General features: G+C 28.7%; 3 protein-coding genes across 5 annotated transcripts; 2 read left to right on the top strand and 1 right to left on the bottom strand.

The window, feature by feature from the left end:
- Nucleotides 1–24,502: 24,502 nt before the first annotated feature.
- LOC129988141 (protein transport protein Sec31A-like) lies at nt 24,503–58,913 on the bottom strand. Of its 3 annotated transcripts, none has more exons than XM_056096287.1 (27): nt 58,803–58,913; nt 57,572–57,701; nt 54,733–54,822; nt 52,706–52,901; nt 51,722–51,817; nt 51,447–51,584; nt 51,074–51,216; nt 50,092–50,203; nt 49,845–49,997; nt 49,033–49,164; nt 47,721–47,954; nt 47,049–47,123; nt 45,413–45,490; nt 44,245–44,341; nt 40,743–40,924; nt 37,870–37,996; nt 36,641–36,780; nt 36,314–36,484; nt 34,451–34,648; nt 33,549–33,759; nt 32,508–32,700; nt 30,826–30,908; nt 28,752–28,876; nt 27,128–27,340; nt 25,834–25,953; nt 25,658–25,729; nt 24,503–24,833 (listed from the first exon to the last, which is right to left on the bottom strand). In XM_056096287.1, exons 2-27 carry the CDS (start codon nt 57,682–57,684, stop codon nt 24,645–24,647), a joined length of 3,681 nt encoding a protein of 1,226 aa, XP_055952262.1. In that variant the 5' UTR covers nt 57,685–57,701; nt 58,803–58,913; the 3' UTR covers nt 24,503–24,644. The 3 variants fall into 3 exon arrangements, with proteins under 3 accessions (XP_055952262.1, XP_055952263.1, XP_055952261.1); XM_056096288.1 differs by having other exon boundaries at nt 58,844–58,911; XM_056096286.1 differs by lacking the exon at nt 58,803–58,913 and adding an exon at nt 58,600–58,711.
- An 18,213-nt stretch (nt 58,914–77,126) lies between these two features.
- LOC129989078 (uncharacterized) lies at nt 77,127–95,797 on the top strand. Its single transcript, XM_056097400.1, has 3 exons — nt 77,127–77,303; nt 87,350–87,508; nt 92,787–95,797. The coding sequence occupies exons 1-3, from the start codon at nt 77,243–77,245 to the stop codon at nt 93,020–93,022; spliced, it is 456 nt and encodes a 151-aa protein (XP_055953375.1). The 5' UTR covers nt 77,127–77,242; the 3' UTR covers nt 93,023–95,797.
- Nucleotides 95,798–99,748: 3,951 nt separating this feature from the next.
- On the top strand, nt 99,749–116,316 carry LOC129989180 (uncharacterized). The gene is made up of 3 exons (XM_056097550.1): nt 99,749–100,124; nt 108,676–108,834; nt 110,925–116,316. The coding sequence occupies exons 1-3, from the start codon at nt 100,049–100,051 to the stop codon at nt 111,137–111,139; spliced, it is 450 nt and encodes a 149-aa protein (XP_055953525.1). The 5' UTR covers nt 99,749–100,048; the 3' UTR covers nt 111,140–116,316.
- The last annotated feature ends 2,416 nt before the right edge of the window (nt 116,317–118,732 follow it).

Genomic DNA, 118,732 nt, shown 5'->3' on the forward strand with positions numbered 1-118,732 from the left:
AGGAAAAAAGCACATCTTAGACCTGTTGAGATCTCCCCCAAGGTCAAGATATGTCTAAAGGTAAGAAGGAACTATGAAGCGGGCATTTAAAATGAGTCGTGTACAAGCCAACATGAGTACACCTGTGGAGCACCTATGACGTCCCCCTTTTGCACCTGTGTCAAGAGGGGGCGATCATTTAGTGCGCTGTGCACCAGCTTTGTTGTCGGTGTGAGACGCTTCTTCATTTGTGATAGAAGCGATGAAATTTTTAAAACGCTTGACTTGAATTATATTCAATTTATTATTCACTTTTATTTAACTAGAATTGCTTCATGTTTGTGAAAATGGAATTTTGTAATCTATTTTACACTCGCTTTGTAATGGGTTTTAAATGAAAGTTTGAATATTTATGTATACTGCATGCCTATACATAATTTCCTTTTCAGAAATTAATTATAACGTAATTAATTCATTTAAATAAAGTTTGATTTTATACAGGTATTCTCCTGGTATTTTTGTCTCCTCGTAGTTAAATTGAAAGGGGAAAAAAATTAATTTTCAGATTCCACTTATAAAACTGAATTACAAATACATATATCCTAAAAAATAAAAATATATTGAAATAAAAAATCGTCTAAGCTAAAATAGTGTGTTAACAAATGGCAGATCGATTAAAAAAATATTGTTACTTTAATATCCAAAAACAAAATTCGTAATGATACACGATTTCTGCGAATTATTAAGATAATATTTATATATTTTAACATACATAACAGCCGGCGTCATTGCAGAGGGGTAGCGCATCTTCCTCGTCATCTAGGCGTCCCGGGTTCGAATCCCGGTTCGGGCATGGTTGTTCTTCATCTGTGTTCTATCGTTGAGTTGTGTGAATGTGCTCCATTGTAAAAAGGGGTTGTGCTAGCGAATATGTGAGTTTCATCTTCATATGAGCTGGAAGTCAGACTTCTGCCCTCAGGTGTTTAAGGGTCTTTACCCTCAGAAGCTACTGCACCCCCTTTCCGCGGTGACACGACATCATCAACATACATAATTAGTCACCTTTTTATATGCTTCATTACATTCATTCCCCTCTTGTCCCTAGGGTACCTCAGAAATGGGGATGTGAAGCTACAGGAATGATGGCTGGTTCTCGCCTCCCTATTGGGTACAAAAATGGTCTGCGGTGATTACTTCCTACCGATGACGGGCCGTACCTCTTATGGAAGTGGTTGTACTGTGGCCGGTGAGGGTTCTTAGGATTCAAATTTAGGTCCAGTTCCGTGTGTCTTCAGACGTATCTGAGCAGACAACTATGATTATATTCATTTGGGTATTATAGAGTTAATAAACATCAAGAGCCTGCCTAATTAATAACGCTTACAAACGTGAATGTTGTGTAGACATGAGTCACAATATATACATTTATGTGTTGTCATGTTGTGTAGGCATCAGTCACAATATATGCCTAAATGTATATATCACAATATATACATCTAGGTAAAATTGTATTGAGATGTGAAATGGATGTGACCTTTTTGTTAAAAGTGGTCTGGAGATAAGGTCTCGGCTTGTGAACCGTAGGGTTTCAGGTTCGAGACCCGATTCCACCGAAGAACTGTCGTGTAAGGGGGTCTGTTGCACGTTAAATACGCCATGCCAAACGTCCTCCCGCTGGTGTGGTGTGGTGTGGAGAGGGGGTGCGAGATCAGGTATCGTCCTCGTCATCTGACCGCGATTCAAAATTACGAGGTCCGTCCCAAAATAGCCCTCGTGTTGCTTTACAACGGGACGTTAATATAACTAAACTAAACTAAACCAAACTTTTGTTAAAAAAGGGTGCTTCATAATGTGCATTGCCTCAAGCAAGAAAAAGCATAATGTGTGTTATTCAAATACTTGGTTTAATAGTATTTAGTTACATATACATATTTAAGGTCTTGCAAGAACATCACGATATATCCATTTCGACTCTCTAAAATAAAACTTCCGTTAAACCGTTTATCTCCGAATCTGTAATCGTTTCAGCACTGAATAATAATACAATTCCATAACTATGAAAAATTTGAAACCTGAACCGAATGTATTGCAAATGAATTCCATCTACTGTTCTTACGGCATCCGTAATTCCTAGCGTCGGTAGATGGTGAACAGTCAGTGCCCTTTCGAGGGAGGTCTGTCGTAGATTTTCTTTGTGCCCGACACAAAGATACGATATCTTACATCATGTTAACATCTCGTTTAAGTACATGGTCACTTTTTAGGGGAGATCCTTTCTCAATGAAACATTTCTAAAGAATAAGAAGATGGCTTAGTTGACTTACTACGAATCCCCCATTCCTGATATAAGCCCAACAAATGTACATAAAATCGGGTAACAAATCTTTAAATTGCATGTTTCTAAGTTGCAACTCTGCTGTGTGTGTATGTTTAAATGTATGAAAGAAGATGACAGTTTAGGAACTTTAACCTCGATTTATTTTACTACAGGAGTGATAATTTGCATATAGGGAAGAAAAAAGGAACACAGCTGTTCGCCAGAACATAAGAGCAAAGTGACAGAAATTACTAAGAGATTCTGATAGGGACTAAAAGATTTACTGAGAGATTCCAGTAGGGATTTTTTTTTTGACATGTGTTTACAAAAGGAAACTATAGGTATCTTAGAAAGGAAAGCGAAGGTGATAGGGATTTTCAATGCTTCGCTTTTGATGTGAGAAATACAATGGACATTATGTTTTTTAGAGCGCGTGTTAGAAATAATTAAATAAAAAAGGGGGTATTGGATCGGGAAATAGAAGAACATTTTAGAATGAAATAATATGGGTTAGTTTAAGATAAAAATTAGAAAAGGAATTAAGATTTAAATCAAATTAAAACATATCATTACACGCACACACATATACAGCCACCAAATTTGTTATATTTTTCATCAGACAACAGAAGTGCCATCGAATTCAGTTATTCAACTATTTTATTATAATTTAAAACGTGTGTTCAGATTTCTGATCTTAGCTTATCTTTCATAATTCTCTCTAATTATTCCTAGTTCCTTATTCAGGTCTTTAATCTTCAGTTGAACACAAAACATTCTTTCTAGATGTAATAGAAATAAGGGTTATTTCGTGGTTAAATGTCGTTCGCCATTTGGAAAAACAAAACAATCGGCTTTCTGTTTGCATCGGGAGCTTCGAAGCTAATCCAAATGGAAATCCGATGAGTGTAAAAGTGACATGTTATGACTCACTTAACTTGATGGGCAATACTAGAAGTCTTCATTTTAATGAATATAGCTGTTTGAAGTGAGAAATATCAGATCATTTGACATCCACTTCACTATTTACTTTTAAAAACCGCAAGTTCTGCTCCCTACTTCTCCAATCCCACCCTGATCTCCAATAAATATAGCATACTACTTATTCTAGGCTTCTGAAATCCTCAGTACTTTTGCGCATGTCCCAGCAGGAGTTTATTTCATCAAAAAAGGGGTGATAGGAAAGATGAAAAGAGTTGCTTACGTTTAGCAACAGTCTGAACTCGGAATATTCGCGGGAGGCGTAATAACCTCTCATCTTTCTGTGTACCATCACTTAAAGAAATGCCAGCGTCAAAAAGTGCAAATATTGAGATCCGGGGGCGAACATTACTTTCAAAGCGAGACGTTTACTTCTTCGGGCAATTGAGGGAATTTCTGGACCGAAAATGAGAAATATTAGTTTTTGCTTGTCTGAAAAGTTATAGGAATTTTGAAGCTGGTTAACGGTTCCATCGTCGATGGCGTGACATACCTCCTTAAGAGATCATCGATTTCTTCTCCCTCATTCCCATTCCAGCTATAGGGTTTGCTTTCGGAAGGCCAGATGTGGGTATGTGTTTATTTGGATGTTTATATACCGCCTTAAAGAAAGATGTGTGTATTCGCATTAATGATGACGGATGTTTTCAATAGATCGCATTTCCTGTATTATTATTTGAGGTGGTCCAATCTTTCATATTCATCTTTTCGTTCCAAAATGGGACGATCTAATAACAAAAATTTAAAACGTAGTGTTAGTCTAGTAAATCAAACTTTTGAAAAGCAAATACATAAACACAAACAAATTGGATTGTTATAATAGATCAAGGTAGATCTCACATGGCACCTTTTTCTCTTTCCAAGAACTAAGTTCGTATTAAAAGACATTCCATCCTACACAGAACTACAGCGAAATCGTCATCTTTGACAAAATTCTTAACATAGAGTCTGATTATTTTGAAAAATTTGGTTGTATTTTGGAAATGCCTTCCTTCATTTGGTGAAAAGTAAATAATTAAAAAAAAAATCTATCTAGCCTTATATCGCGTCACAAATGCGGGATCGTTCACATCTCGAAACTTTTTAAAAACTTAATCGTATGCAAGCGGATACGTTTGTCGTGATTTCGAGCTGTATAAATTATTCTTGCACCGCGAACTATGCCATCAGGAATCTCGCGGGATGCTTTGGAAAAGTTGAATGAATTTTTTTGCGTCTGGTCTGTCTGGTTAGAGGAAAAGGGAAGTGAACAAACTAACAAAACGACTGACAAGGTTGTTGTTGTGAAGGTAAAGGAACTTGGTAGCATGAAAGGGAAAACCGAAAGCAAGAACAAGAATTATGTCTAAACGTTACAAAAAAGCGCTTGAAGAATTTCGATGTACATTCTTGAATAAAATGTTTTCAGGTACCTTGAGTAGACTAGTCTGAAATGGAGAATATTCAACACAAATTACATTTTTTGTGAAGTCATACAGGGAAAAATCAGTTACATCTTTAGTTGTCTTAATCTGTTAAATCTTTTAGTTGTAACAACACTTACCCAGCAGCACTTTATTTTTTGTAGCTGAATTTAAATGACGAATGGAGTTTATTATTTGCTACTAGCTAGTGCCCCGGAGCATTGCTGCCACAGAAGAAATTATTTTGGAAATATCATTTGAAATATCTATCTTGTTTGATTAGGAATGATAGAAAGAATGATATTTATTTTCTTGTCGACAATGAATGATTGTTATGAATCATTGTCGACATATCATTCAATGAAAGGAAATAATATAAAGGAGAAGTATAAATAATATTTATTCTATCTTTTGACTTTATTATTCAAATATACTTTAGGATAGATAATATTTTTTGTTTTTCAGTCTTCTGCAAAAACAAATAAATCTCGTGGCTGCCCGACTCGTGAGCATCCAACATACAACTGTCCATGAGAAAAACACGGATTTTCTAGGTTCAAAGTAATAAGACGGCAAAGTTTTATCGCCATCGGATGAACGGTTCGGCAACGCATAAAATACGAACAAAAAATTAATTTTTATATATTAAATGAATGAATTTAAACCTTAAGTATGAACGATAAATGATATATATAGTTATGCAAGGTTATCTTTTATGGGATTTATTCATGCTGTCGTTATACCATGTGACAGTATGAATGGATCCCCTAAGAAATAATTCTACAATTTGTCTCCAGGAATGTTTGATTGTTTTTTAATAGAAAATAATTCACAATTCTTTTTCCTCCCATTTTTATTGAGGTTATTTGGATACAAAAATTCATCTACATTAGTTTAATACTTTGAATGCACTTTAATTTCACATGGCTTGCTCGTCCGTCCGACATGAATTTCTCATTATGCGCTGAATATTTTGGAGAAATATTAATTACAAAGACAAGTTAATTTGTGTAATTCTAAATGCATTTATTTTACTGAAGTCATTGGCAACCCCATCATGGTATAGAAATGCAATTGTTTATTGTGTTTGTATGTTCTAAAGGGAATCCATTTCTTCACACCGTTTTAGTAACGGTGATAATATTAAAAAATTTAAAATTTTGTAAATTTATTATGTGTTTCTAGTAATCTTGATTTCGCTGGCCATCGGTGATCCCCATGGCATTCAACCTATTAACGGCAATAAAATTTCCTACTCAAATGGCATCTAAACGACATTTTTAATATCTCATAACAAGTGAAACGACTACTATTGATGCTCAATAATAACAAATTGAATATCATTTTATGTCTCCTTCTTGAAATAATCATTGTTGAGATTCTTAAAAGCGTATTTAAACAAAATTTTCAGTTATATATTTGGTTTTCTGAACTGAGTATTTAATCAATTGCTGTTAATTAAATGGAAAAAAAATACAAATATGAAGTCGTAATACATTAAAAACATCACACACGTTCATAAAATTCTTATAAAATTATTCATAGGAATTATAAAATAATAATCCCCTTTAAAAGCTATATATTGGCACTCGTTCTGCTTATTCTTGAACTCATATACTTCATACACAGAATCTTGTACACACGCACGCACATGCAAACACGCCCCCTTCCACACACGCACACATACAAAAACACAAATCAGCAAAAATGAACAGAATTTATGTAAACAGTAAATCATATCTCTGAATGGGCCAATAGAAAGCAAAACTAAATTTAAGAATCTTGCTTGTAGAAATTACTATGGAAAAAAAAGAGGTATATACATTACCAGCATAATTAAATTTAGACATATTAAAATAAATGTATTCCAAAAACCCGATAGTAATTGTAGTTATTATACATTTTTTTTTCATTTCTATTGCACTAAATTAAAATAAAATGAAAAAAATATATGTTCAGGTGGTCATCTTACATTAATATTCATTTTTCTTTTCCATTGCGATAAAGTTTTATTTTCCCGCTCATTCTCTGGAAATGAGGTGCGCAGTACTGATTTGACTTTGGAATCCACTGAGCATTTTGCTGGATGAAAAAGGATGTGTTGTCATAATTCAGCATAAATTTACATGCAATGATATTACAGGCTTAATTATGTTTATGATGTAACTGGGGTAGCAATTAATCATTTTTTATTTATACCTTAAAATACGTATTTAACATATTTTTTTATTAAGTTTTATAATTTTCGTAAAATTTCTTTATATGTATAAAATTGTAACGTGTCTTTTATACACGACATTTAAGTTAAATAATTCACTCACATTAAATTATGGTTGGTAAAATCATCAATGGAATCAACATTACATTTGTAACACAATTTTATAAAAAATATGGTAAACTGTATTCGAAAATCTAACGTATAGCAAAACGGGGAAAAAAAAAATGTGGCTTACGTAGTTAAGATTAAAACGAGAATAATTGTAAAAGGCTAGATTTACACAAAAACATGATGAGCGTGAAGGAAAACATGAGAAATACAGTTACAGGTATTTAAGTCACGTTACATTTTGCTTTACAGCTTTCAAGATAAAAGCCCGAGTCTCAAGCTAAAAGGATTCGATTTTACTAAATCCTTTTATTTAATATTAATCAGTGGGAACTCTGACAGATATATGTGAGCGAATATGGAAATGAATGAAATATGAAATGTAGTGAACTCCAGCAACTGACACTTCACTGTACTTATTATGAACAATATTATATCTATATGAGAAAATACATTAAAGGGTTCTTCGCGCTTGTTACAATTCAATTGAATAAAAATTGAATCAATTTCCTTCAAAATATCCACAATCAATCACTTTCACAAAGCTTTGACAGTTAAATTTCATTACCTATTAATTTGTTCTACTATAAAGGTTTAAGAGAAAAGAAAACAGTATTTTCTCAAGGAATTAAAATAAATTCTATTGTTCAATTTTTCCAACTCCCCCGACTTCTTAATTCACATTGTCTCTAAACAATCACTATTAGTTTTAATTTATTCTGTGAAATGACTTCCAGATTTCATTTTCCGAGAGTATATTGTAACCAAAGGAAACAACAATGCAGAAAAAGCATAACATCGCGTTGAATTAGCATTTGAAAGCGCCTGTACTAAATCAAGGCTGTAACGCCCTGTCGGGAACGGCGAGCAATAATGTTAGTTGTTACTACTTATTAATCGGATTGCTTTAAGGGTGGTGCAGTGCGAACAGTCAGCCTAAATTAAAAATAGGCTTCCTAATGGGTGTAAACTTTGCATTTCACTTCATTGTCTTTTCTTTTTTATCTTTTGTAAATTATAAAATGGAACAAAATGGACGTATCTTTGATCTTAAAATCTATACCAATAATTCTCACTCGGTTTTTCGGTTTCATAAATTCTCACGTTCCTCAAATGTAAAAAAATAAAAAACATCTATGCGTGCCTATTTGCATTGCTTGTTTTGAATTACAATATTCCATTTGTATTTGATAGAATGATTTCAATTCTTATAAACTGAAAAAATGCGATTTTTTTACTTCATAGATGCTCCACTTAATGTTATTATTTCTTGTATATTAATGTTCCAATCAAAATTCTTTGTTAATGGTTTTTTCTTCTTCATATAATATATGTGCCTGCTTATTCAAACTTCATTGCATACGCCCAATTTATGAATTCAAAGTATTTGAAATGAATTATTTTTCCTAAGCGGATAATTTTCCCAACGACATGATGCTAACGATCTAACATCAGTATACAAGCTTGTTTCTAATATTCTTTTTAGATTAAATTAAAAAATTGGTTCTTCTAGATGTTAGCAGCAACGTTAAATTATATTCAAAATAAAGTGATTTTTATAAAATGTTTAATGAAGTTGTCCTGAGATTAAAATTTATTTATCGAGATATAACGCTACCGTAGACGGCACAGAAATCGTTCTCATTACATATTGTCGAGTCGCATCGAAGCTTCCGACAACTTCATTAAACGTCTTGGCATTTAATTCAACGCTACGTTTAGCTAATTAATGGAATTGTAAGATAATATTAGAAATCATAGAAGGAGGACTCGCAGTGTTACTGAGTTTTGTTGTTTCTTATGGCACTTGAAACGGACAAGCCCGCTGTTCGAAGACAGCCGATTTAAGCCTAAGGGGGAGCACCTCTTGCTTTTATCGTAGAGCCAACTAGGGCCAAGAGTACGACTTGACTACTCACGCATCACTCATTCGCTTGCACAACCCCTTTTTACAGGGGGGCACATTCACACACCTCACAGATAGAACACAGAACTAGAAGAACAACCATGCAGAAACAGGGACTCGAACCCGGGACGCCCAGATCAAGGGGAAGACGCGCTATCCCTATGCCAGGACGCCGGCTTACTGAGTTTTAGTTTAGTATAGTTGTATTAACGATCCGTTTTAAAGCAACATTAGGGCTATTTTGGAACGGACCTCGTCATTCTGAACCGCCATCAGATAACGAGGACGATACCTGACACCCCTATCTCCACACCACACCACACCAGCAGGCGTAGTGCTATCGAAAATTCCATTCAGTCAAGGGAAAAAAGATGTGAAACAAATCAAGATGATAGAAAAAGGCATCAATCAGGCAGTTTAATCGAGGGCGAAAATAGGCCTTACCGTCGCCATCAATTATTTCCAGCCTTCAAAATTGCATTTAGTATATTCTTGGAAAGTGCTAATAACAAATAATTTATGCTGATGTCAATTTATTTAAAGTAGCAAATTTTTTAGAAAATGTAAGATAAAACATGTGACATTATATTTAAATTAAAATTTATACAATTAATTAACCTTTCCTTGGGTACGTATTTAAAATGTGGGATTAAAATAGATCATATGTATGTGTAAAAATATATATGCGCAGTATAAAAAAAATGTATCATTCAAACCATAAAAAATTTACTGAGAAAGAATATTCACCTAGATTACATGAAAGAAAGATTAATCCCTACGAATCATAATTTTTTATTGAAATGTTGAAAAAGAAGTGTAAAACTAATTCAAGAGCAAGAAAACTATTAAAAAAAACATGATTATAATATTTGCATGTAACGTTCTGTTTACGCAAGAGAATGTGTAAATTGAACATTGTATCTATCAAAATTGGGGCATATTTGCAGAAGATCGACTTCTCACTTTCCACTAAGCATAAAAACAGCAAGCAGAATGGTGGATTTCACATAGCGAGACTCTTTTTATATATAGCCGATCCATTTATTTCATATATAAACAATTTTTTTTATTTAATCAACATGCTAGTGATTTATTTTAGTTTATCTTTTATTTTTATTTTAGTAACTTCATGAACATATGCTTTTTTATTTTTCTATTTTTTAAACTTATACATCATGAAAAATGCATAAATAAAACTTTTGAAAAATTCATCATAACTTTGTCTTTAAAATATTAACATTTAGGAAGAATTGTGAAGAAATAATGAATTCAAACAAATGTAACTTTAGATATTAATAATTTACTTGACTTGTCAAGAGAAATGTAATATGATCAATGAATAATTAATATTCCATTCCATTATAAATAATAAATTTTACATCATTATTTCATAATCAATCTAATAATTTATTGTAAGCACACACTGCAGTCCCCATATTTTATAATTCTTGGTGTTTTTTGAAAAGTTTTATTCAGCAAGTAGGCTAATACATTTTTAAATCGATCTCTCTCTACAATCTCTGTCAGCCTAGAACGCCTAGAAAACTGTCTAAATAGAGATCTGTTACCAAGCTTGAAGACCAGCAGCGAGCTGCATTTTTGCTACAAATAAGATCAAATTTCTTTACATTTTTGGACAGGTATTTTAATGTTTCAACTGAAGTGTAGCCATGAAAGTTGGAAATCTTTCAAGTTTGGAATTTCTCGGAATACAAACTTGGTTGGGGCATGTTTCAAAAATCAGGCTCTTACCGGGACTATTTTTTTTTTTTAAATAAATGAACAGATTTCTTGGGAATCAGTCTTTAAAATTTTTGAAGATTAAATGGTCATTTTAATGTTTTAAAATAAAAAAAAAGTCTTAAAATTTCCACCAGATTTTAAACACCTTTTTTTCATATTTGTGAAGGTGTAATTTCGAAATCTATTTGTTCCAGTTCTTTTGATGCCCTAGAGTACTGAAATTTTGTACATTTATTTATTAGCTATGACAATAAGTATTTTAGAAATTTGAATGATTAATTATAAATTGATTGAAAAAACTAGTTTGTATTGAATTTGAATAAACTGGTTTCAGAATTCCATAAATTTATGACAATGAATTGAAATTAAAAAACACGAAGATAATCAAAATGTTAAAAAAAAAGAAATATTATAACATAAGTCTTTCGATTTTTTAATACATTAGCAAAAGTTTTAAAAAATTTATCAATTATTTTTATCAATTTATGGGATAAACTATTCTACGTTTGAAAATTCTTTTCGGATGATAATACATCTGGTATTAAAGAAATAAATACAATGACCTTGTTATCGTCTTAGCAAAACTTTAACTAAAATCTTATTAAAACGATATCAAAGATTCTTCACTTTCGTTTTGCAAGTGATAAAAAATTTCCCAACGAATGATTCAGCTTCTAAATCTGAAACGTGTATCTCTGACGTCAAAGAGTAAGCCATTTCATGAACTCACTCCTATCGAAACAGGTGGAACGATCACGCTAAAAGCACAAAAATGGAACATGTTATCAAACAGCTATGTTCTAAGAAATGTGTTGATGATGAAACCATTTTTGTTCAGATGATGAATACTTTGATAATACGCTGATTTCCTAATAATAATATTCACATTATCGTACTATTTTTTTTCGTTTAAATATAAATCAGCAGAATACATTGTAAGTAAATGAGACAAGACTGTTCTTAGAAGAAAAGAACAACTTTAGCCATTTGCATTTATATATAATAATGTTCTGCTCTACTGTAAATTCTTCGACAATTTTCTTTAAATTTAATCATTGAAATGGAATAGGTAATATGAAGTTCTTCATCAGATCATAGTTTCATGTTTGCTAATATAAAGAATGATGTAATTATGAAATTTGCTTATTGGTCCTTATTTGGATCTTTATATTCCGTGATATTAATATAGAATCAAAGGGAAAAAAATCCTTTTCGGCATTTTTACACTCTTTTATTTAATTTTTTTCGTGTTCGTAAAATTAGAATTTTGTAATTAATTTTTCACTTATTTCAGAATGTGCTGGAATTTTGTTCGACGATTAATATAAAAACTGTGTTCTAAAATTATTGAAATAAAACAAGTAATGTGAAATTTTTCATCAGATCGCAGTTTAATGTACGCTGATATAAAGAATAATGTAACTACTAAATTTGGTAATTGATCATGATTTGAATCTTCATAATCCTCATATTAATACAGAATCAAAAGGAAAAATTTCAGTTCGATATGTTTTATAACTCTTATTTAACTTTTTTCGTGTTTGTAAAATTAAAATTTCGTAATCGATTTTTTCACTCGTTTCAGAATGTTTTGGAGTTCCGAAATTTTGTTCAACGATTAATATAAAAACTATGTAACTATTAACTATAGAAAAGATTATAACTTTCATAAATTAATAATTATTTATAGATTAAATTTAATTCAATTTGGATCCATATGAGTGTGGACATCTGGAACCAAATGAAAGAAGACAGTTAATGCACTATTCCATAATAATTATAATAATAAATTATATATATAATTATAAGTAAATTGATAGATATATGATAGATAAGCTCAGAGATGGGTCTTTCAGGAACTTCTTTGTATAGTCTCGAATAAAATTTTATCCTTCTTTTGCATAAAATTATGGATCTTGAATAAGACCACGATTGACGAATAATATTTAAGAAATATAGATCTTTGGTGTGAATTTAGCATTTTTACTGAATCAATGTGCGAATTTGTACTTTTGACGCCTTTTCCCCTGCCTATTGATGTGAAAATTGAACTACAGTTGTAATCATAGATTGATTACATGCCGATTTTCATTGAATGGAGTCATTATTTTTACGATTTATTGCTTTTACGTGCCTGAAAAAGTACAAACCGACAACTCTGATAGATTTGGTTCAAAATTTGATAAAAACTATATTTTAGATGCTAAACCTGCGAGCCAAATTTTATCTATCTAGTTCTTTACGTTGTGTAATTATATAATTCACCTATATTCGAACATCCAGACAGATGGACTTCCTCTGAAAAGATTTCGTTTAAAACTTAAACGAAATCTACAAGTTTGGTCTATGCCAAATTTCATCCAATTAACTCAAAGTGGTTTTAAAATATCGTGTTTACAGACAGATGCAATGCCAAAAATGTGTTGTTCGGACTCGGACAGGTTTGAAACATGGCGATTCGTCAAAATCCAAGTTGGAATTTTTCTAACGATTCTACTTTTTCTGTATTTCGTATAATTACCTGATATAAAAATAAATAAGAGGAATAAAATAAAAATAATAAATTTTGTAAGCATATTATTAAAAACGAATAATATTCTTAATATTATTCTTATATTAATAATAATATTCTTAAAGAATTTTTTTATCTCCTTTTTTTTTCTTTTTCTTTCCCCAAGAATCTAAGGTAAAAAAAAAAAAAAAAATGAAACACCACAATTTATAATTCTAATAAAAAAATTGAAATAGAATAAATGTTTAAAAAAAATCTGCAAATGATCAGCGTTAACATTCTTTCCACAAACCAGGTGTGATACAAAGACTGCTTTGTTTATTCTAATAACACAGAAAAAAGATAAGAGAACAATTGGGATGTTTCAAAACATGCGGCAGTTTCCATTTTCCTCAGTCAGCATATCATTAAAATGAAAGAAGCGTCGCTTATCAAATGGCTTCGGTTTCAGCATTCGAACATTGCCGGGAGATTCGAGGGTTTTACCAATTCGAACATCTTCTGGTGTTTTTCGTTTTGATTCCAGTCACATCGAATCCCTCGAGGGCGGAGCGTACCTTGAAATCTGAGCATGAAGCCTCTTGTGAAACGCTCACTCCTGCCTGGTGGCTTCTAGACGAAGTCTCTCCGACCTTTCGACACGGCTGTTGCCTAAAAATAATTATGGGTGACAAGGAAATGAGCGGATACTCGATTTTACGGTCAGTTTCTCTCGAAATTAAATTCATTTTTTTCTCACCTGAAAATATTTGCTGTAAAAATGGATTGATATCTGCAATGACATGGTGTTTCTTGCAAAAATTTTTATGCCTTTGATCATTATCATCTGTCGTGAAAAGCCTGTTTCTATTTTATCGTTTAGGAAGTATTGAGAAAATGCTGTAATTATCAAAAAATGCGGATTCGAAATGTTCACGAATTTCCACGTTTCAGACCTTTTCTTCTTATGTACCACCACTGAACGTAGCAGTACCGCTTTTCAGACCTATACGAGTCCGAAAAACACGTTTTTGGAAAATGTCTGTGTGTCTATCTCTCTTTGGCAAAGACAATTCAAAAATGCTCTGAGCTAGACGGATGAAATTTGGCATACGATCTCTATACCAAAATTGTAGATTTCTATCAAATTTTGAGTAAAATTCATTCAAAAAAAGTCTATCTGTCCGGCTGTTTGAATATAAGTTAATACGATAACTGCAAAATGGAGAATGCTAGATAGATGAAATTCGGTTTAACAGCTATAATTGTATATACCTATCAAATTTTGAGCAAAATCTAACAAGGATTTGACCGTCTGTCGGTCTGTACTTTTAGAAACATGTAAACTGATAACTCAAAAACACAATGACTTAAATATATTAAATAATGTTATTTTGTGACTGCAACTGTAATTCTGCGTCACATTTTGATTTCGATCGGTTGGAAAATGATGCGTCTGAAACATAAATTCATCTTTATTAGAGAGTATGCGAGAAAGTTTTAGCGTGACCACTCCTGTTGGGTGTCCCTTCCCCCCCCCACATCAATTTTTTATCAAAATTGGTTTAAAATATAAATACACAGTTTATTTCCATATCGTATGTTAAGACTGGCATCTGTACTTCCTCGCCCAACTCCAGCTTTACTTTTTGTTTGCAGTAACCATTCATCAGACTTAAAACTTAATTTCATCATGGCTTCTATGGAGGTAATGGTATAACAGTGTAGAAATGCTTAAAAAGTGGGATTTGGATAAGGAAATAAGAGAAAATTTTAGAATTAATATGGGCTAATTTAAGATAAAAATCAGGATATTAAATAAGATTTAGAAATTAAGAAATTTAAATTAAGAAATATGATTACGCACACATATATATTTCCTCAATCTCTATTTAATTATAATTATCTGATATTTTTAAAAAAATTATCGGCGTTTCATCTTCGGATGTACATATATTAAACAGATATGCATTAAATCACTTCTATTTCAGTTACAGAACACAAAAACGAAATCGAAGGGAGGGGGGGGGGATGGCGAATGGAAAAGCATTTTAAGCGCGCGAAAATGAGCTAGAAATGGGAGGGGGGGGGGAGTATCAAAAGATAAAACATGGATTGTTAAAATGACCACAGACCATCAAATTCATGGTGGTGAAAATATCACTTTCTGTTTGTCAATGCGTTACTTAAATCAAATCTGTTGTTGCTGCTTATGGCACTTGTCATAGACAACCCCGCTGACGAAGTCAGAGATTTTAAACCGAGTTTTAGAGTCTCTTGTTTCAGTTGCGCCATCTAAGGCCAAGAGCACGGCTTAGCTAATACGCCACAGCCTTTTCCATGGGGCGAACTTCATCCATACATTTCATTCACTCATCCACAGATCGTAATTTAGGCCTGAAACAGAGAATGATCACCTCTGATTCAGTAACCCTAGGGGTATAGCCCTGACTTGGAGGACTTTGCGGCCACTACAGATTTATACGTGCACCAACCACCATGTATACGAAGAGTCTTCGGCCGGTAAGGGAAGCCCTACCAACCAGGCTATCCCGGTCTTAAATCAAATCTTATATATTTTAATGATATTCGATTTGCAAATCTCTACTATATTTCTCCCTTTTTTAAAAAAATTCATTTTGAATTTTCTTTTTCATTATTTTTGTCCTCCAATTTCGTTGTCTTTTGAGCTCGCAGTGCCGAAAAATTACCATAAGATTAGACCCGAAAACGGAAGACGAGGCAGATCTCAGTTCTGTGGACGAGACACTGGATATTGAGGCTCAAATATTAAACTATACTAAACAATGATTAATTTATTACAGTCAGTTGGACATCCATCTCATGTATAGGTGGAACAGGCCAAAAACCAATTGTAGGCTTTATAGATTGTAACTTATTATGTGTCTGCCTATCCCACGCCTCTTGCCAGGAAGAAATGATATGGCGGAAGAATGCCATCTTAATGTCACAAAACGGTAGTCCAGTTCTTAAGTTAGATATCGCAGATGTTGCAACCGAGTCGGCCTTTTCATTACCTGAGATTCCTACATGACTCGGAACCCAACAAAAGATATTAAAACCATGGTTGTTCAGTAAATGTAAAGTAAATAAAAAGGGGGTAGCGATAGGATATATCCGATTATCATAATTAGATAGCAATTTCAAAGCACTCATGCTGTCAGAGTAAATATGAAATTACGCTGAGGAGCAGGCGAAATTCTCTGGAGAACAGAGAAAATTGCCATCAACTCAGCAGTAAAAACAGAGCAGCAATTATGAAGTCGGTGGCTAGTGTATCAGATGACAGTATGATACTACAACCAACATGCCCAGCTGATTTCGAGCCATTCGTGAAAATTGGCACAAACAAAGAATACTGATAACGATGAAATAAAAAGAGCTGTTTGAAGATTACAGAAGCTGTTGACGACTTATCGAATTCAATTACATAATTCAAATTCGAGAGATTCGGATAAAATGTACCAAACGATTGGAATCTAAAATTTAGCCACGCATTTCACAGAAGAATAAATAGATGACACAATTCAGCATAATAATGGAAAGTTAAATTACGCGCGCAGTTATTTACATCCTATAAGTATGGCATCACGAGACTTAATTCCATTGTTTTTATTATCTGATTCAAAATAAAGCACTTCTTGTGCCTCTTTATATTTTTCTTTTCAAAAATAAATCTGGAGATATGAATTTCTAGACCGAATCCTCATAGCATGATAATGCTTTAGATTTGATTCTTCTTTTGAATCCGTGTTTGGCTCGATTGCATCAACCATTTTTATTTATGCGTAATGATCCGTGTCATTTTGCTTACCTAGGCCGTGCGTTATAAAACCATCTTCTTCATGTAAATCTCAGTTTAATTACATAATCTTAATCAAAGATTTTTGTCAGTTATATTTTTAGATTAATTTTCTATTTGAATAGCCTCATTTAGTTTAATTTAGTTTTGTTTATTAACGTCCCATTTTAAAGCAACTCTAAGTTCATTTTGGGACGGATCTCTTGATTATCTCTAATTCTGAACCGCTGTCAGATGACAAGGATGATATCTGAACTCGCAACTCCTCTCCAAACTTCCGAGCCACACCAGTGGGGGGATATTGGGTCCAACTGATTTAACATGCATCAGGTTCGCTTACACGGTATTTCTTCGATAGAATCGGATCTCGAACGTGGAATCCTCCGGTCCCAAACCCGAGACTTCACCACCTCGGCCTGAATAGCAATCTAAGACTGCATGTAACTTATTTATTATGACTCATGTTTACATAACCTCCACATTAGTAAACAATATTATTTAGACAGATCTACCAGTTTATAAATACTTTAATAATAAATTAAACATATCGAAATAAACTGGAATCTGACTAATTGTTTTAGTAAAATATTCGTATTAACTAAATAATTTTTTAATTTATAATAATATGTAATTTTTTTACAAATTTATTTATTTGGCAACCATATTAATAACTTCTTTTTTTTTAATTGGCCTGCTTGCTTCTCTTTAGTAGAATAATCTAGTTAGAATTCAGTGTCTAGTAACGATTCGCGAAATTTATAGAACGAATGCAAACTTTGTAGAACACTATATTAAAAAAGAATGACTTATTATTAAAATTTAAAAAAAAAAAAATCTTTGCTCGGGTTATATACGTGGCAATCAGTTTAATAACATTTTTGTAATTGACCTCTCTGAGATTCTCAGGTTATTCTCTAATAAAGGTACTGTACAAACATTCTCAGGTTACTCTCTAATAAAGGTACTGTACAGACATTCTCAGGTTGCTCTCTAATAAAGGTACTGTACAAACATTCTCAGGTTACTCTCTAATAAAGATACTGTACAAACATTCTCAGGTTGCTCTCTAATAAAGGTACTGTACAAACATTCTCAGGTTGCTCTCTAATAAAGGTACTGTACAAACATTCTCAGGTTGCTCTCTAATAAAGGTACTGTACAAAAATTCTCAGGTTACTCTCTAATAAAGGTACTGTACAAACATTCTCAGGTTGCTCTCTAATAAAGGTACTGTACAAACATTCTCAGGTTGCTCTCTAATAAAGGTACTGTACAAACATTCTCAGGTTGCTCGCAAATAAAGGTACTGTCCCTCTCTTCACCGCATATAATTGTGGACTGAGTGCTATACATGAAAAACGTGTGCTTTGTAGTATGATCAAGAAATCAGATGTATATTAATTGCATGCTATTATGGAACTTTAGTTAAAAAGTATCGATTTTTGGCGTGAGTCTAACGTCTTAACGGAATTTATCGCGCTATCATTGGCGATTAATCGATAGCTTGCGATTAATACATAAGTATCAGAAAGTGTACTTTGGACTTTTTTCCGACCCAGTGAAACCAAAATTTGACATAGAATTGTAACTGTTGTTACAAGATTACATATTAAATTTTATTTATTCAAGTTATTGCATTAAGTATATGAAAGTATGGAATGACAAGGGGACAGATTTGGTTCAAAGTTTGATAGAATTTTATTTAAATGCTTGATTTGCTTACCAAATTTTATCTATTTAGCTCGTTACGTTTTTTTCTAATTATCGTATTCGATTGTACTCGCGTAGCTGGATATATTCTGAATGCACTGTGTTCACATTTGATAGAAATCTACATATTTGATATAAAGCCCATCTAACCAACTTCATCCGTCCAAAGTATGTGACTGTGACCATAGTGAAATTTTGAAAAACGCCCTAGCATAGTTATATTTTGAATTTTTGCATTAAAAAACATCTTTGAAACCAAAATATAGCAGTTAAATAATAAACGTTTATTTTAAAAATTGGAAGAATTTTTTTTTTAACAGATGATTTGATTAACATTTGCAGATAGCTTAAGAAAGATGTTACTTAGTTCCTGAACTAAAAAAAGTAAACTGCATTTCTAACCATTTTTTAAACATTGGGATCCAACTCATAAATAACAAGAAAATTTCAATTTTTTTCGCATTTTGAGGCATTAAAACTATTGAAGAATATTTTTCTAAATGGATATGTTACTTATTCAATGGTGCAGAGACTGCAGGACACATTGGGAAATTATTGTACAGAATTTAAACAAAAAACATGAGGTAAATTTTAATTCATGAGATTTTTTGAAAGAAAATTTTACCAAGGATTAGAATTTGAGAAAATAACATTGAAATACATGTCAATGCAAATATAAAAATCAGTGTAACTTCCCAATTAATAGACTTGGAAACGAAATTCAAACAGTTTTATGAGAAAAACTGTACATATGTATATATATTCCCAAAAAAATCGACTTTTCAACGTAGACACTTACTTAGCGTTTTTGAGTAATCTTGTTCAAAGACAGGCATAAATCTAAAAATGTATTTTCCAGACTAAGAAATGTCGGAAAAGCGAAAATTTGTCAAAATCTTGATTTTCAGTTTTTGACGATAGCAAAATTTTCTCCCTTTATATAAAAGAAAGTAATATATTTATGTAATGCTATCTACAAACATTATTTTAATTCATATCTATTGGCTAATTAAAACTCTCACTATAATAATCTAGTTAAGCTCAAATGAATTATCAACAATTTTCAGTTTTTAAATGAAGCGCAAACGATAGTTTTAATCCACTTGCAATGTCGGTGACAATTGGTTACAACAATTTTTATAAACCTCCCCCGACGGCCTTGAGTGAAAGCGAGTCAACAGCCACTCAAAGTCGGCATGCGACCTAGAGCGGTGGGGGAGGAAATGCAGATGGATGACCCACGGGCCACACCTGTGGAATGTTGCTGAAGCACACCTGCGTGGGAAAGTCCTCTTTCTTGCGGGATCTGCTGTCCCCCGTCTCAGTCGGGGTGGGGTTCGGTTCCGGAACTGCTTCCAAACCACTGCTGGAGATGAATTTTTAAACGAGGCCAATTGGGGGAGCTTTCTTTTTAAATTTTTTTTTAGCGAGAGAAAGCGATTGTTTTGTTTGTTGAGGGGGGGGGAGGGGTATGTAGGTCATGTCTAAATATTCGTGAAAAAAAATGAGTTGTTTTGTTTCCCATATTTTTTTTAGGAATCTTGATGATAATTATAGTTTTGAAACGGAAGAGGCCCAACTAATATCCTTTTGCGGTTTGAATAACGTTAGCACTGATAATACTTATGATTTCTCAACTTGTTGTCATTAGAGACATTTGAAGCGATTTTAAGGCGTATATTTGCCATTGGTTTAGCACTTCGAATGTAATTTTTGGACACCTTTAAGAACTCGAGTCAAGAGCCTGTGTGAAAAATCTACTATTGTTCTTGAGTCTATGTTACATTATTTGTTTCTCTTCATCAAACGATGTTAAAACACCGTGCTGTCTACCGACACCACGTCTGTGTCCCGAGAAATTTTTATTTTAATATAATTATTTTATGAAAATTATTCTAATCCTTTATTTTAGGCAAATGAGTATTTATTATCTCCCTAAAACCTCCAAAAAATCTCAGATAACAGAAGTCCTACCAATGTAAAAATTAAAGAATCTCGGTCAGAGGTATGGACGGCATAACGTTAAGAATTGCTCTCATCATCAAAGTGTAGGTTTAGTAATCTGGTACGTCAAGGTAAACCCATTTTGAATCCATCGAGAAAATGCATCAATTCTCGGTGATGCATCAAACATATTTAAAACAAATAAAGCGAGTTCCATTGAACCCTACAATGCATCGTGTAGCCATTTGGCAACAAGGTTTTATTTCCATTTATAAGCTTCACATGACTGTTTCAAATGACAACAATTAGTGTTCTGAAGGCCTTTTATTAAATGCGTTTTGATAAACGGTTGCTAAAAAGACAGATACTAGAATTAGATTCAAACTGAAAACTTAGACAAATATTAAGATGGCTGTTGTATGAATAATTCTACCATTAAAAACGTTACCAATATATATATATATATTGCATTGTAAAAAATATCTTGGTAAAAAGGGATTTTATTGCGGAATTGTCATAACGTGATTTGTGTCAATGGAATTTTGTTTAATTCATAATGTAGCCAATTGGCACATGTTAAATATTTTGTTAAAATTTCACCAGAAAAAACAAACTAAAAATTTGTTTAAATAATTTTCTTAAATTATATGCAGCTATCCACACACACACACATTTGTAAATAAATAAAATCTAGGGTTAAAATATCTGCTGGGTGTATAAATATGACTCAGTCCATTTTTAATAGATGGATTTAATTACATGTATGTAAATAAATCGGGACATTATATCTGAAATGTTTGATTAATAATTTTTAAATTAGAGTGCGACCTCAATGCTGCATTCCAAAAAAGTTATGTTCCAATTCTTCATTGCAAAGAAAACTAGCAAAAATACATCGATCGCTATTGGACATTTATGGTGAACATGCCCCCCCCCAGTAAATACAGCATTGAGAACGATTTAAGCGATATAAAAATGATTTCAATACGCATAACAACAACAACAAAAAAAAAAAAAATGATAAACCACACACACAACAAAATATAATCCAGAATGTTATTTGGGAAGCGGCACTTGATCGAAACCATCAATTATGAACGACGCACGCAACAGCTGATCAATTTGAAAAAATATGTGAAGCAAAAATGTCCATAATATGAAGCCAGACATGTCAAGGTTTTTCTCCCTAACATGTCACTGTACACCATTGTGTTGCCAAACCAGTGAAAGAAACTTCAGAATCACTGTGTTGATATGCTTTGCCACAGCCGCCGTATTCACCAGATAGTATTCCTTCAGACTATTTGTTTCAATCAAGAAAGAATGTCCTGTCTGGAGAGAGGTTCGATTCTCATGCAGATATCAAAAGTTGGTTTGATAACTGGATTACATCTAAACAATTAAGACTTTTATCTTCACAAAATTCGTGTGTTGCCAGGAAGATAGACAAATGCTGCAGTTTCTGAATGAAAATACATTGAATAGATCAATTTTTAACTTTATAACTGGCTTTTCTTTTAAACTTAAAGAAAAGGGACAAATTTATATACCCGATATTTATTAAAAAAGCAGAAATTCCAACGAATTTAAACTATCATTTTTGTAGCAATTAGCATAATAGAATGGATCACAGAGACACAGGGAGAGAAAGCATACAATTCAAATCAAGTGCCAAACCACCAGCAATGAAATTTGATTCCAAATTGCAAACTTTAATTATATTATATTGACTTTTTAAATTATATTATCAGTGTAATCCTAAAAGTGATCTCATTGAAAGAAAAACCAGTTAGAAAACTTTTTCTGTCATATGGGTAACAGAAAAAAAAAGTGCAGTATACATTGCATAGCGATGGACATGAAACTTATATACCTGATTTTTTTTTTCAGCCATAACAAATGTAAGCTAAGGGCTGACATATTAAAATAAAAAGAATACATTAATGCACTCCCCTCTTTCTGACCAGGTCACTTTTAACAAGGTAATGACGGCATCAGTGTTCTTGAGAATGACAAATGTAAAACAAATTTGTAGCAACTTTCCACAAAATAAACTGCAGTAGGAATTTATAAATAGTTCAGAATAAAGTTTAAAAATGTAGTAATTCATGATTATTGCTTCCAGTGATTTTTTTACAATATTTAAAATTTAGAAAAGTGAATTGTTTTTGCTAATTAAAAACATTTCCTTTCCAATAATTTTTCTAAACCAATTATGCTTTACATAAAGAACTAAAAAATGACAGTGCAGAATGTATTTGTATATAAAAAGAAAAGGGGGGAACATTGTAAAAATAAAATTTTATTATATTTTAAAATAAAGAAATATATTTGGTATTCAGCAGTTTCAAAATCAGTTCAAAATTTTTTAAATTTTATTTTTTATACACTTTTATAAACTGCAAAAAATATGTGACGACAAACTGATAAATCTCTACAGAATTCAAAAATCTATTACTAATTTCAAAATATATTCCATACACATTTATAGTAGTTTATATTTCTTTGAATAAAAGAAACAACAAGGTATACAAAACACCTCTGTAAATATGTTAAAATATTAAACAAGCCATACAAAGGTTAAATTATTGCTGTACAATATTATTTATTCCACTATAAAGCACTGAATCAAAAACTTTTACTTATATCTATTTCAGAAAAAGTTTATTTCATATTTTTCTTATCAACAAATAACTCTTAATAATTTTACAGGCAATAATTATATAACTGTACAGATCAACAACCAAATACATAAAAATAATTTAAAGCATGTCAACTTGACAACAACCTTTTTAAAATACATTATATAAAAAGTCCTTTGAATGAAATTTTCAGTATTTTATATTTGAAAAGGATGGATTTTCCCATAGCAATCACATAAAATACATTACTTCTTTAATAAAAAATTATTTTGGGGAAAACATCCTGCTCTCAGGGGGATTTCACAATGAACATACATGAAAATACTATAAAACATCAAAGAACTTGAAGATACACACTAAAAAGAAAAATAGCCAAGAAAAAATTTAGTTTATTGCTTATTTCATAACTTTTTTCTCTCTTTTTAAACATACATAAAAATTTCTACCAAAACATAATAAATAAACTTGTTGTACTTCATCAAAAATAGTTCATGAAGAAGCAAAGTTTTTCATATCTAAGATTGTCATTTGAAAAAATGAGTACATCAATTTATTTTTATTGTAAATTGACTTGAAATTGATCCATATGAAAGTTGCATCATTAAAATGTGCAATTTTAAATATAAATAGAGATTTCAATGATGAATTTTTAAAAAGGTACGAAATTTCTTTATAAGTTTCCCAAATAATATTTTAGAAAACAACAAATCTACAATAAATACTAGTAATTGTATGTTTTCAGTAATCAGATTTATATACATGAATCTTCTTAAACCAACTAAAAGAAACATTGCAAAAGTGACCAACAAATTTAATATTTTTGAAAAAAAAATTTCAAACATAAAGAAAATCAAATTTATTTAGATTTGATATAAAATTATGCAATTCAAAAAGGTTTTCACTTAAAATTAATTTCCCAGTGAATGGCTGGCAAGAAGTGATTTAAACTGTTTGTAAGTTTTTTTTTTTTTTTTTCTTCCCAAACTGTTTAACAGAGAACCCACAAAAAATTATATTACTCACAAATTTACTGCATTCATAACAAATACATGAAACAGTTTCAAACTAATTATATAATACAAAGAAAGAAGATTAATAAAAATCTGCATAAATCACTTAGATATTTTATATCCCGTTTCTTACATTTTGCAAGTAGGAAATAGAATGAAAGGAAAAAGAGCTGCATTTAAAAAGAAATTTCTACATCCACATATGTGCATGTGAAAGAAAACAAAACAACAAAAAAAAAAAACCCAAAGAGGCCATTTAATATAATGAATACCAAAAGAACAAAATGAAAATTTTATAGAGATATATTATACTATAAGGAGTGAAAAGTCCTTTCTTCAATATATTAAAAAATTAAGTGCCTATTCTGTTCTTCACTGAAGGAAAACATTAAGTTGAGAAGCAGTCTGTAAAAGCACTTTTAAACTCGGCATAAAACCACTGATTTCACTAAAATTTGCAGTGGCCACAAGTTGTCCATGGATGCCCAAAGCAGTCTGATAATCGCTTTGCATGATTGCTTGAACTATTTGATGAAGGCCATTAGTCACAGCACTGGAAAGCTGAAATAATAAATAATTATGTTTTAAATAATTACATAACAAATATTGAGAACAAAATTCTTAAAATTTTAAAGATGAATAAGATGGTATACACAATACGTCAAATAAAGATATCTAATGTTAAAATACGCAAGTTTTCTTCACACCAATAAAAAGAATGAAATCTATCAGATCTTATTTAAGGCAAAACATTTTCTTGGAGTCGACTTCCTTTGAAAACACATATATGGAAAGAAAGGCAAAAGATTTGTCAATAGATAAATAAAATTATATTCTTAATCAATGTATAAAGTTTAATGAAATAAAATGGATTTTCATACAACATAAGGATATGATATGTGTAATAGAAAATCAAATTATGTAATTTTAGATGAATTCATACAACTTCAAGCATATTTGCTACTATTAATCAGCAAAGAATTCTAATATGAATAGGTAGAAATTATCAAGCCAGCAAAGTAAGCAACTGCCAACAAATCAAAGAGATTTAGAGGGTCCTGAGATATTTTTGTTGTATTTTCAGACTACTTAATCTTTAATTTTCATTTGATTTACATGTTTAATATAGAATGTAGCATCTTTCAAATTTTAGAGCATTATGCACAAAATTTTTTCCTTCATTTCAAATCTGTTTAAGGACTATTGTGATTGTGTGGACAAAGTTTTCGAAAATAATAACTTTAGGAGAAAAAACAAACAAAAAAAATCTACCTAAAAAATTTTATAATATTGTATATTATTTAAATAAGAAACTGATAGATTTAGGTAAGATAGGAAAAATAAATGCATCTAAGAAAAAGATTTTTCTCTTTAATTAGACTTACTGTATTATCTCGTAACTTGTCATACAAGTTTTCTAATTTTTTAGCTACATCATCTAATTTTCTACGAGTTTGCTAAAAATAAAAAAAAATTAATACATATCAGATTAATAAATAATCATAATACTTCAAAAACACAAAATGAAATGAAAAGTGTAATGGCAAGAAATGAAACTTACAGGATTTGTTGCTACTTGCTGACACTGCCTTCTGAGATCCTCAAAAATATCCTGCAATACTTGATGTTCAGGAGGTATTGGGCCTTTCTCTTTAGGTGGTTCAGGTGCAATAACAGGTGCCTAAAAAATAGAGCATGGACATGATTTATGTATTATCCTAAATAAATTGCGAACGTACTATTAAAATCACAACACAGTCAGGAACAATTTGGGAAAGAACATAATAAGAAAGAATAAGTAACCCTTGGTAGTAAATAAATAATATTTGGTAAGAATAAGTAGTTTATGATTGAATGGAAGCTTCCATTCTTTTCATTAAGACAATAAAATAAATAAATACAATAATGTTGTTCTTTAATATCGAATAAATAATAATACAATTGTATTCCTTTCATAAATAAATGACTAAATATTAGAATTATTTATACACATTTTTAGACTCTAACCAACAATGAAATTAAATAACATAACGAGTTTGAATCATTTCTCCACCAGATGAGCACTTGAAAAATATGTGCAGGGGAAAATAAATAAATAGATGGTTTTAATAGTAAAATTCAAACTAAGTACAGTCAGACAGGAAATGGCATAACAGATGGAAATATTTAAAAAAATAATAAAAAGGAAAGCTTCAAAATGTTTTAATAATACTGATGAGGGGGAAGGACAGTAAACAAATTAGTAGAAATTTAATCTTTCTGAAATAAGCAATTATGATATCTGCTAGCTCCTTTAAAATAATTAAATTATATATATAAAACAAACACACACACTCACTCACTGAATGGTGAAATTATGACCACCTGGCATTTATACACAGATCACTATAACTTCATGTTTGCCTCTAGATGGAGAGATAATTGAAAACGGAAATGCATGTCACATAAAGCACAAATTGATTGCATTAACTATGAAGAAATAGGCAAAAAATGTAATTTAATTGAGTTTAAATGAAGGATGATTGCAGGCACTTGAAACACAGGACCTGTATCTTTAAAATGGCTGCATTTGTGAAGTTTTCAAGAGCAGCAGCAGTTTATGTTTACAGAGAATGGACTATTAAGCAGAAAACTTTATTTCCAAATCAGGTTTATAGTCATCGCAGGCAATCAAATGTTTGGATCAGAAAGGAGACCTGTCAAAATAACTCAGTTCAAAATAAGACTACAACGTGCCAAATTGTGGAGAATCTTAATAAAGAAGCAACTGCAAAGATCTCTAAATGGACTATTCATTACACCATACAAGCAAATCATTACAAAATAAATTTTGAAAATGATAATAAGAAAATTACTGGTTTAGGTTCTTCTGGAATTTCATTGGATACCATAGGACTAGGGTTCATGAAACCTACAGGTGGAGGAGCCTGCACCTGAGGAGGATAAGAAGGTACAAAATAGCCTCCTGGGCCCATATTTTGAGAAGGTGGTGGTATTTGAGGTTCGGCAGGCATATCAGGAAATGGTCTAGTTATAGGTGCCTGAGGCTCATAATTTGAAACAGGAGTCTGGAAAGAAAAAAAACATTCATTAATCAAAATAACAGAAAAATAAAATATGTGCTTTGTATAAAACTTTGAAACATTTGGTATTTTTTCCATTTAGCATGAATTAGTATATTCTTTTTAAGGTGCATATTTAGCATAAAGCAGATGATCTAACAAGTAGCATGAAACAACACCAAGTTATCTTATTTTTTTAAAAACCATTTTGGGTTTTATAGTTAGTGATTTTGAAATCATTAGAATGGTTTAAAAAGAATGATTAAAATCTAAAATTCAACTATCAGTATGTTCATATAAACAATAATAATAATAATAAAAACCTATTAAAATTTGACAAATGTCAAGGACAAGATTTCAAATTATTTTCATGCTTTTCTTTAAAAACATAATATGAATTTTATAAGCTCAAAAATTATTAGTCTTCAGAAATGACTGCCTAATTCAGAACATTTTTCACTTGCAAGAAATTCTTTGAAAGTGGAGAATATTTTTCTCTCTCTCTTAATTTGAGATGGAAAATCAGGATTTTTTAAAGTATTTTTTTATGACTGGTAGAACTTTATGAAATACACAGTATCAAATTAAAAAGTATAATTAATATTCAGACAATGTATAAAACATTCTGGTTTAAATGATTTTTTAAAAAGTTTATTTAAAAGTTTTAATAAAAGTTTGTAAGTTGTTTTAATAATATTCAGAGGGGAATAGTATTTCCAATAAATCTGGATATTAGAATGGCCTTCACTCTTATAAAACAATGTAAATTTATGATGGGATCAGCTATCCAATGAAAATAATTCAAGCACTATCTAATTCATGGAATTTATTCAGTTGGGAGTTTTTAAAACTAGGAAAAGTGCTGAAATTGTCCTAGTTTGATTGCTTTGCAGCTTGAGTTTTTAAAAGCAACAATTTCAAAAGCATTTAAGGAAGGGGAAAAAAAACCCCCACTGATGAAAATTAAACATAACCTGATCTTTAGTAACAATTATCTGAATTTTTATCAAAAATGGAAATACAAGATAGAATATCTTAAAAATATTTTGAACAAAAAGAATACATTGAAATATATTCAATAAAATATCAAGTGTTATATTACTTGTCTTTTTTTTATTTGAATGACAAACAAAGCTTTACAAGGAATATTTCATAAGATACAACAATAACCAGAAAAATATCTCAAAATATTTTAATTCATAAATTAAAATCCATAACAACTAGATAAAAATTGCTACATCAACATTAAAGTTATCACATTTATTTCCACCTAACTGAACTTTCATTCTAATTATAAATGATAATGTATATTTATAAGTGTGATACATACTGATTAATAAATAATGCAGTTCTATGTAAATGATTCAAATTTCTTAATTGAGAATTTAAAAAAAAAAATGAATTTTCTTAAAATTACCTTAGTAGATTGCTTCAGAAGAGGAGGATCATTCCATCCAGGTTTAACTTCATTATAGCAACTTGGCAATGGAACTGGAGGAGCAGGAGGTGTAGGATTTGCATATGATTGGGGTGCCTGAGGTACTGAAATTGAGGAAAATTGAAGATATAATAGTCACACTTTGATAGGTAAAAATTCATTAAAATATCCATTTCAGCTTGCTGAATCTAAATATATTACTTCTATTAGAGGTTAATTTGTTTCTACAAAAATAAAAAATAAAAACTATTTGTTACAAAAAATATTTCTTTTGCATTTCTTTCAAATTCTCCAAAATTAATTGTGAATTACGATCAAGAATGCTGGTTTCCTGGGAAATAAAAATTTATTCCACACCCATGCCAACTTTTTTCATTCATTAATGCATTATTAATCAATGCTTCATTTATGTAGGAACAACTAGAAATAAGAAAGTTATACTATGGAAATGGGACAATTCTTTTTCACCTGAAAAATACTGCAAATGGGAAAATTCTTTTTCACCTGAAAAATACTGCAAATGGGAAAAACTTATGATCTATGTAGCAGTATGATGAAGAACAGTAAATACTGCATGAAAACAGCAAGCAATCTATTAAAATTTTATTACCAAAAAATAAATTTTTAAGAATATCAATTCTTGCATTTGTTTAAGTGATGAGTCATAATTTAAAGTATGTAGTGTGGGTTTGCATGATTCAGTGATAAATAGATATAATATAATACTGGGAAAAAAAAAGCCATTCTTAATGTATTTTATCTGTCAAGATTTAGATACAGTGAATTTTAAGAATGTTTAAGAAACAGTTACAATATGTTTATAAATGTTTTTTCCTCAAATAAAAAAAAAGGAGGAAAATGGTTTTTGGAAATAATTAAATTTGAAATAAATGTCTTAGAAAGGTATAAAGGAATTATGATTATATCATATATCAAAGTTTAATTTTTAAAACAAAATTTCTTTGCTGTTAAAATGAAAAATGTCTTCCCAAATCATTTATATACACATATATGTATTTGTAAATTGAGTTTACATCTACATTTGCACAGCTAATTAGATAGAATGTTAATATTAGCAAATATTGATTCCTTTGATGCAAAGAAGTTGTATTAAAAGTAAAAGAAGGCAAACAGTTATATAATAATTGTTGATTGTGTTAAAGATTATTCAACTTTCTTTTGAAAATTAATAAAGAATGAAAATATTCGCTAATATGATTAACTTATATTATTAAAATAAAAGAGATTACATTTAAAACTCAAACACAATGCAAAATATTCAAATATTCAGCAGCTTATTGGATATTTATCAATCCTTTTAACCAGTTAAGAATGTTTGACATATATACATATCAACCTCAATCTTCATTTTGATGCGGTTGATGTGCAATTTTTTATATGGTAAAAATGAAATCTTATTTGCTTTATTATAATATTTTGCAAACTTTATTATGCAATTATTTGTATTGCATTCAATATGTATATACATCATCCCTTGATTTTAAAAAAGGGAATTTATCTTTAACTGTAATGTTTGATACTGGAATTAGATTAAAAATGTAATAAAGTAATTATAATTCATAAAAGCATAACATATCTTCTAAGTCCTTCTTTAGTTGCTAAAAGGCACAAAAAAATCAATGTCTTTTCTTTTGTATACAAAGCTTTTATTTTAATGCTAAATTCTGAATAATTCACACCATAAAGATGGACTACATTTAATCTTAATTACAATGCAATAATAACAGACAAAATATTTTTGAACTGCAATTTATAACAATACCATCATGTTATTCATTGCTGCCATTCATTCAACCATATTGTTTTACTAGTATAAGACATGAACTGAATGAAATAATAAAGATCTAAGTTACCTAATAAAAAAAAAAAATCAATATAATTTAAAACTGTTTTTAATGGTACCATGAAAAAATAGACATTTTTTTCAAATACCATTTCATTATTTCATTAATGATGAAAATTTATGATTACACAAATACAGAGAGGAACTTAAATAAATGCTTTGAAATGATCAGTATATCAAATTTAGTACCTGATGAATACGAACTATATGGTGGTTGATAAGACGTGGGACCTGCATTACTCACAGGAGCATATGGGAAGTTCGTAGATACACTAGAATGAAATTCAGGAAAAAATAAGATAAATGTATAAAAAAAATATGATTTTTCACTATTATAATGCTAATGAATATTTATTGAACTGAATGAACAAATTAAATTTTATATAACATTCTTCTATTGCTGTTCATAAATAATTTCAGATTAAAAAAAATCATTTATTTTAATCTACAAAAGTTTAATTAAAAAAAATTTGAACCATAATCACTATCAGTGTTTTTTTAATATTTAAAAAAATAATTTATGCATTTGTTTCAGCAAGTTGCTTACATTTTATTTATTGTACTAAATTTAAAAAAAAAAAAATTGAAACAGGTGGCTTATGCATCAGTAATACATAACTTCAGTAACACCCCTTATTCAGTGTATAAATTTAACAATTAACTAATTTTAGATATAATATTTATAAGCATAAATAATGCAAACTGCCTACTAGCCTCTAAGGGAAATGCTGAAAAAAAGTGTGCTCTATATCACTTTACAAAGAGAGAAAGAGAGTGAGAAACTTCCTTAAAGGACTGCAGTTCTCTCTGCCGTACATAAGCTGTAATGTCTTTTTTTTCTACTGAATGGTATGAAAGAAAGACTGAGGAAAATATAATTCAAGAGACCCTAAAAATTGAATTTTAAAACATTTTTCCCATTGGAAAAAATCCTGTGTGCTAAAAATTTGGAAATAAAGAAGGGTATTGTTTGACAACGCATTCTAAAACCCTCCACAATTTTTGCGCATGTATTAAGATGTGTTAAATTCGTCAAAATAGGGATGAGAGGAAAGATGAAAGGAGAGGATGTTTACATTTAACAATAAAATAAACTTGGATTACAAGCAGACCGAATGAAAATAATATGGTCAGAAACAGCACGATATTCCCATACGTGTGGAAAAAAAATTGAACATAAAAGTATCCAATAGGACGAAAGTCAAGGACAAAGTATTCTGGAAATGCGCTCATCCTTCTGTGTCTCCTCCCTTAATAAGATAGAATCATCGAAAATTGGTTGTTTCAGAATACTGAAACGAGCAGCAATTAATTATAGGAATAATTAATCAGACATGACACAGACTTGGAACAAATAAAAAAAAGTGCTTCATAAAAAAATGAATTATAAAAAGCATAAACAAAAAGAAAAATGAATGATTAACTGAAGAATAAAATTATACTAAAAATGCTTAAGACATCAAAACTATTGTAAGATTATCACATAAACCAACTATACTTATATGATACATAAACAGAAATATAATTTCCTGAACATGTTTATTTTATTAAAGTATTAGTTCTTTTTAAATTGTTCAAAGAAACTGGATAAATATTAATGAAAGTAAAAAAAAAAAAAAAGCAGGAAATTTTTATACTGAAGTTAAATTTTTAATCAAAATTATAAATTCTTCATTAGGAATTTAATAAAAAATTTGCATGTAGTTAATTTAATGGCTAAATAATTCAAAATTAATTACAAGGTCAAATGTGATGCCAAAATACATCAATGTACAGCATTGCATTATAAGTTACAGCACCTGCATGATTACAATGTATAAGTCACTCCCAATTGAAAAATTCAATACTAAAACAATTTCTCAAATACTCACTTTGTATCTGGTGGAGAATAATAATTTGAAGTAGGCTGTGGTTGAAAGGAATTCACTTGTGGTTGAGAAACTGGAAACTGCGGAGTTGGCTGATAAAACTGTTGACTCGAAGTAAATGAATTTTCAGAATAGACACTAGGATCATGTAAATGTTTAGGATAGCGTTGTGATAAGTGATGTGGTCCACCAGAATCTTTAAAAATAATTATAAAAATATATCAGTATATTATAAAAAATATCAGTTTATTACAAAACACACACCATAATTACTTTTTCCTTTTATTTTTATCTTAATAAAAATAAAAGAAATCTTATCTTTTAATCAAATCTTCCTTTTTTAATTTGATCAAAATTTTAGATTTCTAAATTATTTGAAACTGAAATTTATATAGGTTGAAGACTACTATGAAGAATTTGCCATGTCCAAAAGTCATAATGGCTGGCAAAACTCATACCATACTACTGAGAGCTGTAGGCTTACCATTTCATTTAATGATTTTCTACATGCAGACAATTTACATAAACTGCTAATGATGTAGCAACTGTTAATGCTGAAGAGGTAATAGAAGGAACTCTTATTTCCAAGCATCCTGAAAGTCCCAGTTCTATTAGTTAAAAAGCAGTACCAATGATATTTGAGAACTAGTGCAATCATTCATTGGCTCAAATACAACAACCATTGTAAAGTGATACTGATATATTAAATATACAAACACCAGTTTATAAGTACACTCAAAAACAGAATACCAATACTTTAAGATTTCCAATAATCAATAATATTGCCATTGGGAATAAAACTATATTTATACGGATTCTTGCATAATAAACTTACAGCTCACAAGTTCATATATATAAGTGCACAAGCATATGCATACAAAGGTTTAGTCGAACCCTAGTTGGTATAATTCATGGAACAAACAACACTGAACAAAATACGTTTTAAAAACTGTAAAACAAGCATATTGAAACTGAAATTACAGAATAAACCAAACAACCGCCTGTTTTGTTTTAAAATTTTCATAAAACCTTTTTCATGCTTACTTTGCCGACTTTTAACAGGTACTTGACTTGGTGGTTCTGCAGGGACAGGGGGAGGTGGAACAGTCGCTGGGGCAGGATTTGTAAAGGTTGGCATCATACTTGCAGGTACAGGTGCACCCACTGATGCAGGTGCTGGTTGATACATTGCTGTTGAACTGGACTGATAAGCAAAACTATTCTGAACAGGTTGAGTTGGACCTCCATAAGAATACTGAAAACACATTCAAAAATTCATTAAAATAAAATATAATTTTAAGCTACTTGTCATGGCATTATACAAATAATAAATTCACAAAAAGTCCTTATTAATTAAAAAAATAAAATAAAAGCATCAATAAATTGAAACCAAGATCTCTTTTTGCAATATTTTATTTCATTTAATTTTAGCAGATAGAATGTATTCACAATTAATATATTTTAAATATCATGGAATGATGATATACTTGATTAATAAGAATACAAGATCCTACCTGAGATTAAAAGTCAAATGGAAACGTGCAACCGAATGCATATAAAAAATTCAATGTCGGATGCATTGAAAAAAAATTAGACTTCTAATAATATATGTAATATTATTAAAGCATTCTATTTAATATGTAAAATGTTAAGCACTGAAATTTTTCTACAAATCAGAAACATAAGTTTGAAGGAATATATAATTTAAATATAATAATAAAGCAAATAAATTTGTAAACATATTTTAATTTTCAAAGTTTTAAAAGAAAAGTCTAATAATGTCAACCATGCAAAAAATAAATAAATAAAATCCTGCACTGGAATACTTTACCTATTATAGCATTTTTATATGCATCAAATAGTTATCTACTAATTAAAATATAATCTTAATGAATTTCTCATTACTTTTTATACAAAAATAATCAAAACAAAAAAAGAAAAATGACCTGTGATGTCTGTGATAAATTAGTTGAGGATCTTCTTCTGTCTTGAAATTGATTTACTTGCTGTGGTTGTTGCGTGTATTGAGATGATGCTTGAGAAATTGAACCAGATCTTCCAACATCCACACGTTGGAAAGGAAAGTTAGGGGAACGATGACCTAAGGCTTGGTAAATTCTATCTCGTAGGATTGCCAATGTTTTCTAACAGAATGAATAAATTAAACTTATTAATTATTAAAACATGGATATCAGCATGTTTAGTAAATTTTAATACATAAATATTCATTAATTTTTTATTGATTGATATTTGTAGAATATATGTTTTTGAAACATTTTTTTTTATTTCAGATACATTTAAGAATAATAACTTAAATTCACCCTCAAAAATAAAACGAACTTCTGATGACAAGCTTTTAATCAAGGGAATTTACTTTATAATAAAAAAAAAATCACTATCATAATAATATTATTAAAAAATAGAAAATCAAATCATATAAAGGCTATTTAAGACTTCATATTAAAAAATATGCATGAAAAATACAGCAAGACCTACAAACACAAAATCTAACACTATATTTCATTCAGCTTCAAAAACTCAGCAATATATTTTATCAAGCAATACAAAGCACAATAACTGAAAATAGCACTTCATCCTTGGTGAATTTTAAAAAAAAATTCAGAACTCAATATTCCTAATTAAAACAAATTAATATTTTATTTTAAAAATTTTACTTAAAACTAAATGCTAAGAAGGAAATGATTTTGCTCAATATATATTTAGCCTAGAAGTTCTATAATGTTTGGAAAGAATTCTCAAATTCTGTTGAAGAAACTTATTAATTTTAAAAGTAGCGACAACAATGAATTTAATGTCATTCAGACTCAATTCTGCCAGTTGTGCAAAGCACACTGGCCAAGGCAAACATAAGGTATGACTGAGCTATCCACATCAAAACATACACTCAAACTTTGCACTGAGTCTATGTTTTGATGTGGATGTTTTTTCTCATTGTATGTCAATAATTTGCATTATGGGGAAAAAAAAAAGTTTTTGTAGCATATAGTGTTTGTTTCTCTAATATCATTTATATTTCTATATCATTTACAATTGCACTTTTAATCTTGTTCAAGAAAATTAAGTCTATAATTAACATTCAAATAATAATTTCACTGATGAATTCAGTACTTTGTCAAAAGCATAAATTGTATTTTCTACCAATAAATATTATTTCTCTAATTTTTTGAATGAGATAATTCAGAAAACTTTAAATACACTGTTTACGAAAATGAGTGAAATTGTTATGTGGTAAAGACAATTGAAATTAAATGGCAAGATAGCAGTTTCACCTCTAGAATGGGCCTGATGATAAATGCTTAAACGTAAGAAACAAATTGGAATTTTATGTATTAAATGTACAATTTTCTTTATAGTTCTGTTCAAAGGAAAAGGTAAAGTTAAATACCTTACTTTATACTTTAGTCTTACTATAACAATGCTGGCTAATTCCACATTTTTCTTGTACAATTAAAAAAAAAATCAAGTGATCTGTTTGTTTATTTTGAAATATATACAAAATCTCTGATTTTATATTGCATATCTAGCCTGGCAATTGTATAAACTGGTGGTACTCTGCTTTTTCCAAACTATCTATTACTAAATGAAGGGAATAGAATCATTATTTTTTAAAATTCTCATCATGCTATTTCTTCCAACAGTTTTCTTTGTTTATATGTGTTTAGATGAAAAGTCCAATAAAATAACTGAAACTGTATGAAAGAAATATTTTACATTTTGGATATATATATATATATATATATATATATATATAATTTTAGAAGCTTTATCTTCAATACTTTTATTCATACCTCATTTGGATCCACTAAATAAGTGGTAGCACTGCTTAAGCATCCCTGTGTAGCTAATAATTCAGCATACTGTCCAAGAAGTGAGGAAAGGACTCCAGTTTCTATTGGTGGGGAAGTACCTGACAACTGTTCAACAGCTCGTCTCAGGATCATGATCTGCTCAATTAAATCCTGTAATAAAAATTAATATATTTTTACATAAAGCAACATTCACTTGCTACAAAACTGAAATATTATATAATATAAATATTTAAAGTTAAATATAAATTTTGAAATACAATTAATTGCTTATTTTTGATGCATTAAAATTAAGAAATTTTCATTTACCTGTAATGTAGTAACATCCAAATTTTTATGAATTCTTATCCAAGATTCAGCAAGCTTTTCTAAATTTCCAGCACTTATATAACAGAGAGAAGCATTCTGCTGTAATTTGGCATCATTCTCCAATCGATTCCCCAGGATTTCTAAAAAATTACAAAAACTTAGGATGAACCGTAGAAAATTTAGTCTTTATTAAAAAGTTCGTTAAAAATGAAGCACATACTTTATTGTAATTTCTGACCATTTCCACTTGTTATAAGCATAACTAATAAATTCCATAACCAAAAGACTTATGATAAAAGAATATGCAACAGCTTCAGCTGGTCAATATGATCCTGGAGTATATACTTAGCTCGAAATTTAACTTTACATTCAACATATTTGGAAGAAGGCTACCTTTTTGAAGATTAGAGGAAAGTAACTTATACAAGTTTCAATTGGAGGTGATGAACTCTAATGACCATAGCAAACAAACCATTGATGAAATACATATCGGTTCTATCATTTTCTGAATAATGCTGGTTAAAAACCACTTTTTTTTCTTTTCCGATTCAAATTTTTCAAATATACTTTGTCTTAACAACACTAGGCTATTGTTAAGTTTAATTCAAATTTTTTTTTATTAATAACATATTTATAATTCTAGGAATCAAATATGTTTAATATTCAAGAGTAAATTTAACAGAAGAAAAGGTTTTTTTGAAAAATGAAATGTCTTACAAACTATAATTCTCAAAAATCAAATTTTGAAATTTACTATAATCAATTGCTCTATACATATAAAATAATGAACAATATATTATGCATTGATTCTTTTATGCTAAGCATAAGTATATAATTAAGTTTTACTAAAAAGAATAAGTATTCTAACATTAAATAAAAAATTAATAACAAACTGATGAAAATATCACATATTCTCTTCAGTATATGATTAAAATATACTTCTTTAAACAAATCAAATAAAAATATTTTTTTGGTATTTTAAAATAACCCACAATTTCAAAGAAAGGTCTTATTTAAATGTTTTGTTTTAAATGAAATATTTATTTATTTTAGCTTTTTTCAATACAAAAGTCTTTACAAAAAAACTTCTTAGTTCCTGTTTAATATAGTGATTTTGTTCAAAATTTTCAGTTATTCACAATTGTTCTGGACAATGGTAGATCAATATGAACTAATGATGAATACATGAATTAAAATTATATTTATAAAAATGTATTTAAAAAGCTTACCACACAGGCTAGCAAAATCTTCAGGTTTGGCATAAGTCAAAATTGCAGCTAACATTTCTTTCCAGCAAGCTATATTGCAATTTTTTACCATAGATAGCCAGTCCGAAGTGACTACAGCAGATATTAACTGAAAAAGAATGATGTATTAATAAGCAGCAGATAAAATATTTTCTCATATACATACAATTAACATTAATCTTACAAATGGATCTTTTAAGCTTTTATGAAATTATGATTTAAAAAATCCTACTAATCTTCAAGTCAAAAAAAAAAAAAAAAAGAATCCATCTTGTTTTATGCAATAGAAGTAACTGTATATACATAAAATTAATTTATGCTGAAGAGGAAAAATTCTAGTATAAAATCATTAAATAAAGGATATTAATTTAGAAACAAAGAAAAAACAATATAATTATCCATTAAATAATTTGAATAATAGAAGAATATTTACATATCTGCACTAAAAACCGTGTTCTGAATTCAAGATAAATTTTACAAAAATTCCAAAAAGCTTAAAAAAAAGATAACTAACAACTTATAAGTATTAGTTACTTTTTAAAGTACATCAATCTGAAACGGAATGCAATTTGAATATAATAAATTAGTTACAATCAGTTCAATACACAGGGAAAAAACAAGTGGATTCAGAAAGTCACCAACATTCAAAAACTGCAGCAGATTTTAATAATGGCATGAATGAAGGACTTCTATTTCTCATTTTTACAAAGATCAATAAGGATAATTTTTCAAATTTGTGTGCAAGTTATTGTCTGTTCCGAAAGAAATGCAAATTAATATTTAAAAAAATAGCTACACTATTATATGATAAATAATAACAATATAAAGCAATGTAATAATAATATATTCATGAAACAAAAAAAAAAAAAAAAAAAAAAAAAAAAGAGGACAGGATTTTTTTTTTTAAATTTTTAATTCAAACTATTAGGATTTTAATTAAGCTTTTGTGCGCTTTGAAGGGAAACTGGGAACTTGTAAATATGTCCATCACTGGTATTCTAATTTTATGAGAATATTTGACAGTTTTGAAAACACTTAATAAAATCTACAAAAACGAAGGATCATCTATAAATACAGTTAATGCATAATTAAAAAGAAACATTTAATCAAAGTGCTGTTCAAAAAAAAGTTACTTAGATTATAGGTCCAATTCAAATATTCTTTATTTATTCTGTCATAAAAGTACACACATGCAGTTTCAATCCTTTCTTCATAAGAGTCAATACATATTGCAATTTTTGTAGATTGTGAAATTCTCGATTTATGATTCATTCCACTTAGAATTAGAAATTAGTATCTATTCTTGATACCCACCCAAATAGGGGTTCAGAAAGAAATGAAAATTTTTCATTTCTTTATCAACAAATTATATTAATGATGTGAATTTGATGTTCAATCATCAAAATATCTGCACTGTAATGAAAACCACTTTTTTAGGAGAAAGAATATCACAAGTTCCAAAGTCTGATAGCTAACATATTAATAGTAAGATAAATTATTTTTATAATTCTTGGCTTCTGCTGTTTAAACTCCTCTTTGAATCAATATCCTGGAAAAACAATTATTTGCTTGAAACAATAAATAGCTTGATTTGAATGTACATAAAATTTACTGAAAATTCAGGATACAATTTGTAATCAAATAATTACCGCTTCACCAATCTTAATGCTCGTTAAAATTTTAATAATTAAATATTTTATGTAACTCCTATTTTAATAGTTTCTTCAAAATATTTTAAATCTACAAATTTTGATAGACATATAATTCATTCATAATATCATAAAGGCCTTCAACCATAACGTAATATGTATCTGTCATTTTCTTTTAGCTCCCGTAGAATTTATGCTTTAAATTAAAGTGGAAATGGTTAAATTGCAATTAAGGAAATTTTTTACTGAACCAAAGCATTTTTTGTTTTTTTTTTAAATATGAGTACTGAAAACAGAGTCGCTGAGTATTTAAACTAAACCTTATGGGCCCTAAAGAATATATTTCTTAATTTATATAATATCTCAAGTAGTTTTCTATAAAATTTTCTCAAATTTATCATGCACAGAACAATTAATTAACAATATTTAGTTTTAAATGCATGAAACTCTAAGAAAATAAACAGAATCGTTTAAAATAATCGGTCGAAAACAGGTTAAGCCGTCAAAACGTCCATATCCATTGCCAACAATCTGAACACAATGCGCATGTGTGAATTTTCAATGCCAGTTATGGTAACACAAATGCATGAATTTTTCTACACCAGTTGGGGTAACGCTATGCAGATTAGAAATTTTTTATTTCCTTTATTCTCTTTCATTTTAATTGAAAAGTACTTAAGAATGAATCTGAAAGACCGATTAATTAACAATTTTTAATTTTAAATGCATCAAACATTAAGAAAATAAACAGAACCGTTTGAAATAATCAGCCGAAAAATGTTAAGCCTAGCCTCAATAATGTTGGGAAAAAAAACTGAAGCCTTACTCATTTAGCAGTGGAGAAAATGAAAAGATTTTTTGGTGGAAAAGTTAGTTTTTAATTAGTAGTTAAAATTCTAATTAAAAATTCAAAAATTCAAAAAAAAAAAAAAAAAAAGGAACCCCAGGTGCTCATTCCCGACCTCCAAGGTATACATGTACCAAATTTGGTAGCTGTGGGTGAAATGGTCTGGCCTGTAGAGCACACACACACATTGTGCTTTATATAAGTATAGATGAAAGAGCCGTTTTACTAAATATCAAATATAATTTATAAAGATCAATCACTCGAATCTAAATATGTAGAATCTACTAAAAATAAACATTTAAATTAACATAGAAATAAAAGCATCATGCAAAAAACAGCAAAATATAATAAATGTTTACCTTGGATGCATTGGTACTGACGGATTTAAAGTACAAACGTTGTGTTTTCTGTAAAATTTGAGTTCCTCCAGCCTGAGCTAAAACCAAAGCATCAGCCCATCTATTGTCTTGAATACAAATCTCCACAGCACTAGCAATGTTGCCAGTTAACAGGGCTTGTGAAATAAGACCATCAGTTTCATCTACAAAATTTTTTAATTAGATGAGAATGCAGATATTAAACTATAAGTAATAAAAAATTGTAGAAGTATAAATCATAACTCAATTGGAATTTTTATAAGAGTGAAAATTTCACAAATCTTCAAAAGCATTTTAAACATAAGTAGATAACATAACTTAATAAAATGAATATTTCAATGTAACAAAATAAAATTTCATGGACACTTTGATCTCAATAATTTTTTATAATATTTTGCTAAGATATGATTATATTTTATTTAATTATTCAATTTATCTACTTAGCAATGTGTTTTTTAAGTCTTTATATGAAAACTTTGACATTTTTATTTTGTCAAATAAAGTTTGAAATAAACAGCCTATAACTGAAAAACCCATTAAAAATGAAAGAATAAGCAATGTATCCTTGCTAATAATTATAATTAGACAAGTGTCTTAATTTCTGAGTCTAATTTAGAAAATTTAATATCTTAAATCAAAATAAAATTTTGGTTTCCATATATTTTTATAAATATTACCATAAGACATTCTAAAAAAAAGTTGGATAAATTTGCTTTAAATCCCTAAAAGCTATATATTAAAATACAAATAGCATAATGAAATAAATTTACTTATATTTATGCATAATCTTAAAAAAAAAAATAATTCACTAATTGTGTTTTGCTTTAAAAATTTGAAAATGAAGTGTTCAGAATTAAATTATTATTTAAATCAAATTTTACTCAAAAGGCTGTGAATACACTGACTCTCTAATATATATTTACCTTAAATCTGCTTCTTTTCTCTTCAAAACTACAGAATGCTTTGTATGAAGAGAATAAAATCTTACTAAATGCATGTTAAAAAAAATATATAATTTAAAGTAAAATTTTTCTTCTAGCATTGATAACTGATTTCAGCATAAGAATCATATTGAAAATTTTGTCCAAACTTAAATTTCAAACCTAGACATACACATTGATAAATTTGTGAAATAATAAATCAATTGCTTTTCATACTTAAAATACTAGAGTGTATATTAAAATTCCAACATCAGCCATAGATCTTATAAATGGTACTGCTCATAAATCAACAGCACAGTTAAATTAGTTTAAAAAGGAAAGAAAAACTATAGTGAATAATGGAGGTGAGCTGTCAAATCATGAAATAAATACTTACCATCCAATGCTTAAAAAGAAACATTAAAATTTTTGAAAAAATATTCTTATTGAGAAAATAAAAATCAAATTGCATATGAAAATCCACATCATGTTTATTATTTAAAAAGGACAGAATAGAAGTGCAGTTTCAATTGCATGATAGTCTTCAAGTCCAAAATGTTTTTAAAAAAATATTATATTTAAAGAAAGTTTAAACAAGGAATACTACAATCACACTTAAGCTCAAAACCAATTAAATAGAAAGAAAAGGAACCTAAAAAAATTAACAAATGAAACAAATTCAAGCAATTAAAGAAAAGACATTCACTAGAATCAGAAACATGCATAGCAATTTAAAAGTTTAAAAGAACTAGGTTTTATAAAATGAGTGTTTAGGAATAGACAGGCACACATATGCTAAAGAAAAGACAGATTTTCATTCATACTTACTAATATCTAAACCATTTTCTGAAGCTGAAATAAAAAATTATTATGACAGAAAACGAAAAATTCCTTATAATTACCATAATGTTAAAGTCAAATTCAAAAACATAACAGCTTCATCTATTTTCTTTTAAATTTTAACAATATTGCTGTTTAGCACTATATCTTAATATATATAAATTATGTGTCACGTTGTTTGTCCGCGATGGACTCCTAAACTACTTAACCGATTTTAATCAAATTTGCACACCGTGTGCAGTTTGATCTAACTTACAAGATAGGATAGCCCTTTTTTAGAATTTTTAATTAGAATTTTAATTATTTATTAAAAACTAACTTTCCCGCCAAAAAAATCTTTGGCGGGTAATCAAAACCGCCAAATGAGTACGGCTTCAGTTTCTTTTCCCCAACAGTCATGAGGCTAGGCTTAAGATTTTTCGGCTCATTACTTGAAACGATTCTATTTATTTTCTTAATGTTTGATGCATTTAAAATTAAACATTGTTAATTAATCGATCTTTCAGATTCATTCTTAAGTACTTTTGAATTAAAATAAAACAGAATAAAGGGAATTAAAAATGTCTAATCTGCATAGCGTTAACCCAACTAGCGTAGAAAAACTCATGCATTTGCGTTATCGTAACTGGAGTTGAAAATTCACGCATGCGCATTGTGTTCTGATTGTTGACATGACAACCATTATCAACGGATGATTTAAATTATTTTTAGGTTAGTTGCATGTTTTTGTAATTAAATTGTATTTATGTTAGTTATATATTTTTTGTATACGTTTATAGTTTTAAGTACATCGTTTTTTTTTAGTTTTTTTAAACCTGTTTTCAACCGATTATTTTAAACGATTCGTTTTATTTTCTTAGTGTTTGATGCATTTAAAATTAAACATTGTTAATTAATCGTTCTGGTCATAATGAATCTGAGAATATTTTGTTTACAAATTCTTGAAATATTTCATAAATTAGGAAAGATATTCTTTAGTGCCCATAAAGTTTAAACGCTCAGTAATTGTTTTCAGTAATCATATTACAAAAAATACTTTGTTTCAGTAAAAAATATTATTATATTAATTGCAGATTAATCCTTTCCACTTTAATTTATAGTATAAATTCTACGGGAACTAACAGAAAATTAGAGAGATACATATTACATTACGACTAAAGGCGTTTATAATATTATGAGAAAATTATATGACTATCAAAATTTGAAGTTTTAAAATATTTTGATGAAGAAGCTATTAAAGTAGGAATTGCATAAAATATTTAATTATTAAAATTTTAACGAACATTAAGATTGGCGAACCGGCTGGTCGCCAAAGGCGGCTAGTAATTTATATGTTTTCTTCGTATAAAAAATTGATTATAGGACTACAACATAAAAAAAAATAGAATGTATAATAGGAAACTTTAAATACAAAATTTAGTGTTTAAAGGAGTTACATTCTAATTATTGTTGAATAACAAAATCTATTGCTTTTAATTTTATGTGTTATCAAGTTATTTCTCAGAATATTTTTATTTTTATATAATTAATCTTTGATAAATTATGTAATGAAAACAGAACATAAAACAATCTATAAAAGCTCAACACAGAAAAATCTATTTTTAATAATCTATTTTTCAGAAAATTATGGAAGCAAACATAAATTGTGCTAATTAAATGAGAAATTAATAAAATACAAATAATATGCATAAAAATTTGAGAATATATATGAAAGAAAAAATTACTTGGATCAGTTTGAATATAAAGAGATTCATCTACATCATCTTTTACACTCATAGCTATACTATCAAAAGCTGTTGTTCCATCATCTACATCTCCAGACTAAAAATAAAAAAAAGCATTGTTTTTGATAATTATAAACTAAGTGTTTAAGGACTTTATAATTAAAAATAAGTTAGTTAAGAATAAGTTACATAAAAATAAGAACTGCTATATATCATTATAGCATAATAGATTTCAATTAGAAAATATCATGAAGTTTTTTTTAAATTTAAATTTTAAAGCGGCTTTAGCATTTGTAATAGTTATGCAAGTCAAATAAAAGTAAAAACTACAACCTAGTTGCTCTTGTTAATTTATATTTTACAATGTAAATTTTACAACGTTTTTTTGATTTCCTAATAGAATAGAGTAAAAATAAACCATTTCACAAATTTTACATTTTTGTATTCTTATAATAATCTCAATATAATGTTTCATTAATAATGCGGTCAATTTAAATAATCTTTTTATATATGTCAATATAAAAAAATTATCTAGATTTATTTTAAAGATAAGTGTTTCTTTCTTTAGCAAGCACACATATGAGGCCTTTAACTTTCAGGAACTGAAAATAACTATATTAAAGTAATCCAGGTATATTTATGAATATTAGCTGAACTATCACATTAAGTTATCAAAACATTAAATTAATTACAACTTCAACTAAGTTTATAATTTAATCTACAAATATATTGTTACTAATAAAATGACACATTAGCATCTCTAATTTTTAACATAGTTTTATCAATTTTATTTATTGATAAAGCTATCCACAAATAATATTAGTTCAAAAATAGAAGAGTTAATGTAATATTTCTTGATAGCATTAACTATAATGTAAATTGATGAAATCCATATTAGGCACTTAAATTTATAAAATACCTGAAATTTGATTTTAAAAATTGAACAACATTTAGAACAAAAACAATTATTTTCTTCAGTTTATCTTTAAAAGAAAAACGCCTATTAAGATAGGATTTTGGTGTCAGGTTTGATCAACATAGCAAATTACTAAATTATACAATCAATTCTTTCAATATTAGAAGATGAAATTAAAATGATAGGTAGAGAGAAAACTAAAGACTTATCAATCTTTTATAAATATAAAAAAGGAATTTAAAAAAATCGTACTGTAGATAAATTAGAGAAATCATCAGTTAATTCTTCAGTATCTAGTTGAATTCCTTTAGCCTTTAGAACCATATTTATCTGCAAAAAATAAAGTAGATTAAAAAAAGAAATTCACAGAACCAACCAAGTTTAACAATATAAACAGTGAGAAAGGGTTTAAATGAATATTAGCTTTTAAATAAAGCATATTTTAAATCCTGTGAAATTGAAGCAATGACCTAAAATGCCATTATTGCAAAAACACAAAAGTGAAAATAAAATGAAAAATGGATTCAAATTTGTTTCAAAAATAGTTTTATTTTTTATTTATTTATTTTTTTGCAGCACAGTAAAATTCTTAAGAGTAAGAAAAGGAATATCAACTCCCACAATATAATAAGAAAAAAAAAAAGTGCAACAAATTATGGATGAATGGAATCATTTTTAAAAGAAGAGCACATTATTAGAAAAGTTTAGGCAGACAGTCTGAAAAATCCCTTCTCTGAATTTTTAAGGATTATTTGAGAACCAATAAAAAAATTCACTTTTCATACATAAAAAAAAGGAATAAAAATTATCAAATTTACAATGAAAAATTAATCTTCGCATAAATATGAACTCATTTTTGAAAAAACACTATAAAATAAATAATGTAATAGAAATTGGGTAGGGACGAAGTAAGTAAACAGATATTTTCAACAAAATCCTTCTGGCATTTTTCATAACTCAATACAAATCAATTATAATTATCAATTGAAGAAATTTTAAAAAATCATGATGTGGTGAGCATGAAGTATAATTTTTAATTTGTTCACTTTAAGAAACTATTTATTTACTTGAATTTCCACTTTAAAAAATTCAGGAGCTCCAGGACATTTATAACTTAAAATCATTATTTTATTCTTTCAGGATTAAGCTACATTTTAAAACTGGCTATTAAAGCAATGTTAAACAAAATTCTTCACAAAAACGTAAAAGTTATTCATTTATCATCAGCATCTACACAAAAATAAAATTCAACCCCATCAATCAATACCATTGCTCTTTGGGTTCAAATCACAGGTTGAGTTGAGTGCATTATTTCTTGGAGTTAAAGAGCACAGATAATAAGAGCATCTTCAATACAAATGAGGAAAACTAATTTACAAACTCATCAAATTGAAATTTTCGATTTAATTTCCATTTGCCTTTGACTACTCAGATATACACATCCTATTAAAATTATTTTAAATAGCTTTTAGTAAAAATTTTTTAGAGTTATTTGACCATCATGTCCCACTTTCCAGAATCAAAATAATTTGGAGAAGGCGGAATTTCAACCAAATTAGTCTTTTTCTGAACTTATTCTCTTCACATGCATAGCAAATGAAAAGAAAAAGGTTTTAAAAAAATCATAGCCAAAAGATGAAATACAAATGCTTAATTCCTTCTTTTCATATATATATATTTCATATTAAGCAAATTTATGACATGGTCTCACATAATATGTTTGCAATCGAAATACAGCAAAGATTGAAGAAAGTCATTTGTATTTATATTTTAAGAATTAAAAGAGATTTAAACAGCAAATAATAAAAATATTTAATACTGAGTTGAAATATGTGAATGATATTTTAAGAATTATTTGATTGTTATGATAAATAAAATAAAAACATACTTCTGAAACAACTTTTTCATAATTATAACCCAACAAGGACAGCATCTGAGACCTGGGAGCACTGTTAAATGTAGCCTAAAAATAATTAAAATAATTCTTTAAAACTAATGAGAAATGCAATGTATATAATTTCTCATATCAAACCCTATTTTTTAACAAAAATTGAAATTTCAAATACTACATTAATAATAGCAACAAAAACAAATTCAAATCAAGGACTGATTAAATTTCAAGTAAAAATACAGTTTCACCATCAATTTTTTAAAAACATTTTAATGATACTATACTGTACTGTACAAAGTACATGATCTTAAATCCCTAAAACAGGCATAAATAGTAAAAACATATGAATGTTTACACCTGTCACAAAAGTTGAATTGCAAAAGAAGTGTACCTTCTGTCAACAACATGTAAATTATATTTCCCCTTCATATTTCATGAAAGGCAACAGAATAATATGAATGCTTTTCTTTAAATAAATTGTAAGTACTTTTTTTACTAAAATCATGCAAAAAATGCTTAAGCAAAAGTAAAAGCAGCATAAATCAGTTTATTCAAACATTTACTGTTTACAAAATAATATGGTATAAATGAGATTTTCCCATCCTTTAAAACAGTTTTAAAATCTAGCACAATGAAATATTGGCTCACACTCATATGCCAATAACTTACCTGCAGAAAATTCCAAGTTATCCTTTCTTGTTCAGTCTGACTAGCATCTGCTTTACTTTGGCAGAATTCAATTAGATTACCATTGGCTAAAGACGATTCCAATTTTTCAGATTTTTTTAAGAGTTCTGGTTCTGTTACAACCTGAGTGATATGTACAATTCTAGGCTGAGAATAATCTCCTGCTTGAGGAGCAGCAGAAGCTTCATGTGTAAAATACACAAGTTTGCCACCAAACTAAAAAAAATGATACAGCTATAAACCAATAAGCTTTAAATAAATATCCACACATATCATATATTATCATTTTTTATTGGAAAATATCAAATGATAAAATGATTCTTTACAACATATGTAGCATGAATTAAATCTGATCAAACCATTAAAAAAGACACTGCACCCTTTGACTCTATTCAAGAAAAATTCAAATTTGCAGAATTCAGCAGTATGCTGTATGTTAAACACCAATGCCAAGGAAAGCATCTAAAGAATTTTATCACAAATTTCCAGTAATAGATTAGATAACAAGATTCTTTAGATGCAATAGAGATTAAAAATAACAATTTTCATTTCCAATAGGAAATTGGCTTGGATTTTTTTTTTTTTTGTAAAAATATAATTAAGATTATTTAAATCTTGAAAAATTTTTAAATATGAATTAAAGATGAATCTGATCTTTTAGTGAATAATACATTACTGCAAAACATTTCATGAAACAAAAATATATGACATAACTTCTCATATACACACAAACAAGGAAATAATAAATATAGATAAAATCAAACATTTAAGCAGTATATGTATAAGATATGGAGTATATCAACAAATGATTTTTAATTCACATTATTAAATGAATTCAAAACTTTTCAAGAGTAAAAGTTAAAGATGAAATGTAAATACATGTCATACATGTATGACAATCACACTTGAAAGGAAAATTATATAAATACTATTTAAGGCATTGTTTTTTTTTTTTGTACTTATCAAGCATAATAACCATTTTTATAACGACTTACTTTTCTAAATGCATAAAGTATAATTGCTATATTTTTTATACTTATTTTCAAGAAAATAGCATGAAAAATAGATTTTAAGATTTTTTTATAAAACAGTTACAACATTATATCCTTAGCTTTATATACATATATAAATTTATTCAGAAAAATAAACAAATACTAATTTCTTAAAAATATTTGCAAGCTTTAGGGAAAATTGTAAATGGCAAACAATTGCAAATGTAACAGATTTTATGCAGAAATCTTATCAAACACTATTTAATGAAATACAATTTAAATTGAATAAAATAAGTAATTACACCAAAAGAAGCTCCAACAGGTTTCCGAACCCATTTGGGAGGTCTTTGAAGAGGAACAGAAATGTGACGATGAATAGAGTCAACATTAGGTGGTTGCGTAAGTGTATCAGAACCAGGAAATGATTCAGCAATCTACAAAAGTTAATAACCATGAATTAAACCAAAAAATATTTAAAAACAATACTATTCACAACAATTTTTCTACTTACAAATATATATACATACATAGTTATCTTAAGGTGTTATAAATTTATCAGCAATAATAAAGTACATTGCGATCCTTTAGATAATGAGGATCCTTAATAAATTTTCAAATAAAATTGATATATCTTGTAATTAAAATACACAAAATCGACAGATTTATAAATGGCAGTTAAGAGGTTCATGAGTAAGTTACACAGGTAATAGTTTAAAAAAAACTGTATAGGCTGTAAAAATAGAATTTTAAAACCACTAATCAAAATACAGAATATTAAAATTCAAAACAATTCTTATAGGCTTGAAATATATACCCTAAATAACAGAATACATTAAAGTATTTTACATAATTTCATGCAAATATATCCTTATTGGTATGTTCTTAATTTTTTTTATATTCAACATAATTGCAAGAATTTATTATAATAAAGCTTTATTGAAAAAATCATTAAAAATGCACTTTATTTTTTTAATTATTTTCTGATACATGCATTTTTAGGTATTCAAGTCGCAGCTGATATACAGCAACTTTTCACTCACTTTTTTTTTTTGTAAAATTCTTAATAGGCAAAAATAATAATAAAATTATTTGAAAGCCAAAATAAATTTAGTACTTTTGAGCTACACTGCACTTGCTGTTGTCCTCCCATTAATGAAAATACACTGACATGACCATCACAAGATGAATTAGCAATGATGGCTGGATTTCTTGGACACCATGCAACATCAAAACTCCACTGACTACCAGCAGGTAATTCACACAGAACCTGGTAAAAATATCAACGATAAATAAATAATTTTCCGTAATTAATTTTTTTCTTCTTCAAACAGGCAGATATAAAGATGACAAAAAATACCAACCTCGCCATTCTCAACATTAGAATTTGGATTCCAACACAAAATGCGATTGTCTTTCCCACATGATAAAAGCAAATCAGGGTCTTGTGCACACCAAGCAATTGATAATACACCTCTGAAAAAGAAAACTATTTGTATTCATATAAATTGAATCAAATGAATAATTTCTAAAATCTATAATTAAGCATAATTTTCAATAAGAGGTTTTGAAGTAAATTGAATTTTACATTTCCAATTTAATACAGAATGCTTGAAAAAAACTATAGATGTTACATATATAATAGAAAATTATACAAACATTAAAAATGGCTTTGAAAAATATAGAGTATGCACACACAAAATCCATACAAAAAAATCAATTCTTCTAAATCTTCTCATTTACATTAATGAGATAGAGAATTTATTGTTTTATAATCATATTAATTTATTTCTGATATAATTCTATATAAGGAAACCAGTTCAAAGTATTTCTTCCCTTTTGAATTCATTTATAAATAATCAGGCTTATGTTTTGACAAAATGTTTAATTATATCAATCTAATAAGAAATTAATTTGATTACCATAGTTTTACCATAAAAAGAATTTCCCACAATTCTTTATAAATACTGCAAAAGTTATGAAGAGTGAGAACAGTTACCAAAGGAGAAAATCATCTGTAATTAACTGATAATTTTTTAAAAAAGTTGTAATGTAATAAGAAAAATATTTTTCAGAAAAAGTATTAACAATTTCTATAAAATCCATTTACAAAATAATTAACATCACTTTCACTAAAGGAAGGAAACGTAATAAATTAATTTTGAATACTAGGGTTTCCAACATAAATAACAATAAATATATAAAATAAAATTCTACTAAAACCCTTAAGTTTCACTTCTTTATTTTTGATAAATGAAAAAATTGTTCATCCATAATTATATCAATGCCAATTAAATCATTTATTTACATTTACAAAACCATTTGTTTTAAAAATACATTACAAACCTTTGGTGATGCAAAAGGGTCTTTAAAGGTGATGTAGCAAACCTTAAGTCCCACAACTGAATAACTGGATTGTGGTCATCTTCAGATGCAAGACACAATTGAGTTGCTACTTCAGGATGCCAGCAAACAACTTTGCAACGTAACTAAAGGGGGGGGGATACAAATAAATATTATTTGATTTTTTTTAAAACCTGCATTATACATATACATAATAAACAATATTTTTCAGAGATAGGAACATATAAGTAAAATTTAAACAGAGAAAACAATACCTTTTTTTAAGTACAAAATAACTGAATATTTTATTCAATACATTAGAAGAATTAGATTAATCATTATATATAAAGCATATTTTCTTATTTTTTTTTCTTACCCTAGATGATGAATCTGAAACTTTAATTATAGGCTCATTTTTTCTTAAATCCCACACAACACATCGGGCTGGAAAAGTGGATGCTAAAATATGTTGAACTTGACAATTCCAAGAAACACATGTCACATCTTCAAGAGGCTTGAAGTAAAAGCAAATAAATAAATAAATGCTGCAAATTATAACTGACATTCTAAAAGATGTAGTAGATGTAATAATATATTATTACTAAACCAATGTTTCAAAATGCATGTAAATTTTAATTTCAACATTAATACCTGAGATTTAGCACCCAGAGTAACAGGAGCAGCAGGATTATTCAAATCCCATATGAAGATTTCAGATTCAGAGGCACCAGATGCTAATAAACAGTCCTGCAATAAAATACATATCATAAATAGCAAGTAGAATATTATTTAAGGGAAAAAAATATTTTGCTTCTTTGAGGAATCAATCAAAACTGCATATTTAATCAATGGAGCAATGTGATCATAGATAATTTTATCTATGAAAGAATAATAGCCATCTCTTTTTCCCCAAAATGTTTTATTCATGTTAATTATAAAATTCAGAGGCATAAGATACCATATGTAAAGTGCAACTCAATAGACTCCAATCAAAACAATTTAAATTCAATGAAATATATTCATACTTTATATTTAGGTCTCAAAATGGGGGGGGGGGACTAGGACAAATTTGCAGACTATAGTAAATCTTTTACAATGGGATTTTTTTATATTTTTTATTTGTGCTTCACAATCTAATATATTAATAATTTTAACAAACACTTCTGCTAAAGTCCAATTCAAAATAGGTTAGGAGGCCAGAAGCAGCAAACATCATTTTTTTAATGAATTTTAGTGAAGCTTTTAAAATAATATATCAAAATTTGAAGCATACAAATATTTTATTGTAAAAGTTATTAATACCAATTTATATATTTAAAACTTTGACAAACTTATTTACTTACCTTCCTAATTAAATACATTCCATTTGAAAAAGTCATCTTAATTCCTATAATAATATATAATCATTTGAGACCACATGTTTTAATTGCTTTCCGATTTTAAATTACTTAATATTTTTCATTTAATAGCAGATTTAAAATTAAAAATTCAGTAATTTGTTATGCGAGTCAGGCTCATAATTGTATGTGACAGGGTTAAAAATTACAGTGACCCTTAATTCCAATGAAATAGCTGGAGGGTAAACGTGGCTAGCAATGATAAATTACCATAAAATTTAATTAAATATGCAATTACCTGGAATTTATTGAAATCAAGGGAATGAACTGGGCCAGTATGCTTTGCATTATGATGCAAAAGAGCAGATTCTCCTTGGATGAGTTTAGCAGCATCATAAATCATGATATTTCCTCCGTCAGCACCTCCGACTATCACACCACTACTCATTTCAGAGGTCTTCATTCCTTCACAGCCCCAGACTATTTTATGAAATCTGAAATAATGAGTTTACAATGATAAATTGAACATGATTAATAAATTGGGTCAATGAAATGAAAAAAAAAATGGTATTCATTAAGACAAGTAACAGATAGCCTATAAACACAGACTGCCCTTATATACAAAAATTATGTTTCCCTTCTGCAGCTAAAATGAATGTAATCTGCTGAATCTTCCTATACTTTATCTGAAAAGTCACTATGAATTCCTAAAGACTTAAACAATTTTCAAATGAAATATATAAGCCATTAATGTGATGTTTGAACTCGATATGTAACCATTATTCCTTTCTCATTTCTTTTTTTAATAGCAGATGATAGTTCACATCAAGCTAATTAATAATTTTCAGCTCTAGCACAATATGTTAAGACTATTTTTTCAAAATTTTTTGTCTAATTTATTTTTTGGGGGGCATGAAAAAAAGTCAGAAATTTTTTTCCCCTACATTTTATTGTTTGCAACTAAAACTATGATATTTTTTTAAAAAGAAAGTATAATAATCATGATTGAAATTAGGAGTTCTATCAGCTGAAAATTGCACCTATCATGTTAAATGACATCCTATGACAGAAAGAGAACATTTGTGCCTACATTTCCTATCTTTCTTTTCAAGGAAAGCAAGCTAATACAAGGAGTACTGTGGGGGAGGTTTATAATTTTTTAGAAATAAATTCTTTATTCTGGATCTTTGAAGTTTTTTTTGGGATTTTTTATCAGTAGTTCTGGTCATCTTTAATTGGAAATGCAGGCTTTTTTTACTTCAGATTTTAAATGTTGCTGCCATTCATTTTATCTAATTGTGTAAATATTTTTGACATTATACACACCATAGTTTATTTATTTTAGAGTAAATACAGTTCTAGTTAACTTTAACAGTATTGGAAAGGGTGTAAAGAGATCCAAGTCATTCCAAAGCAGTTAAGCTTTAAGAATTGTCCTTAAATAGCAAATTTAAGCCTACCTGCTTGTGATGCATCATAGGTCATACTACATGTACTGTAAAGTAATATTTTTTTTCATTCATATAAAAGAAAGTTTACTCATTTTTATGCTTTACTGTAATACCCACTAAGTTTAAAGGGTAGTGTTCGGCAAAGAATTAATTTAAGTACATTTTTTTAAAAAAAAAACAGCTTTATTAGTTATTCAATTGATTAGAATTTTTAAAAAATTGTCTAAAATTTTAGGAAAATTATCTATGATTAAATAAAGTTTAAATATCAAGAACATTATCTTTAAATGTTTAGTGTTCTATCAATTTATTTTAGATAATTATATTAAAAATTCAATATCTAAACAGTTACTCTTTAATCTATATGAGTAGGAGGTTCAATTTTCTTATATGAGGATATGAGACAAGATTTTGAAGCCAAAGAACTTAACGAGTTATCAGGATACAAACAATTTCATGATTTTGAAACCAGGAAACTCTATAAATCATTAGGGGGGGGGGGTCTACTACAGAAACAATCTAATGCATATTTAAATCCACACATATATTTAGAACAAGATCAAAGTAGAATTTTCAATATTGCCATGCACAACTATGCAAGCTAAAGATTTACTGCTTTTAAAGTGATATTTACATATCACAAATTTAAGGATTTGAACTAGATTCCAATATTTCTATCATTATGAATTATTTATTATTATGATTTACAAGCATAGTTTGACTTAAAAAATGAATAAATAACTATTCAAACCAACAAGAAAAGAAATTTGTCTTATTTTTTGATTACATAAAATATAATTTTATGCTATTCTTTGAAGGAATATAACAAAAATCAAAACGATATTATTTTACAAAATTATGCTATATTTATTACCTGAAATCTGAAACAACACTTCCTTTCATACACATGTCAAGTCCTGGCTCGGTCAAATTGAGAGAATATATTTCTAGTGCTGCAGTTGTACTGAAAGTAAGGAATTACATGTCAGAATATATATGTTCCATAATTCAAACTAAGTGATCAATTCTATAGAGATATGCTCATAAAACAGAACTTTGATATAATTCTGCGCATAAAAATATTTTTTCAATAAAATATAATTTTTACAATTTTATGAAAGCACAGACAATGGTGATTCGAAGTAAGCAGTGGACTGTACTTTTGACCAACTTCTTTATTTACAACTATATACACTCCTTTGCTGTGAGTAGTTCATATAATGCATAGCTGATTACGGTATTACATTGCGGTTAGCTTTGTTAGGCCTTACAAACTGAAATTGTTTACAACTTCTGCAGTGGCTAGGGAGTCGATGCAGGTCAACATTCTAATGAACCTCCGACAGACTCGACTGGAAAGGCAAGCAAAGGGGTTGCTGTAATTTTTAGATTGCCAAGTTTAGCGTTAAGCTACATTCGCGTGAACAGTCCATAAATGACTTTTTATATAACAGATTATATAGCTTTTATAGACTTAATGGGATACCTATTTCAGTTAAAGTTTTGGCTCAGCTCCAGTATACGGCCTCCGCCAAATTGGCGAGAAATTTGGCGATAAACGGTCATTTCTGGCTGCCGTTATCGGCATATGTTTTCTTCTTTATGGTAACCTTAAACCTTATCTCTTAACCTTTCACCTTAACCTCTAATTTTAAATTTCATTCATTTCATACTGTACTATCCACTTGTATCTGTCGACGGTTGTTAGCTCCCATCATTTCCCACGTGGCCAGGTTGTATTTTTCCATTTTATTTTGTTTTTGCATTTTTATTTTTCTATTTTTACTCATGGCATCTGCTAATGTACACATTCAGGATGTTGTTGAAAAATTTCAAAATGTTTTGCAGAAAAACGGGCTTGGATTTAGGGTTTCTAAGATGTCAGACAATAAAGCGAGGCCTATTTTTGGAAATCCTGGAGTTGCGACCAGGTATTTTGTCACAGAGTTGATGCGGGATAGGGATAATTTTTTTGCTTTTTTGAAGGAATCGGGTTTGATTAAAACCCCAAATTGCCCTATTTGCAATGTTTTAATGCAGGTACGAACTAGAAATGATGTTTCGGATGGTTATAGCTTTGTTTGTCGGAACAGTATAATTAGGGGTGAGTCACGGAAAATGTGTGGGAAGCAGGTAAGTTTGAGGTATGGTTCTTGGTTCAACAGCAGTAGGTTGACCATAAAGGAAATATTTTTGCTCACTTTTGAGACTGTTATAGGAACAAGGACATTGGAAATAAAAGAGCAATACTTTTTCGGCAACAGTACCTTATCAGATTGGAGGCAGTTCATTAACGAACGAATTTTAGAGTATGTGGAGGAGAATTCAGAAAAAATTGGAGGTGTTGGAAAAATTGTGGAAGTGGATGAATCGAAATTCGGGAATATAATAGAGGTCATCGAGTTGAGGGACAATGGGTTTTTGGTGGTGTGGAGAGAGGATTGGGACGTACGTTTCTTGTACCTGTCCACGATAAGAAAGCTGAAACGTTAGTCTCTTGCATAAAACAGTGGATTGAGCCGGGTACGATTATATATAGTGATTATTGGAAGGCTTACGACAGTTTAGGTGAGGAAGGATACGAACATTTAAAGGTGAACCACAGTTTACATTTTGTTCAGCCGGCAGATTTAGCGAATGGAATTCCGGCTGTCCACACAAACACTGTTGAAAGCCTGTGGAATATTGTCAAAAATACCTTGCCAATATATAATCGGCAAGGTGATTTCAAATTTTATTTGGCTATGTTCCTTTTTGAAAGATCTTGTCGAGATAAAAAGGTTCATGTTTTCAATAAATTCTTAGAAATTATCAGAGACATTCCTTGGGAGGAATACTCCATTAAAGTCTCTGATAAGTAACAAGGGAGGTCAATATGCAAAGTCTTATTTAAAAAATAATAATAAAATGACAGAAAATTATTAATTAAACTGTATTTTTATGTGTTTTTATAAGGAGCAGCTCACATATACAGCTATTAACTTTTATAAACTATGCTTTTAAAATTGAAAAAATAGGAATCTTTTCATGAGAACATATTCAGCATAAAGTTAAGAAATCACTTTAAAAAATCGGAGCAAAAAATAATTTCGTTAAAAAGGGGGGGTTCAGGGGGGGGGCAGCACCACCCCCTGACTGTATTTTATCGGTGTTGGAAATAAGCCTAACGTGGCTTCAAAACTTCCGGGTGAGAATCGCAACATCCTAAACAAACACGCATTATTGGCGACTTCTTGGCGAAAAAAATGGCGCCAATAGGCCGTATACGGGAGCTGCTCCAAAGTTTTAAACATTATATGCCATTAAACATTTAGTTTTGACTAAAAAAACATGATATAAATGATGCATATGATTTAGTAATTTAGCATGAAATTATCATGATCTTAATAAATTTACCATGCAAAACCATAAAATAAGAACATTATACATAAGAACACATTATACATAACATATTTTTGTTAATTATACTTTTTTAAACAGAAATTTCAAATCCATAACTTTAGAAACAGATAATTCAAATGTTTTTATTTATCAATTAATACATTTGATGTACTGATTTTTATTATAGTATTTGATTATATAACTTTGATCTATACAATAAATTAATTAGATCGAAAATTTTGCAAAAGTTACCTTTAAATAGCGTTGTAATCAAAATATAAAAAAATTAAAAATAAAATAGAAAAAATATTAACCAAATTTTGATATTATACCTAAAAGTTGCATCAAGCTGCTGAGCTGCAGTACCTGCAGCTATGTAAATAGGATGGTGAGCAGCCGGCGACCAAGCTATGTTAGCCGTTCGATCTATTTCCTTTACTTTCATGACTGCTTTGAAATGAGCTATGAAGGAAATTTTTATTTAAATATCTAATTAGAAAGATTATTAAAAATAGCAAAGATCTTTAATTTCAACATTTCTTTGCATCTTAATCAAAAGATTAAAAATTTTTTTTTTTTTAAATTCATATGACCTTAAAGTTAATTATTTAAAAAAGTGTACATTTACAAAAAAATTTTCATCATAATTCATATAATGCTTACTATTATTATGAACATTGATGGAACAATTATTCCATAAAATATACATAACCAGAGGGAAAGATTATTAATGCTTTTAAGTTGATAATTTATTATTAAATTAAAAAGACTAACAAAACTAAATGATGCAAAAATAGAATCAGACATTATTACTACAGATAAAATACTTATGAAAGTCAACTACAAATAAAATCCAAACTATAAATCAATAAATATTATATAATTTATAGCATATACCTTGAGTCTTTTGATGCAAATATATGAATTATATGTATAAAAACTTAGTAAACTTTTATGCAAATATAATTAAAAACATGTCAGCAAATGATGTTTAATTTTAATGAATCCTTATGAATTATTTTTAGGAATATACTACAGATTCATAAAATAGTAATGCAGAAATGGTTAAAAGTTAAATACTGTCATATGCTTTACAAACTTTAAATATCAAGAATATAAAAGCAATACACTATAACAATAATTTGCAGATTGGTTTTTACTGTTAATTTTTTATTTCTGTTGAAGCCAAAGAATATATTTAAGAAGTCACCGTAAAATATTTAATATCATTGCACTGTTTCGTAGAAAGTTAATGCTTTAAATAAAATTACAGATTTCATTAAAATCCTGTAAAATATAAAACAAAACAAACAAATAAAACGAAGAACAAAATTAAAATAATACTATTATAAAAGCATACGTGGAATAATCTTCTAAAGAAATTTAACGTAATGCTTAACAGATGTTTTGTCACAGTTTAATGTTTTACATGTTATTGATGACCTGCGAAAATGAAACCGGTGTTTGAAACCTCTGTTACGTGACGTGTTTTTTTATTTTAGGTTTAGAAATCTTTATAAAATCAATTAAGAAAAGGTACTGAAGATGCAAAATATTAATTACCAAAAAATGCAAAAAACCAGAGATGATGAAAAAATAAATACCGGTGTGACACTTAATTCAACGTGGCGTTCTCACATCAAATCAAAACACATCCAGCAGACAGTATATATTTTTTCTTTAGAAAAGAGAAAGTTTTGTTGCCAATAAATTTATAACTTAACTCCTCAAAGTTAATGTCGCACTGGAACAACATAATTTAGGAGCATGATACTATCCTGCATCATAAAATACTATATGAAATAGGGTTTTTACAACGAACAATAGAGTTAAATTTACGTTTTTTTTTTTTTTTTTCGTTCTGCTTCATAGACGTTTACATAATATGAAAACTCATCTAGCAAAAAGAAAAAAAAATGCTAGTTGAGCAGAATAACATTGATTTCTGAATGTAAATCTTTGGGAAATATATGACATTAATAAAAAAAAAAGATAAATGTTTCTTGAAATTAGATTTTAGAATGAGTAACTATTATGGGGATAGTTGCGATTGTAGCTAAAAATCTCGAGATTCGTCGTCTCTAGTCGCAAGATGTTGGTGGAATAAATCTTCTGGCCCAATCCGGCATAAGCAACTGATAGATTAAAATAAAAAAGGAATATCATAAAAAATTAAATAATTAAATCTAGTAATTATTAGATTCTATTTTAAACATCCAAATTTTAGTCCAGAATTCAGCAAAGATACTGATATGGAAATGGCGAATCTCAAAGTCAGATCCTGCTAAAATTCATGGTAGAAAATGCGATGAGTTTTAGTTAATTATGATAACGTTCTATTGTGATACAACACAAAAATGGTTTCTGGATAGACCTCAAAATTTTAAATCGTGGTCATCTAATGAGGACGATTCCTGAGGCACTCCCTTTTCCAAATGTCTATTATTTTCCAGCGACCAGATGGTTCATTCTGTACATCAACTCTAAAAGTCATCAAGCCAACATATGCAGCAAATCTGTGGAGGAATTTGGTTTAAAATTTCGAATCTTGTGATCTGGAATTGGGATCGCGCTTTCGCCCCAGTATATGAGATAGGATCTCAGCGAGTTTGTGACAATGGTTTTTATAAATTCATCTTCATTCTCTTCAGACTTCAAAATTTGAAGATGTGTTTCACATTTCCTGCCTTCTTGTAACATGAAATGTAGTCTTAACCTAATAAATAAATAATATAATGTTTTATTTGAATCTCATGAGTATAATATAAATTAATAAGCAGCAATTTCTTTAGTTGATTATCAATTATGAATTCATCAGTAATTATGTTCATCTTTCACACATTTCCTATTCTTTTTGACATATATTCTCCAAAAAGTTACGAAATAAGCAAGCTGGTTCAATATTTAATAAAAAGGCAAAGACATTTAAAATGTCTGCCTTTATTTTGCAAGTATACGAGTGACAGTACTGATAAGAGAATTACCAGGACTATCAATATAATAGCACTGCGTAAATTTTATTTCCAAATGCATACGCACAAAACGTAACTTAAAGGAGCCAATTTTCATGACAATACAATCTGATGGTTACTTGATAGAGAATGATCACAATCTGATGGCAAACGTAGTTGTTCATGCCCTTAAATTTCATTTTATCTTATATTTCTGAGTAACATCATACTGGATATATAATGCATTCCAAAATTAAACAGGCATGCCCATTTTACGTTCATTTTTGTATAATGGACAAAAAATAATCAGTAACTAGATCATTTCACTTAAATCATGCTTCCATTTCATTTAAATATGATATGTTTAATTCCACTAGCTGCTCGGATATCTAAAAATGATCATCCGAAATCATAACATATATTGTCATTGATATTATTTCTTTTAGCAAATAAAAGATAAGACAATGCTTATTTAAAAAGCATTTTTTTAAGACACTTCAATTAACGTATTATCTGATTATTTTTTAAAAACAATTAATGAAAATTAATAAATGCTTTATTATTTTCGAATTCTGTTTTTTTTTATTATTATCTTTCGTGCCATATATATTATTTATAAAAATTATAGCGAGGATCTCGCTCAAACGCCGGCCGGTGGTATGGAAAAATGGCCGAAGTCAATAAATTTGCTTTTTAATATGTCAGCAAATTTTACAGATAGAAGAATGAAACTCTTTGTCCTCATAGTAAAAAGTATATAGAAACATATTTTACTGATTGACACTTTTTCGTTATAAAGGTTATATAAAAATTTAATTTTTGTAATTTTTTACTATCCCTCTCTACAAACGCCAAAATATTTTTATATAATTGAGCATTTTATTTGATGAAATTTTAGGATCAGATGTACATGTCTAATTGCGATAGCTAAAGAAATAAACACTTTTTCACTTTTTGGGAACACCTTGCATATGTAAACACACTTTGAAGAAATAGATGTTGAGATTCTTCACACTTTTTTTTTTTTAAATTTCAAAGAAATTAACCAGTTTTTAGTCTCTCCAAAGATTTTTTAACCAAGTTACGGTGAGCGCACGATGTACTGAAAAGGAAGGCGGAAAGCAGAAAAAAAAGAAGATGCAATAAAATGTTTAGAATTTATATCTTAGAAAAAACATTTTCCGACTCATTGTTTTGATTTTTTGGGAAAAATTATATGTACAAATACGTATGCGTGTGTATGTGTAATAATTTCAATTTAATTGTGTTCTATAACACGAAATCCTTATCACACAACTTAACTTCTGAATTACGCGAGTTGTTATATTTCTACGATAACTCCAAAACTTGCCGAACCCAAAATAATGTATCAGAAAATTCATTTTTAAAATTATATAAGCTCAAATTATTTTATAATGACCTTTTTCTCTGTTTTCTGCCTTGCTCTTCCAGTGCATTATGACCATGATTCATCTAGTCATCTTCTGCTGCTCAAGTGCAAAAATACGCTTGCCCGTTGCCGGATGGTTAGTCGCTATGACCTAACTATGGAATTTGTTATTTATATCTTCCAAAAATCACTTTTGTATTATTTTAAGGTACAAAAAAGTTATCTTTTGTATGATATCGATTTCATTTCCTTAAAGTTTCCTCTTAATTCAAATATTATTAAACAAATTTAATACACAATTAATTTGATACAATGTTTTTAAATGCTATGATTGTATTAAAACTTATCCATCAAAATATTCAACTGTGTGATTTTGCTAATTACTTTAACAGAAGCTCAAATTAAAAAAATAAATCAACTATTATTGAAAATTAAATATATAAAAATGTGATTTTCAGCACGTGTCTGCATTAAATGATAAAAAATAAATAATGAAATATGATATTTTCTAAAAAGTGAGCGCAAGGAAATGCTTTCTATGACTTTTGACAATATCTGTATTTTAAGTGAGTAAAATAGTTTAATTTGAGAGAAATATCGTTTCATGTATATAGGATAATCACTCTAATCAGCGTCCATCAGCTAATTTTGGGCTTACATCTGCTAACAAAATGGTCTAAATGAACTAAATAATTATATTTTATGTAACTTTAATCAATAAATGATCTGATGAATTAAGAATTTTAAATTTTTACTTTGAATCACATTTAACCAAATATTCTTGAGACACCAATATTTTAATTAAAAATTGTTGAACTCCAATCAAATCAATCACTTAAACTGACTAATTTATGAAATTTGAAAATCACTCTTCTATAAAAATTGGCGTTTTTAGACCACTTCAGCGGTTGTCTCAAAGAATATACGCCAATCTTCTGCCAAGGTTTCCCGACAGCGATTGGCCTATGATTATGAAAATGTTGATTGTTCTAAAATTGATATATAAAAAACTTCATAAATGGGTCAGATTTGATCATAGGAGGTAGAAACGTTTATTTATTTATTTAAAAGTAGAAGTGTCAAAAGTATTTCGCAGACTATGATTCCTTAGGACCAAAGGACTGAGTAAAATTTAAACTTTTTCGGTAAAAGTGAATTTTAGTGTGCACCCAGCTGCGCCAACAATGCCAAGTCGCCAATAAAGATGGCGAACAAAATAAACAAATACTTGCGCGGAACAGTTACGGTTACTATTTCCCGTCATCTAATTAGAACTTTTTACTGATAAGTATTTTTTTTTTCATACTGCCCGGTGCCTTCTACAGATGCCTTCAGCATCTGTAGAAGGCACCGGGCAGAATTTTTTAACTTAAAAAAAAACATCCTACGGCTTCGCTAGCAGCGGGAGATGGAACCTAGTAGCTTCGCTAGCACATTGAACATAAGGACTGTGTGGATAACATGAACTGTACATAATCAATTGAAAAGAAAGAATGAAGGATGTTGTACGAACAGATTTCAGAGGGAATCCTGCCCGGTGCCTTCTACAGATGCCTTCGGCATCTGTAGAAGGCACCGGGCAGGATTTTTTAACTTAAAAAAACATCCTACGGCTTCGCTAGCAGCAGGAGCGGGAACCTAGTAGCTTCGCTAGCACATTGAACATAAAGACTGTGTGGAAAACAGAAACAGTACATAACCAAGAGAAAAGAAAAAAACGGAGAAATAAGCAATGGGAACATTCTCCATACAAAATTTCAAACAAACATACTTTCCCCACCTTCATCAACTTGTAAAAAAATATATTCCACTCATCCTCCATCCATTCTGCCGGTTCGATATCAAACCATTCTCAATACAACATTTCAAACAAGCATCCTTTCCTAATTTCATTAACTCGTAAAATATATATGTATGCATATTTAACTAGCCCCTCAACCATTCTACAGGTTTGAAATAATCCCGACATAACAAATTATGAAGGGAACCAACCGTTATAACACCAAAAGAATTACGAGAACTGCGAAGAATTCCATTTGCAGCTGTCTTTGAAAGTGAGAATGCAGACGATTTTTTTAAAGCGAATACTGACAATTAAAAATTGCAAAAGAATAAATATTTTCTGTTCGTATTCACATTAAAAAAAGAAAGAAGAAAATAACTTTTAATTATAAGCTTAAATTTCTTTATTTAATAAATTTTAATTATAATAAAGAACAAAAGTAAAATCTTTAATCGATATTTTTTTAATTTGACATTTTTCATAATTTAATTGTAGTTTAAGTACAACTCAACCATTGCAAAAAGTAGTAAACAAAACAGCAGTACGGTTGCTATAAGAGGGATCCGATGGGTTGCAATATTGGCGACAATCGGCTGGTGCACACTAATCTTCACTTAGGCCACTTTTTCTAATAAACTAATAATTTTTTCATAAGTTCATTTATTGACTGAAATAAAATAAAATATTTTTATTTATCTTATTTAAATAATCTGAAAGTAAAACTAAAAACTGAACTTTACGATGAATAAAAGATATTTTTGTTGAATAATTCTTTAAAATATTATATAAAATGTGAAAGTTATTCTGCAGTGTATATACAACTTCAATGCCGAACGCTTCTGCTTTCAATTTTCATATAAAAAAAAGATGTAGTTGATTTCAGTAAAAAAATGTTTTATATTAATTGCAGTTAAACATTTCCACTTTAATTTAAAGTGGAAATTTTATGGGCGCTGACCGAAAATTAGAGAGAGATATAAGTAGTACAATGAACAGAACTCTTTAAAGTCCACATTATAGTATGACTGAATTATATAACTATCAAAATCTGAAGAGCAAAAATATTTTGCAGAAAAATTTATTAAAAGAACAAGTTACATAAAATATTTAATTGGAAACTTTAGCTAACATTAATACTGGCGAACCGGCTAGTCGCCAAAGACAGCTAGTAAGGAAATAAGGGTGAAATGAATATCATTAAATAGGTATCAATAAAAATTTATTAAAGCTCTGCTTCATGATTGTCATTATATTTCCTAATTGCTAAAAGCATTTCTGTTAGAAATCAAAATTCTTACATTTTTGTTTTAAACCGCTGATTTTTAATAACATAACATATTTGGTTCTTTCAAATGTACGAGTTTAACTGTAGCTTCAATTTCCTGAGAAACATTTTAAAATGCTGATTATTTAATGGTCTGAGAAAGAGAATGAAATTTTCATATTTATATACTTTTACAGTACAAGATATACTTATACAGTACAAGTTAGGTGGATACTTATACAATGCAAGATATTTTAATTATATAATAACTGGAATTTTACTCAGTTATCTATCTATATCTATCTATATCTATATCTATACTTATAATAAAGCTCAATGTGTGTGTGTGTGTGTGTGTGTGTGTTGGCGCTCTACAGGCCAGACCGTTTGACATACAGCTACCAAATTTGGTACATGTATACCTTGGAGGTTGGGAATGTGCACCTGGGGTTCCTTTTTTCGAATTTTTAATTAGAATTTTAATTATTAATTAAAAACTAACTTTCCCGCCAAAAAAATCTTCCATTTTCCCCACCGCCAACTTTTCCGCCAAAAAAATCTTCCATTTTCTCCACCGCCAAACGAGAAAGGCTTCAGGGTTTTTTTCTCCCAACAGTAATGAGGCTAGGGTTAAAATTTTTCGGCGGATTATTTCAATCGGTTCTGTTTATTTTCTTAATGTTTGATGCATTTAAAATTAAACATTGTTAATGAATCAATCTTTCAGATTCATTCTGAAGTACTTTTGAATTAAAATAAAACAGAATAAAGGAAATTAAAAATTTCTAATCCTCATAGCGTTACCCCAACTGGCGTAGAAAAAATCACGTATTTGCGTTACGTAACCGGCGAAGAAAATTCACGCATGCGCATTCTGTTCTGACTGTTGCCATGACAACGTTATCAATGGATGATTTAAATTATTTTTGGGTTAGTTGCATGCTTTTGTAAGTAAATTGTATTTATGTTAGTTATATATTTTTTAATATGCTTATAGTTTTAAGTACATCATTTTTTAAGTAGTTTTTTAAAACCTGTTTTCAACCGTTTATTTTAAACGATTCGTTTTATTTTCTTAGTGTTTGATGCATTTAAATTTAAACATTGTTAATTAATCGATCTGCTCATAATGAATCTAAGAAAATTTTGTTGACCAACTCTTGAGATATTACATAAATTAAAAAAGATATTCTTTAGTGTCCATAAAGTTTAAACGCTGAGTGACTCTATTTTCAGTAATCAGATTATAAAAAAATGCTTTGTTTCAGTAAAAAATATTATTATATTAATTGAAGATAAATTCTTTCCACTTTAATTTAAAGCATAAATTCTACGTTTGCTAACAGAAAATGAGAGAGATACATATTACGTTATGACTGAAGGCCTTTATAATATTATGAATGAATTATATGATAATCAAAATTTGAAGTTTTAAAATATTTTGATGAAGAAGCTATTAAAGTAGAAATTGCATAAAATATTTAATTATTAAAATTTTAACGAACATTAAGATTGGTGAACCGGCTGGTCACCAAAGGCGGCTAGTATTTTATAAAATGAAAAAAAAAATTACACAGTGAATTCAATAAACATTTCAATAAATAATGAGACATAAAATTGAAGCCGAAAATTTTATTTGTGTGAAGGATCATGACAGGGCTATTGAAAATTTTGACTATTACATAAAAAAGTCTTTATTCTATAAAATCATAAGGAAACAGGTTCTTTTTGAAGTCTCTAGGATGGTAATAGAAGAGCCATAATGACAGAACAAGCTTGGAGCCGTCGAGATGAAAGACTAAGATGATGAATCAGGTACCGCCGAGGTGACAAAGCGTTTAGGAAAGTCTTGCAAGACCGAGATGACAAAACGAGATTCTAAATCTGGAACCACCAATTGACAGAACGAGGTAATACGTTTTCAAATTGTGCGAGATGGAAACTGTGGAACCATCGAAATAGCAGAATGAGTTGATAAGTCTTGAGCCGCTGAGATGAGGAAACCAGGTAGAAATTATGAGTCATCGAGAAGACGTAAGTGAAATGGCAAGTTTGCAGCAATCGCTAGGAAATAAAGCGAAAGAGTGATGGTAGCCATAAAGATGACACTAATGTGATGGCAGTCTTGATTCGCCGTCTTCTCAGAAATTTGCTGATGTCCGAAGTCAAAATCAGTGTTAACCTTAACCTCAGTGAGGGATTAGTCATAGTCGGGAAAGTTTTCAAATCAAGTAGCAGTAATAACAATTGCAATTTACCGTTATCATGCCATGCATATTAAATATACATAGCACATATTCATTATATAAAAGCAACAGTTTTAATGATAAATAAGAGTCCGCAGGTGAAATATAAAAAACAAACACAGAAAATACAAAATAATATATACAATATGTACAATATATACAATGATTACTCGTGCCCATTAGGACAAGGAGATTCTTAGCAGGTTGTTGAACTTGTGCTTTTAAATCCATAAGTCCTTTCATTTCAGCCTTTGTCAGATAGTATATAAATTCAGAAATCTTTGAAGAAACTAAGTGTTCATATATTTCTCGAAAAAGTTGTTCCAAAATGATTAAGTGTTCCATCTCAGCTATTGAAGGACTAGTGATGATATAATATTTTTGTCCCAGTTCTTGAAAAGTTAGCTCATAAGTAATTCAATAACATTTTGCCATCTTTTTTTAAAAATTTGTTTTAAATTACCATAATTATTTCAACATCATTATTGTCAGATTGTAAATATGCATAAAAACACCAGTAAAAGTAAATGTTCCCTATTGTCAGACAATAATATTATTACTTTAGCTTCAAATAACATGGTGAATTGGTAACCATATTTCTTGACTTCAACCAAGACGCAACTTTGTTCACCTTTCGTTTCAAATAACGGTTGGGATGTGATGCCACTAATGTAAGATTATCTTGCTTTGGACATGAACAAATGTTAAGTTCAGACTTTTTTTGTTCATTTGAAATACCAGAAAAGGGATTCTTATTTGCGATAATTGATTCTTTGAACGGGTTTTTATTTGTTAGTTCGAAAGGATTTTTTGCCAAAAATGGATTTGTTGCAAAATCGTTTTCCGAAGGATTATCAAGAATACTGAAGATATTTTTGGAGTTTTCAAATATTTCCACTAACTCAGGTTCCTCCATTTCAAACCAGGATGGATCTATTTCTGGAGGTTCATCAACTTCCTGGTATAAAAGCACTGTTTTCTCATTCGAATAAATATCAGTTTTGAAAGGATTTGTTTCTTTTTTCATATCTGCAAAATCATCAAAATTGTCATAGAAAGGATTCGTTGCTTTTAATTCAATTGGGGACGCAACAAAATTGTCCAAGAAAGGATTATTACCACGTTGAATACATTTAATCTTTATATCTTCAAAATCCGACTGTGCAGAATCAACATTAAGCATATATACTCCAGTTTCGCCAGCGCCATAAATATCGGTCAAAGTTGAAGCATGTTTGGTTGCTTGATTCTGTTGATGATCTGTCTGCACAGAAACGTCAGTCTTTTTCCTGTTTTTCATGCTCGAGTTGCCCATGATGATGAGGTAAATTGCGTATTGAATAAAGTGAAGACAATTGAAAAATTCTAGGCAGAATATTCGAAACAGAGTCGGCACAAAATGGATAAAAGCACAAGGACTAATAGCAATCTCCGCAGTTTCAATGACTTAAATTCACTTGATAAAATCACAAACAAATTCTAGCTCACCACACTTGAATGCGAACAAGCAGATAATATTTTATTGTTAGATTATAATTGCATTGATATATCATCAATAATAATTTCAAGTATTGTTAACAACAAATATTTAATTTTAACAATCACTGTTTAAACATAGGTATGCATTGTTGAATCATAACAATAAAATAGTTTTTAATTCTTGTCTGAAGGATGATTGTAAAGAAAATTTTGTATTACCGATAAACCAAAAAAGTAAATCGAAGCGTTTTAATGATATTCGCAGTTTTTGAATTAATAGAAAATAGCATTTTTAAAATTTCGAATTAAAAATAATACTGTTCAATTTTATATTGAAAGCTTTAATATATTAGGTTTTAGAAAATTGATAACAAAAACGATTAAATAAATATCAAGAGATTAAATTAAATATAAAATATTTAACTTAATTGTATCATATTTTTTTCTTAAGGCACCAAATTCTTCTGAATTTAATAATAAGCAGATATAATTTGAAGAGTATTCACCTGTGTTATATAAATAGATAGTTGACTCTTTAATCTGAGCTTTATTTCGCTGCATTCAATCAAAGGATTTATCAAAAATAAATCAAATCATTTATGAAAGAATAGAATAATATGTATTTGAGAAAATTGACTTTATATTTAAATTTAATGTTTTTATAAATTAATAATTACTCGAACAAAATATATCTATGAAAATGAACTTAAAGCTTATCAAAAATCTAATAATAATTTTTATAACCAATTTTGAAACCATTTTCGAAAATAAGAATAATGTGCAAAATACTTTTGTTGCTGAATCCGACGGTAAGTAGTGTTGAATTTAAATTATAACAAACTTATGTTTTTAAGGGGGTAATCGATATTGTTTTTGACATACTGTAACGTTTCCTCTTTTTCCTCTCATGGTAATTCTCATTCTTACCAGATGTAACGTCGCCCGTTTCTCCGAAAATAGTTAAGTGCTTGCAAAAAGCCAGATAGATATACTCTTCACTACTAGTATAATAATGAAAATTAAGCATGGATCTTGGCTATCTTCCTTTCAATTCATCTTAACAGAAATAAAAATCGTTGTAGCTATGTATGCATGTACATATTCACACATGTTCCGCATCTACTTCTAAGCATTATTCTTGTCCGAATTCTTCCAAATTTTCAAAAGGTGAAAATTAATTAACTGTTCAATTAATTAGAAATTAACAAAAATTTTGGTATTTTTGCCCTTTGAACTACTTTAGAAGAATTTTTTAAAATACCTCTTTTATTTTAAAATGTCTTTTTTTAATGTTTTCATCGGTCTTAAGGTAGTGATTTAACAATACTTAAAACAAAGCTTAAACGAAGAAAACCTTCCTTATACTTAAGTAGTTGTGAGCAAATTTTACAGAAAAAAATTACAATTTGTGAAGAAAATTAGCTACTGGTGATTGTTAAAAACTGTTTAATTCAATAGGTATTCTAATTTTAATTAAAAGTAGACGATAAAAATTTTGGATGATAAAAGAATTTTGTAAATTATTATATTTTATACAAGTTTTTGTGCTAAAATTGTTATACATCAAAAGACTTTAATCCAGCATCTCTGGATATATCAACTAATAGGATATAAAATAATACCCAGGACAAGATTTTACGCCAAACGTGCAGAATTTTATTTATCTGAATTATGAAGTGTTTTTTTTTGTCGCATTTGTTCGTTTTTAAATTATAAACGTTGTATTAAACGTTATATTAAAAATAATTCCAAAATATTACTTTTTAGTTGAGGGAAGTATGAAACGTTGAGATTATCAAAGAAGTTCTCGCTTTCATATTTTCGACGATTACAATACTTTTTTCTAATCTCTTTGTTCGTTCACAAACAACTTCCCACTTTGAAAAGTCAGTTATCAAGTTATAAACTTTTTAAAAGACTTTTTTTTTTGTTAGGCATCGTTCTTTTCTTCTGTTTAAAAACTTCCAAAAAAGGGATATGTAAATAGTTCTTGTTTTGTTCTGAATGAATCAGTTAGAACAGAATATTTTTTTTCTCTTCTTCGTTATTTTAAATATTGAAAAGGAAACACTTTTAATTTTACTAAAAGATTTGTACATTTTTTATATTTATGTTATAAGTTTTGTTTTATTAGTATTCATTTGAAGTTTGGAATGTCAAGATTTCAGATCCTGAAACTTCGGAAGTCTATAAGTAATAAAACAAATTCCGCTGAAACATGATTGGCGATAAATATTTTCCGGACGTAAACAAGTCGAACTCGTTACAGAGTTGCTTCAACCATGAAATGAAGAGTTTTCTGGACGCATCTCCAAGAATTAGTGGAACGCTTCTCCTCTGCCAGTTAACGCTCTAGCGAAAAATACTAGGTTTTGCTGAAAGTAAATGACAAGGGAACAGTTAGGATTAAGAAATTATATCAAATATGCTATATAATCCTGTATACATTTTGCATATATTTATCTAGAAAAAAAATTGATTAACGAAATTTTAAAAATTTGCTTCCGAGTAATAAGGAGTTTATAAAATCGCTCGAATTAATTAATTTGATTTTTCTAACTTTATGCACAAAAAAAAAAAAAAAAAAAAAAACGCTGTTGCGTCTCCAAAATTTTATTCATGACAAAAATGTCCAACATATATGAATTCGAAATTTTCAATTCATAGTCGTAAGATATCAAATCAAAACATATATTGCATTTACTATGATATTTCGAAATTATTATCCAGCGTAGATTATTTTTAATGAATTTAATGTTTTAACTTTTTTTATGTCTGGTAACTGAGCTCGAATAAACTTTATCACTAGATCACAACATGATATAATTTTTTGTAAGTAATCGTGGTAGCTCTGCTATTCTGCTTAATTTCATCTAACTATTTATATTTTCATACTGACATGGATATGGACGATGTACCGGCAGTATGCCAAATACACATTTCTGTTGTTGCATATGCCAAATAGTCAATCCTTTTATCTTTTAATTATTTATTACATCACACGCATTTTACCAACACTGGGTGACATGGATTAAACATTGAACAAAACATACAGGTGGTAGTGCAGAGCCATTTTAAATTATTATTACCGGCTATTTACCGATTTCAAATTCACTCGGCCATGTTTTTAGCCAGATTGGCTGAATTCCCAGTGGAATAGGGAAGACGCGGGCTAAGATTTCTCTCTTTTAGGGATTAATTCCCCCGAAATCTCCACATGCTGATTTGCCGTGATGGGTTTCGGCCACAATTTGATGAATAGGTCACGCACCTTAATTTGACGGTTGTAGTTTGCACCTAATTCCAATATGTATCTTGGAATGGAAGAAGATCTTGAATGTAGAAAGTCATCAAAATCTTGAGATTCAATTGTTGAAAGAAATACATTACTCTTCCTTTTTACACTAAAGTATGAAAAAGTCAAAAGAGTGAAAAAAAAAATAATAGAGAGAGTTAAATCATAAACGACAATATGAAAATGATCCCTTTTTGAGGGCGTCCTGAACTAAATGTGTTCGATTTCATTTAAGATATGCGTTTCAATAAGCCCAAAGGGTTGATTTTGATACTGACTGGTAAATGAAAAGATGCACTTACTACTTGATAATCATCATTTCTTCGAAGGTTTCGCATCACATCACGGTGGATCAAAAGTATCTGATGAGTGTGCATGAATGGACAGGAACTTCAAAAGCGAATTAATTGCTTGTGAAAATTTATATTGGTACGGAATTATTGAAATTTATTTATGCTAATTTTGAATTTTTGCCGGTATACTGTTCAAAGGCTGATTTTATTACACATTTCTAACCTCCAATAATTCAGCAAATATCTATTATTATTTAAACATTTCTAAATCAACGGGAGTGCTCTTCCCGAAACGTTCTCGCTTACGTTCTAATAAAGTTGCTGTCATCCCTATATCCTGCATAAAAATGAGCGTTCTGTGCTTCGTAGTATAGTGAAAAACCGAAAAAAGAAAAATCCGAATTCATTTAGGATATTTTCTTTACAGAAATGTTTTTTAAAAATTGAAATCAAAATGTGAGAATTGATTAAAATTTTTTATTCATTTCACTCGCTCAAGCTTTTAAATGTATAAACAAAAGGCAGTCGCCACTTGACGGATTTGTTTAAAGTTGATTCGTATCTATATTTTAAACTGTGCATTACATTTTTATCCCCCTAACTGTTTTGCGTTTTGTAGTTATTGTTTCGATTTTTTTAGTGCTTTGCCAACTTATGTTTCGGTGGAGTTTTTTTTTTTTTTTTTAAATGTGAACCAATAAAAAATGCAAGCAAATCTGGAGGTGTTTATGAACCCGCTTATGGATAGCACTGATTTATTTATTTCTTTTCTCCTACAGAAAATTTTTTTAAAATTTCGTATTTGGTAATGATTTTTTCTATGTTAGTGCATCACCATTTATTTCAATTTTATTTTAATGTTAGTTCTAATCTGAGTGCTCCTGTAATTATGTTATTATGCAAACTTTATATTTTATTACCTTTTTTTATGCTGGATTGTAACAAAGGTTATTGAACTGAGGTCTGCTAATATTTTCTTACAGCGTCATTTCTATTTTATATTTGATATAGAGTTTCTGCGAAAAAGTGGATTTCAGCGTTTTCGGAATTGAATTTTATCAATCTTGAGATCAGTTAGTTTTCTTTTGTGTTTGTTTGGATAATATTTCAAGTACTTTTGTATAAATATATTCATTTAATCATACTTATTTTATTTCTCAGGGTATATATTTGGAAAAATTTATTATTTTACGAAATTCAGCTTTTTTTTTAAAATTCCAAATACCACGTCCGATTTCTTTCTAGTAATCGAACACTATTTGTTTGAGATCGATTTTAATTTTGATTTGAGAATTCGTGAATATAATGGATGGTGAAAATCCCAATGTAAAGAAACACAAATTTTAATACTGCATAAATTTGCTGCAACTAATATTTTTTTCTTTTATTTTTTAGCATTTTACCAATACGCATGGGATTTTTTAATATATTTTTCGTTAATCTGTGATGAGCTAATGGTATGAGATTTTGTACCACAACTGTTGTTAGTCAATCTGTAAAAATCATATCTTAGATATTCATAACAGGATAATAGCTCGTTTTGACGGACACATCTAGTTATAGAGGAAACTCCGAAGTCCGGAATAAGTCAAGGGCTAGGAAAGCGTAACAGGTACTTGGCACTCAATACCAGTAGTGGGAACGTATCTTTCTCCACGACTTTCTCGTATATTGTATCTCGTATATAACGTGTTTAGTGTTTTGCAATAACTGTGAAAAAACCCATCAACAAACGTGTTTAGATTTTTAAATGTTACCGTTCCATCTAATAGATTTAAAATTTCATGTAAATATACAATTATGATGTAAAGGCTGTATATCGAATAACATTGATCTAGGTCTTTACGTGTTTTGAGTTATAGCTTTCAAGAAAGCACAAATAAACAGATCTACAAGTTGTAAACATTTCATCGAATTCCGTTAAAATTTTATACGTATCTGCAGTTAAACTGATAAAATAATAAACTAAATTTCATTCATCTAGCTCTTTGCATTTTTTTTGTTTGATGATCACGTGAGACACAGGGATGGACAGGCAGACAAACAGACTTGCGTTAAGTATATTTCTTCCAAACCATTTATTCGTCAATTATTCTAATTATTTGCGTTTTTTTTGTATTCTTACACAAACCGATTCATATAGATTTTTTTTTTTTTTTTTTTTTTTTTTACTTTCGTTTATACGAAGTATATAAACAGTAAGTATTGTAATCGTCGAAAAATTCGAACTCCAGATTTTGACGAATCGCCATGTTTTAAGCATCCCTGACTTCGAAAAACACAGTTTTAGCATTATGACTGTCTCTCCGCCCATCCGTCTATCTGTCTATGATAAACATAACTCAAAAATACTTTGAGCTAGATGAATAAAATTTGGTATACGGACTTTATACCAAATTTGAAGATTTTTTATCAAATTTTGAGCTAGATCCGTTCAAAAGAAAACTGTCTGGCTGTTGGAATATAAAGTAACCTGATCTTTAGAAAGCAAGGAGAGCTAGATGGAAAACATTCAGTACAAGGATTTAACATTTTTAATGCGGATTCTTATCAAAATCCAAAAAGGAGTTGAACTTCGCCAATATGTGCTTTCAGAAGCATGTAAACGCGATTTATCAAAAACACAATGACTTAAATATATAGAATTTGGCCTGTGATTTTGTGATTACAATTGCAGTTTTGAGTCAAATTCTTATTTCAATCGGTTGGGAGTAACACGTTTAAAACACACATTTGATTTTCGGATACGATTAATATCATGCCAAGGACTAATCGCCAAAAAAACTCACCAAAGCTCACACAATAGATTAAGTAAAAATGCTAAATTTATGCAAAAGCTTAGTATTTCGTAGAACTAATGCACAGCGTTCTCTAGAATAACACCTTTATTAAAGAGTATGCGAGAAAGTTTTGAGGAGACCATACTCTCTAGTTTTTCACTTAAAAATTACGATCGCAATACTTGGAATACGAGAAAGCAAAGAAAGTAAAAAACAGAATAAATTTTGTTGATAATAATAAAGTACCAAAAAAAATTTTTTTGGATTTTTAGATTTTCCTATTAATCTATAGCTATTCATGAGAGAATATGCAAATGAATGCTAAAGCACTTCCATGCCAAGCAAACAATACTCATACTTAAGCCTGTCTGCGCCCATTTCGGGGAAAAAAGACGAATTCTCCAATCAAGTCAGCGGATTTATTCAACGCGGGAGTTAAGGCGAAAAGCCACTTCATTATATTCCCAGGTCAGGGAACCTCATCAGGAGTGGGGGATTACCACCATGCTGCGATTCTGAGGGAAAAGAGCAACCCCCGGTGAAAAGGCAAAACATTTTCTAGTATCTCTTCTTGAAGAGGGGTTGGAGAGGGATTCTCACCTGACGGGAAAAGAACTAGTAATAATAATAATAAGTAAAGGAAAAAAAAAAAAAGATGAATGACCCAAATAAAAAAAAGTGGAGGGATCAGCTTCAAATTGCCTTAGAGCATACGGTTATAAGAATATTTAACAAAAAAAAAAGCATTATAAAGAATCGTTTTCAGTTTAGTTACGTATGTTAAAAGTTTGGATAGATTTTGTTTGGACTTATTCCGATCACATAATTGACCAGAATATTCCATAACTATTTATTCGAAAAAATGCACATAAACTCAAATGTCAAGTCCAAACGTAATCAACCCAGAGCTTTGTGAAAAAAAAATTCTGTTTTTTAAAAAAAATTTTTTTTTTATTACTTAGTATATTAAACGATTCCAAGTTGATATTTTTTACTTTTTCTTTTTATTCGGATTAAGAACTTTCTTTTGCGAATCTGTTGCTTTAAATCGTTTTAGTGTATAATTAAAAATAAAAATAAATATTTAACTCTGCATTATGCGTTTTAAAAATATTTTCAGCAAAATTAAATAAATATAAAAATTTATTGAAATTCGTGTAAGAAATGCAATAAAAATAACAATTAATTATGATAATTTAATTTCTAAGTTAAAATTAGTTTATTAAAACGTTATTTGTTCTATAAGAATGCCTTTTTTTCTACTTCAAGTCTAAAACGTAATTAGTAAATAATTTTTTAGATCTATTTCTAAATTTCAAACAATAAAATACAAAAACAGAAATGCGGTAATATTGCAAATAATTTGAATTAATTTGAATGAATTAATTTGAATTTCGGATTAAAATTACATAATGATATTTATAAACCATTAACATTTATTACAAGATAATAGTTATTAGTAAAAAGTAACTTAATAAAGATTTATTAAATAAAAAATATTGTTTTTCATTACAAAAATTTACTCTAATACAGGCTATTATTTGATTATTATGAATTAATCCTTAAAAAAGAGCAAAATGAAGTATATATAATATTGGTACAATTGCTATTTCAATAAAAAAAGTATTATTTTGGAAAATGTGAAGGCAAATACATAAAACATATTAACATTAAATAACAAAGCGAAACATGTTTATATTCTTCCGAAATTTATTAGATTTTCAACTCGGTTTTTATGAAGCTGGAATTCTGAAATGTTGTATACTTATGCATTCTTGATGACTATACACTACTTCAATTTTTTCGCAAATTGATTATCAATTGACTGATTAACTAAATTTTTACAATACCACTTTGTGATAAATTTCAGAAAATAATTGATTTTACGTCTGCAGACGTAGGAAATAATTCTTATAAAGAAGTTTCTATGCTAAGAAAAGTAAATGTTTTTAAAAGCAAATTTTACTTTCATTAAGTTCTTTATTATTTGTCAGCAAATTCTTTTAATAATTCACAAAATTCACCCAATAATACAGCACTAAAATTTAAAATTATAATTGTTGACCTATACTGATAATTAAGACCTAACAATAAACAGATTTCTATATTTATTAGTTGTCGGTTTACTTGCATTTTTTTTTAACGAACACCTACTATCTTTCCATCTTTCTTTTCATTTCTTTTCTTTCTTTCTTTCTTTTTTTTTTTTTTTTTTTTTTGCTTTAATACACAGCTTTTTTATTTATGATTTAATTTTTTTAGCAACATTTTAAAACTGACAATCACGAATGATCCATAAATTCTTGGACAAAAAAATGTACTGTGTTTCATAACCACTTCTGAGGAATACCCAGAGTCGAATTACTGACCTATTGCTTCCAAACGCACTTGGGAGACGACCCCATCTCATGACGCAACTCGCAACGAAGTCGACATGAGCGGCTTTGGTTTTCAATCGCTATGGTAACAAGCAATAGTTTAATTTACGTATCAAAACTTTTCTAGTCTCTTCGGTTTTCATCATGAAAGCTGAAGTCTTCTTATTGACCTGTGTCCTCTGTTTCTTGTACTCTTTTGATTCTGGTAAGTGATTGAATTTTTAATTCGAATTCTTACAAAAACTTTATCCGGCCCAATCTTTCAATGGCGTCTAGTATACCTACAACAGAAGCGACAGGTGTACGTTTATTCGTTACACATGGCGTATGCTTAGAGATGTGTTCGAAAAATAGTATCTGCTTGGAAAAATGTTTTGTAGGGGCCTGCTTTGAAACCAAAGCATTGTTTTCAGATTGATTTGATTTATTTTTTAAAAAATTAATTATGAAATTAGATTTTCCTTGTTTTAAAACTTTTGTCCCATGTTGAGAAAGGGCGTGGCGAAAGTTTGTTTACAAAATTTTTATTTAAAATTTGGACTACGTTTTATGAAAACTTGATATAATATTTCCAAAAATAGCATCTAGATTTTAATTTTTAACATGAGACTGGAAGTGAAGAATTTATTTTAATTTTGAATTGAATGATTTATTGATGTGCGTTAATATATTTTTTTCATCTTGCCCAAATGTTGTGCAATTCTTAAAATATCTGTTAATTTTTTTAAATGAATTCACTTTTAATATTTTGAGATCACAAAATTTTTTGAATTATAATTGTTATTGTAATTTAATTCTTTGATCCCTTGATTATGAAAGTTTATAAATATTAATTACATGCATATCCAGTAAAGTATTTTAATTCTTTCTTTATATGTTTACTATTTTTATGCATCTTAACAGCTCTTTCAGGTAACTGATTATATAACTTCTATATTATGTATATTCAGATAACTTATTGCTAATAATATTAAAATATTTATACACGTGCTTAAAAGAAGCCATTTTTTATCATTTATTTTTAAACAATAATAATTTAAATTATGTGCGAACTAATGGTATAAATCTGTTGAATTTCCTTGTTTTTCTTTCAGCACTTATTTTTAATTTATTTAAAAAGTCATTCTAAAATGCCTCTTCTTCCAAACAGCAGTTTTTTTTTTGTTAGAAATGCATTAGCTTAATAAATATTTTTTTTTACATACCAAAATATTTATAGTTTGTAATATTGCTTTTATCGTTGTGAATCTGAAATTACAAATAATAGAATGAAATAAGTTAAAATTACAAATTCTTGAAAATATGTTGATTATTTTTAAAATGCGTCACAATGGAATAAACAATTTTATCGCATTTTTTCATCAACGATGCTAATCTGAAAATGGCCCTATTTATCAAAATTATTTTTATTATACCAATTTATTCTTCTGAAATTTATTTAATTTTTGCAAATTGATATAAAACATAATATATTTAAATAGGAATTATTATTTTTTTGTTTTTGTGGTGCAATATAGAAATCTTCTTTTTTTAATAACAAAATTTATTTTTTCGTATAATAATATATTGTGTAAGGTTTGAAAGAAGGTTATTGAATAGATGTGACAGACTCGAGCATCGAATGATAGAATTTTCGATGTTTTCATCTGTAATACAGTTAAAATAATAATTAAGTTGAAAGATTAAAATCACTCGAACAATTTTATTCCGGGTATCCCTTTCATTCTCATAGTGATGGAAATAATAATATCTAAAATAAAATATGGTGTTATTGAAAATTTTAACGTTTATTATACACATGCATAAAAGTACTTTTGATCTTTATTTTCCAATTGCAAGGGTACTTACTATGTGTAGAGCACATCGCTTTTTTGAATTGAGATGCAGTGTTTCAAGTGTGGCATTTTTAATAAATTTCTGAGACCAAGAAAAAGCGATAAAAAAAAACCCTGCAAAAAATTATTATAAATTATGTTGCAAAATCATTTACAAGGCATTTTGTTGAGTTTCCCAGTTTCTTTTTCTCCATTTTTCGTTTGAATTAGATTCAAGGCTAGTCGTTGCTCCCGAGTTTCATTTGTCTTTGTTTGAATGTGTGTATATTAATACCCCCCCCCCCCATAAGCACTGAGTACTCAATAACATTGTTACGACATCTTCCTGATAATGTTCGGTATTTAGAATATTGAAGAACATCGTAGATATATAGAACAATTTTTTGCACCAATAGGGTAGTGTATAAAGTATTACACAATAAAAAAGAATTAAAAAAATAATTAACGAGTATTTAAAATTTTAGTACATTTTGCTTCCTTGTTTTTCTTTCGTTATGTAAATAAATAAAACTAATTAAGAAGGTCATCTTGATTTAAATTTATGAATAACTGCACTTATTTTTTTATTGTGAATTGTCGAGGATATTTTACTTTTGTATGAATATATACCAGAGAGTTAAACCTGATGAAGAAAGAGTACAGTGTTTCGATAAAAAATATTTATTGATATTTTTCCAAAAATATTTAATCTAAATATGAAACTAAGATTAAATCCAACACTCTAAAGTGTACATTTATTTAATCAAATCTCCAACAGAAAGAGAGAGAAAAATCTCTCATCCTTGGATAAATTCTTTTGGAGCTTATTCATAAATGAGAGATTTTATTATTTCCAATATGAGAATCACTTTTTTTTATTTGCATTAAAAAGTTTCTTTTGAAAATATAATTTATAAAACCACATATATGTGCATCAGAAATTAGGAGTTGATTATTGTATTTTTTTTTTTTTTTTTTTTTTTTTACGTAAACAAATTTTCTAAATTCAATCTTGATTGCTTTGGAATCTATTGACAGTGTAGGACGCTGGCTAGGGGAAAGAAAAAGGGTAGGGTTCATTTTTTGAACTTTTGGTAAAATCCCTAAAAGTAATTAAAAAAGGTATCAGACGAGGAAATAATTGAATGTAAAAATTATAAAAGGAGAAAAAAAAATAAAGAAGAAGAAGAAGAGTTAAAGAAGCACAAAAAATAATGTTCTTAATTTTGCATAAATTATAAAATGCTTTTTACTCTTTTTAAAATATATGCATTGAAATAAAAGAGAAATTAGAAAAAAAAAATAGTACTAGAATAGTTCAAAGTATTAAAGTTGCCGAACAAAAGAGTACTTACCTAGAAATTTTCTTTCTTCAAAATCGTTCGCGTTAAATTTTCTAAAGAATTAAAAAAAAATGCACAAAACCTGAAATTGGTATCTTTGGAAAGGTAAAAATTTTGGTTTTATAATGGTGTAAATTTCTTTTAGATTAATATACTTCTGTGAAAGAAAAGCAAAATTTTGGTTAATTTCTCACAGCCTGAAGATTTTGCTGTCGATGTACATGCGTGTCATTTACTTTCAGAGCCTTGTATTTCTTATATCCGTTTTGGCGATTAACTTATGTGTATTTAATGACATTGTTCAATAAATACATTATAACCAAAAAGATTAAAATAAAATACTAATTAAAAAGAAGCGATAGAATAGTGGAAGATTAATTTTAATGTTTAATTTTTTTAAAAACAATAACAGTAGAAAAAAAATAATGTAAAAATGAAATTGTGTTATTGAAATGGTAAAATTTTGACTATTCAAATGGTATTAAAATATTTTTTGTTAGATTATTTATTCAGGAGTCATAGGAAGAAAACGGTAAAACATTGGTTGATTTCTAATTAAATGAATATTAAATTAATTATTTCACTGTGAAAAGTTGACATATTCTTTTTCTCATTTTAACGAATAATTGTGCACAGTTTGATTGAAATCGATTCAGTCATTTAGAAGATGTGAAGCACACAGACAGACACACACGTACACGCTCACACACACGCGCACGTACGCACATACAATGGCTTTTATTCATATTAAGATTTTTTTTGAATCCAGGCTGCTTTATCAACATTAGCCATGTTAAAATAGCCATATTTTTGGGAAAGAGAATTTCTAAGAAACTAACTTTTTAAAATTAAATTTACTGTTTTTTGTGTTAATGAACATAAAATTACCAGGAAATTTAATTCAACTATGAAACATTTTTTCAATCTTGGATTATTTTTCTAAGAGTGACAGAATTAAAAAGCATTTTTTTTAAAAAAATGTGAAGTAAGATATGGCAAATTTTTTAAAACAAAATCCAATCAGTCTTTATATAAAATAAGATCTGTTTCTTGAAAAGAAAATTTCAGAGTATATAATTCAAATCCGGTATGAACAGTCGAAATTCGAATATATCTCATTTAATCCTGGATTTCTGACCACCTTAGACTAACTCTTTAACTGACAAATGGTGAAAAATTGTAATTTAAAGTTTTTGGATGCGTATACAAAGAAAAATATAACATATTTTATAAGATACGTATAATATATTTAAGTTTTCTCATTCTTTTTTTAAAAATTGATTAATTCTTAGAAATTTATTTTAATTATTACCCAGAAATCTGCGTTCGAAGGCATGATAACAGTACACATGTAAAGCATTTGGAGCTGTAGATTTCCCATAAGAACCAATAAAAACATGTTGTTTTAAGAAACCGTGCCAAATAAGGGGTTAATATGGCATGCACTTGGAATGATGATCCTCTTTGAAGCCAAATTTTTGACATTATTTCAATATTGGCCGTGATTCCACTCCGTTTATTGAAAATGTCGTACTGTTCTGACGTACGTCCAACCAGTGTTTACTGGTTTCTTTGTTCTTTGGTGCTATCGAAAAGGATTCGAGATATATTGAAATCAGAGAGTTAACTCTTGACTCAAATGAATTTTTATTTGATTTCACTGAACGTTGTTTTCACATTTTATACCTTATCTTCAAAGATGTCACTAGTCAAATAATGACTTGAAGGTCGCTGAGACCTTTGAGAATTAATTGTTTCCTTCCTTCCTGCCAAAATACAAGCCGAAACGGAAATTCCCCTACTCGGCCTACTACGACTTCGACATATACAATGATGCGGTAAAACATTCTTTTAAAAAATTAAACTTTCTTCTGACTTCATTTTTTCTATACAAAATTATAATTAGGACCTTTACTCATATAAACATTACTGAATCAGCAAAAGTAAGAAAATTGCACTTCCTTGTTTATTCAAATACTAATGAAAAATTGAAAGTTGTGATAGAAATGATTTTTTTTTCTAAAGGTTAATTATGAGCTTTACATGTCAAGGTGAGTGACGTCTTTCATATTACTTTATAATTTGGAGGGAAGGTATGTCACTTATTTCTTGTGTAGAATATTCTATCACGAAGAATAGTTTTGATGCTTTCGTAATTTTATACAAAAAAAAAAAAAAAAAAAAAAAAAAACGGTTTTATCATGATATTAGTCTCTTGGGTTGTTTGCTTGTTTTTTAGTCCAATGGAAATAATTTTGATAAAATTATTTCTGAAGATCCTAAATTTATTTGTTAATATATAAAAATGTCAGAAATCATTTTATTTTTTTTCAACAAGAAATTCATTTTTTTATATGTGCTCAAACCTTTCTAAAATGTTGCGTATTTTTCATATCCTCCACCCCTTAAAACGTTCAATTTAAATCCATGGATTGTTAAAATAGATGAACAGATATGCTGGCTCGACTTACCCAACATTTGAAATAAAGTCATGCTCTTAAAATAATAAACTAAAAAAAGTTATTTCACTAAATAACTTTTGCTTCTAATACTTGAAATCCAATTTCCATTTAATCACATCCTAGCAGTTTTTTTAGCCGTTTTAAATTTTTTGGTAGATCTTTAATCTAAAATTTTTTTAGCAGTTTTTAAATCTAATAAAAAATGCCTACAAAATAGGTTGAAGAAATCATTCATTTTTAGAAGTTCAAATAATAAATATCTTATAAACATTAACAATTTTCTGAGAAATCTTCATCTTTAAAATAAAACATCTTTTTTAAATTTTGAATTTAATAGTATGTTTTTTAAATACCCTTTATGTCTTTGGGTCTTGTCTTTTGTGTTATTTCGCATCTACGAAAGCTTCTGTTCTAGATTATATCAAATTTAAGAATTTTTTTTTAGTTTTGTTGAATTCTTTATTGTTTGTTGTGATAAGTAGCGTTAACTTTGATTTTTGATGACGTAAGGTTCTTGCTCTAAAAATGTTGTTTACGATATTATGTATTATTTATACAAATATCGTAATTTATTATGTATTATTTATACCTTATTATCTAATCGACATATATTGTTGTGCAATCGAAAAATTTATTGCCAAATTAAAAACAAAACGACTTGTTAGTTATGAGAGAGTCGATTATTATGCGATCTTTGGCGATTAATCGTAGCAATGCGGCTGATACACAAGTACAAATACTCAGAATATGCATTTTGGATTACTTTTTTCTGAAAGATTCAATCTGAGATTTTACATATAATTTTAATCATAAAACTGCGTACCGAATTTCGTTATTTAAATCATTGCACTTTTTAGTATATGGAAAAGCTTTTGCTTTTTAACACGCAAAATTACAGACGGTCAGACTCTTGTCGGGTATGGTTCAATATTTGATACGGATTTACGCTTTGTTCGGTAAAAATATGTATCAAATTTTACTTTTCTCTTTTTATAGTTATCATATTAACTTACATTTGGGCGGACTGACTTCCTCCGAGTGAATTTCTTTCAGAATTTTATAGAAATCTACAAATTCGGTTTAAAGACCATATACCAAATTTCATTCATCTAGCTCAAAGTATTTTTGACTTTTCGTGTTCACAGTCAGACAGACATAATTTCAAAAGTGTGTTTTTAGAATTCAAGGAGGTCTAAAACATGGAGATTCATCCAAATCTTGAAACTGAATTTTTTGATAATAACAATACTTTCTCTTCACATACTTCGTGTACAAGAATGCAAAAATGATACGAATGCTCTAATGTTTTGTCCTATTGGTGCTCCATAAAATAGGCGCCCGGGGCAACAATATCCTTTTTGCGCCCTGGTCGCTAAGACACTATGAGAACTTTAACAACAGCGTAACCTTATTCTTATATCTTCCCGCCTTCTACTGAAAGGAAAAAATATGCAATCTATGTGAACAAGTACAGAAAAAATGCAAATCATTCTCTCAGAAAAGAAAATAACCTCTTAAAAGACCGATTTATTAGCCCCTTTATATTACAATAATTTTTAATAATTGGCTTTTATATAAATTTTTGTTATTACAATTAAAATACCAGTTGTTGATTTTTCTATCTAAAAGAGAAAAAATTATACTTTTTGTAAATTAAAAAATTTGAAATTGATTGAAAATTTTTTAATTCATTAATTTAGAAGTCTTTTTTTTTTTGTGTGTGTGTGTGTGAAAACCAGCATTTTTTTTTTGTTGGTTTTTTCTGGAACTTCTCAATTTCATGAAATGTTCGGCTAACGAGATGTTTATTTTTCGATGAAAATCGAATTCGACACAGAATAAAAACCTTCTCTGCTTAAAAGTGACATTTGATAAAATCTTAAATCTTCATTTTTATCTTAACTTCCATTAATTCACATTAATTTTCAAATTTTAACAAATCTCATATTTCTGGGGCGAAAAAAAATCCTATGAAATATCTTGTCGTCTGATTGTGTTTCAAAATCCGTTTCTCTTAAGCTTGCCGTACAGAATTAGAAAGAATCCTATAAATTTAGATCTAGAAACATTAAAAATAAAAATAAACGTAGAACATTTTTATTCGAGATGAATAAACATATCAACATTTGTCTTTGAAAAATGTTTTCTTATGTAATTTTGAAATATATATATATATATATATATATATATATATATATATATATAAAGATATATCTTAATGCAATTTAAATCATAATATCATAATTAATATCCTATTTTTTTAATCTTAAATTAGCCCATATTACTTCACTCTAGAACTTTGTCTCATTTTCTGATCGAAATCCCACTTTTTCATGTAAGTATTTCTAACACAGGTTCTAAAAAATATTCTGAATTTGGGCTTTCCACACTCCGAGTAAAGAGATAAAAAAAAATCCCTAATATTTACGCATTCCTTACAACAATGTTTGAGATTCCCTTTTCTAAACCGCAAAGTGTCAAAGAAATTTTCTATCAAAATCTATTAGTAAAAGTAAGAAAAAAAAATTCTCACATTTTGCTTTTGTGTTCTAGTAAGAATAGATGTGTTCAACTTTTCGTCCCATTTACAAATCATGACCTTCCGTGGAAAAAGAAATTGAAGTTAATTCTCAAGATGCCTTATCTTAAATTAGCCCATGTCTCTTCATTCTAAAACTATCCTTTACTTTCTGACCCAAATACTATTTTTAAAAATTTAATTATTTCTAACAAGTGCTTTAAAAAATTGCTGATTCTGTTATTTACCACTTTGCGAGAGTAGGGATAAAAAATATGCACCCCTTCCAAAGATATCTAAGATTCTCTTTTCTAAATCGATACGTGTTAAAGAAATTCCTATCAGTATTTCTTGATAAAAACATGGAGTGAAAAACTCCTCCCACTTTTGCTCTTGTGATGCGATGTTACCAGACGCGAATAATTCTTTCTCACGTGTACAAATTATGTACTCATCTGGTGAGATAAATTATTTAGCCCAAAAGTGTCATCTTTTCGTCCACGCAACTGCCAAAATTTTGCAGATGCGTGGCCGAAACAATGTGTGTATATATATATATTTGTTTCAGCCACCTGCACTTGGACTCGACTGACATCATTTGCGAATGGAACCGATTTAAAAGGGAACTCAAGAAAAAAAGATTTTATTTCTGTTGTATTTGAGAGGCACAAAGGAAACTCAAATAGATGTGGGCTATGAAAGGAATTTTTTCCTTGAATCTTTTATTCTGCGGACAATGGCTTTCACATGCAGATTCAAGCAGATGTTTCTGTGACGAATGCGCAAATCGAATTGTATTGTGCAACTTTGAATTTCATAGGCAGTCATTCTATTTCTTTTCACATTTTAGGAAATATGACTGTCGCTAAAGCTAAAAAAACTAAAAAATATCAAAATTATTCTAAAAGTAAAATAAAATTTAATAATTTAGACAGAATAAACTAATTGGGAGTTATTCTTATATTATGAAGATTTAAATCTTGAAAAACAAGAAAACTATGTGAAATATATAGAACGTTTTATGTATAAGAAGCGTTCTATAAAACGTGTATATATATATATGTAATGATATTTTAATTCTAATTTCAATTTAATTAATTTTCAAGATTTTATCTTAATTTAGCTCATAGTAACTTCATTCTAAAAATATTCGCTTATTTCGTGATCCAATTCCACTTTCGGTTTAATTAATTCCTCTGTAAAACTAATGCGCCATCAGTACTACGTATCAAATGAAAGTGATACTTCCGTTGCTCCTGTCAAAGGTCAACATATGTATTCCATCGGCATGTGGCCGGAAATTCTATGTTATATAAGACTAGTGATAATTTGTTTCGCCTTCCTTTTCTTACTTCTGCTTTTGTGCCGGCTGCGTCTGCTTGTAAATAAATTGCCTTCCCGAGATGGATATTAAAGAGAATTAAAAATACATCGTATCGTCTATGTCTTCAAATCTGCCTTCTACTTTTCGGAAATAATGTTACATATTATTTAGTGGACAGGATTCGAACCTGTGCGGGGAAACCCCAATGGACCCGAAATTTTCAAATTCATCTTGTTCTTCCATATTCGTTCAATAATCAAAGACAGTCTTGGCCAAGGCATTAGCTAGTTCGTTGCCATTCAGCCCGTTGAAGGATGGAAACCATTGAAAGCGGATAATCGTAAGGATAGCTGGAAGATAAAACCTAAAATATCCCAATATGTCCTGTTCCTCCACATTCGTTCAATAATCAAAGACAGTCTAGCTAGACAAGGCAATAGCTAGTTCGTTGCCATTCAGCCCGTCGCTGGATGGAACCCATTGAAAGTCAATGGAGTGTCGCAAGGACAGCAGTTTATTTTTTTATTGCTACTATGGTACTGTGGAAATTACATCTTGTTTTTATAATAACTGTTGACTGCCACTATTATATCAAAATTTCATCTTTTGATCTGTTTTCTGGCTTAAACACAGCAAATACATATGGATTCAAAAGGACTCCATTTTCGGCATTAAATTAATATTGTGAACTTATTACTCGAAACATTAAGTTAAATACTGATGATGGTTGATTTCTTTTAATAAAAAAGAACCTGAGATTTATTTTATATCACTTATTTTTTTCTTACAGTTGCTGGCATCAAATGCTGGGTGTGTCGATCAGACGCTGATCCACGATGTGTCGACCCCTTCGATAACACGACCATCCCGATCTTTGACTGTGATACAATGAAACTGCCACAGTACCCCGAATTGAAGGCCACCATGTGCAGAAAGATTCGACAGAAAGGTAATCAAATTATCTTGCTTCAACGTCAATGTATTAAAAAAACACCTCTGCATTAAATCTATATGGTAGAGTAATATGGATAATGGATGGGCATTCCATTATGTTTAAAAATCCCATATTATTTTAATTGTTCATTAAAATTTAAATTAAATTATAATATTTATTTCCGTATATTGATGTTTCTTTCTCATTGTAAAAATCAGGATTGAATTCTCATACTGAATTTCCTATAAATGAGTTTGTAGATTTCCTTTTTTTTTTTCAGTTAAAGAACAATACCAAAAAAGAAAAGATTCATTGGTTATTCATTGATAGGTTAATTAATATAATTTAGGGATACTATACAAGAACTTGAGGTTTTCTTGCAAGTATATTCTGAAAGTATTATGTCCTAAAAGGGAATTTGGCGGGTGATTATTGAAAAATCACATTTTTAAGTGGTATACCAATTCAGTTGCGATACAATTAAACCCTTAATTTTATCCAAGTTTTTGAAAATACTTCTTTTTTCAGATTTGAAACAATACTATTGCGTTGAAAATAAAAGTGATTTCGTAGATTTGTGATGGCTTATTTCAATGGTTTTATTCTCCGTATTATTTATGTCATGTGAAAATAAAATGATTTTTTTTATAATTATTATTACTACTTGTGATGATAAACTTTACTTTCTGTTATAACTTTCCAGTTTTCTTACTTGGCGTTTTATTTTGTAAGTAATGGTTTAATAACGTTTTTGTTTTCACCAAAGATGGCAAAATAAATAGTTAAAATTTTAAAAAGGCAACAGAGACGTTTTCCGCATTGTATCTTAGAGACATTTCTTAGACCTTTCTTAGAGACATTTGCTGCATTAACTTCAAAACAGATTTTTCACTTACTCGGAGTTTTAAATCATGCATTTTTTTTAAAAAAATTGTTCATTGAATTCATCAAGTTCATTGAATGAAATGAATTTCATTTCACCCAATTTCTTTTCTTTTACACATTTTAATTGAGAAAAATAAACATTAAATATTCACATAATTCATTATTTAAAAAATTCTGACATTTGGCTCTTATTGAATAATCTTTTAATTAGGAAAAAGGCTTTATTATAAAACGATTAAGATTGATGGTTATTTCTATGCTTTATATTTTATTTAGAAATCATAGAAAAGAAGCAACTCATTTTCACGTAAATAGGATTTTATATTAAATTCCTATAATCCATTTTTTATCAAATAAAAGCGCAATTAAAAAATTGTGAGTAGTATTTATAGTTTAATAGGAGGAAAAACAGCATTTTGGGCGAAAAAGCTAATCGACAAAAGTAGCGTGTAAAAAATATTAAAATGGGCAGCTTTTCGCAGTAATTCTAAATATAAGAGTCTTTTTCCCCACTCATTTGTACTATAGTAATGCTTCGACCAACGTCACCTCGACTAATGCAAACAGCTCCATATTTTCTTCTTCAAACTCAAATGTTTCTCGATGTAGAATATAATACAAATGAAAAATAAGGAAATGAAAATCAATAATAAAAATTACCAATTCTTTTGATATAATAATAATATAGACTTGTATATTTTTTATAAATTGTGACAAGCATAAAGTGTGATGATTGTCCAAGGCACTCCACTGAGTAGACAATTGGAGGCAGAGAAACCAAATTTGGTTACTTCATAAATAGTAGATGGTCACTAAGAAAGGGTTTTTACAGTTTTTTTTAGATTTTTAATTAAAAAAAGAATTCAAACTTTTAAATAAAAAAAGAATTAAACCTTTTTCTTCAGTAATTTCGAAAGATAGAGTTGCAGAACAATCCTTTTTTATATCATTTTAAAAAGTGAACTTTTCAGTTATATCAAATGGCAACTTTTTAAAAGTATGTGAAGTATATTTTACAATACTTTTCATGTATTTTCCTCTACTAGATTTCAACACAGGCGCGTTATGGCATTTTTTGATAGCTGTTATACAATTAAAAGTTAAATTTTGAAAATAAAATGAAAACAGATGAATCTAGTTTAATCATCGCCATGCTGCAATGTTTCGAATTGTCTTTAATTTTAAAAAATGAACTAGAAAGACCAATAGAAACTAATTAAGTCACTAATAGTTTTGTAATAGAAAATTTTTGTCCGTCTTACCAGATAATTATATTTGGGAGTAAATAATATATCTATGTCAACGAGCTGTTGAGTTCACATTACAAAGATCTGACAATTAACGAGTTCACACAGATCAAATGACACTACGTAGAAGCTAGCACTACGCCTTCATATTCATTAGAAAAAACCAATGACGAATGCAAACTTGACAGAAGTTCTTTGCGCATATGAAAAAGAATTGCAAATTTTAGAAGCAGTCGCTAGTAAAGAAGTTAGCTTCTAAAATTTCTAAATGAGGTGTGTACGCACCCAAACAGACAGTCCGTTATAAAGAAATTTTTAATGAGAGAAAAAAACTGTTTATGGCCTATTTTTTTTTGATTTTACGGTATTGAGTTTCGAAAATTATCCTTACTTGACAGCTAGATAAAACAGGTTATTTCAGTTTTTCTGTGCTGCTGTATTACGATGATGTTAGGAGAATAATCAAGATATTTGTGTTATTTGGAAATTATTCACATGATTTGATACCTGTTGATTGAAACGTTTTCTTTAAGACCTGTAAAGTTATTTTCATCAATTATGGATAGACAACAACAACAACAAAGTATGTGTTGTGTTTCAAACCCGTGATGCTTCAGAAAATCAAAGTAGGGAGATTTTCATAGACTAAAAAAAAAAAAAAATGCATTAATGCTCCAAATTTGCTGAATAAGAACATTCTCAGAGTTTGCAGTGTGATTTCCGATCCAATTGAGTTAGTTATACAGTCGAAACAAGTTAAGACTGAAATAGACTTCATTTAGACGCAGACAAGCTGAGTCGATCAGAGATTTATCTCGTACATATGCATTGCTTTGACTGCTGCTGCTCGACTAATGGATTCTTTTATAAATAATGAAGAAGAAACATCGCTGTGAAACGCTGTGCATAAATAAGAGATTTTTAGGTGTCGTAATAATTATATTGAATGTTTTTATTATTATTATTATTATTTTGTAGTGAAAGCTGGCACTATTTTGAAATGTACATGATTGTTATAAAGTCGTTGTATACTTTCCCTGCTTTAATATTAATTATTATGTGCTATATATATTCAATTTGTTCTTCAGATTCATCTTAACGAGAAATAAAGCTCGCAAATCAAATTAAGCTAGGCAACTGTTCAGGCAAAGAGAGTAAAAATATTATGGTATTTTCAGTAATTTGACAACCAGTTTATTGTTAATTCAATTAAGTTTTTATTCCGTACAAGCGGCGACAGATACCAATAAATTTAAAAATTAATTCATTCAAAGATAATAGCAAAAAATTAAAAAAAATAAAGAAAAATTTAAAAAAAAAATAAAAAATATCTACTTTTAACTTATAAAAATGTGTTTTAAAAACGATTTTTATTAAATTTATTTTTAATGAAATCTTTTATTATTTTGGTATATTACAAGCTTTTAAAACCAGACAAAATATATCAAATTTTTTCATGGTTTAAAGATTTTTGTTTAAAAATTTCTAAATTTTAAATATATTTTATTGAAGAACTCTTGACAATTATCACAACACTTCTATGAATATTATCTTTCTTGAAAGAATTGCCATCTTTACTAATAAAAAAGGAGAATTTGTACGTGTTGTCGCTCTCTTGGGTAGTCTATAGGTACAAATTTCGATACAGACCTACTTTGGAGGGTGGGAATGTGGATATTGAAGTTTTTTTTCCTGATAATTTTAGTTACAATTGTATTTAACTCAAAATTAAGCGAAATGTTTGCGCTTTTCTTTGATAATTTCCAAAATTCTGGCATATAAATAAATTTTACACCTTCTGAAAATTCCAAAATTATCTCTTCTGTGATACCAATTAGTTCTCTTCCGATTTCACTTTAATTTTAGTAAATTTTTTAAAATATTTTCATTCAGATTTTTTAATAATACTTTTCATCACTGTACTGAAATTCAAACCATTTCCCATTTTTTTCTGTTATGTTTAATCGCTTTTATGCTTCATTGTTAAGAGTTAAGAAATAAAGATTCTTTTTGTTTTCTGGTATTACTTGTGAGTGTTATAGTGAGTTCTTACTTTCTTACTTTTTTGTGGGATATATATACATACACTCCCCCTGAAATAATTTTTTAAAAATATATCTGTTATTTGGAATGATTCAAAATTAGAATGAAGCATATAGATTTCAATACAGCTAACATGATATGAGCAATTTCACCTATGATTCGTTAAGTGCTCGCCATTTCAGCTTTGGAATCAAATACGGATTTTACATGAAGAATAATTATGTGATGTTACCGCATCGTACGCATTATATAATGTCTAATTAAATTTCAGAAACGGTTTGTTGTATTATTATGCAACTGCGATGTTACTCTACATAACGCACAGAACAGATATTAGACTGTGAAAAACACACGATTTAAATGATTATCATGATATGAAATTAAAAAAATATTTTATTTAGGGAATCATGAATATCAAAATATACATGAGAGATTTATTTGTACTTAAAACAACCCCTAATCTTGGCGAGTAAGCTTGTCGCCAAAGGCGGCTAGCTTATACATGATTTTTCTTTATTATATTTTAACATAAAACACAAAACCATAACTTTTATTGAATATATTATGATATTTTAAAAATTTATTATAAACAGAAATTAAAATGATTACTGTAATTAGTTGTTTTTTTAAAAAAGATTTATACAAGAAAACAAGCAAAGAAGCTGTCTGTTTTGTCTTTTTAGGACATCTGCTAATTTTGTTTGCAGTACTGTTTAATTTTGGATTCTTTGTATAAAATCACAGTGAAATGAATTTATATCCTTAAAATTTTTTTCATATTTATCTCTAATATCAGTATGTTCACCATAGCAAGCTTATTCTGCCCTATCCGGTAGTCAGTTTTTCTATTCAAAGCTGAGAAGACCTGTAGTTACCACAGTGATCACCTGTAGTTCTTTGCATGAAAACATAGTTTTTGATATTTAAAAACAATAAATATTTATTTAACTGTAATGAATACTTTCATTAAAATTTTTTTTTGTATTTATTTTTAGTTTCTTGTGGACAAAATATGATTAAATTCTATTTAATATGTATCTCTATACTAATTCTACGAATTTTTGCTTGCATACATTTTTGTTGCACATTTACTATTTTGTTTCATTTTTTTCTTTCAGTTTACGGAAATTGGCGGTTCATACGGACCTGTGCTTTCCTGGGTAGTCCTGGTGAAGGAACGGGAAACGAAAATCACTGCACGATGAGGACTGGAACGTATAACGTCTACTTCGAAACGTGCACCTGCAACAGTAAAGACGGTTGCAATAGCGCTGTATCTATACGGATGTCCTGCATAACACTCTTTTTGACTATACTGCTCATTTTTAAGATAAAGATTTTGCAATCAGGTTGATTTTGAAAACAAGACTTTATTGGCATAATGTTGTCAACGAATTTTCATCCGTCCAAAGAAGCACTCACGAAAAAAAAAAAGACTGTTGAGTGTGCGAAGAAGAAACCATTAATAGAATTGTAATTGTGTAATATATATATATATTATTCTGTGTTGATTTTGGCTACAATTTTGGTGTGCGGAAAATATTTTTTTAGTACATTTCATATTCTTTGTTATTACATTTTATTACCTAGACTTGTGATCAACAGTTTTGTACTTCCTTTCATTGTCTCTTTAAATGGAATGTCGAAAGTATGGTCGCATTTTGTACCACCATTTCGACTGCATAAGTGTAAGTTTTTGCAGAATGGGTTATTTCATTGGAGGTATTATCATGAAATGTGTGTGTGTGTGTGTATGGATTAATTATATCTCAAAAATATGCAGTGGATTCTTATATATTTAATTTTTTTGGAAAACTGAACACACCTGTTTTTAATTCATGCAATTTGGTAACTTTTTCTTAAAAAAATCCACTTTCTTCATGAAGTGTAATATAAAATAATAATATATTTATAGATAATTAATAGCTATTTCCAATTTGTTTTTAAATTCAGAATTTTTTTTTCGGCAATACCAAGAATTTCCTGAAACATGATGTTATCTAAACTCAGGAAAGAGATTTATTAAAAATTTATCAAAAATTATATAAATCCAACAGAAGTTATTTAAATTTTAAACTTTGTTAATAATTTAAATGGATTGTTGAATGTATACCTGTATTGCCTAGGGATTATTGAATTAATTAATTCAGGTTCTTGTGTATTTTTTGTTTTGTTGCATTTTCAGATATTATCCAAGTGGGGTGTTTGAGTTTTTGTTTCATTTTATGGAATTTATATGTTGAGTTTATTTAAGTTGATGTGCGTACTTGATCGTATAAAGATAATTTTGTGTCCTGTGATTAAATATCAAAAATTATTCAATTAAATTTATTTTTAATTTCAGATTATTTATTAATGATTCGATTGAGAATAATATATTTTATCTTTTGAATCGTTTCAGGTTTTAAACAGAACTTCGTTAATAAAATATTTTAATGAACTTAAATATCACATTTGATGAAAATTGTGTCTGTGTTTTGTCATTGAGTTCAATTCCCAATAAAGTTGATTTCCTTAAGAAATAAATATTTTTGAAAATTCAATAAATGAATGATTTTTTTTTCGTGTGTGTTAGCTTTCTTTTGATGCATCATTAGTTTTAACATGTTTACGGTGTTTCATGCAATAATTTTTCAAATCATTGGTTGAAAATGTGGAATACTAATTGCTAACCTGCTTGCATCAATTCTCTATTTTTGGCGTGTTGGTATTGTACCATTATTAAGTGCATATTTTATTACATATGCATATTTAAATGGAAAGTTCCATTATCTGAGGCATTTAAATATATTTTTCAAACTCTTTCATGTTCTTTTTTTCTTATATTTTAAAACTGTTTTTATTTTATATCTATGAAAAGTTATTTTTTGATGTAAAGAGAATATTTAATTTGGCTTAAAGAGGTTTTTTTTTTTTTTTTTTGTGATTTCTTATGGAAAAATAGTAAAATTTTCTCACTCTTTTTCTATTACTAGGTTTCAGGAATTTTTTCCTTAATTTTTTTTTTTCACAACGTTGTTCCATACTGCAATTATCAATCTCATTTGTACACAAAATATTTGTTTGTGATATATCGTTCTTTATTATTTTATTTGAACATAAATCATTATTAAGTAACATGGTTCTTTAATGATTTTGTTTTCTATAAAAATATTGTAAAATTGTAAGAATAAGACTTAAATCATTTTATTGAATTTTATCTTTTATTTTAAATTTAAAATATAATTATTAATCTAAATGTTGTTTTAAATCTTTTTAAAAGTTTTGCACAAATACTAAAATTAGATCATGTAATTTTATAAATTAATTAAGCATTTTTCAAATAACATTGCTTAATTTGATTATTATTTTTGAGTTATTATTTGTTCACGTAAAGATTCTATTACTCTTACTTTCTTTTTGATGTATGTGTGATTTAAAAAAAAATATATGGTATTTATGTTAAGATTGAAGAAAACAGAAAAAGATTTATATTAAAAATTTTACAATTAATATAATATTAGAAAGATTGTTTATTCTATATATTAGAATTATTCAAATATGGTAAATTATTAATTTAATTTGTTATTTTATATTTAAATTGAATATCTATTCAGTAACATAAGAAAAAATTAGGTTTTATATATATACCTGTTAAAAGATCTGTCATTGAAAATGTGAGTAAAGTAGATAGGCATTTATTTTGTGATTAACCTGTATGTATACTTTATGGGTATTATGCTGATCTCTTTGTTAACTTCTCGTTTTCATTTATTATGAATCAAAATTGATTTTTACGATTTTTTTATAGTTTTTATTAGCAGAGAAATGAAGAAAGTTTACCATGCTGTTTTGAATGTCTTGAATGTATCTTCGATATTTTTTTTTTATTTATTGATTTGCATTTAATGATAATTTAATTCAAACATGTTTTAATTTTATTTTTTTGCTTACAAGAATGGATACTGGTTAATAGATGAAAATATTTTTTTAAATGTTTGTGATGTTTGTTAAGAAATGTATATAATGAAGCTGCTCAGTTGTGAATCACAATATATTGTAAAAATTGTTTCTTATTCCCTTGTAAGAAGGATTCTTGAAATAATTTTATACTTTGAATAAAGCATATTTTTTACATCGTTAAATATTTGAAATATTTTCTTACTCATTTTAAAGAAAAGGGAAAGGGGATTGGAAATTCTTTGACTTTCAAGCATAATATTGGAGTGACTTCACTTATAACGTTTGCTGACGGAAGTTTGAAAAGGGAGAGAATGCTGGCTCAGTGATGGGCCTCTTCTGATCGCAATTCAAATTTTTGAGGTCTGAACCCAAGATAACTCTTTCTATTTCTAAACGGAATGCAAATACAACTAAATTAAACTTATCAAGAAATGCGGATATGTGTGTTTCTAGGACGTCAATATGTGCATGTGCATGTGAGGCTCAACATGTGCTATCATTGATCTTAACATGTGTTTCAGGAAATGGGAATTAGGGGCTAAATTATTATTCCCAATTTCATATGGAACTTAAAAATATAATAGAACCTTTTAATAAGTGAGAAATTCGGAGAAATTCGCAGTATCTGTAGAAAACTCACTCAAAAATTATTTAACTCATGCTCTTGAATTTTTTGAATGATTTTTTTTTTTGCTTTAATAAAAATATAATTACAACTATTATTTGTCACAGTATAAATTATTGACTATTCATATGAATATAGATTATTTATTATGGCTTTTAACTGATTTTAAAAAATATTGTGAAATATCCAGTAGTTAACACAAAATAAAACTGAATTGAGTGGTTATAGCTGAGTGACATATATTGAATTTCAACCGCATCTTTTATCATTTCATACATTTGTTTCTCAAATGGAATCAATCAAATTATAATCAACAAGTAACGGGAGTTCTTTATTTTGTTATGAAGTTCATTTTCAACAAATAAATGAAATTCTGCAGAAAAGGATAGTACACATAATTTGGAACGTAGCCAACTTTGATTCAAGTCAGCATGCATAAAAGAGCTTGAGAAATTTCTTGAATGAAAGACCTACGACAGCATCTTTTCAAGGACCTGATAGGCTTAGTTTGATTTTAAAAGATAGATTGTTGATCATATCTAGTTGATTGACTTCTTAAATCTGAGAACTAATGGGGACACTAATTCACGTTCTTCAAGTTTCTATCGTTGATATAGAGGGAGAATCGAGTTTAAATAATTAAAAAAGAAAGAAAAACACTGAAAGCAGGAAACAATTAAAAACAATTAGTAATTAACAATGTAATCAGCTTTTATTTCAAAATGGCGGTATAAATTTTGAGCATCCCGCTCAAATCACTCAGGATATAAAAATGGCAACATTCTTTATGATATTCCGGAATGGAGACAACTCGAGTAGAGACATCAGAAAAAATAAACGAAGAATTATGTCTCCTCATTAAGGATTTGATGATATGACCCTGAGCGGAACTTCATATATCAAAAATATCTAAATGTTGATTTTTTTTTCATTATCTTACTCTCTCTCTCTCTCTCACACACACACATACACACACACTCACACATACTTCATTAAAAAAAAATCTCCATCATATTTTTTCTTCCTGTTCACATCCATCCCATAATCAAAAGCGGCTTGCGTTCTTGGAACGGGTGTGCAATATGGCGTAGCGGTAGTAGTAAGAGTGCACAGTGAGCTAATTTGCAAAATACACACACTTACAAATGCTTAGATTTTTTTCAATAGTTTAACCTTTTGAATACTTCGTTTATATTAATGTGAGAAAATGTTATTAGTAGGAAATTTTGCAATATGTAATTTTGCAGTACGTATTTCCACGTATCTAAATTTTATATGCCATGTTTTTTCAGGAACCTTAATATTCGATAAATAGAGGTTCGAGAATATAGCAATTATATTGACACATTTGAATAAAATTTATACTTAAATAATAATAATTTATATTCTGTATAATGAAATTCAATGTCCAGGTTTTAACGTTACTTCATCTCACAAAATGCTTTATTCAATCTGTATTATATCCTCAATAAATGATACTACGGCCGCTATCACCAATAGAGGACGAATAATAAATGCAGAATTATTAATTTCATTTTGTCATCTGGAGCTTTCTTTTTTCTGCTGTCATTCTATTTACTTTTAAAATGAAAGTTAAAACCTGGAATGGCATTAAGATAGCTAGATATTTTCATTTAAATCATTTAAAATTAAAAAAGAAAAAAAAATCATTATTTAAATTTTTTTTTAAAAATTGTTGGAGATAGGAAATTATATTTATCATTACTTTAATCAAAATCAATAGCTTCATAACTCGATTAGTTACAGTTACGAAAGAGCAAAAAAAAAAAAAAAAAAATGTTTAAGATGTTAAAGTCACAAGAATATGGAAGTCCTATATAACTTATACGATTGGCAAATTGTATAAAAAAATTAAATTTCGCAATTTTTTGGCATTATATCTATTAAATAAAATAATATACAATATAATTTTTTCATGTCATTTAGAAACTTTTTCTATCAGGAAGTATGTGTCTATTTCTAGACATTATATATTTTAGAATGAAAATTTTCATTGCAGCTCTGGCAATCTCTTTTCAAACAGAAAGACATGAAATAAAGAGAATTTTGACTGTAGCATTGTTGATTTACGTGCATGAGAAGCATAGATTTGAAAAGCTTCATTTTTCCTCAAACTCCTCTCAAACTGTTTATTATATCTGTGCCTCAAGGATTGCCTTTTAGATATGGATATAGAAATAATTTAGTCTCATTTTAAATCTCATATATGGTAAAATTTCGAAGACTAGAGCCAAATTAAATTTTTAATCTTAGCATTATTTAATGTTGACATTCTTTACAATAAATTTTAAATCAGTGTTTGTTTCAAGTTCGTTTATAGCATGCTTCAAATCTTCATAGGTAATCTGTATCTTTTTATTAGCTGACTGGTAGCGAATACTTCAGCAATTACATTCATAGTGACGTAAAATGGCCTTAATTACCTTGAAATTTATAAGAGAAATTAATATGCTTTCTCTACTATAGAGGAATAATTTCCTTTTGTCGTAAATTGTGTTTTAACTATTTTGAAATGCACATTAATGAGAGATACATATAAGAGTAGAAAATAGCATTTGAGATCAGACTGCTTTCTTAAAAAAAAACTTTTCTAAAATATTGTTAACCTTGTTACATAGAGTAACAATCAAGCAGTTTATTATTAAAGACTTTTGCTCTTATTAATTTATCGTCATTCTATGATGTCGCAATGACTGAATAATAAGTTGGGTGAAGAAGTTTTCTGTATCTCAACTAATTCTCGAATTATCAAAGAATATTATTATAACGAATTATTATAGAATATTATTATAAGGATATTTATTGAATATATATATATTCTCTCTCTCTCTCTCTCTCTCTCTCTCTATATATATATATATATATATATATGTGTGTGTGTGTGTGTGTGTGTGTGTGTGTGTGTGTGTGTGTGTGCGTGTGTGTGGGTGGGTGTGGGTGTGATAGTCATATTAAAATTGAAAATAAAGAACTAAACAGTTTTGATTTTCTTTCTGATGCGTTTTCAAGAAAGAAGTGAATGTTTGAAATATATTTTTAATATATTTTTTAAAACGTTTAAGTGATTCATAATATTTCAGGGGAATTTCTGAAAGACATTGTCACATTCAAAGTAGTTTAGAGATACCAGATGAAAAATGAGGTTAAAGAAATGTAAGCTGAAATTCTTTCATAGATTCATGAATCGTTTTTCTTAAAATTCACTAATAGTCCAACAACAGAATTATGAAGATTTCTTTGGAATATATGAAAACTAACAAAATTCAAACATTGTTATTCTTGTTTGTTGGGAAATTATTGTGATAGATTAAAAAAATGCTCTCCAGAGTTCCATTTTAGAACTATTCGAATACTTCGCGATAGCAATGGCCTCTGCTGCACACGCCCCCGCAGTAGAAGCGGAACAGGATGGAAAAGGCACAAAAAACTGCTCCATCTCGGGGAGAAAAGGACGCCCAACGAGCATTCGATTATCGATCGCTCAACATCCGGGCAACTCTTCGCAACCCCAGCTAGCAAACGCATGCGCTACCCTCTATCATTTAACTCTCCCTTCTCCGAGCGCGACCCTGTCTTTTAGGGCACCTCCATATCTTAATCTGTGAAATTCGGCTTCTAAATTAGTTTCAAATCACTTCTCTATGATTGGTCATCTCTGAAGAAACTGACAGAGAAGGGAAACGCTCAGCTTCTTTGCCTCTGGATAGCAGCCCCAATCTGGCTGCTAGCAGCTGCAAGGTCGTTGCGGCGTGACCTGGACTCCATTTCCACCTTGGAAGGCAGCTTTCCACCATGGCTGCCCATGAAAGCTTCGGGAGCAGACTCTGGGTACCGCTTCTGTTTACGCTTGCATTCACCATCCACACAGGTGAGTTATCCCAAAATAGCACCCGGCAACAGAATTGAAAATTATACAATTAAAAAAAATATATTTCTTTCGAAATTCTTTCCATTTCCCAATTATCGTAATTATAGATCTTGTCCTAATTGTCCTTCGCTAATCATTCAGGTGAGTTAATGGAAACAACGAATTCTGATTTCATGAAATCAAAAATCTCCAGACAAATGGCACAGTGATGAATTTTAAGAAAAATTCAATAGATTTCTCTACTTTTAGGAATTACAGGTTTTGCCCTCACCCAGCATTCAGTTGAGTTACTCGCAACTGCGAATTTTCTATTCGACAAAAGCAGAATTTATTCGCCAAACGATAAAATAGGTTTCAGCCATTTTCTTTTTTCAACTTCACTAGCTACTAACCTATCGTGAGCTATCAAATAGCATAAAGAATTTGAATATTTGTTCTAATTTACTTATTCTAAATTTATTTTATAAAAATTGCTATTTTAATTATTTTTTCGAAATCTGAAAAAATTTTGAAATAAAGTTGGCAACAATTTAGCTAAAAAATATTAGAATTCCTATGAAAAGGAATGAGTAATAAGATAAAAAGTCGTAAAAGAATCAGTAGAATTGAAAGTATCGATTTTATGCCGCCATCTTTATTTTATTTCTAAACAGAATATATATACACATATAATTTCAAAAACTTTACTTTCTACCCTATAAAATTGAATGTTTAAAGTTTCTTAGCTGCAAAATTAAACTGGTTACATTTCAAATGTGACAAAAGAATTAAAATATTTCTTTCAGAATATGAGTTCGATCAGATTATAAAGTGAGTCTTAGAGAGATCATTTCCTCTAAGGGCTTTATTGTTATCAACTTTATCAGTTTTTAAGTGTTTTATTTGTAATTTAATTAATATTCATTCATAATATTAATATTCAATTGAATTATAATTCAATTTTTATCAAATATTCAATAAATAGAATATTTGATTAAAATTCTTCATCACAATTTTTTAAAAATATGAATAGATACGACTAATTAACTTAAAAAGGTTTCAATCATTTATAAAGAAGCATTACAAAATTATTTTTCGTTGTTTAAACTTGAAAATTTGACAAAATGAAATTTATTTCATTAAGTGGATGATTCTAGTTTCGTAGATTATGAAATGTTGAGATTTTTTTTAAATTGACATAATTATTTTATATTTTGAGTAAACTTTACGAAATAATGGATAGTTTTATCTAGAAAATTTGGAAAAGTTCACTTTTTAAGCTTATGAAAAGTGAAAGAAATTGACATTTATAAAAAGATGTTGTAGTGAAAATAGAAGCAATATGAGAATATATGAAAAATTAATTTGATGGCTAAATTTTTTGAGTTAACATTTCAATTTTGATTTTCTTTTTGTTCTAAAAATAGGAGAAATTATCGTTGTACTTCTTTTGTGATCTATTATAACTCTTATTGATAAAATTTTTTATCAATCAGATTTTAAATTACATTTGTCACGCATTTTGTATTATAATTTTTACCATGTTATTTAATGAAGTTTAAAAGTATTATTACCCAAATTGTTAAAAATACACGAAAATTTGTTATTTCTGATAGAAATTATTCAGATTCTAACATGAGGTAAATATATTTCTGAATAAAATATTTCTGAAATTACGGTCTCCTTTCAAAATATTTTTCATGTTTAAAATTCTTTTGAAATGAAATCGATACTTAAAAACATCGATATTTCCCCTTGTTATCGATTTACATGCATCATCACCCTAGGCAGGAAGATAAATCGATATTAAACGAGGAGATATTGATTTTCTCTGGATCTAGGACATTTTTTTTATGACCCTTATTTATATTGTTTTTTTTCCTCGTTAAAACTTTTGATTGAGATAATTTGAAACCTACTTTATTAGTCTAACTTTCAACAAAATACATACATTCTTTTATATAATTTTGTATGAAGTTCGAAATTTCATTTGATCTTATTGACTTTTTCTGATTATAATTGCGTAAAGAGAAATTTAACATTCATTACTTTATGAAAACTTTTTTGAATATTTAAAGATGTTGCTTTTGTTTTTGATAAATTAAATTTAAATTAATTCTATAATTATTAAAAATATTCATGCATCATCTTTGTTTTTGCATTTTTTTCGTTTGTATGAAAAAATAGTAAAATTGCTGTTCGTAAGTTTCTGCGAATTTTTAAGAAATTTTCAGTTAATTCATAAAATTGAAAAGTAATTTGGACGACGATTCCTGATATTTATATGCCTTTTTATCAAATTAATAATTAGATCATATACTCGAGGTCTTTAATACTCAATCAAAAGCAACGGCATTGAATTTTTTTTAAAGTCTTAATTAATAGTTAAGAATTTTACTTAAAAACATTGATCAGAAAGATTTTAAGAACAGTAGATAATTATATACTATATAAAAAAGAAACACGGTAATTTTTAAATTTAATGCGAGAGAAAGTAATTAAAAAATTTTATTCGATTAATGTACATTTTAATAATTGTACATGAAATATTTTTAAAAATTTGTAATTCTGTATACGAAGACATTTTATGAAAATATTATTTAAAATTTTTAAATGTATCACTAAAATATATCTAATTTTAAATAAAGTTTGATAGAAAAAAAATAATATTTTAATTTTTATATATATTATAATATTTATATATAATGTATGTAAAAAATAATTTTTTAAAAATATTTGCATATCTCTTGTTTTTTTAAATACATGCAATAAAATTATAATATATAAACGTTTTAAAAATCTTTCGAAAGCACGTTTTAAAGTGTAAAAACAAATTATAAATTTAAATTAAGAATTGATCTATTGATTACAAATTAAGTTGAGTTTTTAAAATTAAACAGGAAAAGCTACAAAAATGTGCTTTTAATTGTTTAAATTTTCAGAATATATCAGAGTTCCTTTTTAATTTCTGTTAAATTTAAAGACAGAGGTGAGTATTCATCTCATATGAGGTATGCGCAGGTAACTGGTATTTTTTCATTTGCAAAATTTTTTTCTCAAATTTAAAAAAAATAATGTAATTTGTACTGAAATTATTTCAAATCTAGTTAGCTAAATTTTTTTAGAACTTTTATTCGCAAATTATATTGTTTTATATTACAGAAATCTGTAAAAACTGCAAAATAAAAATTTCTTTTGGTTTTGAAACTTATCTTGAGGTATGATTTCGATTCAGAAGATGTTTTTATGTGGCAAGAAAGGCTGGCACAAAGGTTGACATTTATGAAGGGCAGAATATGAACATTTGGAAACTACATAGAAAAATTCTGAGATTTGAGATGACCCTTCTGAATCATCCAATTTAATTTGTTTCTAACAATATATGGTTTTATTGTTGTTTTGAAATAAAGACGGTAAAAAATATCATACTCAAAAAGTTCTCCCATTTTCTATCGTATTATTCCCAAACTTTATGAGAATATTATGCTGAGAAGAATAATCACTATCATTTATATCTATTTGTATCAGTTCTTACGTGTGAAAAGATTTGTTAGACAATGCTTTCACAATGACGCACAAAGAACGATTTGGTGCAGCGAAGCCAGCTTGCGTTCTTCTTCCCTTTAGAATTAAATTTGCAAATACTTGCAAAAGAAGGCACTTGAGCAGCCCATTAAAGGAACGATATCATGTGATCATTCCCACTAGGGAAATTAATGCTGGAAATTATTTAGCACTGAGCTAATTCGCTTGAATCATAGCTGCTGACAAACATATCTGAGAATCATCTGATAGCTAATTGTGCAGTGCCTTATAATATGCTACGATACCATGCTATGAATCTTTTCAGAGGAATGCAAAATTATACCCTAATGTTAATTACAGAATTACCTGAACTAATTGCAAAAACCTCGATATTGGCAAGAAAATTTGGGATATTAATAATATCCCAGCATGTTCTATCCTAGAGAGCTGAGGAACCCCTCAAGACAAGGCAAAATAACCCATATCTCTTTGCACGAAAATCCATTGAGCAATTAGCATACTTTTGTGATTGAGAGTCGTTGAAAAAGTTCTTTTATTTGACCTTATCTGATAAAAGCCACAGGGATTGCCATGCCCGCAGCAGACGACCCACTGCAAGTTGATTTATTAGTGCTTTGCAAGATTAAATAGAAAGGAAACCTTTTGAGAAAAAATTTCTTTTGTCATTTCCTAGCTCATTACTTGGGTACTGGGCTATCGTACCGGGTACGTGCTGAAGTGGCTTCTAAAAATAGCAGCACTCCCTGCTCGTGTCGAAAGGCCAAAAGCACTTTTCGGAACCCACTCCTCATTGGAGGAACCGCGCAGAAGGTCTCTAGATATCGATCCACAAAGGTACAGGGGGAGGGCGGAAAGCCTGCTTGTCTGGGTGTGCCGTTGCCATGGTTGCCGGTACCTTTCCAGAAGTTTTCCTGCAGCTGAGAGAGGTGACATTCTCCTGGAAAAATGGATGATTTGTTCGAGATGAATTGAATCCTCCCCCCTATAATGTCTCAACACAAGTGGAGGACTAATATTTATATTTTACTCAGTTTTGGAAGGGAAGTTTCTTTAAGGGAATAGGAAGGTTTGTGTTTGAGAATATCAAGTTTTGAAATTTTGAAGTAAAATACATTTTTTGTTCTCCATTTATAAGATATTCGTAAGAGATAGAGAATAAACAAAAAAACACTTATATAGAATTTTTGAAGATTTTTTTCCCATCAGGACTTGGTTTTGCAATGTGGAAAGATTGATTTGCATTCTTACTCGCGAAAGCTTCTTAAAAAGAGGAGACAATTTAATGAGAAATTATCTAATTTGATCAAAATCTTTTCACATTCTTCTTAGAAACTTGTAAAAATCACCTGGATTACAAGATAAACGGCTACGTTCTGTAATTTTCTAAATAATGAAGCTGAACAATATTGATTTAAATAAAATAATGCAAAACTATTTTAATATGAAAATATTAAAATCCAGCTTTTCATTAATTTTCTAATGCAATTAGAAAAAGTAGAGTATTTTTGTATTTTAATCACTTTTACCAAGAAATCAAATGAGAAAATATGAGAATCAACTTCAAAGCATTACAATTTCTGATGAGATCGGAAATGGGATGTTAATATTTTAATCAAGGCAGACTTTGAATTTTGAAAGAAACCCAATTTTCTTTGAAATTTTCCCTAAATAAGAAATTTCCTAAATAAATTTAGAAAAAATTTCAAATAGAATTAAATTTTTATGAAAAATGTCATTATATTTAAGTCGAGAAAGAAAAAAAAAGTCTGATAAAAATGTGAACCCATGTAAAGAGATTTAGCTTGTTTCAAATAATATAAAAAAAAATCACTAGAATGTACCCTTGTTCTAACGGATTTCGAGTCAAGCCCGTAATGATGAAACACTTCTATTAAAATCTTTCGAAATTCATAATCCTGTTACCAGTTTTAAAAAAATCTTTTCTTTTTACGTAAATATACTAATTTTTTGAATAATTAAAACAAGAAAGTAATGATTAATTTTAAGAAATGGGTAGTACTAATGTAAATTTTAAGAAATAAATTTATATCTATTGAGAAACTACGGTTGTTTTCAAATGTTTACAATTTTTTTTAAAAAAATTATTATGATTTTCTTTTAGAGTAATTTAAAAATAAATTTCTTATTGCATTAAATTTTTTTATTTATATTGGGGATATAAAAGAATCTTTATTATTTAAAACATGCATTATTTTGCTCATGGAAGCAATGTTGAATTATACTTTAATTGACTACAAACAGTTATTCAAATTCTGAAAAAAAAAAAAAAAAAAAAAAAAAAAGAAAAAAAAAAGACAATTGTCACTTTAAAAAAAATTTAGTTTCATAAAACCTTTTAAATATTGTTAATTACAATAATTAAAATATTCTTACTTTGAAATTCGGAGCATTGTAAAATGAAATCTATGATTTAAAGGCGTAAATTTCTCTTACCTATTTATTAAATCATTTCTATAACTTTGTATCTTGATAGGTTCTAAACAGAGCTTTAAAATAAAGTATATATTTTTCAAAAATGGGTTAAAAGGAACTTTCAACTCGAAAATGTTATAATTCTTTACTTCACTGAATGAATCAGATCTTTTTTAAAAATCATTTTAGCGAACTTTCTTTAAGAAGCTAGCAGTCATTCCACTATCTTGTAAAATTGCTTTTCTGGCATGAATTCTACAACAGCAGGAAAACTTGTACTCTACCGATTAAAACTTTGAAATGCAAGCAAAATTTAGAACGTTCTGGTTTAAAAAAATACTTTTTCATAAACTCTAGAAAATTAAAAAAAATAATGAAGGAATTGTTTAATTATTTATTATTATCAATTATCATTTTTGGTTATTATAAGTCGAAAATATTAAATAGTTAAACGGTGGAATAAAATTAAAAGAAATAACGGTTATAAAAGGAGAAATTAAAGGTGGTATTTGAACCTGAAGAAATAATTCCCTTTTGGATTTATCACTTTCTAATTTGATTTATAATTTTTCCATCTTAAAAAAATAATGTTATGATAGTAGAAAATAGAAGCTTGTCCTTCAGTTCTCAAAATTTGAGTTTTCTGCTTTTAAGCTTTAATCTATTATACAAATATAAAATATATTTTTGTTATTAATTTTTTAAAAAAAATTTCATCTTTTTGTGACTACAATTTAGTAGGAGATAGTATAAATTCAAGATATTATTGTTTGTAGGGCTTATCAATAATTCTAGAAACTTCCATTTTCGTTCCTCTAGAGAATGTTAATGAATGCGTGGCAAGTTGCATGCAAACTTGTTCTGTTTCCGCATAAAGCCTTTTCAAACTTATTTTTTTTATGAATGGTACTATATTTCCGCAAAAGGGCTTGAATAAACAATGTATTTCCATCACCGTAAGAGGAAAAATATCCTTGACATTTTATTAATTTTTTCTTTCTCTAACTCACGTTACAATCTGCGAACTTTGAAGAAGTAATTCTTTTTATTTCAAAATTCCACAATGCAATTCCATTGCTTTGATTTTTCTAAATTTTTAAATACTTACATTAAGTTTTACCAAGTTTGTCAAGTGTTTGAAACTATATGTTACAATCACTATAATTTAAGTAAATTGCAAAACGTTATATTTCGTTATAACGTTATATATATTTATTTAACGTTAAACGTATAGGTAGGAGGAATATATTGAATGAAAAAAAAAATGAAGAATTCAGAAAAAAAAAAAAAAAAAATGTGTTCCTCTTACCTAGAATAGAACTCTACTTGATTACACTGAATTCTTCATGCAAATTTTGATTGACTACAAATAATAAAAATATTGAGAAAAAGTCAAAATAAAATGTATAAAATAATCAATAATTTTTTAAAAAAAATCAACAATAAAATCCTACAGAGAAATTATCAATACATTTGCCCCTCATTTAAGATACTAATATTGATTACAATGCATAAGTGGCGATTAACTTTATCTATGCTTGAAAATTATAAAGTGGCAACTTAAAAAAATTTATTTGCGAATAAGCAGCTGTTCATAATTTCTGATTGGAATAGATAGACGTTTTGCTGTGATGGAAGTGAAATCTGTGATTCAAGTGTATGCATGAACAAATGAAATATTCACTACTGGTATGTGATCACATTCGGGATGAATTTTTTTAGAAACGCTCTAAAATAGTTGTATTTTGAATTTTTGCATGAAAAAGATTGAAAAAAACATGTGTGCACCCAAAATAAACCCCTGTTAAACGATAAAAGTTTTTAAAAATAGAGAAAAGGATTTTTTTTTTCGTTTAAAAAGAGGTATAAAGCAAAAATCTTTTAGTTTAGAAATTTATCAAATGATTTGCTTAAAATTTTTAAAAATAGTTTACGAAATATATTACTTAGTTCCAGAATTAAAAAATGAGCTTTATTTCTCTTTGTTCCTTATGTATTAAATTCAGTTGATAAATAAAATGAAATTTTCAATTTTTTTTTTTGCGTTAAGAAGCATTAGAAAAAATGTAGAATATTTCTAAATGTATAGAATATTTATTATCTTGTTAAGGAACCGCAGAACATAATGAGAAATTATTATACCAAAATTTGAACGAAAAATATGCTTTATATTTTAATTATGAGGTTTTTCGTAAAATAATTCTACTAAAGATAAAAATTTCAGAAAATAATTTTTAAAGATGTAAAATAGCATTCAAACGTATATAAATGCAAATAAAAAAATTAATGTAATTTCCAAAAAAAAAAAAAAATGACTTGAAATTCTTAAAGCTTTATGAAGAAAACTGTTCAACTGTACTGTAAATCAACTGTACATTAAAAATATTTTTTAAAAATTCTCATTTTCTCTAAAAAATCTACTTTTTAATGTAGTTGCCTATCTAAAGCAACGAAATGAAGTGTTTATAATAACAAAAAATCACATTGAACGATGAAAATGAAACCGTTACAATAAAAGTGCTTGTGGCGCCATCTGGTGGGACATGTGAACGAACTGTCTCTTTCTGAAACTCTCTCTTTGCTCTCTTTGCAGGCACGGCTATAAAATGCTGGGACTGCAACTCTCACTACGACAGAAATTGCGCCGATCCCTTCAGGAACGCGACGTTCGCCCTCACAGACTGTGATCAGAGAAGCCTCGATCACTTCCCTCAGCAGAAAGCCACCGTCTGCAGGAAGATCATACAGAAAGGTACGCTACGTCCCTGGTAGCAGTTGCAATAAAGATAAAGAAATGATCAGATTTCGCTGCTTTTTGTTTAAATTGTTATTTTTTTTTACTATCAATCATAAATTATTCAAAACTCTCATTATCTTAAATATGTTAACAAGCTAGTTTTACATTAAATAAAATTTTCTATAAAAAAACTGGAAACAATTAAACCTTTAGATTTTTTTAAAAAACATTTTAGTTACATAAAATAGGAAGTATTTCACTGATTACTGAAATGTATAATTTGAAAGTTTGTAAATAGCTATAATAATATTTATAGGTTTGAAAAGTCAAAGGTTATGTAAATTATCCTTTAACAATGAGGCGAATAGGAACTCCTATAATAGAATTTTTTCTTTCTTTTTTCTTTTGCCTTTTTCTTGAAACACGTTTTTTTTCTTCCAAATTTCTGTATACATCGAATGCATTAAATTCATTGTAATCGTTTAAAGTTTTATTCAACAATATTTACGAATATTAAGCCTCTGTTAAACATATTTTAATTTTTTCTACGTGATGGCATTAATATTTAAAGATCATTAATATTAAAGATCATATGTATTTTGATATTCAAATTACACGACAAATTATGGAGAATTTTATGATTATGACTCTATCAGTGAATCTTAACACTTTCGTTGCCATGACTCATACTTTCTATCAAATTAAACGATTCCTCCAATACTACAGTAGAAAAAAAAGATTCATTCAATTAGATAGAATGTATGAATCACTTCCATGAGTCAAACGGCCTCAGCGTAGTCAAGTGATAACGTTAGTACAATTAACAATCTTTCAGAAAGGATAAGATTTGTACTTTTGTATTTAGATTTTCGATAGAAATATCAAACTAATTTAGTTTTTTCTTACAGTGAAGGTAATGTAGATTGTTATAAATGATAGTTAATTTTAATTTATTATTAATAGTTAATTTTAAATAATTTAAATTGCTATCATAAGAACTGCTATCATAAGCTATTTTAAGAACCCTCATGAACTTTTCAAAAAAATAGTCAAGAAATTCTCACAATAATTAAAAATTGAAGCTCGTAGTTGCGGTTTAATTTCTTGTTTACATATATGTTTTCCACTGCTATTTCTCTATCTTACTTATTTTTATATTTACATAGAAACGATATTCTTTAAAATTCATATTATAAGATTATCTGACATATGATAGACAAACTCATAAGCATATAAAAATTAAAAATTATATTTTCAAAGGTAGTTATTATTTCTTGTTTTTTCCTCGTGGGCAGATTAAAATTAGTTTTCAGACTAATTTAAAAATCAGACTTGATATAGTTAATAGCTTGATTAAAAAATTGAATATTGATTCTTATTCGTAAATATATGCAGTCGGAGCTACTGTTTTAAAATTTGAATGAAAGTAGCCCGATTTTTAATTAACACTTAAAATCAAAATTACAAGAGCGTGACAGTCATTAAATATCAGTTGGCAACTAATTACATCATATACTGTAAGAACTAGCTGTTACTTCTGCATTATTATCTTATTCAGCAGATAACATTTACAATTCTTTGTACTTTACAGTAATGATATATACAAACTGAAAGGATGGTAGACTTCATTAAATGAATATAACTAGGAAAATACAAATACATTAAGAAAATTTGAGAAACTGAAATTCTAAAGAAAACCAGAAAGAATAACGTCTCCTTTGGAGATAGTGGTAGTAGTTATTTTTTATAGATTATAGGAGTCCTGGAGCTGGAATGTTGACTCTGGTGAGTGCTTCCCCCCCCCCCCTTTAGCTTGAAATCATTGAAAAAGCACATGCTCTCCTCATAGAAAACAAATTGACTAATTCCGTGAAAGAAAAGGAATACCGAATGGCAAAGTGTTGCAGCGTGTATACCCTTTTGTAAAGCAGCGGAAAATTTTTTTTGTTGGTATAGTATTAATACAGATCTTAAGAGAAAAAAGATTGCAATTTCATTTTGAAGTTACATTAGGATTATTAGGAGCAACATTTGTGACTCTGAACCGCAGCAATGACTCATTGCATGGTTTTCTGACTATAATAATCTTTTTTTTCTCCCCCCAGTGAGGGATGATTACCGCTTTGTTCGAGGCTGCGGCTGGCTGAGTAGTGAGAAGGAAAGCACAGATTGTTTCAAACGTGCGGGAACCTTCAATGTCCTGATACAGTACTGTAGTTGTGATACGGACGGCTGCAACGCCGCTCCCCACACCATCCAATACAACTGGATCGGACTGCTGGCGGCCGTCATCTTCTCCACCCTCATGGCGGTCAAGTAAGAACGCCACAGAGCTCCTCCAAGAGCGTGACCACTCGAGAACCTGGCCGTGCCAGTTTATGTTTTTGCAGGCTGCAATTATATATAAATATACATATGGAACAAATACCGAGATTTAACTTAACCATATTTTGTTGCTAAGCGGTCGTTGCTAGACGAGTAAAAAAAAAAAAAGGTTCGCTTGTTGTAGCGTCAACTCCCAGCGGCCCCGGTGACATCACTACCTTACCAAAGAGTTCGACTATCATTTCTATACTTTTTATTATATTTTAGAATGTGTTTATATATTTACCATATGTTGATTATCTTTTATTGTTGATTTTTGTTTTCTATTCTCGTATTTGCTCATTTTAAATCTTGTTTGTATTTTTTTATAAACAAATCTGTTGGATTTATTTTGAAGTTTCCACATATTCAACATAATTTACTTTTAGATTCGTTTGTTGTTAAGGAATTATTTCAATTTCCTCGTAAGATATTGGTGTCGCTGAGTAAAGTATATGACAGCGCTGCAGTGTTATTGTGTTTATTGAAAAACATATATGTTGTTGTTTCTTCGTTCATGTGAACATGTTTTGTTTTTAAGTTCTAAAAAGGAAATTTCCAACTTTCAATAAAAAAATTCACAAGCAATCTCAAAAAATGGCAAATATTCCAAAAAAAATTAAAGATAAAATAATAAACGTTTATATTTAAAAAACATTGCAAAATTACATTTTAATTATTGAATTTAACCAGATACAATTTAGATATGCGGCTTTAAAGAATAATTTAGAACTTCTAAAATTAAATTGGCATCCATTTGGAGATTTTGTTTGAGTTGAATGATTATAAAACTATCGATATTGCAAATTCATCTGATAATAGCCCGATTTTCTTTTAGAAGCCTTAAAGAATAAATAAATAAATAAAAAGAAGTAATCCGTGGAAAGTTGGTAATCTCTTTTATACACTCTTTTATTTCGTTTAGATGTTTGCTGTTGATGTATAACGCGCTTGACTGTTCAAAGTTCCTCTTCGTTACAACCGAAACATTATGTCCCAGAATTGTAACAATTTATATTCACTTTTGTCAAAAGTATATTAAAAAAGTAAATTACTGAAATATAGAAAAAAATTAGAGCTTAATTGCAAGGAACTCAATGCTTTTCATGTCAAATTAGTTAGATTCACAGCTGAAAAATTAAAGCACCCTTTTCGACCACCACGAAAAGTCTTTTTGGAAAGGATCGTATAAATCGCATTTCATTCTGGTGAAAAAAATAGTTAATTAAAAATATTTGTAACTGTACTCACTTAGATATTAATCTTGGTACATCTAAATTGTTATTAGCTGTGAACTTGAGGTCTTTTGAAAAAAATACCTTAGATTCGTGACAAAAAAACTGCCTTTTAGTGTATGCAATGTTTTGAAGTACTTTCACGTTGCTATACACAAGTGTTATACCAAAAAAAAAAAAAACTGTATATTAAGTCGTTAATGCTGTTATTTAATACAGTGACTCTTAGAGAAGACGTATAATAATGCTCGTAGCTAGATCTCAAGCGATGCATTTACTGAAGCACATATTCGTTTAAGATCATGCCATTCTTTCAGTAGGCACTATGTGCAAACGATATTTGAAAATACCATCTTCGATTTTCATTTCATATCAAACTTATTCAGTTTTTACAAACAACAATAGACACAGCCTTTTTTTTTGAAATTTCAATTATCTGAATTTGAACGCTCATTTCTTTCTGTCTGGATTACTTTTTGCCAGACGATTTCAAATTTTTCCCATTTGTATCGATAATAATCGCCAACAAATTTTATTTAAAAAAATTTCATTTATATTCTAAATCCGAAATTTTAAATGTTTCAGATGTATTACAGAGGAAATTAAAATTGGCAGCAATATTTTTTTTTTTTTTTTAAAGAGACGTTATAAATGATCGTATCCAAAAGTAAAATATAACATCGGAATTGGATGCAGTTAATTTTTTTGTTCCCGACATAGACATGGATATGGAGTTGCCTTAAATACACCATAAAAAGTTGTTGTATGATTTCGCGCTCAATTCCCCCTTTAATTCGGTGTTAAAATAATAAAACAAATTTTTGTGTGTTTGTATGTTCAGTGTTTTCAGTTTCGTGACAGGAAACCACAGTTGATTAGACAAATACATTATTTGCCATTCCGTTCCATTAATTCATTTTGTTCCATGGAAGCAATGCAATTTAAATTCTTAAGTAAATGTATCCAATGCGTAGACAAAAAAAAATCCGTCTAAGAATAGTCTCATAACCATTAAAATGAATGTTAAATTGTCATAAAGGAAATTCATTTAGCACCTTAACGTGCATTCTTATAGCTTGGTTTGAAATGTGTTCTTTGCCCGAATGTGGCATTCTGGATTTCTTTCATTCCTTTAATTCATTCTGATTTTAAAAAGAACAATGAATTCAGATTTCAGTTCTAAATCGAACACAAATTTCAGTGTTAATAATGCCCATGCATTCCATTCATATCCATGTGAATTTAATTAATCTTTTGTATATATTTGATAAGTTATTGAAAAAAAAAAACTTTTTAAAAACTTTTCAAAATTTGTGATTATAGTATAAATTTTATATTTTAGTCATGCTTTTTTTATTTTGAAAAAACATTCTAATTAAGCGTGGTTTCTACATATTTTTGTGTCACCTTGTACGTGGCGTTTGACATTCTGTCCACTAGATGGAGCTACAGCTACATTCCAAAGAATTTTTAGTCCTGCGAAGAAAAGATTCATTTGCATGATGTTCTTCGTAGATAGAGCGCTGTCACGTGTATTTATAGAAGTTTCACTATTTGTACTTAAAAAAAATAGTATTGCAAAATGTATTTCTTTTTACTCTATAATTTTCTTTTTTCTTTTAGACTTAAGGTAACTTTGATTGTACTGTGGCGAAAAATATGGTTCGCAAGAATTCTTCGTATATTTTAAATTTATTTAAAAAGAAATAACTCATTGGATAGATCCATAACTGATTTCTAACAGGTTAAAAATGCGGCAAAATTTTTATGGGGGAAAGTCTTCCACTATTTTCAAAATGCTGAAGGGAGAAAATAAATATAAAAGAACCCTGTTCTTAAAGTTCATAACATTTTATATCTTAACTTAAGAAAGCAGATTATTGTTTTCGTCGTCCATTACGTCTCAGAAATTTTAATGCATTTCAGCATTTTTTGAGGCAAATAAAGATTTCATCATTTTAATATTTACAAAAATTACTGTGATCATATGAAAAGTGACAGTTAATTAAGAAATAATTAAAAAAAGGTTAAATATAATTTAATGTAAGAATTATTTTCTATCTGATACGAAGTAAATTTAATATCCTATAAATTAAATTTTCAAAGGGATTAACAAAAGTTGATGATGACTGTGGAAAAAAAAATTATATTTTTAAACGACTAAAAATATTTTTCTAGTTTTATTTTTAAAATTCGAAAAAAATGCTTAAATCTGAAATATTCTCATATCTGGAGCATATTTTTCGCCAAAGATTGTATAAAAAGTCTATCTTATTATTAAAAATTTGTATTATTCCATCCCTACTATGTATGTTTGTTAATTATTATTTTATTATATTTAATATTCTGTGTGCTGTTTATTTGTGTGACTCGCAATACTTGTTGCTATGTTACAAAAAGTTAAAAAAAATGCCAGATAATGGCATGAAAAAAAAAAAGGAAAACAAGTCATCAAGAAACTAATATTGCTCCCGTTTGTTACGTCATGACAATGTTTGTTATTCTTCATTTAGTATTATTTTGATGAAATTGAAGTTATCATTTAGATTAATGCTTTTGAAATACTAGAATAATTACAAAGTGTTCGTTTCATTAATTTTTATAATTGTATTTACTCAATTTTTAGGTTATGTGTGTTAACAGCTGGTTTCCAAACGATTATTGGTCCAAAATACAATTCAGAATTAAAGTTCTTTGACTCTAAAGTAGAAAATATTGAGAAATATTACATAATATTCGTTACGAGACAATCTGAAGACATTTCTATAATCATTCCACATTGTAAATGTTTTTGTTTCCATTGCACAGATTAAATTTTGCATAGGCAATTGCATACTCGTAGTCTTTAGACAAACTTAGAAATTCATTATGATTTTGTTACAAATTTATCTCTTATTAATTATTACACAAAGGTAGTAGAAACCTACCTTTTGAATTGCGGGTTACAATCAACAAATCGTCAAATCTAAAATGTACACATTAATAATGGAAACTCATTCAGATTTTTTTCTTTAATTTTAAAGATGATTTGCATTCATTAAAGTTAAATTTAATATTGGCTTTACACTCTAATTCTAAATTCACAAGCGAAAGAGTACTACTGGCAGTTACCAATCTTTTAATAAATAAAGCCTTGTTCAAAAAAATTACAACTAAGGCAGTTTTTGACTGATTTTGAACCATTGTTCACGGTTGTTACTGCACTGCAACTTTACTCAAGGAGTTGTCTTGGATGACTAACTGTGCTGAGTTTTCGATAATGGAAGCAAACTTTTCGAATCAAAATTTGTAAGCTGTCTAATGGCTGGAAATGGTCGTCTTCTTGTCATCACTGATACCCGCCCGTCCTCAAGATCGAAAACCACGCTTTCTTGAACAAAGGGGACCAACGCGCATTTATGAAATGTTCTTGTTTTCTTATGTTCCCAATTTGGCGCCATTCATTACTGCTTAGTTCCTTTGCTTCCAGAACGATTAATGATGCACAGTTACTCATCTAAAAGACTCGTCAATATGCTCGATATATTTGAAAAAAAAAATCATCATCATATATTTGTGAGTATTTCTAACAATCAATCGGGGGAAGGGAAGTTTCGAATATCAAATAGGGGGAAGTTTTGTTTCCATTCTAGGTTCTTCCCTCCGACATTGCTGAACATTAGCCTCGACGGTTGGTTCCAAAGGTGAGTCCAGTACACGGAGCCTATCGAGATTGCCAGTTAAAAATTAAAAAGGTGTCATGTTCCTTGAGTTGTGTACTGATAACGATACAGGGCAGCACTTCATAAAAGAATAAAAAAAAAAAATGCATAGCACTAAAAATTTGGTGCTACGTTTTATACAAATGAAGATTCGTCGAATACTACTTCATTCAATAAAAAAAAAAAAAAAAAAAAAATCTTGAATGCATTGATGGAGCTCTAAATGAGGATCATCATTCCTATGTAATGCAAGACTTACGTGCAACGAACGTTGGTGTTAATTCAGAAGCACGTGTATTCGAATTCGAACACTAAGGTCCCGAAGAGAAGAAATGAATTCTCATTTGTCACCATTTCAAATGAATGCAACCAGGAATATTTTTTTTACAGTCGACGAAATTCGGAAATGCGCGATTTAAAGGTTCTTGATAAGCACTCTACGAGAGAGCGTGTCTTCACAGCACTCTTAATTTTGATCGTGGGGGGTAGCTTTGATGCCATGAGGTTGGCCATTTTTGTACGCCGGGACGGCGGTTTTTTCAGTTTCGTTTTGGTTCTTTCAGTTTCCTGTTATGAATCGTTTTAGAATCCTTCTCCTCTTCTTCGGGATCTTATGTGCAAAGAAGCGAATCTCTGAGTGGTTCGTGTATTGACTCACTTCTACTTCTACAAGAATACACTTAACGATTTTGAAGCCTCATCGATTTCGTGTATTCGAATTTCGAACAAAATCGAAATTTGGGCGGGATAACAAAATGGTATAAAGTTGTGAATTAAAAAGCAACAACATAATTCTTCTCAGGAGTCATTAGCGGTGAAGCTGACTTTCTTTAGCAAAATAGCCCGACAATGAAAGTTAGTACTCCTTTGAGGTAAGTAAAAGTGGCTAAAGTGGAGCAAATGTTTTCACCCGTCATGGTGCATTTGCCGATTTTTTAACCGTTTTAAGGTATGCACTTATTGCCCACTTGCTTAGGAATTTAATGAATGCAGATTTTCTTTGTACTTGAACAGTTACACAATCTTACTTTCGTATTCACAATTCACGAAAATTGTCAGCTTAGCAACGTTCCACTAAGTTCTTCGTTTATTAATACTCTATTTGAAATATTTGCTCTCTATCCAGTATTTATTATAAATTGTTTACATCGTTTCATAAAATTAGCACAAAAATATAATTATAATATTCTAGAGTATTTCAAGAACTTTAACTACCTTATGGAATTTAACAATTTTTACGAATAAATTGGCATTTTGTTTGATCTTGTGCAAAAATAAAAAAAAAGTCTTGTACAAAGATTAACAACCTGCAAAACTTACTAAAAATTAATTTAATCTAAAGAAAGTTTGATAATTTACTTGTTTAAAGGGGTCTGCTTAAGTTTCGATGATTAAGATTATTTTTTACATGATTTTTTTTGAGTAACACGTAGTTAATTCATTCCAAAAATTCAACGCATGACATAACAAATGTGAAAATAATACCAATAAATTAAAAAATAATTTTTTCATTTTTGTTTGTTTTCAAGTTTGTTTCATTTATGCTTTCATTATAATATATTTACATATAATACTATTGTTTCCATAAAAATTGTACTTTCAATTGATTGTAAATTTTTCACCTTATTTCATGTTGATATAAGTATAAGGTAAAATATGTATTCCACTTTCATTATCATTTCCTTTTTATTTCAAGGATTTTAATCATTTTCATGTAGAAGTATTTGATTTGCTGTTTTGAATAAATTTCTTTCAATTAAAATGGCTCTGTTATTTATTTCACCAATTCATAATTAAGTTTCAGACATTTTTTCATTGGAAACTACATACTTGAGATATAGGCTAATCTTGATTCTTTCCATCTAACCTCACTTATAAGGGGTAAACATTACGCATATCTTCTAACTACACATTGTCTTGCTGCGTCATGCTTTTTAAACTTTCAGAAAAAGCATCATAGATAATCAGCGAGTCCCATTATTAATGTGCATCCAATGATTGCATGCACTGAGTTTTAAGAATTGTTTGATTTAAATTATGGTTGTTCGATTCATATTATATCAATCTTTAAAGCATTTATTGGGTTCCAGTGTTGACTTAAATTTCGCAGCGAGTTTGAAGTTACCAGAATTACAAAAACAAGAAATATCAGCGAAAAGGTTGTAGAAAATGTATTGAATTTTTTTGTTAGTTTTTCATAACTTGAAAATCAAACAATCCTTTAAAAAAGATTTGAAGAAATTGTGAAAGCAAATTTTCTCTTAAACACTTAAAAAAAAACTGTGTAGTTAAAAATCTGACAATCGATATATTTTTAAGAAACCATTTACTACATTATGCAAATCAAAGCTTTCTTAAGGAATTTTATCAACAGGCAGGCATATAAGTCCCGTTTGTCGTCAAAGGGACTTATATGCCCATCTTTGGGGGGGGGGGTTACATACTGAAAATTCTGCGATGAATTTTATTGATTCGATCAACTACAATAAATAAAAAAAAAAAAGGCAGCCATCTGGATTTTATACATTGCATTTACTGCAAATAATATCTTCTACTCTATTTTTCGTTTAATGTTTGTTTTATAGAAAAAGGTCTTTAGTCAAAAAAAACGAT

The sequence above is a fragment of the Argiope bruennichi genome, chromosome 10 (genome assembly GCF_947563725.1).
Source record: "Argiope bruennichi chromosome 10, qqArgBrue1.1, whole genome shotgun sequence".
In the NCBI taxonomy this organism is placed as follows: domain Eukaryota; kingdom Metazoa; phylum Arthropoda; class Arachnida; order Araneae; family Araneidae; genus Argiope; species Argiope bruennichi.

Excerpts from the sequence above, each read along its gene's own strand:
- LOC129989078 (XM_056097400.1), top strand. The coding sequence starts at position 77,243 with ATGAAAGCTGAAGTCTTCTTATTGACCTGTGTCCTCTGTTTCTTGTAC. Across the intron at positions 77,304-87,349 it reads CTTGTACTCTTTTGATTCTG|TTGCTGGCATCAAATGCTGG; the intron begins GTAAGTGATTGA and ends TTTTTCTTACAG. Across the intron at positions 87,509-92,786 it reads CAGAAAGATTCGACAGAAAG|TTTACGGAAATTGGCGGTTC; the intron begins GTAATCAAATTA and ends TTTTTCTTTCAG.
- LOC129988141 (XM_056096287.1), bottom strand. The coding sequence starts at position 57,684 with ATGAAAGTAAAGGAAATAGATCGAACGGCTAACATAGCTTGGTCGCCG. Across the intron at positions 54,823-57,571 it reads CAGCTTGATGCAACTTTTAG|TACAACTGCAGCACTAGAAA; the intron begins GTATAATATCAA and ends CCTTACTTTCAG. Across the intron at positions 37,997-40,742 it reads TCAGTACCAATGCATCCAAG|TTAATATCTGCTGTAGTCAC; the intron begins GTAAACATTTAT and ends ATTCTTTTTCAG.
- LOC129989180 (XM_056097550.1), top strand. The coding sequence starts at position 100,049 with ATGGCTGCCCATGAAAGCTTCGGGAGCAGACTCTGGGTACCGCTTCTG. Across the intron at positions 100,125-108,675 it reads TGCATTCACCATCCACACAG|GCACGGCTATAAAATGCTGG; the intron begins GTGAGTTATCCC and ends CTCTCTTTGCAG. Across the intron at positions 108,835-110,924 it reads CAGGAAGATCATACAGAAAG|TGAGGGATGATTACCGCTTT; the intron begins GTACGCTACGTC and ends TTCTCCCCCCAG.